Here is a 109,690-nt window from a genome sequence, read left to right as displayed (position 1 = left end):
CTTTGGTCAATTTTCATTTAAACCAATTCGTCGTATTCCAACTCTTGCAGTATTTTCCAGCGGATTCCAGATACAAAATCAAACCTCACTGAGATACGTTTATATTAAAATGAAGTGGAAGTAACGGAAGTTTAATTAGAAGTATCGTTAAGAATGTTAAAACCAAGATTCTCATAACCTATAAATCGAAAAATACTGAAAAACAACCAAAAAAGACTCATTTCTAATCCTAATAAAAATTTAACGGATAGAATAAAAATAACAGCCATACAAATAAAAAGAAAAGTATATTAACAATAAATGAATACAAAAAAACTGACATTTATATGCACCATGAGATTCAAGGAATGAATCTCTCAAAGCCCTAAAAAAAACTCTATAATAGAATAAAAGAAGGTGAAAAAATAATTAAATCAGTAAATGAAAAGTCACATAAAAATAAAACAAAAAAATAAAAATCAAGACTGATTGTAAGAGAATAAAGATAACTAATGATTCTCTTTTTCTTAAACAAAATTATAATTTATTAAAAAAATATTTTCACTTACTAAATACAACTTTTAATACCAATAAGAATTAATAGACACTATTAATAATTTAATTAAATTTGATCCTCAAATATAAAGTTATAAAAATATATAAGTATTAAAAATATTAAGCTTTTTTTTTCTTAAACATAATTTTGTAATTAATTTAATAGGTATATTAGTACTAAAACAAAATTTGAGGTCTTTTTCTCCTAAACATAATTTCATAATTAATTTAGTACTAAAATATTTTTTTAGGTCTTTTTTTAGACCCAAAATGAGTGTTTTACGTACTTCATCTTTGAATCCGTCCTAATATAAAGTAGGGTCTATTTCAACACATGCGGTAAGTTTTTAGGTCAAAGAATCCTAAAAAAAAACTTTAAATGAAAGAAAGGGGAGAAGAGGAAGAGGTCAGTTTCCCCTATGGAGAAACTTTACATAAAAGAACAACACTTAGGAAATCTATCATACATTAAAATTAAAAAAAAACAAATAGTCACAAATAAATAAAATGAAGTCATGAAAGGGAAACCTAACTTAAGCTTAAAGTTTACCTTTATAAGAACACAAGTGAAGTATTACAAAGAGATAATTAAACGTCATTTTTTAGTTCTTTAAAAGGTTCTAGCTCAATCAAAATAAGGATTTTGGGTTTATGTCCTATAATAGTTAGAGATGATCATGGAGTGAATTTTTTAAAATTTAGTCTAAATTTAATTTAGATTTAATAAAATAAATTAGATGGATGCGAGTGCCTTTGATACATATAATCAAGCTCCGCAACATTAATAGTAAGGAAAAGACCATTTGGATAGATATGTGACTAGTAATAATAAAAAAAGTTTGGAAACATAGAAATGGAATAAATTTTAGACAAAGAAAGGTAGACTAGGAAGAAATTTTTGGTTAACACACATGAATGCACAGACTTGAATGAAACATAAGATTCGTAATTTGTGTCTTTCCTTATGTTTAAAATCCTTGTGAATTGGTAATCTTGGTATACAATACATGTTTCATGTGTTAAAAAAATAACATCATCTAAATGAAGAAAGGGAGAGTGGCAACAAGAACAGAATTGTGAAGACAAGACAAAGAACTCAAGACCAACAATTCCCACTTTGAAGGGAATATATATAACACTAGGAACTTAGAGTGTTGTTGGAGACTCTGTTTATTCTCTTTGTTTTGTAATGATGCATAATAGGCTCTTATTTTGATTAAACTTCCTATGTGAGCAAAGAAGTGTTAAGTCTCTGTGTGTTTGTATTTGTATTGAATTCCTACATCATTGGTGGGTATTGAATCACATGTTGACCTATATGTTTTGCTTATCCTATGTGAAGATTTTTGTAGTGGCTTTTGGTTTTGGGCCTTTTGTACATCTAGAGGGGTAAATGTACATATTTATATAAAAGGGTTAAAGTATCCCATAAGTGTTATATATATATATATATATATATATATATATATATATATATATATATATATGTTTATTTATTCTTTTATTCTTTGATGATAAAAAAAACTGCATCAAATTGATTTAGATTTTTTTAATTTGATATAAATTTAATTAAAATCACTTTGTAAATTAAATTAAATTTGACGTGGGATTAACCTCATCGATTTTACATGGAATCATCCCAATTCAGCTTGACATAATCTCAACTTCATGGGTTGAATGTTTCAATCAAACACGATCTAATTTGAATGGAATCGTCTCAATCACTCTTAAGTCTGATTCGATCTACTTAGTTAATCTCAACTCAATCTTGCTTGGCCTAACTTAATTTTGATCAATTTTAGCCTGTCCTTGATCTAACATAACTTGAAATGCGAGGTTTGATCAACTTGGCTTAACCTAGATATAGGTTGAATTACCTCAATCTGATGTGAGATCGATCTAGCTCAACTTAAAATGAGATGAACTAGATGTGGACAAGATCTCTTATCCTAATACATGTTCGACTTGACTTGGTTTAATTTGTTTGAATCTCTTCTAATTCCATCTAAATCCAACTCGACGTATACCCAACTTAACCTGAACCGTCTCCAACAAGAATCGACGAAATTTGAGTCTAGTCTACTATGATGGTGGATTTTTTTATAAATTATAGATTTTTTTATAAATTTGATAATTATATTATATATTTATTCAAACGTTCAAGTATTTTAGTTTAACATGAATATGGTTATTTTTTGTTTTAAATTTATAACAAGTGATTTTACTATATTATCATCGATTTATGAAAAGATATTAGAGGAATTGTTCAAAAAAAAGAATAAGACCCTAAACATAATAGAATTGAACCATTTATTAATTATATGAAACAGTTAGCCGCTGAATAATTGTCAGCAGACCACAAGCTGACACATCATTTAGGTTAATCACGAGGACAACTTTGACTTCTTCCATCACGTGTGACACTCAAAAACCCTATCATCCATTAACATGTTTTAGAGCTGGATTTACATGCAAATCTTCTTCTCTTCTGAATCCAAATTATATTAATACACTCCTAACTTGTTGCAATGCAACAGTCCATGGTGATCACCTCATTGTGACACGTGTCTCCTCATCTCTGACTCATGAAAGATTGGTGACCTACCTGTGGCAATAATGGGATGAATCAGCAGTAGTTATTTGGCGGCGGATTGAACATCATCAAAATATGATGAAGGTACCAAGTCCTAACACAAGCAACTCATACTTACTGAATGTGAGAGGAGAGTGCAAATAATAGAGATGGGTCACGTGAGGGAAGGTTTTCTGCATTGGAAAAGATACAATTATAAGTCAAGGTTGGCCCAACTATTAATTAAAGAACTACATCACACCAACTAGTTACAATAATGTGTTGAGTTGGCACAAAAATTAGATGCATGCCCTTCAAAGTAACTTAGAACATTGTAGAATGCAACCCCTTGGTATTATTTGTCATCAATATCATTGATTGAATTCATAACATAATGTGTTTCACTATCTCCTCATGCATGGAAAAAATCCTACCTTGTATATATATATAAGGGTTTTCATTTCCCTTTTCCTTTGTGGCACACAAAACTAGAGCTACCTTCCCTGCAAACCTTCCTCTCTTCTCTCCTTTTTCAATCAAGGGAGTAGTATTTCTCAGACATCTTACGATGGCTAATGATGCCCCTTATGTTTTTGCTGTTGGAATTATGGGTATTAAGGCTAAAAATAATGCAAATTTAGTGACTGAAAATTATTATCTTTGATTACATTATTGATTTTTCTATACATGTCTTACCTTTCCAAGAGATGAACTGATATACCTTTCTGAATTTGTGAACGTTGGTTGTAGGTAACCTAGTCTCCTTCTGTTGCTTTCTAGCACCAGTGTAAGTAAAACACTTGTTCATTTACATGTGTCTGTGAATTTTGATGCGTAACTATATATATGTTTAATGAAGATTACTATATGTTTGCAGACCAACGTTTTATAGAGTTTGTAAGAAGAAAACAACAGAAGGTTTCCAATCACTTCCTTACGTTGCTGCACTCTTCACCTCAATGCTTTGGATTTTTTATGCTTACATAAAGACAGGAGAAATACTTCTTATCACCATCAACGCATTTGGTTGTTTCATAGAGACAGTTTACCTTGTCATCTATATAACTTACTGTCCCAGGAAAGCTAGGGTGCGTACAAACATATTGTTAAATTTATCTCTATGACACTTATTATGTCTCTGTCATAAATTTTTCTTATATATATGTACGGTAATTAATTTGAGACTATGGTTGGACTTGCAGTTTTTTACCTTCAAGATGATTTTCTTGTTCAACGTTGGAGTCATTTTCTTGGTTGTTCTTCTCACTCACGTTCTAGCAAAAGAACGAACAGCCCGTATTGAGCTTCTTGGATGGATTTGTGTTGTTCTTTCTACCAGTGTTTTTGCAGCACCTTTGAGCATCATTGTGAGTATATATATATATATATATATATATATATATATATATATATATAATATAGAATGATGAGTTTGAGTCAAAACTTTATTTAAGGATTTAACCTCGTACTACTAATGACTTCGTATTCAGAAGACTTTATTCGTAAGTTTGATGTTTTGAAAGCTATAAAAAACCAACTTTTTTTATAAGTTCTTTAAAAAACAAACACTCTTCAAATTATATCTGTCATGACTTACTGAATTCGTCTTTTCATTTGTATGTTAGAAAATAATTATATGATTATAACTATTTTTTTCTGGTAAGTATATGACAGACATACTAATGAAAAGACGATCACTATACTTTGATTGTATTTTTACTCAAATTTTAAGAAATAGAAATATTTATACAAAAAACAATGGTAACTATACCTACTAAGGAAACACAATACTTGCATGGTTGATCTTGTTCTTGTTCAATTCCAGAAAGTGGTTATTCGCACCAAAAGTGTAGAGTTCATGCCTATTACTCTGTCACTTCTTCTCACAGTGAGTGCAATTATGTGGTTGGCATACGGTATTCTCCTGAGGGACATCTATGTTACAGTAAGTACTCAAAAAATCTAACATAATAATGACAACTCGTTTTGGATTCAGGGATATGCTGCATCTTTATTGATAAATAGAAATAGTGAGTAACAATTATTTTTTTTTCTCTCTCTTTTTTTAATTTTTGTGGACAGCTTCCGAACTTCGTGGGTATCACATTTGGAACAATTCAGATAGTGCTGTATTTTATATACAGAAAGCACACGCCAGGTAAGGATCAAAAGCTGCCAGAACAGAAAGACAATGCTACGAATGAAGAAAACGGCAACACAGCTGTGAGCAGTGAGAATCATGCAGCAAACAGTGGTGGATTTGTTGATATTGAGATTGGAGAGAAGAAGGAAGTAAAGAAAGTTGAGGAAGCACAGAAAAAACAGGAGCAAACAGAAAACAAAACAAGGGAAGGTAGCAGTCAACTACAACATAATTAAGGAGGGTTGAGAAGTTTAATGAAGGATACATGAGCACTTGCCTCTTTCTCTCCCTCTCTCTGTGCCACCATGTGTTGATGTTCAAACTAGCTAATGCAAAGGGCTAATGGGGGCAGAAGATATAAGTCATACAATATAGATCAATGTCTGTCTATATTTCTCTTTGCCCATAGTTATTAGTTTCTATTTTGTGTGATTTCTGTTCTGTTTTCTTTGTGTTACAATAATAAATAATAAAATAGAAGGTGTCCCCAAATCTTGTTACAAGGAGATGTTGCAGGAACTGTGTTTCTGTTTCTTCTTATTAGTCTAGTTAACTTAAACCTTATCCATACTGCTTACCTCATATTGAGATATTAATAATAATAAGCATTTTTCCAAGAGGAGTTTTGCCTTTCAACATCTCATGGGGGTGAATGTCAAAATCATGGGTGCAGTAAGAAGGAGCCCAATATTTTGGTGTAAGAAGCCCAAATAGGATTTTGAAAAGAAAAGTTAAATTTAATTACTCTTATAACTAATAATTAAAACTTAATTAATAAACGTTAATTATTTACGTTACAATAATATTGTATTTAAATCCTTAATAACATATAAAATAAATAAAAAATAACTTTTTTTAAATTTTTTATTAAAAAATGTGTAAACGAATTAGTTCGTTCGTTTTAACTTTAACCTGTCAACATGACATATTAAACGAGTTAAAAATGTGAATCTAACTCATTCCATTTTGGATCGGTTCATAGAACATGATCTATTTTATTGTTACTAGTCAAATCAATCAATTTTGTATGATTTCAAAAGTTTGTTTTGGATCTAATAAGATTTGTTGTAATAGATTAATTATGAAAGATTATGCTGATAAAATAGTTTCTAGAATAAAGTGTTTGGCAAATAACTTTAAACCTTAAATACAAGTAAGTAACAAAAATAATATGGTATGGGTGCGTATGTAGGTAGTTATAATTTAGAATATACATATGTACAAATATAGGGTGATCTTTGAGAATGAGACGATAGAGGTTAAAGAGGATTTTAGTATAGTACAACTAAAACTCTGGGTATAGCTGTGAAAATAGTTTCCAAAGTCATGCTGCCCTATCAGTTGCATAAGATTTTTATCTGTATAAAAAGGTTTTTAGGAAATACAGATTGTTTATAAGTTAAACACGACAACAGAAAGCCAATATACATAATTCAAGACAAATTTGGAACTTGTTATGATAGCAAAACACCTCTATCAACAAAAATATCGATGGTATCCCTGATCAACAACATTATATATTGAGATTAGGGATAGAAAAAAAATCGGCGGTGTACGAAGATATCCACGGATAAAATCTACGATGGATAGTTAGTACTTGTTGATATTTTCTACTCACGGGCTGCGGATAGCGAGTATTTTAATACCTGTTTATAAACACGTCAGGTGTAATATTATATTATTATATCTGCAAATATCCGCTACTACAAAAAATAAAAATAAAAAATTGATTTATATTTTATTAATATAAATTTAATTAAATTAACATTAATTTATATTTTATAAGATTAAATTTAATTAAAATTAAATTTTAATTTATATTTAATTTAATTTATATTATATTTTATATATTTTTTGTAATTTTATTTAAATTTCATTTTAATAATTTATAAAAATATAATTTTTTAAATATTTGTGGGTATCCATGAATTTTAAAATATTCGCAGTATTTTTTAAGTAGGTATATGTGTGAGTAGCGGGTCGAGGGTGAATTTTTTTTTTTATCGGGTCGGGTTACGGGTAGGTCCTATACGTATCCAACCCAACCCGTTGTCATCCCTAATTGAGATATATATAGTTCAGGATATAGACATTAGAAGTAGCGATTTCTGACAACATAATTGGAATTCGTTAATGGATTATGATATGTTAATAACTTTTTTTAACAATTTTTTGACAATAAACTATGTGTCACTATTTTATTGGTCTGTATATTTGAAACGGACTAATCACAAGTAATCACATATATTGTTATAAAAAAATTATCAAAAAAATTGTTTAAAAAACATTATCCTTCTTTAATAGCATAGAACTAGTTTTGGATATTTGTAAAACAAGTGTAGTATGCTACAGAGACCAATAACTTTTGCTCTGCAACATACACAAAATTACCTTCCTGTATAAATTGAATATTAGGTTGTGCAGAGAGGCAATACGAAAATGTTGAATCTAAAAACAATTTTAAGGTATTTCTTTATCGGTATCATCTTTTTTTTTTTTTAATCTAACTTGCTTTGAAGAATGTCTAGCCGCCAAAATCTATTCTAAAAGAAATGAAAATCAAAAGGCAGATTTTGCACTAATAAATAAAGGGACTTTGGAGGATCACCAGGAATTAGCCAATACTAATTGTTGTATTATGATATTATAATTTTGATTATGTTAACATGTAACATAAACTCTGTGCAGGGCCAAGAGAAAGAGAGAAAGATTCACTAGGAATGAATAAACTCCTTTATGTAATTTTACTTTGTATGAGTTGAAGCAATACATCTCTTATATTAATTCTTTTTTGAAAAAAAAAACCCGGAAAACAATAATTAAGTATGCATGATGAAAAAATTAGCAACAAAAATTAAAAATAAAAAAATGTGAAAGTTGTCCATAATTTCATAACTAACAATTATGAAGAACAAAATTATGTAAAATCTAAAGTATAAAAAAACAAAAAAATCTTTAACGCTAACATAATTTAATACATGTATCAAACAACTTGTCTAAATTTAAAAGAAAAATGATTCTCTTGACATATCTAAATTTTTTACATCAATTTGATATTATTTTACTTTATTTTTTACTCTTTTTTTTCTTAAAAAAATACAAAAATTTATATTTTTATAATCAATTTATCTTTATACTCTGTGTTAAATGAATGTAAAGTATGTTATGATACTATTACTCATATACTTTAGTAGACATACTTTTCATCATTGAGAATTAAACATTACAACATATGTATATATATATAATATACTATTGATTTGATTTACGATGATGATAATACTGTATTTACGTGTTTAAACAGAGTATAGGGTGACCGAGAAGAAGCAGAATATAGAATTGAATTAGCATCGAAAGAGATGGATGAGAAATGGATATGGATAAGAAGAGGATATTGTAGAATACAAGGCAAAGGTGGTCCTTAAACTATATATTCATTCTCCTTCCAATTAAGGAACCACATGGATTTCTCCACCACAGATGTTTCATGTCATGAGTTGTGTGTATCACCACCCTAAAAAGCCTCTGGTATATCCACCATTATCGTGCAGTAGGATTTGGTGGCTATGTGAGTAGATGATAGCATCAATAATCAACATACTTTATGCTCAGCCAACTTATAGGATTTTCGTCTCATCATTACTCCCACTTTTAGCTTATTCTTTTACACAACGTATATACCATTTTCTACTTTTAAACCTCTAATAATATCTCCATATATACGTATCAATCACAACCACTTAGACGACTTAGATTATACGCATCATTTTTTCGTCTTATATTTCATATTCTTCTTTACTATAAACAACAAATCGTTATGAATATATAAAGTATCTTTTTGTAGCTCTTCTGCATCCAAGTACTCTTTATTAGGTACCTTAACTTAAAAAGGGTATAGAATAATGTGTAGAGTAACATACACATATTATAAATTTCCAATCTACTTGCTAAAAGTGTAATTTGTTATTTAATTTAAAAAATAAAAATAATCCTTGAATTTTTACATTAATAATTAGTTTAGTTGTAAAAATTGTTGCAACACTTAAATTAATCCGTGAAACAAATAAAGTGACACCATGGTTTCTAAAAGTATGAATTATCAATATATTATTGCTTTCTAAAATTATAACTGTCAATCAAATTTTTTTCATTCAGATTATAAATGTTTAACTTCACTCTTTATTTTTTAAATTTTACTACTTTTGTCCATCATTCTTTTCATGATGTTTGTCTAAATGTGTAAGATATTTTTTTCAATAGATAAGGAATAGAAAATTTATAAATAAGTTAAGAATAATTATTTATTATACATAAATTTTCACTAAATTTCAATTCTTCTAAATTCTTTCTAAAATATAAATTGTGTTGCCGTATTATATCCCTAATGAGACACACAAGAGTTGAGTTGAGATTATTGATCTCTATAAGTTTAATTTATTAAGAAAATTATTTTCCTTTTCTTCTTTTTGGTGTTGTGATTAAGAGAAGATGATATCATTCTATACATTGATATTTTGGGTTATTAGGAGGTTGGTAGGGATATTTTTTACTAGTAATGGGCTACCATCAATAAGGAGAATTAATATAACATTTATTCATGAAATATCTTTCAAAATTTCAACCTGATCCAACAGTTAAATAATTGGGAATAAAGGTTTTACAGAAATTACTTAAAAAACAAAATGATATTATGTTCAACTTCCTATAAAATTATGAAACTGACTTCTCTAAACACAAATCTCTAATGGAGGATCTTGATGATCAGGTTGAAGAAAAATGTGTTACAAACCATGTGTAAAAGTTTCAGGTCAATCTAATGGTTTACAAAGTACAAACGAGGGTTTTACCTAGAAAATTCCAAACAAACTGACCTTCAAATTTGTCTCAAAATTGCGAAAGTTATTTCTCTAACCATAAACCTCTAATTATCAATCAGAGCAGTAAGATTAAAGAAATATTTGTTATGGACTGTGTTTAAGAATTTTAGTTCCATCTAACAGTTAAAAGTAAACAAAAAAATAGAGTTTTACCCGAATCACACTCATTCCAATATTTAAGATCTCATTCCATTAACTCATCATAAGTACTCAAAATAAATTTTATTATCACATTTTTTATCAAGATAATTCATAACTTCAGATAATTAAATTATTGTACAATATAAAGAAATAAGATCAAAGTATATAACAAGAATTAATTTACACTATAATAATTCAAATACTTACTAAGGAAAAATATATGAAGGTATACGGATTTCAAATATATCAGAACATATTGAATAAACCTAAACCTGTACTAGACAATATTTCTAACTTCCTTTACCTTAAAATAGTTTTCCCAAGTAAAAACTTTAGAATTATCCCCAAACTATTTTGAATTTTGATTGGTTCATAATGTTCTTTATTTTCTCAATTTCAACTTGATGTAACTAAATTTTAATGATAGGAGAAACGTAAATGAAATCAAAAGAGAAAGAGATAATACATTTGGTTTATATGTGAAGGCTCGTTAGTGAAAAAAAACTCTCTTTGGTAGCCTTACTTCCTACTACTACTTATATTAATTTGTTATTCAATGTTTACTATACACTCGTAAAGAATTTGGCAAAGGAAGAAACAATAGTTATATACATTGTTTCTTTTACTATAAACAAGAAGTTTGCTCACTTATATATCTTTGCAAGCATTGAGTAAGTGGACAATGAAGACAAACATGATTGACAAGTTGACAATGAAGACAAACATGATACTATGTAGTCACACATGATACTATGTAGTCACAAGTCTTATAATATTCTTTCAAATTGAGACAAAATTTATTATTTGCATAAATATTATACTGATACTTTTTATTATAAATGACTTTTTAACATATTACATTATTGTATATTATTAACTTATTGTTAATCATATTTTTCTAATAAATTTTAATATATTAGTATAAAATTTGTATAAATAATAAATTTGATTTCAATTAGAAGATGACCAAATTTATTATTTGTATAAATGTTATTAATTAATTTATTCTTATAAAAACATATAGATTAATAATGCATCAGTTTTAAAAACTTATTTTGTTTTTTAAAATATTTATATTTAATTATTTTTAATCTTATAAAAAAATATTAATAAAACATGAATTAATAATATAATATAATATATTAAAAAGTAATTTTTAATAAAAGTATCAATATAATATTTGTATAAATAATAAATTTAGTTTCAATTAGAAAGAGATAATATATATAATTGTTTTATTTAAAAAAAATTAGAACTAAATGAAATAAATAAATAAATAAATATATATATATATATATATTAAATTAAAATTAATATAATGATATTTCACACTCACACGTGACATTACTCTGTCACGTGAATGTCACATGTCATACATAAACCTAACTGTAAATAAAAAAAATTAAAAAATTAAGTTAAAAAAAAACACATATATGTGACATGCCATTATCTATGTTATGTTAGTAATTTTTTTTAAACAACCTCGGGATACTCTTTCAAAATTTGAGACAATTAAACAAAAAAGTTTAGTTAAAAACAAACTTGAAACTTAAAAAAAAAATAGGAAACAAATAATTAATTAACCCTAAAAAATATTAACTTTTATTAAATATTTTCGTATTTTAACTATATATAATATATAAATTATACTAATTATTTACTAAATTGTGTAAGATTATATATTGATTAAGATTACAAGAATATATAATTTATAATAAAATTAAAAGTTTTATGTTTTATTTATTACATTTTATTTTAAAAAATATTATTCAATTTTGTTGTGTAAATTTTGTCTACATCATGCAATTTGCATTTATTATGATTTCCTCCTTGTTTAACGAAGTTGTGAATCTTCTTATATTATTACTAGTGTAAAAATATCGTATAACGTCACGCATTCAGTCTTTTTATATTTTCGTGTTTTTGTCCTTTATAGGCATATTCTAATTTCTCTCTCACTGGTGGCAACACTTTATTTTGACGAATTCACCTTTTGAAGATTAGCTTTTGTTTTAGTTTTGGAGAATTTATTTGTTGAACTTATTTGTTGTTTTTTTGTTGGACTTGTTTGTTGTTGTTGTTTGGTTGAACATGTTTGTTGTTGTTTAATTGAACTTGTTTGTTGTTTGTTGTTGATACTACATTACACGTCCATAGTTCATGCTTTACAAAATACCAAAAGCTGAAATTTGTTATTTTTCTGTTTTGAAGGTTTCATAGAGTTGTAGAAAATGATCATAATTAATTAAAAAAATTGATTAACGTCGAATATTGACAAAATTCGACGTTAATTTGTTCTACTGTGAACGTCGAATTGGTCGAGAAACAACATGTTCATTCGTTACTCACTACTCGTATTGAGATATTCAATTGATATGCTAGATATTATCTTGAACTACGTATCTCAGAATAAATAATTAATGAATATATTTTAAAAATAATAACTCTTTTATCTTGATTTTAGAAAAATAAAAAAGACATCTAATATTTGCTTCATTAACTTTAAAAATTTCTACACTAGTTTGATTTTTTTCTTTTTTAAATTTATGATATATAAGCCTCAAAATTCAGGTACATTATGGTGGAAGATTTTATGTTTAGTAAATGTAAGAATTATATTTATAATATAAGTCGAGAAATTTATGATATATAAACCTCAAAATTCACTTGGATTTGAATGGTGGGTGAATAAGAGGACTTTAGAATGAGTTAATATATTATTGTAAGCACAAATTCAACATGTGAAATGATTTTGTAACCTTTAAAAAATCATTATATACTTTTTCCCTTTTTTTTTAATAAAGTTTGTCACAATTTTTTGGTAACTCCTTTCTTCCTGACTTTCCGCCCTGGTGGCTTTACAGTGTGGTTAGTTCACATTCAAGAATTGAGCCTCTCAAAGTTTTACATATACGGGTTTATATAAAAAAAATAAAACCGTGAATATAAATATTTACTTTTTATCCATCTAAAGCAAATATAGATAAATAGATAGAAAGAACAATATTAACTTTAGATTTTATTTATTTATGTTTATGTCCAAAAACATATATTACATTTTTATTTTAATGATCTCACGTCTAATAATCTTACATCATATATATATATATATATATATATATATATATATATATATATATATATATATATATATATATATATATATGGGTTTGCTAACGTGCACGTCTGTTTTTCAGTTGGTACATTTTAGTAATGTGTACCGGGTTAAGTTAATGGTATTTTAATAATTTTCATTCTCAAAACTAAAAAAAAAAAAGAAATCCCGAAACCCTTACTCACCTCTCTCATTCTTCTCAACCCTTTCTCTTTCATCTCTCTCACTCCAACATTTTCTCTGTTATCCCTACTATAGCCCCAATTGACAAAATCAGAAACTGTAGCCCCAATTGAAAAAATCAGAAACACTTGTCGTCAAATAATTTGTCTTTGTAAAGAGTTGAGTCATTAACATATTCACCTTCAGGCAAAGGTTCATTCAATATCTCTTCAATTTCACCATCTTCACTAACCTCTCTAATTTCATCATCTACATATGTTGAATCATCATCTCTAAAAAAAACCCTCCAGACCAATTACCAATTTCTTCGGATGTCATTATGCTTGTGAAAATTAGATAAAATTATATACGACAAAAATTATAAAATGAAAACTCATTATAAAATCATTTTTTGTAAGAAATTGTTTAACAACAAGTGTTTCTGATTTTTTCCAGGCCAATTACCAATTCCTTTGATGTCACTATGCTTCTGAAAATTAGATAAGACAAAAATTATAAAATGAAAACTCATTATAAAATCATTTTTTGTAAGAAATTGTTTAACCGCGAGTATTTCTGATTTTTTCCTGGTCAATTACCAATTCCTTTATACTTGTGAAAATTGGATAAAATTAGATAAGACAAAAATTATAAAATGAAAACTCATTATAAAATCATTTTTTGTAAGATTGTTTAACAGCAAGTGTTTCTGATTTTTTGAATTGGGACTATAGTAGAGATGAAAATTATTAAAATATTCTTAACCTTAAAACTTAGAATCCATGATATATAAGGGTATTTTTTAGTTATATTTATCTTTTTATCCATGCATTTATTATTTTTTACATTTTGTTCTTCAGAGTTTTTATCTAAATTATTTTTCTCATCTCTTTTATTTACACTAATTTTCTTAATTCATTGTGATTTTTCTAATGTCTTTTATATATATATATATATATATATATATATATATATATATATATATATATATATATATATTTAAATACAAACAGGCTATACAATTTTTTTTGAAGTTAATACTATGAGCGTTAGCCAAATTAAACTAATATTAAAAGTAGATTTTATGTAATTAATGTTAAATTAAATAAATTTTCTAAAATAAAAATACATTAGCAATTGCTAAAATTATGCTAAACTATTTTAATTTAAAAATTAACGATGAATTAGCATGCGGTTAAGCCGACTATTAATTTATGATTTTAGAATTGTATACGAGTATGATCAAAATTTGACATTAAATATTAGTGTCAACTTTTATTTGTTAGTGTAAACTTTTAGTTGATGTTAGATATATGTTTTCTCCTAATTTATGCCATAAAAAAATTATTTGATAATGTTTTTAAAGTAACTTTAAGGGTTATCTTTTATTTTAATTTATTACTTTAATCTAATAGTAAAAGTTAATGAAATATTCGTTAGATTGAAACGTATGAAAGGTAAAATGTGAAATAAGAGTTATTTTAAAATTGGTTTAAACCCTCCCTTGGTCCTCAAGTTTGTATGAAAATCTCATTTGGGTCCTCAAGTTTTTTTCTGTCTCAATTGGGTCATATTTTTTGTAAAAGTGAGCACATTGTACCATAACCGTTAAGTGGTGTGAGACGGCGTTATATTCATGTGAGCTGGATTTTTCCATTTACGGACGTGACATTGTGCATTAAAATTGACTGTTTGTTGTGTTTTATCCACGTAGGCTACGAAGCCCTAACATTTAAGGGCATCCCATCTCATCCAAAGTATATTTTCGTGTTGGAGAGGATCGTTGCATGCCTTCAACAAAGAATTTAAGTACTTTACGTTCTTCACATTTTTCTTTAATAAAGTCCAAGGTTTCAATGGCTCTTCCTCAATCAATGTCTCTGCATTTTTAACCATTTCACGTTTATACCCAGGAATAGAGCACTTATTCCCGAAATTGCTACTATCTACACTTTCCATTTCGAAATTAAGGTTTTCCTTTTTCTTCTTCAACAAGATTTCAAGAACCAGAGAGGATTCAACACCGTTGATTTCTCGAGTTCTGATCAATTCACAACATTTAAACAATTCAAGCAAAGAATCGAAGCTGTAAGCGTCTCTCACTGCCGCGTGCACTGCCGTGAAACCGCCGGGACGAAGCGTGCGGCAGATCTCCGCGGCGAACTCCGCCGGGCGCGAACGTTCCAAGCCGCCGTTGCCGGAGAACTCGAAGTCGAATGAGTCACCTGAGAACGGATGCCAGCGGCCGTCACCGTGGAGGATCAGCGGCGGCGACAGTTTCTTAAAGATTCCGACGAAGTCAACGATGCCGACCTCTTTTAGAGCGAGGACGTCCTCGCCCGCGGGCGTGTCGATGCAGAGGGCGCGGGAGTTAGGGGACAGGAAGCCGTCTGCAATGAGGTCCTGGAAAATGGCGGCGTAGTACTCGACGGAACGGCGCCAGTTCTTGCCGGTAAACGGATCTCCGGCGTCAGAGGAGGGGGAGGGGGAGGACAGAGTGAGGTTTTCGGAGAAGAAGAAGAAATCGGCAGATTCGCAGGACCCGCCGCGGACGGTGACGATGATGGCGAATCGCGTGGCGAGATGAGAACGGCGAAGGAGAATAGACGAACCAGAATGTTCCGCAAGGAGCCGTGTTTCGCTGCGGGTGGCTCCATGGACTGGTTCGGTGTAACCTCAAGGAAGAAGAAGAAAAGAATACTATGAGAGAAAGGGGTAGGATTTGAAATTTGAGCCTGGTTTGAAGGGTAAAACGGGAATGCGCAAGTTTCATTTGGATAAAACATAACAAACAGTCAATTTTAATGCACAATGCCACGTCCGTAAATGGAAAAATCCAGCTCACATGAATTTAACGCCGTCTCACACCACTTAACGGTTATGGTACAATGTGCTCACTTTTACAAAAAATATGACCCAATTGAGACAGAAAAAAACTTGAAGACCCAAATGAGATTTTCATACAAACTTGAGGACCAAGGGAGGGTTTAAACCTTTAAAATTTTATTCATCTTCGTTTATATATACCATAATAAAACATAATAATATTATATCATAATCTGAAAATTTTAATGATGCTGTTTTGAATGCAGATTATAAAATCAACAAAGACTGGGAGACGTAAATAACTTGTATTTTCTTTTTATGTTTATTGTTAAATAATAGATATAAAAAAGTCCATTTTGTATGTTGATTTTATTTATAGCATCCTTATAAAATGTTGTAAAACTAGTATAATTAATGTTATGAAACCATCATTTTTGAAAACTTGTGTCGTTTCATGGAGTTCTGTTTTTTCTTTTAAGTTTTTGCTATTGTGTCTCTTAAATTTTTAAAATACATCAATATTTGCTAATTTTTTATGTTTTAAAATGTATTAAAAAGTTTTTAAATACACTAGCATTAATAGGCTCAAATATATATTTTCAAGGTTCAGAAGATAATAATACTAAAATCTAATAAAGAATTTCAAATTCCCTTAAATAATTTATATATTTGAATACATTTACTTTTCAACTTCAACTATAATATAATTGACTTGTTGAAAAGTATTTATCATGGATTATAATTTTATGAAAAGAAACATTCTTATATGATATATATGTTATTCACAAGTTAACATAAAAAAAATATTAACATTCTTATATGAGTAATTATATATATATATATATATATATATATATATATATATATATATATATATATATATATATATATATATATATATATATATATACTTATATATTGTATGCAATATGAAGTTAAAATTAAATACGTACTAACGCACACGTTATAGTGCGAATTCCTTTTTGTTCGGTTTGCTCACAATTATCACGTTTTATAGAATAAATGTATTTCATTCATACTCTATTTCATAAAAGTCACCTCATATACTTCGGGTATTTCATGCAACAATGAATAACTTGTATAAATTAGAATGTGAATGATGCATTCCAACCTTTCGGTGAAAATATATATATGCTTTTGAAAAATAAAATATTTATCTAAAATCATAATATTATACATATATTTAAATAAATTATAGTCAATATTTGGATTAGTAATTGTCACGTTAAGAATAAAATTCATAACCTTAACTTTAATATTGGATCCAACGTATATTATTAGAATAAAAATTAAACTTGAAGTAAAAAAATCTAGTCACACTAGCAGTTCAAATACAATTTGAATGTTACTTGACCCAGTTCTGTCATTATTAAAAAATTAATGTCCCATAAAATTGATGGTTTAGATTAACAAAATGTAAATTAAAATAAAATCAAACTAGTGTATATCATTTTATGTGCCAACACTTTTTTTATACTATCTTGAATTCTTTCATATCATTAATTAATATTTATCCTCTTTAATAAAATTTTAAGCATAATTTATTTTAAAGATTAAGAAGTTATTTTTCAAAACTATTCACCTCTTCTTGATTGGTGTTTTTGCTATTCATTATTTTACATACTTGTGATTCAAATATTGTTTTTTGAACAATATCCATATTTGTTTGTGAGGTTGGCTTTTGATTAACTTTTTGCTATATGGATATGTATACGTAATTTACTTTTATAATAAAATATTATTAAGGTTAGCCATGTCTCTTAACTTTACAATAGAAATAAAAATACTTTTTATTTTTTAATTCAAAACAAATGATAAAAAAAATAGGTCAAGTTTCACGTACATTACGATAAGGAACACTTTGAGAAATCGGAATCCATTAAATACCTATGTCGCAATAATAATTCATATTTTCTTACATCATCGATGATCAAAAATTAAAGTTAAACATGATCTTGTCTTCCACTCTTTTTCGGTTCTTTTAGCTATTGCTTTGATAATTTTGTAATAAAAATGTGTCCTACATCATATAAGATTATATTCAATTAATTCTAGTGTAGGAACCACTCAACACTGTTTTTTCACATGGTTCATATCACTTTGCAATGGCGATACACAAAAATGAAAAAAGAAAAAATGATTATTTTTTTTCATTAAAATATTTTGCAGCCATGCACTCGTAGATAATATCAGATCCCTTCTTCATTATTGGTTCAATTAAAAACGTAGCTGACGTCATGAAAATTATTTCTGAAAATGAAAACCCTTATACACACAGAAAAAAAAAATCATCGTTATCCTTTCCTTTTGGGTGGAGGGTCTAACCCTACGTCACTTCCCTTCATCCATCACAATTTTTTTCTTCACACTTCCATTTCCATCCAGGAATAGAATCTAACACTAACTTAAATAAAGTATCTTATTTATTCTATTCTTTTCACCTATTTTATTTTATTTTATATTTATTTTAAGCTGTGCCACCTTTGTTTATCTTATATACTCTTTTAGGTATAATAATTGTGGGTTTAATTTAGAGCTGTCAAAATAGTGACAAACAGTCAATCCGATTTATCACATGTTTAAGCTGTGTTAGATTTAAAAAAATTATACTTTTTTTTATGCGAGTCAGATTTCAATTCGGCTTATTTAAATCCGACTCATGCAGATTGAATCCGTGGTGGGTCGGGTTGGTCCACAACTTCACCTATCTAATTTTATTTAATTTTAATTTTATAAAAAAATATTTATTATTTTGTTTTTGTCTGAAAAAATTATTTAAGTTTTTTATTTTCAAAATTAATTAAACACCCATGTTGAAAGTGAAATTTGAGAGTAAAATTTGTTTAGATTTGAATTATAAAAAATTTATAATTTTTTTATTTTAAAAAAATATTACTATTAAGTGAGCCAATCTGTGATGGATTGGAGTTCAAATTTTTCTAGCTACACGACTAATTGATAAATTCCAAATAAATGTGCTTTATTTTGCATTAATTAGTATATCACTACACGTTTCTTCTTTATATGGTCACGAGTTAATTAATCTATCTACTTAACTTTGTTCGTATTCCAACCTTTTTGCGAAGGTGGAGAATATGTAAAATGGGTTATATGGATAAGAGAGTGGAGCTTTTGCAAACAATATAATATCTTTTTTTTTATCTATTATGCAAATACAGAAAAATATAATAAATTCATGTAATTGTGTGTTATCTATTTTTTTAATAACAATGTTGTAACTATAATGTAAAACATGTGAAATAGATGGATTCTGAAAAATCCAGTATAATATAGTCAAAGAAGGGAATCATTTCAAACAATTTAGTAGTTTAGAGTTAGTATATAATGTAATATCATTTGGAGATGCACGTGCATAGTAATCATTTGAGTATTTGTAATATTAAAATAAAATTACCTTTAAAAAGGACGGTGCGAATACAAAAGTATTATGATTGGTGCAAATTAAAACTTTGGTTTGGTCATAAATTCAACAAGAGCACATTTTTCATGAATGAAATCTTTGTCTCCATAAATGAAGATAAGAGTGAACGAATACAATTTCGGGAAAATAAAGGCAGTAGTGTCAAAGAAGTATGAAATGAAAATATTGGAAATATGAAAAAAAAAATACTATTTCTACCTGGCCTAATACATATATATTAAAGACCATAATCCAATAAGTTTATTATAGAACAATTCAAATTTAGATCTATTTAAACAATATTAATATATTCTCAACATATGGTTATTATTATATTATTATAAATATAAATTTATGATCCATGTCTATTTATAAATATAACTAATATTTTTTAGAAAATACTTACTTCATAATTACTCATACGAGTAATTATATTTATAAAGATCTTAAATTTTTTTATTAACTTTCAAAACTACAATTAAAATATTGTTACTTGTCTATTAATATTCAAACTCAAAATCTAAGTAAAAACAACATAAATTAGATGATGATAAATAAAGTTGTAAAAAGTATCCTAATTAGATGGGTTGACAATGTAGTGTACTATATTTAGAGGTTTATCCAATTGGGTTGCAACTCTAATGGGTTAAGAGATTCCAAGTGTCCTATTTTATTTAATGTGTATAAAAGAAATAGAGAAAATGAGAAGTAGTAGTGAGCATTGGTGGTGATACCTATGTGAAGAATGAAAGAGATTTCTTGTTTAAGTAAGACAGCATATTCTCCATAACGAAGGTGAGATTATTTATGGACCGTTGAAGTCTCTTCTTTATGCGAAAGGAGTGAAGATCTGAAGTCCCAAGTGTGATTACACATCAAAAAGAAGATGCCCTATGGCTAGTTAGCTAGTGCGCGCGATTCAAGATATTATGCCAATGTCAAGAGTATCTCTCAAACTTCACCACAATCCTTCAAAAACAAGGGGACATGCAAGTGGCTTCACTCTACATATAGTGCACACTTTCTTAGAGTGCATTACAGTGCACCATCACCATGTAAGAGAAATTCTTCTAGTTATCTAAATAAGCAAGAGAAGGAAAAAAGGAGTTATATGTTAGAATTACAAAGAAATTCATTGAGAAATTATGTTGGAAAGTGCGAAGGAATTTCATTTTCAAATTGACGTCTCAATATTTAGTAATAGTGGCTTGGTGAGGTCATTGAACTATTAGTTACACCATTAATGCGCTTTATTAGTTCATTTGATCCTTATAATAGTCAAATCATTAAGGTAGAAAGCTATGCAATGGTGATCGATTAGGTTCATATAATGAATTCAATAAGAAAAGAATAAAAAAAAACTTAAACCTCGTTTATAAAAATAAAATGTCCATTAAAAACATAAAATGGCTATGTCGAATCCTTTGGATAAGATTACTATCCAAACATTTTAACCACAACAAATATAACCCAAAGTAAGAAAGGAGAAGAGAAGAAGCTATTTACACTTTAAATCACCAAAGGGTCTAATGAACTTCAAAGATATACCGGAGATCTCGCATTAAATATAAATAAAATTAAATTGTAGTATATAATAAAAATTTTAACACAACTTCTCATATCGAAAATTGAACATTTCGAATATAGGATCAGGAATAACATGTGAGTGATATGAGATTTAATGTCTTATTAAAACATGTTTTAAATAATTTTGATACTATATTAAGAAAGTAAAATATTAGTTTAACCTAACCTTATAAAATCATATGTAATTTCAACATATTTCTAGTCAATGTTTTAATAATAGATAAAATATAGGAAGAATTAAGATGCTCATATTTGTAATTCAAGTGATTTTTTTAAAATACGTTTTCTCACATAGACAACATTAAATATTTACATCGATGAATTTAATTATGTTAAAATTTTTAAATTAACTAAAAGTATAATAAAATTATAATATATAAGTAAGTGTAATTTTTTTAACTTTACTAAATAAAGTTTATAAATGAAGTTAAAGTTAAATTTGATTAGTTTAATAAGATAAAAAGTATAAAGAAACATTAAAATTTGATTGGCATGCATGCCACACCTGTGGGGTCAAATACCATACTTTGGTGTTTCCGAGCAATTTCTCTTCACTAGTGTGCACCACACTTGGTGGTGTAGCATTCCAGTTTGTATTTTTCTTTATTTTCCAGTTTTGCCAATTGTGACGCTTCCCACACCTTGGGTCTGAACTTTATCTCTTATCCCAATCTCCTTTTCTCTTTGTCTACCCTCTCTCCATTTCTTCGTCATTCGATCTCCAAAGCAAGCAAAACCACTCCCACAAATTTACTTTCCTCAAACTATAAATACACAACAAGTAAAAAAATCCCAAAACAGAAAAAAAAAATTATAATAACAAAATTATTCATGTAGTTGATGTATAAGATTCTTCCATTAATTACTTTCACTCCTATTAGTATATGGGATCTTACTAAATTGTTGAAAAAAGTGAAATATGTTAATAGAATAATTTTGGTGAAGACACGTGAGAGTAAGGTTTTAATAACGTGTTGAAAGTCTTATATCGATTAAAAATAAGATCAATTTAGACTATATAAGTAAGTATAAACTTTACTTTTCAAACTTATTTTTTAAGATTGAGTTAAACTTAAACTTATTTTGTTGTTTATTGAACATATTATTTCACTCATCATCAAATTGTTATTGGATGCAAACCTCATCTTATAAGTCAGTTTTGTGAAATTTAATTAAACTTAAAGTCCACTTCTTACCATAACTTTTTCAATAAAAAAAATTATAATTTGATCACTGTAATAAAAGATATTTTTTAAATAATAAAAATACATACCGACTGGATATACTCAACTACTAAATAATAAAAATATATAATTAATGGATTTTCAACGAAGAAAAAACTAAAACAGCCATTTTCCTTTTAATTAAAAAGTTACAATTCTAAAGTGATTTTACATATAACAATATCTTTAGTCATACTCTCAATTGTTTAATAATTTATTCACAACACTTTTCACGTAATCATTAGCACCAAATTGTTGTTTTACGAATAAAAAGTATTATTTTTTCGAAAAAGGTCCTCAAAAGAAAGAAAATTATAAGGAAGGTGGCGTGGAGGACCAGAAGCAGGCCAATTGTGGGATAGTGCTAAGAATTCCAAACTTTTTAAATCAAGGTAATTAACGAAAATAAATACTAATAATTGGGTATCCTATATTCGTGATTTCCCATTTACTTCTCCCAAAATTTTCGTTTTGGTTACAACTTTAAATACATATTACATCAACCAACAAAGTACTAATGAGCAGAATAATTAATATTGATTAATTAATTAATCCAGCATTTAAGATAGCTAACATGGTCATAGAGTATATGAAAGAAAATTAAGTGGAGGAAACAAACATAGCATGATAATAATAATTATTGGTATTAATTATTACATCATGCTCGAACCTTTTCAGTGGCTGGCTACCCAATAATTGAAAAGAAAAAATAAAAAGAGAGAAGCACGTTTATTATTATTATTATTATTATTAATATCCGCATAAAAGAGTAGTGCAACTTCAATTGCCTGTCGCTATAACTATAGTTCACAAGATGGACCCGGCATCATGATGCAAATACTGCCAAAGACGGTGAAATTCACCGTAACATTTTTATGGTAAATTGTATCTGATTCTTAGAGATAAACCCTGCCCTAGGAAGAACAAGAAGAAGGAGGAGGAGGAGGGTTTTGATACAAATTACGTATATATGAACCAAGATTCCAAAGTATGAATGAGTTGTAAGGCTTTAAGCCATTTGGTGGGTGACACATCAGAAAGAGCCATGGTGGGCCATGGGAATTTCGTGTATGTACCAGTAATAGTACTATGTTACATGATTTACCTCGTCTGAGGGTTCATGTGTGGGAGGTTTTTAAACAAAAGAGGTTAGAGAGTGCAATAAGGTAAAAAAGTATTTGGATAGTGCTAAAGCAAATACGGTGTTTGGGAGGAGCAACTGGAAAGTAGGTTAAAGCTAAATTCATGTTTTGCATTCCCTCTCTGCAAGTTGACCGGCTCCTCTTGCTTTTGCTTTTCCTATAAATACCAAACCATGATGTGCATACAGACTCGTCCAGTTTAGAGAGAAATAGAGAGAGAACCAAAAACTTCGAAGGCTACACAAATCTAGAGATATCACTATTCCAAAAAACTTCTGTTAGATTCAATTCTAGAGACATGGCCATGCATCGCGAGTCTTGGGCTTTTGTATTCGGTCTTTTGGGTATACACTACATGCATATATGCTCTTTTACTTTACATTCTTTTCTCTTTCTCTTCCATTCCAAACGTTAATTAGCCACTTCCCTCTCTATATCACGCCACATTATTCACCATCATCATCATCAACTTGTTTACAGTGACCATCTATTCGTAATATTACTATTGTTGTCTATTATCCAACATTAACTGAGATCGTACATAGGCAACGTACATATTATTGCATGCATATTTAGTGCAACACCAACGTCTGTCAAATGTATTTGTAGGATGAGCTGAACAAAAGTTGTTGTTTGATATATTTCATCAGTACTGATGGGTGTTTCTTTTTCGATTTGCTTTTACAGGCAACATCATCTCCTTTGGAGTGTTTCTGGCTCCATTGTAAGTGGATCCTATTTTATTTTTCTCCTTTAGCATGTGTAATCTTTGTGATTAATCTTGAGTCATGCCGTGAAGTAATTTCATCAACCATATCAATATCTGTTTGCAGGCCAACTTTTTACCAAATCTTCAAGAAGAAATCCACTGAAGGATATCAGTCACTTCCTTACGTTGTTGCACTGTTCAGTGCAATGCTTTGGATTTACTATGCATTCGTGAAAAGAGAAGCTGCTCTTCTTCTCATTACCATTAACACGTTTGGAATTGTTGTGGAATCAATTTACCTTACAATCTTCCTAGTTTACGCTCCAAGGAAGCCTAGGGTATTTATCTAATATAACCTTTTTTTTTATATATAGTTTTCTGAATTTATTTTCTTTATATATAAACTTTGAACTTAATTAAATGTTCTGATCTATTTTTCTTGGGGATCACAGCTTACTACCATCAAGCTTCTTCTCTTGCTGAATGTGTTTGGCTTCGGAGCCATGCTTCTGTCAACTCTCTACCTGTCTAAGGGAGCAAAGCGTCTTGCCATCATAGGATGGATTTGCCTTGTTTTCAACATCAGTGTCTTTGCTGCACCTCTCTTCATTATTGTAAGCCTTTAATGAAACCTAAAGAATGTTTTTGTTTACAAAATTTCGATCTTTTCAAAATTAATACACACGAGCAAATAATTAATTCAATTGCTATGATCAATCATGCAGAGGCGAGTGATAAAGACAAGGAGCGTGGAATATATGCCATTTACCTTGTCCATGTTTTTGACCATCAATGCTGTTATGTGGTTCTTCTACGGCCTTCTTCTCAGGGACTATTATGTTGCTGTAAGTTCAATGTTGTAATTAATTAATACTCCTACGTAAAACTACGAGGATATTCATGTTCTTTTACCTTTGAACTATTGTTGCATTATTATTCATACAAAGGTGACAAAGGTGCCTACGTGTCTTGCTAACTTTGTCCATTAATTCCCTTTTTGGATAAGCCCCTTTTGTTTTTCGTTTTACTTTAAAGGTGATAATGTCGAATCGATAATAGTACAAAATTAAATGTTTGCGTGCTCCATTAACTTGGAGTTCCATGAATAAATCCAAGTGAAACATGGACACCCCACATTCCAAAGTGCATCATTGTTTAATCAGATAAACTTTTATTTATGTGTAGGACAATGTAATTTTATTTGATTCTTCTCTTCTTTTTGGATAAAGAGATGGAAAATTTGAATTAACGTTTTGCATTTTCGTGATGATGCAGCTCCCAAACACACTTGGGTTTCTGTTCGGCATAATTCAGATGGTGATGTATTTGATGTACAGAAACGCCACCCCAGTTGCACTAGATGAGCCGGTGAAGGCTCAAGAAGCGAATGGCCACATAGTTGGAGCTGTGAAGATGGGAACAATAGAGCCAAACCATGCAGGTGGTGGTCTTGGTGGTGTTGGCAAAGTCTGATTTATGATCAATGACCAAAAAAGAAATGTTTAAAAGAGAAAATAACCCAAACTTTCAATTACTTTACCGAGTGAGGTCACATCTAAGATCACTCATATCTACAATGCAAGAATAGTACGTAGCCTTTGGTATAAGTGTTTGGTTTGATTTATGTAAAGGTGTGGTTTAAATTTGCCAGTTCTGGTAGCTGTAACTGTTGGGCACTCATGTAAGAAAAAGAAAAAAAAAAGCTTAACTAGCTCTTTAGCCACCCTTATATATATTGTACCACTACGTGTAACGTAGTGTATCAGTCAAACTCATTTCAATTCTCTTTTCCCTTGTATACGTAATTAATGTTTAAAGTTCCAGTAATGAAAATTAATCATTTTAGTAGCTCTTCGTCTCTATGTGATTTTGCAATTTAATTTATATCTTCATCAATCATTATCCATAGTGTGTGAAATTGCTTATCGCGTTTAATTAAATGTTTATCATAAGTTATTAAAGCGATGGAGAAGTGGATTCTCTTTTCTTTTCATGTGTCATGGTAGGGGGCAGATAAGTCTCCTAAAAGTTTATTAAAAAAAACATTGTATATCTTCATGACAGTATTGTTCCTAGTTAAGGACAAAAATGCCAGACATTATGCATGATTATAGGATACTAATCTAATCAGGCTCGGTCGATTCCATCTTAAAAGGTAAGTGTTGAAATAAAGCAATTCCAATATTTGGGAAATCGCAAAAGCTCGGATTAGAACGCCGATGCTCTATTGACTCTTAATTAATTAAAATTTACTTAGGAGCGTTCTCGAAGTATTAACCTACCATACATAGGACAAAGTCAAACACAAAGAAAAAGTGCTCATGATGAATCGTAAAAGTTAACAAGGGCATGGAAACCCACCCGTATCTATTTATCTTGATTTTATTAGTCTAGAATATCCATCAATTCTGTAGGGAATAACTTTTTTATTGAAAATTTAATGTTTTATTTTTAATTCATTTTTATTTAAAAATGTTAACAAATTACTTTTAATAAAACAAAATTCTCCTTTTAACATTTTTTCATTTGTAATGGCTGATTTTTTTTACTCCATTGAAAATACATTCTTGATATTAAAAAAATTAAAATGTATTAAGAAAGCACAATAGAGAAACAATATAAAAAAACTCGAACAGAAAATTCAACTTCGAATAATTGTCTCACTTAAAATCAAATTCATGATCTTTAATCTAATATCATTTGGATCAAACATTTACAATTCTTCATAAGTGCAGGAACCCAAATATTACAATTGTAACTAGTTAAAACGTGATCATAAAATAGTTGATGTTATCTCTAACAAATTAAAACATTATATTGGATTGTAATCTTCATGGTTATAATTTATGTTTTTCTTTTTTTTCTGTCACAATATTTTTTATTAATTTATTAGAACAAGAATGTCTCACGCACTATATTTTATAATTTTACATTCCATTTGTTTCATAAACCTTATAAATACACTAAACTTTTTTACATCATCTCTCTCTGGTTACAAGCCTGGAAAAACCGAAGAATCTTACTATGTGTATGCAGAAAATCTGTCTAAGTAAAACAACCTTATTTCAAAATAAAACAAAGCTGTTTATGGTATTTTTTGTTTACATTAACAGTCCATCTTCTTCAATTTTTGCTGAAACAGTTTTGCACATGGAAGCAAACATAGCCTTAAAGAGATAAAACATTTTGCCTTTATTTTTTCACTGGTGTTACCGGTTAACTAACTCACCGAAATAGTAACTAGTCGGGATAGTGACTTGAGTTGAAGGTTTGAACAAGTGTACGGATCTCAGGTTAACCAAGTGCATGTGCATGGCATGAGAAATATCATTGTTTGCACTTTTTTTTAACAAAAAAACAAAAACTTGTTGAATTTTCTAGGGAATCTGATATTTTGAATGAAATGATAGAAAACTAGCTGATTTATAATGCCCCACCACCCCATGTTTGGTGGTAACCTCTCTTCCAAGGTAGACACTGGCCGTCTCACAATTAAAGACCATACCTTTTTCTTCATAGGCAAAGCAAATCATATTATAGTGACAAGGACAACCTTCTACCATAAGGTATTCCATCTCAAAATTATAAAGTACTAAAATTCTATTCAATTTTTAAATAATATCCAAGTTTCAAAATATAAGATAACTAATAATATTTAATTACGTATCATGGATTAATTAAATTTATAAATAAGTGATATTGTAGAATCACATCATCTTTTTTTTCTGATAAAACAGGAAAATTTCTCCATGCACCAAACCTTATCAGAAACTATATTCATCGACACAAACACATGCCAAGAAACACTATAATCAAAATAAATAATAATGCTTTCACACACAAATATTTTGTATTTATTTGATATTATATTTTCTTTTCTTTTCACAAATACAAACATTCATTTTTATAATTATTTTACTCCTATCATATGTATTAAAATAAATGTCAATATATATCACCGACCATTACTTAATCAAAATATATAATTAAGATAGCTAACACGTTACTTATATATTATTTTATCATGTTTGACAAGCAAAAATGTATATCGAGAAACCAAATAACACTAGCACCCACCCAAAAAAAATGAATGTCCAAGGTATACTAAAGCTTTGAGAAGCCTGAGACCAAATCTTAGGTACACAACACTAAAAAACTGCATAATTATTTGTGTAGTGACAAGTCAAAACAAAATCACCATTTTGAACTATGCATCTACCCCTCCAATCAATGACCATGTGGAAGGCCAAATTTCCGTCCTGCAAAATAACCCTTTTTTACCACCTTTGTTTACTGTTCAACATTTGCTTTATTCTACAGATGGTAGCAAAGTTGTGATTTGTATTTTCTTTTTTTCAACTTTGTGTCAGTTTCTCCATAGGAAAAGCTTAAACCTTTTTGAGTATGTGTCGCTAATTGGTGTATGCTTTTAATCAAGTGTCGCGTTCTGATCTGGGGAAGAAAACTACGATGGATTTGTTTCAAATGATTAATTGAACTTTGGCAATTTGGAGAGTGGGGGATAAACACAACGCAATTAAAGGGAAACGGTACGTAGGAAGAGAAAAATGCACTAACTAAACGTGAAACGAAAAGAATGGGCCAAAGACTGAGAGAGAGATAACGCACGAAAGGATGTTGATGAGTATGCGTCTGAAGATAAGCATTTGATGGCTTTACGCAAATAAGTGAGGGAAGATGTTGCACTAAAAGTCGCCCATGATTGTGTTGAAAGATATAATTGCCATGCACAATACTTGGTTGCCCTGTTCCCGAATGCATAGATCGATAAGGCTGTGATGCAATACACCACTTGTTGGGTATCTTTAAAGACCCTCGTCAACAATACCTTCTACTCTTTCTTTCTCTTCTTTTTATTCCTCTTAACCCAATCAAATCATCTCCACCGCTTTCACTGCAAGTCAAATTTTCTTAAACCAATCTCAGTCACACCGAGGTATAAACGTATATTATGTTAAGAAGTAGACTTTAAGTCAAATTAAATCTCACATCAACTTGTAAAATAATGTTTACACTCATATAAACTAACCTTAGTTTTATCGATGTGGGACTTTCAACGTAAAACTTTCAATACATTATTTCTCATACCAACTAAATTGGTTTTTAACTCAATAGATTAAGAAAATTATCATTACTTTTGAATTTTCATTTTTACTACAAGTCAAATTTTCTGAAGTCTCAGTCACAACAACTATCTTATTATTATCTTCATGTAATCACGCCGAGGTAGAAACATCATCTCGAGATATAATATATTAAAAAATGAACTTTAAGTTTAATTCAATTCCACAAAATTGGTTTATAAAGTGAGATTTACACTACTTATATATTATAAACTGAATTTATCTCTAGTCAACGTGGAACTCCCAACATGTAAAAACTTCCAATACATCATTTCACATACGAACTAAATTGTTTTTTAACTCAATAGATTAAGTCAAATTTTCTTAAACCAGTCTCAGTCACGCCGATGTATAGACATCATTTCGAAGTATATCATGTTAAAAAGTGAACTTTAAACCTAACTCAATTCCACAAAATCAATTTTAAAATAAGGTTTACATCCATTATATATTATAAATTGATCTTATCTACAGTTGATATGAGACTTTCTATACATAAAACTTCCTATACATCATTTCACATACGAACTAAATTGATTTTTAATTCAATATATAGATTAAGAAAATTATCATTGAATTTCATTCTATCAGGTGGCTGTAACCTCATGTATTACCCAATGATTGTGAAATAATGTTGTTCTAGATATATATGTATATACACTTATATGATGTATGATTTGGTTTTGGCTGTTTTGATTTATCAGTGACTGGACCTGTACCATGTGTCATGCATAAACTTTGTGGTGGACCTTGCTTAGCTCATACTTTAATTCAATCATATCTCACTCTTCCTACCTTTTCTTCTTTAATTCCTCTTTTCCCTGTTTAAACGTTTCAATCAGTTCAGTTACGGTGGCCGAACATTTATCTCAATATACGTGTTCCATTCGTCCCTCTCATCGTCTGCCACGTGACCGGTTTCAGATTTTATGTCTGCTTCGCTTTCTCTCCAATGAATCTGTGCGTCTGACAAACAAGATATACATGTGCCGATTCTGTCACATGCTCCATTGTTTGTGTCTGTCTCATGCAATATGTTTTCTGCTAACATCTTCTTCTATCGTATCAACTAATTACACTTTAAGATTTGGACGCAGTTCAATCGTGCATGCATCGGTACTAATTAACGTTGATATATCCTTAATGACTCATGCACTTTCAAAATTATCATCTTTTCTTAATTTGGTAAAGTTTAATAATTGAAAACTTTAACAAACTTCCTTGTTCCAACGCCCCTCTCCCAATAAATAGAAAAAAATTACGTATCTGTAAATTTGTACAGAGTAAGACAATAATATTTTCACAAATTTATCAGTGATGTTAAAAGAGTCGTTTAAATGTTATTTATTTATTTGGAGAAAAGGTGGCAGAGAATTACTTTTGCCTTGTCATCGCAGAATCTTTGAAAAACGAACTTGACATGGTTTGTAAATTATAACGTTAATTATTGATTGATTAACTCTAGTGGTTATCATTGCAGCCGGCAACTTTACAACACTTTCTGTTCTGACCGTAGAAAGAAACTTTAGCGGAATATCATACAATTCAATCGTTTTCAATTTTTACAGTTACTGATAGTGAAAATCAAAACAGAAATAAAAAGCAGTTTTACACGTTGCAGAATTTAAGCCAAACTTTATATATATGTAAATAAAGGAGAGATTCTTTGCTTGTGGATTCAGTTCGACTAAAATTCATGGACTCTAATGAGAAAAAAAAAGAAAAAAAAAAGATGTGTTGTTTGGTCTGTATACTTCCTCTGTAAAGTGGACCTCACAGAAATTCTTTCTCCTTCATTATTCAAAATATAGATCTGAGAATTATTTGGTCCACATCTTTTATATGTAAACATTTTTTGGGTACACACAGCTTTTGTGTAGATTACATGCACACAAAAAGTTTCTCTAAAAAGAACAGGTCCCTTTCTTTCATGAGAAAAAAAAAGCCCAACAGCAACAAAAAATTCTTTTTTTAATATGAATATATATATATATATATATATATATATATATATATATATATATATATATATATATATATATATATTGGTAACTTTCACCAGTTGTTTTCTGAAGCTAGTGAATCACATAGTTATTTAAAAAGGTTATGTAGAATTTTTTTTTTTCAATTTTAACTGATTAAAGAAATGCAATAAATAATATATATTTATTATTTTTATGTATATTAGAGACTAATTATTATTAAAGACTAATTTAGATATTAATTCTTTAGTAACTAAAACATTTATAGTTAATGTTATAAACTAATTCAGATTATAATTCACAAGTCAATTATAATTTTTTTATTCATAATAAAAATTATTAATTATTTTTAGTTTATAAATTAATGTTTAAATTAATTATTATAGTGAATAATTATTTTTTATTTTTAAAATTGATTGTTGTTTAATGATTTTCTTGAAGCTAATGAAAAAAATTATATTCTATAATATTAAGTCGTTTATCTTTACGTATGGGTAAGATAAAGGTGAAAATATATATTATGCTTTGCGATATCTAACGTATTTTTATAATAAGTTTATTTTAAATATTTCATCTAACCTTAATCACATATAACATGCAGGTTCGAACCTATATCAAGATCTTTAGTATAAGATATTGTGGCTAAAAATCCAGCATATATAATTGTTGGACATTAAGGATTTAATTAAGTAAGAATAATTTAAGTAATTTTACAATAAAGAACTGGTATTTGCCTAATTGTCATTGATTAAAAAAGTATTTCAGGCATGAATTTTTAAGTGATTATTATAAAATTCGCATAATTTTATTGTACATATACATATGTTATAAGATGATAATACATACAATTTATATAATCCTTCGTTCTGGTTAATTTTTCATATTTTATTTTATCTCTTATGTTCTCCCTGGAATGAGAAAAACTAATGAATAACATGCCAATATTGTTGTATTAAAAATATTTTAATTACTTTCTTAATTTTTATTCGTATTTTAAAATATTTATTTTAAAACCTAAAGTATAACACAAAATTTAATTTTAAATAACTAATTATATCATAAATGTAGGTCTAAAAGGATACAATTTTAGGTTGAATTAATTTTTTATTATCAAATATTATAATTGTGTAATTTTAAATTTTTAAGAATTTTAATTACATAATTTTAATTATCATTATTTTTATATTAAATATTTTTAAAAAGTTATTGAAGTACGAGTAACGTGACAACTGGCCTGTTTATTTTTGGCATATATGTCACTTAATTATACTTTTAATTTATGAAACAAGGGATTAAAGATATATGCTATATATGTTAGATATTACGTCAATTCTCATGTCATTGTCTAATGTGATATTAGTAAAATATGGCAAATATTAAATAGAATATTAATTTGATCCAAAATCACATATTACTCTGTTTTTTATTAGAACTTGTTACACTAAAATCACATTCTAATATCTATCACCCAAACTTTATTTAATACCTAGTATAGAAATAAAATAAACATTTAATATTTTTCTTTTGCTTTCATAATTTTCTACAAATGAATTGTATGTAATATGTGCATGGTAAAAATAAGCGTAGGTTTGTTTTTATTAGAATGTACTAATATTAAAATAACTTTTTCTTCGTGTTTTCACCAGAGTTGATATATTATTATACGGTGATTATCTTCTATAAACATTATTTTTAAATAAGTAAAAAATATATTTTTTATCTTTTGACATTCATGTTCATATTATCAATTTAGTACAGTTATATTTGTATACATGGAGCACATCATATAAATATTTCACAAAATATAATACAATTGTCATAAAAAATGTTAATTAATTTTTCAAATTTACTTTATTTATGAAATTGTACAAAATCTTATATTTTTTCCAACAGGAATTCTCATTGTTTGAAAAACCGTACGTAGCATGATATTTTTATACAAATTATATTTTACAAAACATAATTACTCTTATATAAAATGCATGGAAGGAAGGGTTAAGTTAGTGATATTATTGTCACCCAACTTTGATTAATACATATTTGAATTACTATAAATTGAAGATTAACTTGTGATATTAAATAATACACAAATTATTATTTTTCCTTATTTATCTAACTTATTTTTTTTAAGCTTTAATTTTTTATTTTTTTTGTAATATACTCACTCTGCTTTTATCGCATACATCATCAGCAAATATTAAAACAATAAATATTCCAATGATAAGAAAGATTAAAGCTGAAAAATAATAACTTTGTTATTCCTCTCTCCATCATATCAACTATTCTGTTATACATTGTTCCATTTTTGCTAGGGCTCTATATCTTTGTATAGCATAAAACAAAGTGGCATGAAATGGTTACAGAAATACCATGTTTTCGTTTTGTTTTGAAATTTTAAGGATGGTCCCTTAGTCGATGTTGTGGAGACATGTGTTCCGAGTAACATTCCTTGTTAAACTTGTCTTCCACGTTTCCACCAACCCAGTGTCGGCAAATGCAAAGCATTTCACGTTAAATCAGAAGATATGACTTTGGTTTGACTGGGAAAAGTGTACGCATATATATCTATATTTGTTGTATATACAACATGCTATATGTATAGAAGTAGTCATCTTCAATTTGAAAACCTATCTTTTCACCTTCTGAAAGCAACCCTCAAAACCAAATCAAGAACTCTGAAAACAACATATTCATTAATTATTGTGCTGTGTACTATCCCTCCAATATTTGAACACCAGAATCATTGAACAAATGGAGTTGGTTCAGATGGCATTAATGGATCAAAAGCACTCCCTTTTCTCTTCCTTAATAGAGTTTTCCTTGTGTTGTTCAACTATCATTGGGACATGTCATAGCTAGTTAACAAATATCCAACCCCCACAACCAAAATCTTATTTGCTGGGCAACCATTTTCGAAACAATCTCTTTCAACCCTAATCATAAGTAATTATAATAATATGAAATCATTGTGCTTTTCTTTTCTAGTATAAATTTTTCAATCTGTCGTGAATGAATGAATGTTGTAAAAAGCATATAATTTCATTAGATCACACACTGTCAAAAGGTTTATAACTTTATACATCAAAATATTATTTATATTTTCAAGATGACAAGTGTATCTTATACACATACTTTTTATGCATTATTCAACTCTGGTTTTTCTCATTACATAAACTTTTACATGTAGCATGCAGAAAAACTAGTTTTTTACCGGAACTCTTCTTCTTTGGCATAAGAAAGCTCAAGATTCTTTTGAATAACATTTTTTCTCTCTTTTTATTGGAGTGATAGAGATGAGTACGATATCATAACTCTGAATTTATTATCATTGAGAAAGTATTTAAAAAATAAGTCAATTGCTATATTCTAATATTTGTAAACAACCAACGTATGGTTAGAAAATATCTAGTTGGAAGATATTAATTCTACGCAAATAATTCTTTCTTTTTTAATTTCTTTTTTTGTATTTTTCTGTATATGAATTGAAACAATCCTATTGTTCTTATATATTTGTTTTTACTCATAAAAAAATATAGAAAAACTAACTATTTATTTTATATGTATGGTAGCTTTCTAAATAAATCTTGGTTTTGAATTTTCGCACAAACATACAATAATGTTATAATTATCAAGCCGAAAAGGAAAAAAAAATGATAGTCCTAAAATGGAATAGCTCTGAATAGCAAATATTTGGTAGTGATCTTAAGAGTGCTATTACATATTTGTTTGAAGAGTGTCACTTTGAGAACACACATGGTTAGTTTGTAGCTTAGTTTGAATTTGTCCAATTAGATTTGGACACTGCTAAGTTCAACAGTGTGAAGAATGCATTTTCTAAATGGTCAGAAAAGATACTTTGGCCCATTATAAAATTTGGGTAAGTGATGATTGCTGAATGCTCCGTGGCCATAGATTTTTTGCCCTTAATGTCTGTCATTACAAATTCAGTAGACATGAAATTTCATCGATTTCGTTGATCACAGTGACAACCAGAATAGAAACCTTGTAATCATACGAGAAAGTTATATGGTAGATGATTGCTATTGAATATGGACAAACCATGCTCTCACTTTTCACAATAAGCTTTCCCATATCAGAAATAAAGTATTAATATAAAACTCATCAACTTTAGCAAAACTGTCTTGTAATGATCAATCTAGTTCCCCATAATAAACATTAAATATATTCTTTTGAAACAAGGTAGCATCAAGAAAGTCGCTATATCCATGCAGACAGCTTTTTTGTAAACATCAACTTCAGCGCCAAAAACGAACACTGATGTAGTATTTTTGTTTATGTGTAACGTTCAATCATTTATACATGATTCTTCCCTTTTCTTTCTCAACTTATGATTGTGGTGAGTATTGTCTGACAATCAAACTTTAATGATGTTCTTGCTACTAAAGGCAAAGAACATAACTAAAGGGACTCTTGCATAGGGAAAAAGGAAAAAGAAGCCATGTTTCCCTCACAACTAACGTTATAAAATGAGAAACAGATACTTCAATGGCTTGTATAAAAGCTCTGGGAGCTAATTTTTAACACCAGTGTTGTGTATTTTCCTTTGGATTTATCTTCATCACTGAGAACTTTTGCATCAAAATATGTTGACTTTCAAGAGAAGGAAGACACTTTTATTATATGAAAAGCTTACGTACAGAAGATATGCATGCAAGTTTATATAAAGACCTGCAGAGATACAGATATAGAAAACTAACACTATAAGGAACGGAAAAACTACTAACAGACTACAACTGCGAGAGCAACAACTAACAGAACCTAAACATGCTAACAAAACATATTGTCAGGTCCTGATTTGACAGAAGATGTGCGCAACTGACCCTCTGTAAGGTCCATCAGTGTACAACATGTCATTGGCAATTGAATCTCCCAATTGCATCAGAATCAAGTCTTCATCAGCATGTAGATAACAATATCAGTAAAAACCAAAAAAAAAAAAAAAAAAAAAAAACTCTGCATGATGGCATTTGACTTTCTACATGTGTGGTTCTTATGGAATTTCCTTTATTTACATCTCTTTCGTGAGTTTTATAGACAGGACTATGACAACTAAATGATTTCCTAATCTTTCGTTATAGGGTCATAGTCAATCCAGTTGTTATCTTAAAAAGATTTCTAATGTGTCCAAACCGGTTGAAACGTAGAACAAGTATTGTGGTGTCAAAGCTACTTCAATGTTTGAAAGATAGAAATTCAAATTAATATGTATCTTTGCTTAAAACATTTGTTTATAAGTTTGTGACGTTGACTTAATTACAGTGTAATTATAAATAGTTATACTTTACTCTTAAGTTTATTAATTTTAAGATTAATCTATTATGATATTTATCATTCCAAACAGTCAATTCAAGGTTGAATAGTATATTCGATAGTCATCTAGACTTAATGGCTAGCTATTTGAGTAAATGTTTGACTTATCCAATCTGACACATAGTTGACCGGTATGTGGTCGATCAAGCCCGTTGTTCTATTCACTGAGTTGATGATTGATTATCCGAGCTAGTACATAATCGGTTGTCTCATTTGGTGACCGACCAGTTTCCATAACTTACACTTCAAGCCATTAAACGTCCATTTGGGTTAGTGTATGATTAATCAGTCTCTTTGATGTTCGGTTGGGCTCACTGGATTTGTGCTCCGATGCAATGCGACAGTGATGTAACGACAAGAGTTTTTAAAATAATTGCAATAAGATGCAGTGATGCAACACTAAATTCACAACTCTAGAAGTTAGCGCACATGTGTATGTGTATATATTGCGAACTAATTACTGAGAAAAAATACTTAGGTGACAGCAAGTGAAAAACTAGTGCTGAACCTTTTAAGATTTCTTTTAGTAGAATAAATGTTGGATGTTTCGGTTGAATTGGTCCGAGGGTCGGTTATTCTTCCTTGCTCTGCTCTCTTTTGATCTTCAATCCTTTTCAAGAATGCAATCCACTTTGATGAGTTGTTGACCTGCAGAAAACACTCTAACTCTCAAGTCATATATGTTTCATAAAGAGGTCTATATTTTATTTTATTAAGATAGAAAAGAATGTCTTTACCTGGGCCATATTTATAGGACTTATGATAATCAAGCTCATTAATTCATACCTTATAGGACTTATGACAATCAAGCTCATTAATTCATATTTATATGACAATAAATCCAATAATACTTGCTAATACCTGCTAATTGTCCATTAATACCGTATTCTTGTGCAATATGACTTCTCATAAATAACGTATATTCGTATTTAATATGACCATTAAACGTATTAATTGATGATTAATGATATTTACCTTTTCTGATTAAGTTGTTCATCCAGATAAATTCCTCATTATGTCAAAAGCTATAACAGTTATTTAGAACATAAAATTTACCACTTAAAATACGAACCATTTAAGTGTCACGTGATTTATCTTGAGACAATTGATTCACTCACAACAATTTAAGCATTAACATTTTTAATTTACACCTGACTCTTTGTAAGGATATGTGAGAAAGAATAATTTCAGTCTTATATATAATTGTTATAACTATAATTATTTGATAAACCTAATTTTTTTATTAAAAATACTTGTTACACATATTTTAATTACATTTTATCAAAACTTGTTCATTTCTACTTTACATATTTTTTGGTTGTTGGAATATCTCAGACATGCATATACTCAGATGGAAAGTGGAAAACATTAAATCATGTTAATTAAGAAAAATAGGAAATACTGTTTATTTTATTGATCTCATTTTGAATATATTTTTTCCTAAACTGTCTTTTCATGTGAACTTGATATAAAATAAAATATTAACTAAATGAAAGATATTCGCAAAATGATAGCATTAAATATGCTAAAATGAATTAACATAATTTATATTTTATATTAATTGACTCATCCGTAAAAGTAATGCAAGGAATTATTGCAGCAAGTGCTAACAAGTTCTTGTACTGGGCCGATTGTTTCTTCCTGCACTTTCGCAATTTCATCCTCCACCTTCTTACACTAGAAAATTTCAATCTTACCTTTTAATTCGGGGTGTCGGATGAGGAAGAAAGAGATGAAGGAAAAAAAGATAAGAATAAATAGATCATTTAACAAGTGTATAAAAATGGTGAATGAAATGTATGGAGGTGCTCGGCAGCCCTTGTATTAATACTAAACCCAATTCTGGTGAAGAAAAGCTTATTATTGGGCCAGAATAAACCCAGAACCAAATTTATCACTAGAATTCATAAAAAGAAACACGCCGAGTATCCACATTTTAACGGATTTTTAAACCTTGTTCATTTGAACTGGTTACGGTATTGAACAATTCCACTATTATAATTTTATAAATTTATTATCTAAATTTTTTCATATATTTTATTATCATTTTTAATAAAAACTTATTTAATTTTTGAGTTGTTAATAAATTTTTAATTTTGTATTTGATGTCTTTACGTGAAAATTTAGAAAAAAACAAAGTTTATAGAGTAATAGTTGTCTTAAAATAATGCCATTATAATATTTTAATATTAAAATCTATAAAGTATATTTCTAATAAGTTGAATTTATTATTATTAAATCATTATTTTTCTAAAAATTAGGCTATATATATATATGTAGTTCTACGGAGCTTTTGATAAATCATTTAGGTATTTAATTGAATTTGTTTATTGTCAAATTAGATTTTCTTTTTTGTGAATAATGTTCTAGAGAGTCCATTTGAGAGTAAAGACTAGTCTTGTTATGTGAATGATGTTTTGACTTGTTGGTGTTTTGGTAAATTGATTTTGATTGTTAGATCACATTCGGTGTAATTAGCTTGGTGTATGTAATGTGTTTAAATATGAATTATCTGATAGGTGTAGAACTTGAAATTGAGATGCAAAATATTGATTAAGATGTGAAATTGGTATATCTATTTGATATTGAGTTGAATTGATTGAATTTGATATATTGGTGTGTTGAATGAAGCATGAGATGAATTATGTGAGTGTTTGGCAATGCATGAAATACATATTTATTTGTTAACGTTATGTAGACTTATTGGATGAGTCATTTTCTCGTTGAGCGACAAACGAAATTGAGTTTAATAAAGAGTCGGAGCAAACATACTGAGCGATAACCAAATTTGAGTTTGGTAGGGAGTCGAGACTTGAGGCCTTGTTAGGCAAATAAATATGTATTTTGGTTCCAATACTCCACTCGTTGAGCAAGACAATTAGTCGATGAGCGAGAGTTCCTTAAGAGAACTCATTAAGCAAGTAATTGATCTCGCTAAGTGAGACTGCCAATTTTTCCAAGGTAATTTTGGTGATCTTAAAATATAAGAATATTGTCGGAAAGTTGGTATATTAAAGAGAGAGTGGATTTATGAGCATGAAAGAGATATGATGAAATGAATATTGTGCAGTGTTTGAATAATATGTCTTAGGGTCTTGGCTTCTAAGGAATAAGTCCAATACCTCACTAGTTTAGTATTATACATTAGTTAGAGATATGTGTTGGTTAAAAGTTATCCTTTGTTCTACTATATTACAAAATCACATATGGTTTTGTAGTTTAAGTGATGAAAAGTTGAAGGAGGTTCCATGACGGGAACTAGGACTCCTTTTCTCGCGAAGCCATAGGTCAACTTACTCTGATCATGAAAGGTTGAGACCGTGTAGTTTGGTATGGTCGATCTTATACTTTTTTTCATTTGCACATGGCAGGGGCATGACTTCTTATATCCTAGCCAATGTGTAAATTCAGATATTGAGTCTATACTTAGCATATCTTATGTAAAGCTTGATTGAGATAGAATTATATAATGCATGGTTTTGAAGTGTTTATAATTATTAATAGTATAAATAGTACTATTAGTATTAATATTAATAGCAGTATTCTTATTTGTGTTATTATTTGCAACATCCCAATTTTAGTGGCTTACAACTAATAAAATAAGATATTATAAGATTGATAAACAAAGAAAATTGTCTCAACATATAAATATATGATATTAATACTAAAAAAAAAGATAACCGTAATAATAAAATATATCTTAAGTAATTAAGAAAAACTACTAGACGACAAGGAATAATACTCTATAACATCATTGTCCTCCACCAGAGATGTTTGAACATCTATCCCTCAGCTGCCCACACTAATGTCATCACAAAAGAAACAAAAAAACACACAAGAAACACCAAAAGAAAAATCAGGGTAGGCTAATATGAAAAAGAGTTTTCATAAAATAAACATTTAAATATTATCATTCATCACTCATTCATAAAAACAACCATATCACATATAAAAACTCATACTAGACTCAATTATTCAGATACAAACATTGATGTGAAATCTTGAGGGTTTGCACTCATGATGATGTTTATTACTCTGTAGAATCATTGTCAATGAGTGTCACCCCACCACACATAAAGTTAGTCCATTATCATCTTTGACTAAGGTAAAACCCGTAGACTATGATCACTTGCACCTCTCACCATGTACCCCATTCTACTTTACGTGAGCTTGAATGATTATTAGATATTGAATGATTATTCTAATATATGGACTTCCAAATCATTGCATACATTAAAGAAACGCCACATTGAATCTCCCCATAAGATCCCCAGAACTACGCCAAAACACATACAGTGTTCATATCCATTAACAAGCTCATCATCATCACAATTTCATACATTATTATTCACATGCACATTTATCCATAAATTTATCGATCGTTCTCAAATAAACATCATAAACCACCTATCATTTTAACACAACATAATCCTACATTAAACATACTAGAAGAGTACATATAAAATAGTATCAAACTTTGTTAATATCGCTTAACGAGAACATCTACTCGCCTAGCGAGTAGTGCCTAAAAGTCCACTCGCCCAGTGACCAGATAACTCGCCCAACAAAATTATCATTAGAACTCACAGCTTTAAATCTTTTCAAAAAACCGCCTAGCGAGACTTGCCTCGCCCAGCTACTACTAAGTCAGTGAGTTCCTTGACTTTGGCTTCTCTTAGTGATTATATTCTCACCCAGCGACCACTAAGTTAGTAGTTTTTTGACTTTGACTTCGTCTAACGAGTATATTCTCGTCCAACGACCACTATCACTTCTAAAAATGTCATTTTCTAAGTCTTTATATTATTATTATAAATAGTATAGATAATATTATTAATATTATTGGTTTATGATTATCATTATTATTATAATTATTAATAGTATAAATAGTATAAATAGTATTATTAAAATAATTGGTTTACTATTATTATTAATATTGTTGGTTTATTATTATTATTAATAAGATTAACATTAACTTTAACAATAATATTATGATTATTATTATTATTATTGATATCATTATTTTTATTTATATGTCAATATCTTTTAGTGTTAAATATGTTTTTGTCCTTTAACTTTTAGTGAAAAATAGAATTAGTTACTCTTTGAAACTTTGTACTAATCTAATCCTTCAATTTTAGAACAACGTGAATTTAGCCTCTTTAACCAAATTTTGTTAAATTTATTTAAGATTTCAAATGCGTTTCTCAACTGACATTGAAGAGAAAAGTATGTCAAACACACTAAACAACTCAAATGCTATCCTGAACTGCGTTTGAAACGTAAAATAAATTTAACACAATTTGGTTAAAATGACTAAATCCACATATTTCTAAAGTTAGGGAACTAAACAGGGTAAAAGTTTCAAAAAGGGACTAATTCCAATTTTATCTGAAAGTTAAAGGACTAAAAACATATTTAACCCTGTCTTTTAATATACATTAGTGTAAAAAACGCTTTCAAAATAATCTAATATGCTTAGTTTCAAGAGAAACAAATCTTTCAAAACGCGGTAACATTTTTGAAATTTTTGATGCAACTATAAGCTTTAGTTCTAAAATAACCAATGCCTATTTGTCTGTTAGGGTTAAAATATCACACATTTTACATTCCCAGCAAAGTTTAACCACTTGCGTCGCTGCATCACTCATCCACTGCAAGAGCTAATCTCCTCTCTTTCTTGTTGCTAAATGCAAACCATGCTACCATTGTTACTACCACTCCTCCACCCTCCTCCCTTCTTTTTCCTTCCTTGTCGTCAACACAAACTGTGTTGTTCTATTGCCACTACGAGCCTCTCTTTCCTTCTAATTTTGAAAGTGGCGAGAGGTTCATTCTCTTGTTTTGCTTTATTTTTTTATGTTTCATAATTTTTTTTTCTAATACAAAGTATTTTTTTTAATGTCTTTTATTTAATGTAAGGATGGGAAGGGTGGTGATGACAATGTTAGTTGGTAGGAAACAATGTTTTAAGGTAGTGATTCCGTAAAAAATAGATTTCAATTATAAACCAAAATCTAAAGTCTTATATTTTTTTACTTCGTTTAAATATATTTTGGTTATTTTAATGATATATTTATGTATGTATTTGGATGTAATTCTATTTACAAAATTTAACATTAACTTTGTGTTATTTTTATCATGATCGTATTTCAGAACATACCTACATATTATTTTACAATCACCCTGGATATATGTGTTTCATTATGATATAATATAACTCAAAACTCTAATTGTAAATTTTAATCATATAGCAATATTTTTTTACTACACAATACTAATAAATAATTTATTAAATTTTAAAGTTTACTGAAACAAATTCATATTCAAAGTGTAATTAAAAAAAAAAAACTAAACTCGTATATGCACACAGATATCAAATACATCTCTTATGCCTCCATGAAAACAGGAGTGACATAGAAAATATTACTATTATTATTATTATTATTATTATTATTATTATTATTATTATTATTATTATGGTGATTATTATTGTTATTATTATTATATTTTTTTATAATTCATTACTTTAACCTAATAAATCAATATTAAAATTATATTATTTATTTTTAATTAATTTGTTTATAAAAATGTCCGTTATTAATTATTTAATTTTTTATACGATCAAACTCTTTATTTAAATATTATATTTTAAATTATATATAATTATAAGATTTAAATATAATTATTTAAATATCTTTTTTTTTTCAAAAATAATAATTATACTATTTTTTTAATAAAAATATAAAATAAAACAAAAGAATATAAGACTGTGTGTATACACGCGTCAAAAACTAACTTAGTTAACAAAAAAAATTGACAAGTAGAAATTCAATTGAAAATTTTTATATTTTTGAAAATTTGATGGACGATAAATTTACTTGAAAGTTTGAAAAGAATTTACAAAGGATTCAAAATAATTTAATTAAGCTCTTTTACAAAAGTATAATGGGATAAAATAATTATTGTGCTATTTGGTTAACACAAAATTTTACATATAAAGACAATTGAAAAATTTTATATTTTTAAAAATTTAATGAACCATAATTAAATTGGAAATAATTTAATTAAGCTCTTTTATAAAATTTGACAGTAGATATATAAAAATATACAAGATGTCCTTAAAAAGTTGAAATTATTTTACCGTCAATTTTGTGTAAAATTGAAGAAATTAATAATAAAATTCGTCAAAAAAATTGATGTTAAAGTTAGAACAGAAAAAAAAGTTTGAACAGTAATACGCAGGAACAGGAATTCATTTACCTCTTACCCGTAATTGTTTTTCTAATTTAATGGTTGAGTTGTTGTTGAGTGAGCTCAGCCTTCACCAACAGAAGCACAGAAACAAAAGATTACTGCACGAATAAAGTCAAAAAGTCTGAATGGTTTTCACTCTGATCAATCTGTGAAGGTAGTGTTCAATTTCTCTTTCATCGCTATAGTTAATTCAATTGCAGATCTCGAAAGATTCGATTTTGTGTGTAATAACGGAATCAGATAGAATCAATCTTCATTGGAATTTTAGGAATCGAGGAAGGAAGGAAGCGTGAGGGTTAGGGTAAGGCTAAGGGTTGAGAAGGCATAGAAAAAGTCAATTCAAATGCCGGAAGAGGATTTGGTTGACATCAAGTTTAGGTTGTACGATGGCTCCGATATCGGACCCTTCAGGTACTCATCCGCCGCCACTGTCGATATGCTTAAGCAGAGGATTGTCTCCGATTGGCCCAAAGGTCTCTCTGTCTTGCTCTCTCTTCACTTGCCTCTACTGTAATCTTAAGATCATTCCATAATCTTATTTTCTTTTCTAGTTTGCTTGATATAATTGAGTATCATTGACAAAATTACTATTCTTTTGTAAAATACTGATAATAGAAGCATTACATTAGAAATTTATGGTAAAATTCTTAGCAAGGAAAATGTGGGCTCTTTCTGTTCGATTCAAATTGAAGTTTGGTGACATTTCTTAACTAAAGAGTGGTATTTAAACATTATAACTCTAATTTAGGTAGGGGCTTTTGCATATGTTAGCCTTGAGAGTTTTGTTTTGTTATATTGATTATTCACGGATTTGAGTCCTTTTTTTACAACTTATTGAAAATAGGGTATGACAGGTTCTCTCTCGTTCTTTCATTTTATCTGTTGCCCTTCCCCCCTTGTGTAGGTAAAACGATCGTACCAAAGTCAGCTAATGAAGTGAAATTGATTAATTCTGGTCAAATCTTGGAAAACAACAAGACTGTTGGTCAATGTAAAGTACTATTTGGTGAGATTGCAGGAAGTATTATAATAATGCATGTTGTTGTACAGCCATCTCTCGCAAAAACTAAAGCTGGTAAGTTCCATGAACTTCTTATCTTAGGGAATACATAAAATTTTCAGTTAGTTTTTCTTAAGCTGTTTCAATATGTTACTTGGTATGAAAATTAAGTAGAGCACGTATCAGAACCAATTCCACGAGTTTGCAGCTGGATCTGCATGATAGATGACATGGTTTACTAATACTCTTATGGAACACCTCAGTCTCCTTTATCCGAAATAAATGATGTAGAACTGAGGGACCCTAGTAGATTAATTAGGTTAGCCAGCTTTTTCCATTAGATTAATTTTCTTAAATCCCCAATTTGATCACTGAACTGGTGAAAACACTTGTTTTATTGGATCAACAATAACTAAACTGTGGTTAAATTGGTGACACTTATATATTGTTAATTATATACAATATATTTAGTAATAAACTTACGATAATACCACAATAAATCAAGTTAGAGAAAATTTAAAATTACCTTAAAATTATTATATTGCGTGTCCTGATAATTTCCATCTATTGGTGAACCTGATATACATTGTAATTTGACTTTAGGCATTTATTTGATTAAAAAAATATGAATTAACAAGAAATGTGTTATATACAACAAAAAGTAAACGGGTTCGCCATTAGTAGTTTTTGCAATAATTTTGTGCATCAAATTATAGAATTTCATTGCTTTGATTAGTTGAATAAACACCGTAAATGTTATTAAAAAGTGAAAATCAAAAGCTATATCGGGATAGTAGTTGATCATCTTTTGATTTTTTTTCCCAAACACAATTAACTTTTTGTGTTGAGCACCAACAGTCTTTGGTCCGGTTAGCACCATCTAATGTTAAGAGAGATTCTTGTGCTCACTTAGTCAATTTATAGACTATACTAATAAGTAATTGAACATGTATTCATTTCAAATGTGAAATTACTGTTTGGAACGAGATTTTTTTTACAATAATTTAACATAAACTTGTGTGTTATTTATCTTTAGTCTGAACAAGTTGCCTAGATTCAACTTGTATAATCGGTATTAGCAGTGAAATATTGTATTTTTGTCTCTTAATTGAGAATTTGATTCTCCCCTGTTTGGTTCATGTGGTAAAGGAAATAGGTATGCTTCTTTCTTTAGGTTCAAAATATAAAATGCTAGTGAAGTATAACTAAACATGTGAAAGTGAGGAATCTGATGTTCTTCAGTGTTATATTCCTATTTTATGTGCGGCACAGGCCTCCACATTCGATGTATAAATAGTAACTGTATTGCTTCGTAAGCTGTGCAGTTTATCATCCATGATCACATGTGGAGGTTTCATTGTCGGTTTGATTGTCAATCCATGTATCTTACCATTACTGCATTACTTCGTATGGGGAAGGTAACTCTTAAGCAGGACTTGTTTTGAATAATATAACACCTCATACCCCCTAAGACATGTACAACACAATGTTAGTTAGTATTGCTCTGTTTTAGGGTGCATCAATTGTCCTGTGACGGAATTGGATGTGTTAAGTCACAATCGAATTGTGACATTCAAGTTGTTATGTTCTTAACTAGAAAGAGTTGTGTCTTGATTATTAGCTATTACTTTTAGTTTAGTGATAAGTGTTATAACAATTGGTATAATGTATAATTTGATTCTTATTGGAACAATTGTTTAGGAAAAGATTGTTGCAGAGTTACACAATTATCCCGTAACATGGGTCAAGTAGGTTAAGTCACAATCTGACTGTTCGATTTCTGGTTGAACATTGCTTAGGGAGAGATTGTTAGAGGGATGCATCAATTATCCCATGACAGAAGTGGGTCAAGTCACGGAGGGCCTAGTGAAAATGTTCTGCCATTACGTGTTCAATTTAAATATTTTTTTCTCCTTTTTAGATTGTCGAAGCCAATATTTCCATCGAACAAGATAAATTTTTCTAATGAAAAATAATTATTTTTAAACATTTACAAAAGTGAGCTTAAACATAATGTAAAATGTTAAAAATAGTTTCTTAGTATTGTTTTCCCTGGGTCGTTATCATTAAAAATTGTCAAGTTTAATAAATTGTTTTAAAAAAGATGAATATTATTTTCTTGATGATACAGTTCTTTGTTTTTGGGTAAAGACGCGGTGCTTACCGTGTAAAATAGTGAACAATTTTACATTTAGTGTGAAGCTTATTATTAGAAAAAGGTGAACGTACAAATCTTGATTACTATAGATTCTGTCATTTTACTTGTGTGTGGTTGGTGTCGGTGGTCTTGTATTTCAGAGATTCTTTAGATTGCAAGACACTTGGGATTCAAACATAAGGATCCCTCTTTCTTCACCTCCACAATTTTGCTGTATTACCTCTCATTCATTTGGAAATAGGTTTTTTGGAATACAAATTTTGCACTCAGTAAGCATACTAATAGGCTTTTTGGAATGTATTTTTTACACTCCATAAAGTATATTCCAGAATTAGTGGGAAGTGTCACAAAAAAACGTGGAGGAAGAAATATCCGAAATACAAGGCGGTGGTTCCCGAGCTGTAATTGTATTTTATCTGGTAGAGGGTATTATGATACAATAATATAGTAATAATTGTTTAAGGAGATACCTAGGTTAGACAGCAGGTGAAGAGTCGACCCAGACATCGAAGCATATTTCCAGCTTTGAAATTTTTTTGCACCAGTTACTCTCTATACCTTTTGTTTGAAAGTTGAATAAACAATACAGTTTGATATTTCCATTTCTGCTCCTATTTTAACAGAAAAGAAGGTGGATGATTCACCCAAGAAGGCTGTCTGTTCTTGTTCTATATTATGAAGACAGTTTGTGAGTTGGATAAGCGTAACCTCCTTGGAGATCAAGAGTTTCTTATATGTGAAAGTGTTATTTTAATATAGATTCCCAAACATGATTTTCTTAAAATTGAAAATACTTGTTTATATAAGAAACTTTTAATAATTTAAAGGAATCCATGTTTCTGGAATACATATTAAAATAATACTTTTGTTAATATAAGAAACTTTAGTGAAAGCTGTCCTTGTATATACCCTTGTCGATCATCAATGGCATGAATTGTAGAAATCATCTCTGCCGGAACAGACTCCTTTTTCAGCTTCCTTTGTGTAAAGTACTTATATATTAAGGTTGCGTTTGGAATGAATAATTTAGAATTGTAAAGAAATTTAGATTTTAAGAGAGTCTCAATTGCTTCAAGTGAAATTTATGTATTTTTACATTTTCTTGTTTATATGAACAAATTATTTCGTTTTCCATATTAAAGTTGTGTTTGGGCAAGTCATTTAAATGCTTTCATTTCTCAAGAAAATATATTTGAATAAAAAATAGATTTCTCTTTTTAAAATATTTAATTCATGATAAAATAATTAACTTTCCTTTTTAACACATTATATTATTCGAATGAGGGTTTTTTTTTAATGATTTTTTTGGTTTTGATATTTATTTCTCTAATTGTATTTTCTATTCACAACAAAGGGTTATGTGGTAGTAACTAATATATAACTTGTGCCTTTCATGTTAAAATGACCTAGATGTAGAGGTAGAAATCCAAATCCTACAAAACCAAAACTTCCAAGTATTCGACTAAACAAAGTATATCATATAATAATATAGACTTTTAACTATGCTTCTAACAATCCCAAAATTGTATAAAAACTACTACAAAACAGACTCGTGAGTTTACTTGATGCCCATTTCCTATTTGTCTTGTGAATTTCTTCTTCTGTGTGCGACTCTTGTGCAGCATATTCCACTACACCCACAAAAGGAAATAAAAAAAACATTAAACATTTCTCAATCCTTTTAATGACTAATAGACTTAAAACTAGCATAGAAAAAGGAGCTGGTAGTTATAGAACATCCTAATAGTGTAAAGATAACTTAAAGTAAATTGCAGAATGTCAATGTAAATAACAATTGTAAATCACCATCAAACGTCATTCCACAAGGGATTTAGCTTAAATACATAAATCATATGTTGATCTCCACGTTTTCTTTATAATAAATTGAGCAAAGAAAACTACACTACATTTCTTTGATATATCCCAACATATATAGCATAACATTAATAGGCATTACCAATACATACAACAATACGTGAATAGAAGGAACACCAAATAATATAGAAGGCAATACATTCTTTTTTCAAAAATATTTTAGGCATATAAATAGAAATACAAAAATTGGAAAATAATTGTGTAGAGGAGAATGCAAAACATTCTATATCCTTATCAAATTTGACTACTAGCATAATTTATGATGAAGCTCACTTTGTTTGTCCTAAATTTGAAACTTGTAATCGCATTTTATCATTACTAATATCATCTTATAATTATTATTATTGATTTTTATTTCTAGAGGTCAAGTAATTTCCACTAAATTAGTTCTCCTTGACCGAGTTTGATATTATCAAATGAGACTCTTGTTATGAGTTGTTGATTTCAAAATATGCACAAATACACTATAGTTTTCCATTTTGGAAATCTAGTTATAATTCACTGTGTAGGTCTCTAGAACAACTACTATTGACCAAACGATACATTTTTATATATGTAAATATTCAATTATTAGTCCCTAATCAATTGAACTGTGTTTTGTGTAACTAAATAACTTCCAATGTTACCAATATATATTTTTAATTATTTATTTTTAACATGAAATTATTTTAATTTCTAAGAAGTTGAGAAAATATAAGTTGACTTTTTCTATTAAATTGAACGAATAATTATGAATTTTTAATATCATTTATATAAATTCGATGGATCATTTAAATTTTAAAAAGGTGCAGATGCTACAAATATAAAAATACACTTTAAATTGAGTAATGTTATATTTTATCTTATACCATGTTACACCAATAATGAAAAAAAATCTTATTATTATTTTCTATAATTACACTTCATATATAACAGAAAATAAAACAAAAAATAACATATTAATAGAAATAACAAACTGTATAAAAAATTAACTGACTAAGAAAAATATATTAATCCTTTATATATAATAAATAAAATATGATGTCTTTGGCTACAAAGTATACACACATACATGAAATAGGGAATTAGTAACATGTATAATATCATGATGCATCGAAAAGGAAAAAACCTAATTTCGAAGTAGTCATTTTTAAATCCAATTCTACATGTCAAACTTAACTCCAAAAAATTGTGATGATAAAGAGTATATATGAAGATTATTAAGAAGATATACTTTAGACAATAGACAATCGATTATAAGATCAACTAACTATTGTTATTATATAAGTTTTAGATTTCGTGAAATGTATACTTAATCGTATCGTATTTTTAAATTTTGAATTTTATTTGACATCAGTGATTATTGTTATACTATATTGGCAGAAGTAAATTTTTTCACTTCTAATTTTATATCCTAAATAAATAAATAAATAAAACAAACCATATCAGTAATTAACATGGGTTCTTGTAAGATTAAATAAACGACGTCGTTTTTTCTTGACGTTAACGGGTTTGAAGCCGCGTCGATTCTAACGGGTTCAGCCGTTAAGAGCGAATGCGGCTTTCAGTTGATTTAACTCAGCAATTTAATTTTTTTATATTTATTTTGGTATTTAATTTTGGCCTTATTGTTGTTGAGTTCGTTCAGTGCTCACCAACAGAAGCAGCTGAAGAAAAAGGTGACTGCACAGCAAAGGTAGCGAATAAAGTCAAAAGGCGGAATGGTTTTCACTCTGATCAAACTGTGAAGGTAGTGCTCAATTTCTCTTTCATCGCTGTAGATAATTCAATTACAGATCTCTGAAGATTCGATTTAGTGTGATAACGGAATCGAATAGAATCAATCTTCATTGGAATTTTAGGAATCGAGGAAGGAAGGGTTAGGGTAAGGGTAAGGGTTGAGAAGACATATAGAACAAGTCAATTCAAATGCCGGAAGAGGATTTGGTTGACATCAAGTTTAGGTTGTACGATGGCTCCGACATCGGACCCTTTAGGTATTCATCCGCCGCCACCGTCGATATGCTTAAGCAGAGGATTGTCTCCGATTGGCCCAGAGGTCTCTCTCTCTCTCTCTTCACTTGCCTCCTAATCAATTTCAATTGTTGTTCATCGTAATTTTTACTTTTGTTTACTCATTCCTTTAGTTTTGATTGTTAATTTGTTAATCAGTCTTTGGGAACTTTAAATTTTAATCGGATAGTCCGGTTTAGAGAGTTCAATCTATGCATGCATCTTTGGGTGTTCGAAATTCCGGGTTTCCATCCGAGTGTGAACATATGTGACTGATCGTTGAAGTTTCAAAGGATCATTTATGGCTGTGGATTGTTTGATTTTTGGCGTTCTGGGAAAAGTCTTATTTAATTTACTTTATCTTAGTCCAGAATTTGTAGCTTTCATTGAGAACTGTGTGTACTGATATTTGGAAGACTGTGATTGGGTGTGTCAAGTAAAATTTGAATTATATTTCCCAAGTAAAGTTTCGTAACCTGTGTATAAAAGACCATAGATTGGACTGTCACAGTCATAGGTTCATAACTGATGGTTATTGTTATTATTATAATTAAAGTTGCAGAATTGCTTACTTTTTCTGTTGTCATATCTGTGCTAGTTTCATGAATTTGAAAGTGAGCTTATTGGGGTGAGGTCTGAAGAATGAGGACAAAATATTTTCACCAAATTTTTTCATACAAGCATGCAGCACTTGGTTTTTCTAAATGGAGTAAAATATTACTGAACTGCTATGGTTATTCTATTATGACCACTATGATGAAGCATACCCATTTTCTACCTTCCTCAATCACATATTAATAGAAATTAAGGATTTGGTTACCAATTCACATGTCAATATTGGTGAATGGTTTTACACAAAATTTTATCAAGAAATCTCTTGTACTTCTGAAATCAATTGTACCTCTGGAAGTTGTTAGTTATGTTGAAATATGAAATAAGTTTATTCTTGCAAAAGAACATGTATCAAATCGAGAGGACCAAACCTGAAGAAAGACCGGAGTATGGTTTTCCATGATGTAATAACCAGGTCCAAATACATATTGGATCTATAACTCATGGATGAATCAGGCCAGAAGACTTGAATTGAATTGAATGAAGGTAAACTTGGAAGTCTTGGCACAGCATGGCTACCTGTTTAAGGAGTGGCTAAAACCAGTGCCCAAGGCTAGCAACTGCCATAAAAGTTGAGGCAAGGAAATCTGAACTGGTCAGCTGTGAATATGGATGGGATGCACTGTCATCCAGTGGGACATGAGACTTAGGGCACTGCATATAGCTAGTATGTGTGGGTGTGCGGTTCAGAGGTTTTGCACAATTTCTAATGAAAACCATCTGATTAGAATGGTGCCATTAGTCTGTTGAAAGGAGGCCATGATGGTGAACTAGATATTGCATTAGTGACAGAGAGGAAAAACACGCCAGAAAAGTGAACAGAACCACTAATGTTGATTGGAAAACACTATGGAAGCATAAGTAGGAGGTAAAACTAGATTGTGGTTGTTGTAGTTGCTGCTCAATTAACAGAAGTTTGTAGACACTGGACAAAGTTCATTTGGGAGAGTAGGACCAAACAAATTGAGCTCTTGATATATTGGAACTCAGATTTAGCAATTGAAACTGTGATGGAATTGGTCATGAAGGATGACATTGGTGTGATTCAATGTTGAAAATATTTGAAAAAGGTGTTGAAGGGAGAAATAGTTTATATCACATGATGAAAATGTTATGATACAAAATTCTGACACTCCTATTTATTTATATTGATAATGAAGGACTTTAAGGATTAAAACATAAGAGTTTTGGAAGTAGTAAAATTCCAACCCAACCTGATTCCTAACATATTAAATCTCTTACAAGAACCCTTATATTCCAACAAGTTGCATATAGGTCTTTGACTCCTTCTGGCTTTTGAGAGCAAATGCATTAAGAGCTTTTCACCTTGTTTCTGTATCACCCTTATTGTGAAAATATAAAATGATTGGGAGATGCTTAGATGAACTAAAGATGGCCAACATGAATTTAGTCTTTAGCTCATTTTATATCTTATTTAGCTTTCCAGTTTGTTTGATATCATTTAATGTCATCGACTCAATTACAATGTTTTTTGTAAAATACCGATCACAACATTAAGTTCAGAAGTATTACATTAGAAAGTTGTAATTAAAACTCTTTGCAAGAAAAATTTGGGCTCTTCACTTTTTCAATTTAAAAGGAAGTTTGGTGACGTTTCCTGACTAAAACTAGGTGATTAATCATTAACATTCTAACTGAGGTATGGACTTTTATATATGACAGCCTTGTGGTGAATGTTATTATGTTATGTCTCCAACTATTCAGTCAACTTCTTATGATTATGCATTTGGGTTTGGGCCCTTTTTCTACAACTTAATGAAGTTAGGTTATGACACGTGTTCTCTCTTTTCTTTTCTTTCTCTGTTGCTCTTCCTCTGTGTAGGTAAAACGGTTGTGCCAAAGTCAGCTAATGAAGTGAAATTGATTAATTCTGGTAAAATCTTGGAAAACAACAAGACTGTTGGTCAATGTAAAGTACCTTTTGGTGAAATTGCTGGGAGTGTTATAATAATGCATGTTGTTGTACAGCCATCTCTAGCTAAAACTAAAGCTGGTAAGTTCCGTGGACTTCTTGCTATAAAGAATATAAATATTTTGTGGTTAGTTTACTTTAAGTTGTTGCTTGCGATTCTTTACTTGGTATGAAAATTAAGTAGATCTCAATCAGAACCAACTTCCACGAGTTTGCAGCTAGATCTGCATGACGATATTCTGACTTGGAACATCTCATTCTCATGTAACTGAAATAAATGAGTAAGAACTAAGGGACGTTTGTTGCTTAATTAGGTTGGCCACTTTTTCCCATTAGAGTTAAGATTTGAAAATTATTTTGATGATTGAACTGGTTAAAGAAAGCACTTCTTAATGGTTTGTTGGATCAACAGTAACGACACTGATCAAATATGCGAGAGTTATATATTTTTAATTTTATACAACATATTTAGTCATAAACTTAAGATAAAACAATAACTAAGAAAGTTAGCAAAAATTGTAAGCATAAAGTGATCACATTTTATGTCCTCAAAGATTAAAAATAGTAATAATAGCCTAAAAATTTCTATCTATTGGTCAACTTATATGCATTTTGATTTGGAGTTTATTTAATTAAAATAATCCTGAATGAATAAAAATATGCAATATATATATATATATATAACTGGTTCTTCATTACAGGCATTTTCGATAATTTTGATACTAAATTATAGGATTTAATTGCTTTGCGTAGCTAAATAAGCTGTATAATTATTTTGGAAACTAAACACCAATGGCTATAGGCTTATAGATGATCAGCTTTTGATATTTTCATAGACATATTTAACTTTTTCTTTCATGTATTGAGCACTGGTTTTAGGTCCGATTAGCTCGCACCATTTAATGTAGAAAGATTCTCGCGTTCAAATTGGCACATTTGTAGACTAGACCAATAGGTAGTTTGGCATATATTCGTTTCAAATGTAAAATATGGATCAGAGACTTTGACAACAATTTAACATAAACTTATTGTGTGTTATGCATTACATTTCGTCTACACAAATTGCCTAGACGCAAGTTGTACAATTGATGCTAAAAATGCTTATTTAGCGGTGAGAATTTGATTCTCCCCTGTTCAGTTAGGTCCAAATATTAAAACTTACTTACGTATGATAAGCATATGAGAGAGGGGATGTAAAGTCATTCAGTGTTATATTTGTTTGGAAAAAAAATGTTTTTTTAGTCTTAATACTTTCAGTCCAGTGTTATATTTGTACTTTCATGATGATGAATTTAGTCTTCAAACTCAAAAAATGTGAATTTAATGTCTCCTAACTTAAAAAAACATGATGGATTCTTAGAAAGGAAGGACTAAATCCACATTTTTTTGAAGTTTGAGAGCCAAATGAATCAATATGGAAGTATAAGAATCAAAACATATTTTGGAGAATAGATGTTTTCCATTCTGCATATTATTCTTACAAAATTTGGACCGCACAATTGGATAGTGAGAATATATGCAGTCGACCTTGTGAAGGTACATATGAAATACAAATCAAACTGCTCCCCAACTTTTCTTTAATAAATTGTCTGTCATGTCAATTTGTTTTGGTCCATCATGCTGAATAGAATTATGAGCTATGCTGATTTCGCACTTGTTATCACATTAGAGTAGCTACACAGGTCCATCCGATTTAATTTTAAAGTCTTCTAAGATAATTTTCAGCCAAAGCAATTCAAAAGCACCTCATGTCATAGCTCAAAATTTGGATTTAACACTAAGATCAAGCTACAACATTATGTTTTTTTTTTTTACTTCTATACAAGTTACTAAGTTTCTTCTAAGAGGTGCATTATCCAGTAGTGGATCTCCTATCACTTAATGATCCAATAAAGTCAGCATCAGTATAGGCTTCAACAATTGTATGTCGATTTATTTTTTTATAAAATTCCTCTTCATAGTATCATGTTAAAGTTTTGCAAAATTCTGTAAGTAGACTTCTCTTGGGCAATGTATAAACTGACAAACCAAACTAACAACAATGCAATATTTGGCCTTGTATAAGGCAAGTATACAATTTTTCCAACCTGATGTTGATACCTCTCGTTATCAACCGTTACACTATCATTTGCATAACACAATTTGAAGTTCGAATCCATGGTAGTACTTATATGTTTACAGGCTGCCCTACCTGTCTCCTTAAGAAAATTGGTGACATATTTTTGTTCAGATATGATAATATACCTTTGGAGCTGGCCACTTCAATCTCGAAAAAGTATTTCCACTTCTCTAGTGTTTTTATCTCAAACTCCTTTGCTAGATGTTGACTATAATTATTGTTCCTTCCAATCATTACCAGTAACAATAAAGTCATTTACATACACTAACAAGACAATCACTCCCCGTGAATATGAGTGTTCATGAAGAAAGTGTGATCCCTATGGTTTGTTTGTACCCAGAGACTACCATGGCTTTAGTAAATCTCCTAAACCATGTACGAGGAGATTGTTTATATCATACAAAATTGGTAGGAACTTCACATTCTAGGGGAACCTTTATATAGATTTCTTCCTTGAGCTTCCCATATAAGAAACCATAATTTGTAGCAGGAGGTAGTATGATTTGAACTGCATTCATCTTAGCAAAGGTCAAGTAATCAATCCCATTGGTTTGAGTGAAATCCTTAACAACCAGTCTTTCTTTATATCTCTTAGTCAATCCAACTGACTGCTTTCCTTCCGGCAAAGAAACCAATTCCATTCCTTTTTTGTCTCTGATGCCTCCATCTCTATATCCGTTGCCGACTTCCATTATTTTTCTGCTATTTCCTCAAAAACATTAGTAAGAATTGAGTGAGTTTGAGTTTGCAATAAATGTTTTATGGGTGGGAGATAAATTATGAAATGAGACATAATTTGAGACAGGATAGAGTGGTTTCTCAGTGCATTTTTTGGTTCCTTTCTGCGGGGAAATGGAAGATAAAGATCGTCTTCTACTAATTAAATTTCTGTTACAGTGTGAATGATTATTTATTTTATTTTTTTGTAAAATAGGAAGGTTGGAATTTGTTACCTAATGTGAAGTAGTTGTTTTGGGCTCTTAATTTGTTAAACTAGGAGTGACCTTCAGTCTTCTTTCATATTCAGTTTGTTTTTCATATATTTTATCAACTTTAGGATCATTTTCAGTTGATGGGGTAGAAGAGTTGTTTGTTTTGACTTTGGCACCAAAATTGTAAACTCGAGGCTAGGAAGGACAAGAGCCTTAAATGAGTTTCCTTATCTTGCAAATTGTCCTCGAGATAAGGTTGTTTGAAAAAACCTTGATCTTCAAGAAGGTTTTATTTTGAGACAAAAGAAATTTGAAGTAGGATGTTAACATTTACATCCCCTATGACTAGAGGAGTAGACAACAAACACATATTATAAGACTCTACATGTCTTCCAATACCTTGACTATGAATGTGAACAAAAGAGGTACTTGTGGTAGACCTTTGGTGTAAGATTATTAGTAGTGGGTAAATTAGGATAGAAAACGGGAATTTACATAGCGCTCTTGAATTCCAAGATTATAGAGTATAATCTGTTAATGAAATCTGTTGTCGTGAGATCACCTTCTCCCCAAACAATTTTTGAAACAGTTTTTGGAGCAATAGTACCCTATTTTGAACAAAGAGATGCCCGTTTTTTCATTCAGTAGTTTCATTTTGTTGAGAAATTTTAACACAGATTCATGAGTTATACTCTCTTTTGACAAAATGATGTAATGACATCATTAATATTATTTTCCATTATCACACCAAAGTCTATGGAAAAACCAAACTGATTTTAGTTGTGGAGAAATTGGAAAATAGAACTTGAGACTTGTGTTTAAGAAGAAAAGTCCAAGTAACTCAAGTCATCAATAAAGATTATAAGATATGGAAATAAACGGACAAACTTATTGCAAGACCGGCTATCAAACACAAGCTCAAAACTCTAACAGAAAAGAGGTTGCAAACAAACCCTTAGATGATAAACAAAGGACGAAACATGATTGGAATCAACGTTCAAAAGTAACGTGGTTCAACTAAAGTGTTAACAAAGTTCAATTTACGTCCATGACAGAATTCAATATCATAGAGATTACAACTTAAAGCTTCTCTCTTATAATGAACTCTAGCTCAAATCACTTAACACAATGAAAACATTTGAACAACAACTCTAAGTTAGCTTTAACTATCACTATGGCTTCCTATACATAGTACATAACTCCCACAACTAACTTCCACAAAATGTAACTAAACAAGTGGAGAAGACACATGAACCTTGCTTCCTGCTTCTGAGCTGAAATGTCACTTAGGCAATTGTTCTAGACGATATTAGTCTTAGTAGAAGCCAAAAGACTTGTTAAGAAAATGAACCTCACGACTAACTCAACCTTATAAATTTGAGTTAGGAAAATGAGGTTTGCATCATCTTATATACTATAATTTGGTCTTATCTCTAGTCAATGTGGATCCCTTAACACACCTCTTCACACTATGGACTAGACATCTCAAGCGTGGGATTGGGGGAACTGATAGAAGGTGACGTGAGACCCAATAAACTTGACTAGAATAGGTTATGAATGATTGTGATACCATGTTAAGAAAGTGAACCTTAAGTCTAACTTAATCCGAAAAAACTAATGTAAGGTGATATTTCCATCTACTTATATATATATATATATATATATATTATAATTTGGCCTTATAATTTGGACTTATCTCTAGTTAAGATGATTTTTTCAACATTATTAGGAAGTAGACTTTAAACTTAACTTAGCCTCACAAAATTTGCTTGTAAGTTGAAGTTTTGACATTTATCTATATCTTTAGTTGATGTAGGATCTCCAATACACACCCTCACGCCAAGGAATGAACATCTTGAACATGGGATTAGATATTTGTGGGTAGTTTAACAAGTGTCCTACAGTGGTTATCAAAGCCATTTAAAGTCTAACCTAAGGAAATTCATTGGATTATTGTGTCACCTCTATTGGGCTCCTATTGGACCATCCACTAATTCTAATCTCATGTTTCAAGATGTTCATTCTTCGGCATGTGGGGTTGTGTTGGAGATCTCACATCAATTAGAGATATGAGCAAATTATAATACATAACTCGGGTGCAAACTCTACTTTACAAGTTTATTTTTTGAGATTGAATTAAACTTAAAGTTCATTTTCTAAGATGTTTTACTTATACTTGCCGCCAAATATATTGGGAGACACATCTTCTACTAGACAATATGATGAAGTTAGACAGCCTAGAAACCTTGACACGATTTTACTAAACTAATGTCTGAATAAAACACATTAAGCCCCCACACATTTGGAATAGGAGACTGATTTAAAACATCACTTTGCACACATTGCTTTTAGATAAAATAGAAAGGAGATGTACTTTTGTTGTTACTTAATGGAAATGGTATGCGCTTATGCTTACAATTTCACTCACATCATTAACAGCTTTCAACGTTTAACTCTAAAAGCAATCATTGAAACATATCCTTGATGGTCTAAAAAACGGGTGTCCTAATCGAGAATGAGAAGGGAAAATTCTCTCCATTTCAACAATATAGACTCTGAAATGGCCTATTCCTTTTTCTAGTGACAATTGTCCTCTCTGAACCTTTGTTCTGAAAAAGACAACAATCATTATGAAATATGACCGTACAGGATAGGTCTTTTGTAAATTTTTGTGTGGAAACAAGGTTCTGTGGCATGAAAAACATTTTTCATAAAGTTTTGAAAGAAATTTTAATATTTCCTATATCATCTGGTGGTTACAAGAGTGTCACTGTAGTTGCAATTATTTTATTTCTAGGACAAGGAGAGAATATGTTTAGGGAGTCATATGATCTGTGATTCAGGAATCGAGTATCCAAAAAGACGGGAAAAATGTGAGGCTCTTTGCCCAAATGGAAGTGGAATCGTACTTGAATATACCAAACACAAGTAGTTTAATTTTTCATATTTATTCAAAGAAGACTTGGAGCAATAAACCCCTAAACAAAATCACATGAAAGTTGTCAGGAAGGTTACTGGAAAAGTAGTCAGAAAATTATTAGAGACTTATCAGACAGTAACTGGAAAATTGCCTGCAAGTCACTGAAAAGGTGACATTCTCAGAAAAGCTGACAGTCACCGGAAAATTCTGACAGCTGCGAGAGCCCAATCGAACTTGCTGAACAACTTGATGTGGAAGCAAAACCCCCAATCAGGACTTGCAGATTGACTTACTAAGATAATAAATAACTATTGCTATTCTGAATAGAACAACTAAAACATCACAACTTCTTAATGTACATTAAATTATGCCAAGCATAACTTACATTAAATGCTTTTATTTCCTGAAAAAATAATGAACATTAAATGCTTTTATTTCCACACGTACCATTATGGCATTGCATCAATAAACATAACTTACAATTACTGTATTGCATCCATAATGTAGCTTACTATTACTGCATGCATTCATCAATGTAGCTTACCATTACTGAATTAATTCATATGGGGAAGCTAACTGCACGAACACTCCTCTGTTTGGACATGTTTTCAAGCATGTTTTCCCTAACTCCTGTACAAAATATGCTTGAATGATTGAGCATATTTTCTTACAGCTATTAGGACACTGGTATTATGATTTTTTTTAATAAAATTTATTTTTTGATCATTTAAAAAGGTCAACATAAGATATAACATTTAGAATATTAAAAATAACGTATTAGTATTATCATAAAAAGGTTATAAAGATCAGTAAGGTTTAGAAAGATGAATATACTTTTCTTGAAATCTCCGTTATTCTGAAGAGACAGAACTGCTTATATTGTGAAATAATGAACAATTGTTTTATTGTTTTGTGAAGCTTGATATTATAAGATGGCGGATATACAAATCATAATTATGAAAATAGATCTTGTTATTTTACTTGTTCGTGTGTGGTGGCTATTTAGTTGTCTTGTATTTCTGAGATTAGTCACGTCAGTTATTTCTTTTAGATCCCAAGAGATTGGGATTCAAATACAAGGTGGGCTCTCGAGCTGTAATTTTTTTTTTTTTTCTGGTAGATGGTAATACGACATAGTAATAATTGCCAAAGGAGATATCTAGGTTAGACCCAGCTTCGAAGATTGTGTTTTTTTTTTTAACCAATTATTCTTTAGCTTTGATTTTAAAGTTGAATAAGCATATCAGTTTGATTGTTGCATTTCTCTTTTTCCTTAACAGAAAAGAAGGTTGATGATTCGCCCAAGAAGGTTGTCTGTTCTTGTTCCATATTATGAAGACAGTCTATGAGCTGGATATGCGTATCCTTATACATCATCAATGACTCGTGAATTGTAGAAATCATGTGCCTGGACAAACCTATTTCAGCATTCCTGTGTAAAGTACGTATACGGGCAACTATATATCCATAGAAAAGTTTGTGTTAATGGTGACTTCCGAAGATGCTGTCATTCTTTTATTACAAGTACTACAGCCTTGACATTGTAACCATTGATTGGTACTGTTGTGCATCAAATTGTTGTTTTGAATTTGCAATGACCTGCGTGATATCTTATGTATCCCAGAGTGCCTAAGCACTTGTGCAGTGTTCACTTTCTCATTCTATTGTCTTCACATCACATGGATAATTCACTCACACCTCTGTTTCCAGGTTTAAAGTATTTCAATGAACTAAAACCTCCCTATCGTACTATAATGACAAAAATAACTTTTAAATTCTTATATTCTAGAGAATTTTTTCGAAATGTATTATATAAAGTTTTTGGATTATACGTTCTAGAAGTATTTTAGAAAATCTTTTACAATAAGGATTTTGGATATTATTTGGAATTGGCTTTTAAATATTTTAAATTGATTACTTCAGAACACCTCACAGTGAGCAATTTCATTAAGGATAACATTTTTTTTAGTAATTGGAAATACATTTCATGATACTTGTTCCGGGACACAAGTTTGAAACATTTCATAATGGCATTTTTGGAAAGTAATAGTAAAAGCTTTCAGAATGGAATTTAGAATTTGGAACAATACAATCTTTTAATTCTTCTTTTTCATCATTTTCTTTTCTCTACTAAAAGAATTTGGACAAAAGTTATCTATTTTAACTTCTTTTAATAATATTTTCTATAAAATTTTAAATATACTTTTAGGTTATGTATTACTCAATTATTATTAATTCTAATCATTAAATGGACATAAATATACTTTATTCCTTTTATTTATTATTACTGACATTTATGTTTTTACGCTATAAGTTATTTTTATGCTTTAGATGAAATCAACCTTTATGACTAACTTGAATTTTTTGTATATTAATTAAACCTGTATTAAAAAACAAATAGTATAGTTCAACGCTTTAACTTTCCTTACCAAATGAAATAATATTATCGAAACCTATTTTTAATTTATACAATATCAAAATTTAGATTCTCTGTAACAAATAATATCATCAAAACTTATATTTAATTAATTTAGTTAAATTTTTAACACTTATATTTTAAATAATTCTGATTTTTTTTCTTTAAAGTTTAGGCAAAGTAATTTAAATCCCATAAAATTTAAAAAATATTACCTCGTATCTAATATATTAAACTTGAAAGAATAAAATAAGTTTAAAATTACATTTTATTAACTTATGAGAATAAAAAAATTAAATTTGAGAAACTAATTATAAATCCAACATAATTCAATTTAATATTATAAAAAAATTATATTTGGTTTATACATCTATCAGTTAATTGTAGTCTCCATTCATCCGATGGGCAAATAAACATTTTATTCTAGTCTTATAATGAATAAGAAATAAAGTCTCGGGTGAACCAAAAACAATGGTTAAGAAACAAAAGGTAGCTGGAACAGACATTCAAAAGTATCAATGGCACCCCTGCCTATAGGAGTAAAAAGACAATTTTACTAAGAAGTTTTAAAGGTTCAACATTTTAGGATTGATGAGACCGGGCAAAACTGAACATTAGTTAAGAGAAAGGTGAAACATATGAATCATTTCTCTTCTATCTGGCCACAATCTTCTATTACTACGGTTTCCGATGTCTTGCCACTTCCCGAACCCACCTTCTCCATCTCCTTCACCACGCTGTATCCATCAACAACTTTTCCAAACACGACATGCTTTCCATCAAGCCACGGGGTCTTTGTAGTACATATGAAGAACTGAGAACCGTTTGTATGGGGTCCAGCATTAGCCATAGATAGAATACCAGGGGCAGTGTGCTTCAACTTGAAATTCTCATCTTGAAATTTGGAACCGTAGATTGACTCTCCTCCTGTCCCATTCCCTCTCGTAAAATCACCTCCCTGACACATAAATTCTGGTATAATACGATGAAATGTTGACCCCTTATAGTGCAAAGGTTTCCCAGATTGTCCAATCCCCTTTTCCCCAGTGCAGAGAGCCCTGAAGTTTTCAGCTGTTTTTGGGGTTGTATCGGCAAACAACTCCATCACTACTCGCCCAGCTTTCATCTTTCCAATTAGAATATCAAAGAAAACTTTCGGGTTTTTAGACATATTGATCACCGCTTCCTCTGCCCGCGATGTAATTTCTTAGTTCCTACACAAATAAAGTTGTAAGATGTCGCTACTTGATAGCATAGCCATGTCTTCTTAGTTTTTCTTTGCTAAGAAATAATAGTAATGATACTCAGAAACAAAAAATACTGTTAATTCAAAAATACTAAAAACGGGCTGGATTTTCTGTTTTGCTTGAGATACAAGAAAGAATTACACTGTTATAATATTTGCCACAATGCGTAAATGCTATTCCATACGAATTGCAAAACACCAAATGACATTCACGGCGGCAATGTTAGATGTAGCTTAGGTTTATGTTTTGTGCTGACGGCATAACTAATCAGCACAAGACCGTCCATAAGCACAGCAACTGAAAAACATCATCAAAAGGGAACAAGTTTTCACCACAAAATGTGGTTCCTCAAAGGAAACAAATCAAAAAGTGATTTAAGCCCTAATCAATGAAAACAAACAGTAACTGGGCTAATTAGATAATGTTCATCATCCTGAACAAAATCCTCAAGACGTGAAATGTAAAAGGATTTTAATTAAAAAAAGGATGACATGCGATTTAGCACAAGCTTTGAACTCACAGACTATAATAGTGGCTGCAAATCTTCGAAATGTGCAATGGCAAACTAAGGTCGAGGGGTTAAAGTTAAGTACGAACAATGAAAGGGGACGACAATGGCAAAAATAGAGAGCATACCGGCACATTAGATCCAAGACAACTACACAACTAACATGCAGTCATCTAAATATTTACCCAGGTCACTATAATGCTTTAAAAATAAAAGCCTGCATATCTACTCATTAGTATGATAAACATTCTTAAGCCGAAAATACAACTTTAAGCAGATCTGGATCCACGGATTTGAATATAAAAATCACACAAATCCAAAAAATCAAATCAGTAATCAGTAGCTTATGAAAACATACAAAAGTAAAAAAAAAAAGAAACTTCTTTCAAAAACATCTTATCCTTTACAACCAACAACTTCAACGGATAATCAAAGGAATAAGAAAATGATTTAGACTACAAACTAATCTATAGAACATTGATGAATTGAAGAGAGAGAAAAACACGGACAAAAAAAATCATAAGCTCCAGGAAACACAATCCGGTAGAATACGCATCAATATAAGGATTAAGAACAGAGCAAGACACCTTGTAAGAAGCTGCGGCTAAAACCCTAGCCCCGAGTCGAAAGATCGAATAGAGTGAAGAGAAGTGAGGCAAAGAGGGTTTATTTACAGCTGCAATTTTTTCCATCAGTTTACAAAAATACCCTTTTTATTTTATGTAATTCCCTTTGTTACATAATTTATCTATTTGTCTACGTTAAATAAACGACGAAAATGTCATTTTTTTTATTTGAAAAAAAAAGAAAATATTTTTTAATAAATTTTTTGACAACTTTTGTTAAGACGATAGTTTGTGATTGATTGTTCCAAATATACGAACCAATACATAATAACACATCATTTGTTGTAAAAAAACTATTAAAAAAATTATTAAAATATCAAAATTTTAAAAAGAAATTATCAAAACATATGATATTATGTTTACTAAATCGTTTGATAAGATAATAAATTAAATATTTCAATAAAAATGACTCGATACTCTTTAATTTTTGAAAAGTTTATCTAATTGTGACAATATTTTATCATCCAAAAATAATTTAATAATTTCTCAAGAAAATAATGAACTATGGTTTCTTATGAAAAAGTTTCACCCATATATCAAACATCTTTGAGCTTAATTATTTTAAACTTGAAATTAACATTCGATTTTTAAAAATTGACAAGGTGGAATGATAACATGAAACATAAACGTTTACTTGTTCAATTGATTGAGAACAAATTAACAAACATAGACAATGTTTTTTCTACAAGGGTATGAATTCACCGAATAAGAAGGAAATTTGTTGAACAGAGAATTACGAGTGGTCGAACTCCGAATTTCAACCCTCTGTTGGTACAATCATGCATCCTCATGCCTATCCCTCTTCAGAAAATACGCCTTCATCACTGTTCAACTCTTCAATATCTTTTTCTGCATCATCCAACTGGTCAAAGAAAAGAAATAAGAAACTTACAATTATACCAAAACTCACATAAAAGTGAAATAAAGACAGTGATGTGACTATACATTTAGCTTGGATCCCCGTATGTAATAGCGCGAGGTTTTTGATCCACTATCTTCAAAATATTCGTTCACCTTTTTAGCTGACTTTTCAGCTGTAAAAATGTTTTGAGTTTTATCCTTAGACAAAGAGCTGTCGCTTATATCATCGTCATCATCAGAGAATGAGTATTCAGTCATTTCAAAAGCTTTAGAAATCCCATGAACCACGAAGTTCTCGGAAGTGATCATGTCAGGTGCCACAATCTCAACACCATTAACGAACATGCCGGGCGCGAAATCCAGAATCCCATCAATCTCAAGAAGCTCATCAGGCACGAGCGTCTTCAAGAGAGTCCTAACCGGCAGAGAAGCGAGTTCTTCGTAACGAAACCTCTCGGGAAGAATATGAAGCCTCACAGCTCTATGAAGCAAAGTCGAAGGGTTGGAGCCAATCAACATGAAATCAGGAGGAGCAAAGATGGTAGCAAAACCCAAACTACCTGAATGATCTTTCTTTATTCCTTCAAGAACCGAACGCAGTGCAACGGAGAACGAAGCGTACCCTTTTGCACGGAGCAAGTGAACAACGCGGTTCCAGCGAACCCCGTTCTTGGAAAGGGAGTCGTTGGAAGAACAAGTGGGGGGTCGAATGAAGAAATCCAAACCCCGTTGAAGAAGGTCTTGCGGGTGCAAGGGGGAGAAGGGTGCAAGAACGCCATGCACGGCTAGTTGGTCTCCGAGGAAGATGTTAGGGTTTGATATCAAGACGTTGTTGATCTCGACGGAGTTTCTTGCAGGGTCAACCTTGGTGAGGGAAATGTTTTTGTGGCGGAGGAGGGTGGTGAGGCAGGTTCCTTGGGACATGTTGAGGAGGTCGTGGAAGGAGAAGGGGTTGGAGGAGGAGGCGGTGGTGGTGTGATAGAGGAGGAGGGTTTTGAGGAACCAGAGAGGGTGTGAGGTGTTTCTGATGGCGGAGTCTCTGATGGCGAAGATGGTTGAGTTTTGGGGCGGTTTGAAGAAGGAAGGAGAGTGGTGGAGAAGGTCTGCCATTAGAAGGAAGCCTGCTCTTCGGAGAGCGTTGGAAGCATTGAGAGAGATATCATGGTGTATGGGTGTGGCTTCTTGGCTTGAGTTCTTGGATTCAGAGGAACGAATTGCAGAGGATATGGCGATGATTCCAAGAGCTATTGAGGCTGCAACGTACAGTGGGAACCAACACCAACGGGAATAAGCCATCCACACCACTGCATCAAACATACAACTTCGGCTGTTTATTTATATCATTGTATCAGAAACTATTCCCATTTTCTTTTACTCAGGGAATGGATGATACAACTTATTCAAAGGTCATCAAAATTCAAATCTATGCTAGCATTTATACCACGTATTCTCCCTCATCAGATTCACCTTTAATGTTGTGAAAAGAAATCTAAATTATGAAATTTAATCCATAATCATTCAAAACTATATTACATTAAGTCTATTTAAATACATGTATCTCAAACTTAAATTTGTATTTTTATATTTTAAATGAACTTTTAGATTTTAAAAATCCAAAATTATAAGTGCATTGAACCAAAAAAGACTTAAGACTAGGTTGATACTAAGCATCTCATGTTAAAGATTAATCTAATATGCTCCGTTTATTTTGTAACGTATGTAATTTGTTAAACAAAATATCATATGTTTTTTATAAAACATATAAAAAGAAAATATATAATTTATCGTTATAGTTATCAAAACAATAAATATATCAATAAAATTTAAAAACATATTTATAGAACCTTCTAAAATACATAATCTCTTTTATATATAACACATAATCAAATCCATATATTAGGATTTTCAGTTACTCTCTACTACATAATCATACATCTTGGGAATTATTGGAAGTCCCATAACCATCCCTCAAGTCCAAAACTCCTACTTCAATACATAATACAAAATAATAACCATAAAAAATTTTCCATGAAATCTTTCTCGCATCATACTTAATGCACACTTTCCATTTGATTTGAATACCATCATATATATATATATATATATATATATATATATATATATATATATATATATATTGTTAGATATATTATATCTTTTATCTTTTAGTTGGTTTGTTATTATTTCTTATTTGTATTTTGAGCTTAACCCATATTTCTTCTATTATAAATAGAGAACCCTATGTGTATTTAACATAAGGGAGATTAATCCAAATACAACTTTTAACTATATTCAACATGGTATCAGAGCAGGTTCTCTGATCTTCTTCCAGGGTCTCTGCTGTCTGCCGGCGGCCGGCCGCCATGGCCGCCGGCAACCCCTAAAATTTCAGTCGGCAATCCATTTTCTCTTCTTCTCAATGCAGCCAGTCGCCGATCATCGCCACTTTCCTCTGTCGTCGCTGCTATCGTTGTCGCCGCCACTTTCCGCCGCTGCCGCCGCCGCCACCGCCGGCCACCGACACAGTTTCGAAGGGTGACCTGCGGATCTGGACCGTCTCTTCGAGCGACGGCCAACCACGCCGGTTTCGAGAGCCAATTCTCAGTCACGCGCCGCCACGCAGCGCTTCTTTCCGGCCAGTCCGTCGCCGGCCGCCGGTCGCCGTCACAGTTTCGACCGGTGACCAGCAGATCTGAAGCGTCTCCTCGAGCGACGGCCAACCCCGCCGGAGACAAGCACAAACCCCGCTCAACACGCCTCCACGCGCCGCCTTCTTCTCGTCAGATCTCGGGCGCGTGTTCTGCACGTGCCGCCTTCCTGGTGTCGGAGTTTCACCGCGACACCTCCATAGCTCTCGTCGGACCTCCCTCTCTCTGTTCAGACCTTCCAGAGCAGCCATTGTTGCCATCTTCGTCTCTCTTCGTCTCCGTGATTGTCCAGGCACCGTTTTCCGCTGTACAGGCACTGTTTGCCGCTGTACAACCATTGTTTGTCGCTGTCCAGCCATTGTTTGCCGCTGTCTGCGCCGTTGGCCGCTGTCCGGCACCGTTTTGTCGCTGTCCAGCGCCGTTTGCCGCTGTCCGGCGTCGTTTGCCGCTGCCCCGCGCCGTTTGCCGCTGCCCCGCGCCGTTTGCCGCTGCCCCGCGCCGTTTTGCCGCTGTCCCGCGCCGTTTGCCGCTGTCCAGGCACCGTATGCTTCCAACCACTGTAGGCCCCATCACCTCGTCAGTTAGTGATGGCAGTCCCTGTAGTTTTGTTGCTTCCAGCCACTACAGGCCCCATCAGTCAGTGATGGCAATTTAGTCCCTATTGTTTTATAGCTATCAACCGCCGCTGCAGTCGCTACCGTCTCAAACAGACGCAACTGCGTCAGTTCTTCTTGGGCTAGAGTTTAGTCTGATCTTCTTGTGATACACTGCTAAGTATCACCACTTGGGAGTTGTCCAGCAAAGAATTTTGGACCTCGAACATGTCTTTGGATCTTTGATGCCTTTATTTCAGCATTGTAGCTTAATATTTTATTTTGTTTTAGTGGTCCAGCAACTGTGATATTCCACATTTTCGCCCTTCACACTAAGGGGGAGTACGTTTCCAAGACACTGCAAGTCACATATATATGGGTGTAGTCCCTGCAGTTTTGTAGATTTCAGTTACTACTGTTGATCCCGTCACCCAGCCATCATTGATGAGGATTTAGTGTAGTCCCTGCAGTTTTGTAGCTCTTAACTTTCAGCTACTACCGTTGATCCCGTCACTCATCCATCAATGATTGGGAATCAGTCGTTGTAGTTTGTCATTGTCCACCGCTCTCCTTCATCCACTTTTGAAGTTGAAGTTTCACAAGCTGCTGTTAGTCCATCTATGTTTGCCTCACACTCTTGAAGACAAATCATCTAGTTCAACACTGAGTTCATCTATTCCAAGCTTAGTTCATACAATTTGTATGCTCCAGCTTGAGGGGGAGTGTTAGATATATTATATCTTTTATCTTTTAGTTGGTTTGTTATTATTTCTCATTTGTATTTTGGGCTTAGTCCATATTTCTTCTATTATAAATAGAGAACCCTATGTGTATTTAACATAAGGGAGATTAATTCAAATATAGTTTTTGACTATATTCAACATATATATATATATATATATATATATATATATATATATATATATAATACATAACCTCATGCACAAACCATCATAACATGCAATATTTATCACTAAACAAATATTACACTATCAAACATACCTCCTATTCATAAGAATAAAAGAAAAGAATCAAAAGAACATAACCCATTAAAGTGGCGTTCAATGCAACTACCCTGGCGCTTAGCCCCAACACTACTGGAAAAGTGAAGCTCAACATAACTATTCTAACGCTCAACCCTAGCACTACTAGAAAAGTGACGCTCAGCACAACTTTCCTGGTGCTCAGCCCCAACGAGAGCAATTGCTCCTGGGTTTGACAACGCTTTCAGATGCCAAAAGTGGTGCTCAGCGTCCTAGAGCCCAAAGGCTCTCGGGTTTGACAACACCGAGCGTCACACAGGACTGCTCAAAACCATACCAGATGCAAGATAACTCAAAACTAGCTTTGGTTGCCTTCAATATCCATTCAAATGATCAAAATGACATCCTAGACACTAAAATTGATCCAAAAGTAGGTTTATAACTTAAATTATATAGCACTTTGGTGATTTGGTCAGGAATCAAAGTTCAACCGATCAACCTACAACTCATAACTCATGTATCAGAATTCAAATGATTTAAACCATGTTTTCCAATGCATTAACTAGCCAACTAAGTCCTAAATGGCCTTATAGTAAACACTAAACAACCACTTTGCTCACAAGACCCTTCGTCCAAGATTTAACCTATTAAAACCCTTATTTCTTGCCTAAAACTGATCCCTACACTGTCATGTTGACAAACCAAAAACTCTGAAAGCTTATATACCAAGTTTTATACAATTCACATAAGGTTTTGTTGAACTAAAAAGCTACAAAAGTCTTAAGTGACCTAAAAATCAATCTCAAACACCAGGTTTCTCTATAAAACCACTCCTCAAGAAGATCACCTATTAAAACCCCAAATTAATCCCAATACTAGCCAAAATTTTCACCTTCCATTACCTTAAGATTAAACAACAGTTCTTAACCAATTGCAACCTCAATTACAACAACTCTAGTGATCAAAACAGACAATATACAATAAGCATTGATCACAATCATCTCCCAATATCAAATATCACACATATAGGTGAAGCCCAAGCAATTGCACCAACACACAACAAAATCTCCACAAGTTAAATATCTTTAATCAAACTCTAACATATGAATTCAGATTATTAAAGCATTAACATAATAGAAAAGAGGTATTTAACTTTCCTTACCTGTTAAAAACTCAAATCAGCTCTAGAGAACTTTACCCTGCTCTCTTTGCTCAAAGAGACCAAATAACACCTACAAACAATGAAAACATGATCAGGGTATGTCATTAGAACCATTGATCAATAGAGAACCTAGGGAAACACTTAGATGACACATGCATAGGAAGCAAAGTACACATAAAGAGTGAGAACTTAAGAAAAAGAGTTGAAACTAACTTACTCTTTTGGACAAATTGATCTGATAGGTTGGTAGACCTTGCATTAAGGATCACAAAGGCGTTTCCTAATCTTCAAAAAGATTAACAAAGAAAAAGAACTCCTAGAGAGAAGTTAGAGAACTCTAAAAAAGTGATTTCTATTCAATTGCTCAGTCTAACTACCCAAATTGCACATGACAATTTTCACTCTATACAAACCAGATTTCTACAGAATTAAGCCCACCAAATCTTAAATCACCTAAAAACAGTCAACAAACTTCAAACTTCTCTAATAACCACTCTTATAGAATTTTACCTGTTAAAACCGCCATTTTAAGTAAAAAATGCATCATTCTTCTAATCTATGATAAGACCAAGGTTTTACAACCATCTTTCAAAACAACATAGTCAATCTAACATTCCCAAATTCATTAAAAATCAAATACAATATCAAAATTTCATCTACACACAAGGATTCATGAAGTTCAACTCATATAGCAAACTCCAAATAGTAACTTCACATACTAAATGTCATGAATCAATTATTTTCACAATACAACCACTAAACAATCTTACAAACATCAAATAAAACTCGTCTATCAATTAAAATCAAATAAATCCAGTTTCTCTTACCTGGTTGATGCTCAAACATTTCCAAGAACTCTAGAATTCCACCTACGACTCCAAGATCTCTATTTGCTCCTACATAACAATTTGAACAAAGTATACCCTCAGTACCAATGATCAATAAAGAGTCTTAGAGAAGACTCATACCCCAAAAGAGTGGAGAAAACACCTACATGCAAAGACACCAAATTTCAAGAAAATAGGTAAAAATCAACTTACTTTTTAGTTGAAACCAATCGACTAGGAATGAAGATCTCTCCTCAAAGATCCCTTAGGTAGTCTCTGATCTTCAGATAGATGAGTAGGAAACTATAATTTCTAGATAGAAGGCAGAAGAATTTTAAAGAAAGGAGTTTTAGAGAGATAAAGCTTTTTAGATAATGAGACTCCTTATTAAAAATTATATTTATACTTTAGATATTTTTTGAATTAAAATAATGGAGTATCATTATTTAAAATACTATACTGCATCCATTACTCGATTTTCTTATACTGCATTTAATACTCAACCTCAAAACATTTAGGGTCTTAACTCTTCCCAACAACAAAAATATTCGACCTCGAAAATTGAACTTACCAAAAAATAAATGTGGATATAACTTCCTCATATCCTCCTCTAACTACCAAGTAGAGTCACATGTTCTCCCGTCCCAGACTACCTTGACTAAACTGATGGATTTTCCTTTAAGCGATGTTGTTTGGTGATCTACAACACTAACAGGCAACACCTCTAACGAAAGATCTTCCTTAACTTGCAAATTCTCAACATCCAATACATGAGATGAACTAGGCATGTACTTTCTCAACTGATAGACATGGAAACTTGGATGAAGATTAGTTAAATAAGGAGGCAAAGCTATTTCATAAGCTACTAGTCTAATTCTTCTCAAAATCAGATATGGACCAATGAACTTAGAAGATAATTTCCTTGAGTGAATAGCCCTTCCCACACCAGTGGTTGGAGTTATCCTCAACATGCTCCCCCACACAAACTCCAAAGGTTTCCTCCTCTCATCCGCATAAGACTTTTGTCGATTCTGAGATGCCTTCATCCTCTCTTGTATCTTCCTCACCTTATTTGTAGTTTGCTTCAACAATTTTGGCCTGACCAACATAAAGGGGTTTTACACCTTCTACCATACAGTGCCTCATATGGAGTCATCCTGATGTTAACATGATAACTATTATTATAGGTAAACTTCACTAAAGGTAACACCTCATTCCATCCACCCATATGATCTAGTATACAAGCTCTCAACAAATCTTCAAGTGATTGAATCGTTCTTTCTTATTGTCCATCAATCTAAGGATGATGGACAGAACTCATGCTCAATATACTATCCAAAGACTGCTGCAACATTTGTCAAAATCTAGAATTAAATCTAGGATCTTTGTCTGACACATTACTTAAAGGTACGTCATGCAATCTTATTATTTCCTTAATGTATAGTTGTGCCAATTTGACCATTGACATCTATAGATTAACTGCTAGAAAATGTGCACTCTTTGTTAAACGATCCACTATCACCCAAACTGCATCATGACCACCCACTGATCATGGCAGATGGGTAACAAACCATAGCTATGTTATCTCATTTACACTATGGCACCTTCAATTGTTGTAACATCCTTTCAAGTATTTGATGTTCAACCTTTGCCCCCTGACACGTTAAACAAGATGCTTCAAACTGAGCCACATCATGCTTCATGTCCGACCACCAAAAAGAATCCTTTAGATCTTGATACATCTTGTTCATACCAGAATGAATACTCAGACGACTTATGTGCCTTTCTTTTAAAACCAACCTATTCAATTCGACATCATTAGGAATACGAACTTTGTTTTTAAACTTCAAAACCCCATCAATACTCATGACAAAATCTTTAGCCGACTCAAATCCAATCAACTTCATAATCTTGTGTAAACCAGGATCTAACAATAGTTTATCTTTAACCAAACTCAAGAAATCACTAGATATTGTCATGTGACTATATCTAATGACATCTTTTTCCCATAACCACCTGCAATTTCACTCTTCTAAACTTCTCCACCAGCTCAAGTTGTTTGACCATCATATATGCATTGCTTTGTTCTTAAAGCATCTACAACCACATTAGCTTTTCCCGGATGGTATAAAAGCTCTAAATCATAATCTTTTAAAATTTTTAACCATCGCCTCTGCCTCATGTTTAAATCCTTTTGATCAAACCGGTACCTGAAATTGAGCACCATACAAGTAGTATCTCTATGTCTTCAAGGCGAACGTCATTGTTGCTAACTCTATATCATGAGTGGGGTAATTCTTCTCATGAACCTTTAATTGCCTTGAAGTGTATACCACCACTTTCTTTTATTGCATAAGCATGCAATCAAAACCCTGATATGATGCATCACAAAAGACCCCAAAAGATATACTTGTGTCAGGAATCACTAACATTGGGACACTAGTAAACCTTTTCTTTAACCCTTGGAAACTTTCCTCACATCTATTTGTCCATGCAAAAAGGCTTATCTTTACTGGTTAACTATGTTAAAGGCGCTACTATCTTGAAAATCCTTCAATGAACCTTTTATAATAACCATCAAAATCCATGAAACTCCTTACCTCGGTCATAGACTTTGGACGCTCTCACTCTATCAATGCATTCACTTTTGTTGGATCTAGAGAATTCCTTGGGCTGATATAACATAGCCTAAGAACTGCACTTCTTTCATCCAGAATTCACATTTAGACAACTTAGCATACAACTTTTTTTTCCTCAAGATGCTAAGAATTATCCTCCGATGCTCCTCATGCTCTTCATATGATTTGGAGTAAATAAGAATGTCGTCTATGAAGACCACCACAAACTTATCTAGAAAGGTCCTAAAGATCCTATTTGTATAATCCATGAACAAGACAGGAGCGTTAGTCACACCAAATGGCATAACCACATACTTATAATGCCCCTACCAAGACCTAAAGGAGATTTTCTACACATCTTCAAATTTGACCAATATCTGATGATACCCCAATCTAAAGTTGATCTTAGAAAATACCACTGCCTTATGCAGCTGATCCATTAGATCATCTATTCACGAATATTTACTTTTCATGGTCAACTTATTTAACTACCTGTAGTCTACACATAGTCTTGAACTACCGTCATTTTTCTTCACCAACAAAATCAATACTCCTCAAGGCGACACACTGGGACGAATAAACAATTTCTTCAACAACTCATATATCTACTTCTTTAACTCAGTTAGCTCAACTCAAGCCATACGGTAAGGATCAATTGATACTAGTCTTGCTCCCGACACCAAATCAATTGAAAAGTCCACCTCTCTTAGGAGGCAAACCAGACACTTCATAAAAAAAACATATGAAAAATCCTACACAAAAGGGATCTTTTTATTCTTTTCACCTTCCTCCACCTCCAGATGAGTTAAGATTACAAAGCATAAAGACCCGTCTTTAACCTCCTTAACAATCTGACGTGAAGACACCAACTCAACATCTTTTGGTTGCAATCAATAGAAACATGATTGGCAGATAATCAATTCATCCCTAAGATTACATTTAACCCTTGCAGGGATAGACATATCATATTGACTTTGAAGATATGACCCTATAGCATCATCGAACATCTAACACATACTGTAGATGTCTTCACCAAACCCGAAGCTAAGGTAGATACAAAAGAATCATACCTCAACTCCACCACATGCAAACCCAAATCTTTAACACAATTTTCTGACACAAACGAGTGTGCCGCTCCAAAATCAAATAACACACAAAAACTTCTACCAAATATAACACAAAGTGTGTTTATACCCGTCATTGCATAAACTCAACCCGAAGCTTGAGGTCTTTCACCCCTTTTCTGTTGCTGAACAGCTCGTTGAGATTGAACTCTAGCTACTTCGCGTATCACTCGACTGTATCCTCTGACTCCATCAAAGGTAAAATATCACCTATAACATCTTCTGCTCACACCAAATGGTGATCATTGCCAAAGATATAACAAAACACAAAGAGAATAGAAAACCAAGCAAGCAAGGTAACCTAGTGTACAAAGAAATTATCATATCATAACTTAATATATCAAACTTAAATCAACAATTCACAAAATTCTATAAAACAAATATATATATATATATATATATATATATATATATATATATATACACACGCACACACACACTAAACTTCGTGTATCACTCGACTGTATCCTGACTCGATCAAAGGCAGGTTATCACCTATAGCATCCTTTACTCACACCAAATAAGGATCATTACCAAAGATTTAAACAAAACATACAAAGAACATAAAACCAAGCAAGCTGATACAAAGAAATTATCATATTATAACTTAATATATCAAACTTAAATCAACAATTCACAAAAATCTATAAACTCTGCAGAGTTATAAATAGGGTGCTGACATACAATAAATGACCTCTAAACTCAATTATCCAGATACGATGCTGACGTAGACTTCACTGAAAATATGCACCCATGGTAATATTTATACTTTGCAGAGTTATAAATAGGGTAACTGGACCAAGTACACATGAGCTTAATCTTCCACTCTTAGGACCTAAAAGGCTAGACTAGACCTCATGTCATTCTCTCCACCACCTCATTCATCTCCACATAAGTTGAATCGTTGATAGAATGTTAGGATATCTTCTCTCTGAAATCTCACTATCAAGCACTCACCACAAATTTCTTGAATATAGAATCTCTTCTACAGATTATTCTCACAAAACATATCTTTGATTCACACACATGTTTATACCATTCCAAAAGCATTAATAGTTATCAAAATATATCCACTTTAAACCAATTCAAACAATACCTGCATTAGAAGCTTTCAAATAAATTAACACAACTAAAAGAATGTTAGTGCCAAACACTAGATTCTGGCACCAAACGACCAATTGTAGTGACGAAGAGGCGCTTAGCGCCAAAGTCCACCGCTCAGGGCTTACGAGTCAGTGAGCTCTCTGACTTCCTAGCGCTCAACATCCTCAAACTCAGGAGCTCTCGGGTTTGATAACACTCAGCACCCTACAAGGCTTTTTAGTGCTATACCATATGACAACAACTCTAAAATTTGATCTAAATGGACTCAAGACCTATTCAAAAGGTCGAATTGGTATTCTTAACACTACAATTGATTAGTAAACATTTATAATCGACTACAATTTATTAGTTCCATCGACTAGAGATAAGGCCAATTTATAACATATAAGTGGGTGCAAACCTCAACTTACAACTCAGTTTTGTAAAATTTGAGTTAAGCTTAAAGTCCACTTCTTAACATGGTACCAGAGTCAGGTTAGAGTATATCCTATCGATATTTGTTGTTTGTGGGCATGTTGTTCCACCCGTTATCGGGTCGTTATTGGACCACCCATTAATATTTAGTCTCACGCTCGAGATGGATATACTTCACGTGAGCAGGGGGTGTTGGAAGTTCTACATCGACTATAGATAAGGCTAATTTATAATATATAAGTGGATGCAAAGCTCACCTTACAAGCCGGTTTTATGGGGTTGAGTTAGGATTAAAGTCCACTCCTTAAGAAACATATTTATATCTTTGATTGAATACAAATATCACCCATTTGAACCAGAATTCAGTTCATTAGCTCAATCTAACTACCCAAAAATGCACATGACAGTTTTCACTCTACACAAACCAAATTTCTACAAAATCAAAAGCCTACCAAGTCTTAAATTACCTAAAAACAATCCACAAACTTCAAACTCACTCTAATAACCACTTCTATAGAATTTCACCTTTTAAAACTCTCATTTGTTCCCAAAAACGAATCATTCTTCTAACATATGATCAGACCAAGGTTCTACAATCTACCAAAATAACATAGTCAATCTAACATTCCCAAATTCATTAAAAATGAAATACAATATCAAAATTTCATCTACACACAAGGATTCATGAAATTCAACTTACATACCAAACTTTAAAAGCAACTTCACATACTAAATCTCACAAATTAATTTATTTTCACAAATCAACCACCAAACAATCATACAAACATCAAATAAAACTTGTCTATCAATTAAAATCAAAGAAAACTAGATTCCCTTACCTAGTTGACGCTAAGAACTCGAGAATTCCGCCTATGACTCCAAGATCTCTATTTGCTCCTACAATTCATAAAAAATGATCATAGTATACCCTCAGTATTACTAATCAATAGAGTCTTAAAGAAGACTCAGGCCCCAAAAGAGTTAGAAAACACCTACATGCAAAAACATTTTTTTAAAAAAATATAGAAATCAACTTACTCTTTAGTTCAAATCAATCGACTAGGAATGAAGATCTCGTCTCAAGAGTCCCTCAAACGGTCTTTAATCTTCAAATAAATGAGTAAGAAGTTAGAATTTCTAGAGAGAAAACAGAAGGATTTTAAAAATAGAAGTTTTAAAGAAATAACGCTTTTTAGACAATGAAACTCCTTGTTAGAAAATTTTATTTATACTTTTGATATTTTTTGAATTGAAGTAATGAAGTACCATTATTTAAAACATTATAGTGCCTCTAATATTTGAATTTTGTTAGTATCTTCATATTTCGCCTCCCTCAAATAATTCTTTCTCCTATCAAAATTTATAATTTAAAAAAATGAAGAACCATTTAATGAATTAAAGGACATATGAATTTGTTATATTCATAAGAATATTGGACTTAAAAGATAATCAATTATTCTATATTCATAACATATTACTATAAGTAGATTATAAATGATTATCATAATTAAGAACTGATTACCATAACACATTTCAATGTGAAATCTTAGATTGAAATTAATATAAAAACAAGTAAACTAAACTATGTTCTACAGTTTTCATTCAAACTTAGTTATACTAAAATCAGTTTTACTCAATTTTAAATTAAGTAGACCCAACTGTTCCACATCAATGTTTAACAACCTTCGTATAATAATCAACTTCGTCTAACCGCCTATCAACTTCTCCCCCAAAAAACCAGGCAAAATCCGCCCCAAGAATCTCACCTGGTACGAGTTCTTTAGCCTAGTACGACACTCATGCTGTGAACGGTGAGAGTTCGAACTAAACAAAGGGAACAGATTTCAATGATGTAGAAGCAACTAGCAAATGCCTCAATTAAAATCGAACTAGTATTTGAGAACGATACTATTGCACGAAAATTGCTCCAAATTCCATGGTAAAGAACATTGTTCAGTTAGTCTCTAATTCACTCCTCCGTACTGGACAGAAATTTTAATATCAATGAGGTGTTAGACGTGAAACTATACAATCAATTTACAGTATCACCCTACACCCTAAGTTAGAAGATTCCAATAAATGATAAAAGCAGCATCGCAGTAAAACATTGGTTCCCAGTGGCAGGTAGATACAACACTCAACAGAAAATGCAATAACAAGGCCATCATTATCGTTCTAGTTTGCTACTTGTAGACTTCTTTTCAAATATCCGTATCTTGTCAAGCAGATCTTGGATAGTATTCGATGCCTCCTACAGGACCAAAAACAGGTACTGTAATTGCAACTTGTTTTGGATTAAAATAAAAGAAAAAGAAAAACATAGCATATTCTTTCTTTTTTATATATATTCAGCGAAGGGATGGAGGGGGATTAGCAGAGCATTAGATAAGAATAACACCTGAAGCTTCTTTCTTAGATTTTTCTCTTCAGCATCACGTCTTTCCCTCTCTTCAGAGAATACATCAATGAGAGTTTCTTGATCACGGTTCAACTCTTCAATCTTTTTTTCGGACTCGTTTAGCTGACCAAGAAATGAAATAAGAATTTTTCAACTGAATTCAGAAAAGGACAAAAGAAGTTTTATAGGTTGTACAAATTCATCAACTATCATAATCCACGACTTTTCTTTTTTTAATTCGTTTCAGCATGAGATGTGCGAATAAGATAATCCCTAAGGGTTGAGCAATATCATAAATTGTAAAGTAAACTAAATTTGCATGAGGATAGACTTCGAAAATGCAAGTTCGACAACATACCCAACATTATATTAAATTGTAAATTCACTACGGGGGACACTTCACTTTTTCTTGGGTTAACCTCACCAGCCAACCTTCCCTAGGTAGTCTTGTTCAACATATTCACAACCAGCTCTGTTACTAATTAACAAGTCCAAGCACAATAAAGTACACCCTCCAAGCTTAGCAAAAACTTAAATACTTTATCAAACATCTCATATTACACAGCGTGGAACTTCAGTGTCCCATAACACTCAATCATAAGCAAATCAAAGACTATATTTTAAACAAGCCTAGGAATAAAAAAGTTGAGCTTATGTGTACATCTTTCCCTATAGGGAAGTCTTAGTTTCACTTTTAAAGGTTCTCCCAATAGTAGTTATTCCATTACAAAGGTACAGTATAGCCAAGAAGGAAGCCACTTGAACACGTTTTCCCAAGCCTTTCACAATTTATTTTCTTTAGGTGAACCGAGTATCCCCTAGTTAGGAGTCAAAAAATAATTTTTCAAAATAATTCCATACACACATGTCTAAAGTCCAAACCCCTGATAATATAACTTGACACTTGTTCATATACATTTTGAAAGTTGACAAAAAAAACCATATCTTCCTTTGGTTTAGTACCTTTCCATCAAATCCCATGCAAGATATGAAGTTTTTCTTGTAGACCTTCATGACATAAATCTGAGGTGTCCTCAATAATTGTAATCTCTTCTCTTAATCTTTCTTGCTCAACCATCTTTTTTCCCATAATTTCTTAGTGTGTTACGGTCTCCAACGTCTCACACCTTACACTTTGTTGCACCCTTTATGGTTTAAAGTAATCTCCTCAGGCATGGTTTAGTCCCTTCACCTTTGCTATGCTTGAGTTTGGTTTCACTCATTGTGAAGCTAATCACTAAGTCTTTCACCTCCACTCACCAAATGGACTTTGCATCTATCACGTTATGTATGTTGATGTCATCAATGCCAATAATTATTAGGAATCCTCCATCTCATCTCATCCCCACAATCAATTTCAAACCAAATCAAGGACTTGGGTTCACTAAGCTACTTCCTCAACATTGAAGTTGCCCGATCATCCATTAACATTATCATTTCCTAGAAAAAGTATGCCTTAACCTAAATCCAGTGTGTGCTTGATTGATGGGCATGCAATACTTTGATGGGCCATAAGGTAAAGCTTCATTCAAGTCAAGGGGAGCCAATGAAAGACCCTTGAAGATAACACCATCTAATGAGGAGACTTAATTACCACTGTATCACCAGGCCAAACATCAAATTTCCAGTTAGTGGGGTGGGGTTAGTCAATTCTTGTTGGATCCTTGGGATAGTCATTCAAAATTTGTCTTGTGTCACTTTCGATACCTCAAATATACTAAGTCACTAATTAATATATGAGGATAAAGACAATTCCAAATGTCTATTACTTGACGCTAATTGGAAAGGATTACATTAAAAAAGACGTCCACTTCTTTGATTTGCATTCTCATTGGAGGAAACTTGATGTCCTGAAGGAGAAAGAAGCATAAAAATAGTTTCCAAATCCAATGAGATTACATGGCTAAGGAAACTCTTCCAACAACAAAAATTTGGAGACATTCAAGGTACCTAACCAAACGCAATGAATTTGAATATCGTAGAAATTGACAAAAGTACCTAACCAAACGCAAGGTAGTGATGGTTCAGTCCATTGGGGACTTTCTCAAACCTGAACCAATATTAATGCTTCAGTGTTGTCTAGGAGGAAGCCAGATGGTGAACAGAGGAATTTCTTTGAAAAAAGTACCAAAAAGAATGGGTCTATGTTTTAGGAATTTCGAAAATTTCCATATTCTGATCCATGCAAGAAGAAAAAATTAAGGTACTTAGGTTTGGGAGATAATAAAGCCTTAAACAAGGATGGAGAAATAATTGACCCTGATAACTGACATGTCGGTAGTTGGGAGTTGAAGATTCAGGACCCATTAGAAGTAACAGTAATTGTCATGTTTTCAGTTATAATAGAAAATGTTTGGCATCTTGTACGTGAAGAAATGGGGTCTTATCCTTAGCAGTTTTGATGCATAGCTATTGAAGGGTTCTCTTATTCCCCAAATAAACCTACAGTACTCCACGGCAAAGAGTTTCTCTAACTCAATAATGACTCCTGGAGATGTTGTTTTAGTATACGGAACTTACAATAAAAGTCTACATAGGATCTGTTTAGACAAGTTTCTATATAAGAACTTCTAGGATAGACATACGAAGAGATAATAAAATGAGTTTCTCCATAAACTAATTTGTAAAAGTTCTCTCATAATTTTTCTAAATTCTTAAATTTAACTTGTGAAGAAGATCATTTCAATTTTTTTTTCTTCTTATTTTTTCAGTCTGAAAGTGCTTATAGAAAAACTTACCCCAGCGGACTCCTAGTGTAGAATCAATAAAACAACTAACTAAATCCAGACAATAATCAACCAAAAGCACGAAAATAGCTCTATTCTAATTGAGCAATTCAAATAAAGATAAAATCCCGAACAAGATAAATTCTCCGAGAGAAAAAAATGGTTAACACAAATAATCCTAGATATAAAATAAAATAAGCACTTAAAAGAGTAAAAGTGCTAAATAAATAATAGAAACTAGTAAACCAATATACATCATTCAATGACACCAAATATTAGCTTAAAGTGCAAAGATCATGGTCCAAACCTGAGTTTCGAGAGATTTACACTTGTCTTTGTCATGCTGCAAAGCTTGAGACACTTCTAAAATTTCCTCTTCCTTCTTCTGTAATCTATAACAAAAAAAGAAGGATAAGGCCCAACGAATAAAGTTCACAAAAGAAAGCAATATATACAGTGAATGTTCGAAACTTAAAATATACCTTTCCTTCAACTCACGGTTCTCTTTCTTCAATTGCTCAATTGTCAGTAAATCATTGTCAGGTAGTGGTTGGTCGCTATTATTTACATCCTTTCCCTGCACTCAAACATCAACTCTTTTTTAAGAGACATCTTAAGACAAAACAAGAATTTCTAGTTAAAAAGCACTTTAGACTTAGTCATCTTCACCATAACTCAGATTTTAAAGGAACTTTTTCTCAATTAAATTATAGAGAAAAAAACTCATTTTGGACCATCAATAGTATTGAACATAATATATTGCATTTACGTTAGCCAGTTTAGCTTAGAGGTTAGAAATAAAACACTAAAATGATCAGCAGATTGAATTATGTGCCATGATTACTATTTAAAGAATTCTTGGAAGACGGCAATAAAATATCAGCTTATTGGTACTATGGTAATCTGGCTAACTGGCACCAGTTAAAGGCCGGTCATACAATATTTATAATCTACTAAAAACTATCAAACACTGTCTTTTACCAGATAGTTGGCACCTATGACCTCCATGCTCCCTCAAAAATAAGACAAGCTTTGCCGCATTGGACATTCTCATATTCCAAATTTTCTCTTATTTTTCATTCATAACTATCGATGAAAGTACAGAAGCAATAAATTTCCAATTCCACCTTTTCTAGCCCTTACGTGTTAATAATTCAAGTTCTAATGCCTACATATATACTAGCTTAAAAAACGAGAATGAAAACAAAATGAAATAAAGGTGATCATATTTACCACCTTTATCTTGGATGTGGATGCCCGTGTGTACGGCGAGGCTTTTCTATTTGATGTAGTGTCTCCATTCTCACTTTCAAATGATTTCTCAGTGGTAGATGCCTTCTGAACTTTTGATTTCTCAGCGGTGGATGCCTTCTGAATTTTTCCTTTAGGCAAGAGATCCTCACTGACATCATCATCAGAGGATGATTCTTCGGATGAACTTTGTATTATATGTTTAGGAGGAGAAACAGGAGATCGGCCATTAATAAATGCACTATCTTTTTCTGTTTGTTTTTGCATCCGTTTCTGATTTGGTTGTGAATGCAATTTGTCTGATGTCAACGGCGTTACCTTGCCATCCATGGTAGAATATTTCCTTTTTGATTTTGATGGTTCTGGAACATATGCAGGAGATGTGTCTACAAAAACAGATCCATTTGTAGAATACCATATGGTCATCCACAACATAATTTCAATCACCGAGTGAGCAGAGCATAGCATCAAACAACAACAGCATGGCCTCAAATCATACCTTTATCACCAGAATCTCTTATTTGTATTTTATTTCGATTGGAATAACCAATTTTATGGGAGTTAGTGGCCCTAAATAAAATACACAATATTACTCACAATAGTCCAATGAAGAATAAACAATAGTCCAATGAAGAATAAACAAATACCAGTATTTTTTCTGCATTTGTATCAATTTAGACTCCAGTCTTGATAAAACTAATGTACGCTCAAAGCCTTGTTTATCATGAGCAGGTTCAACAAAATTGGCTTCCAAGACACCTGCAAATAGAAATTAACCTTATGTTAAATGAATACACCGGACTTGATAAAGGGAACTCAGAACTCAATGAACATAGAAAAGGTTCAACCAATGACCCCACGTCCTCCACTTCCAGCTGGATTCCAGATCCTCCAGAAAGGCTGACAATCAAGAAAACAATTCGTAAAAGTTGTGACAATGTTTTTGGATCCTACAAACAAATAGAACAACTCCACCAAGTGGCAAAGTCCATATTGATTGTTTTATCATGGAACCGCTTATGACTGTTAGAAAGGACATCTAGTGTGCTTCACTTGATATGAAAGTTCCACAGACAATAATTTAATTTAATTCAAAAGAAACTCCTTACAACAAGGTCACTTTCAGCACAGATAAAGCAAGATTATTTTCAGAACAATACCCAATAGATGCATCTAACTAATTATTAAACCTCAATAGCCCGGGGATAAATTGCAAACTTTCTCCTTTCTGTTAGAGGATACTATTTCTTAGCTACTGTTGCTATTCATAGCTTACTGTTGGCTATTCCCCTTACTGGTAATTAAATTAGCAAGGAGATATAATGTCTCCTTTTAGCTTGCACAGAAGCTATTCATAGCAGGTGTGAAAAAAACACAGACCATTGCGTACGTTTATATCAGAACCAACACGTTCTAATTTCTCTCAAATTCTCTAATAATTTCTAAGAATGAAATAAGGAAGACAAGGGTGACATTACGCAAATAAATAATAACAATTATAAAGGTTCGGCTGATTGTGATTTTAGCTGGCATGCAAAAACAGGAAGTATACATCAAATGACCAACTAAAAGTCTTGCAGATTGAAATCAACAAACCCAAGTTAAAAAAACTGAAAGATATTCTTCATTGTCCCAGAATCACCATCCCCACAACAACTTTGAAAGGGAGAAAGAGGATAAGCATCACATATGACTTTCTGATTTGTTCATCATAACAAACCCTACCTTAATGAGTCGATTCTTATGATAAACATTAAAACCTGAAACATCAACATGGTGAACTGCATCCTTCACAAATCCAATGGTAACAACAGCAACCATCTGTCACAAGATCTAGATGAAATCAGATTTCTGTACAAGTTGGGAAATACCAAACACAAAGACATTACATTTGAGTCCTTGGGAAGAAGCCCATCAACTCCAGCTTGAGGCTTGTAGGTCACTTCCTGAGACATCATCATATCATTCACTATGTTGTGATGCAAAATATCTTCCCCGCGAAGAATAATTCGGAAGGCAGTAGGAAGCCTCAGATATAAAATTGAAGCATAACTCTGGATAGGCAACAAAATTATAAGTATGATTATAAACACACAAATCATAAATCAGATACATGTCTATTCTAAATATAGAACAGAACTGAGGTGTTCAGAGACTAATAGATGGCATAAAAAGGAAGGGGGTATGGAAATAGGAGAGAACAACAAAAGCCACTTCATTTGTATACATGAAATACGAAGGACAGAGATAAAAAAACAAGTACCACTCCAATTTATTTTCATGCAAAAATTGTGAGAAATGGAGCAGAAATGCACACCAGTTTACATTTTGTTCTTTATTAACCATCGGTTACTGCAACTTATAATCAATTTGCAGGAAGGTACAATTGATCAAGACAGGCAAAATGAAATATAATTGGCTGAGCATGTGGCCTTGCAGAATACACATGATCAATTATTATATGTAAAAGTTGATTATGTAGCAATCTTTTATTTTATTTCTTATTTCTCTCATACCTTTTACTCTTAAACCAAACACTTAATTTCCACTTTATTTCACAGTTATTCGCATTCACTATTTCTAACTTGTTTCTTTCCTTTCTACCAAATACACCCCATATTACATATAAATATTACACTACATATTAAATGCACAGTGAAGCAGGAATACCATGCAGAAAGCAGCCAAATATGCTTTTTTTTCTACACAAAAATTAGTAGTAATAATAATCATCTTGATTTACCCTTAGTGAATGCCGATAGGTCAAAAAATGTCGAGAATTCGGAAACTCTTTAGCCATCTGTATGTTTTTCTCATCTCGATTAACACCTCTTATTTGGATATCCTGACACAAAACCATAAAAGTATCAAAATTTGTGATATTTGCTCGTACAAAGAATTTTTCTTGAGGGAGGATGACAATCTTCGGTTATCAAGCATACATGTGGATCAGCATCGAAATCAAGTTCCAGTTGACCTTGGTCATCTTCCCAAAGGTTGTATATGATCACTCGTGTACCATGATCTTTCACCAAGTTGAACTAAAAATTAAGACAATAACCGTTTATCAACAATATAGACATGAAACCATGATTCATAGAATTACGATATTGGCACCAAGAAAAGCAGACGTTATGTAAGAAAAGAAAAATATCAGATTAATATGCTCTTCAAACAATATGCAATTACCTGACGAAGAAGATCAGCCTCATCAGAAAATGGTGACCACTGCACCATTGTTTCAACATTTTTATTCCAATCATCCAGAGTAGTTCGTATTATCTTATTCCATTGTTGTCCTCTTCTTTCATAGTCCAACTTTAGTTTCAGCAATCAATAGTTAGATGCATAATTTAGAAGAACATATTTAAACAATGAAATTAAAATTAAATAATTCATCCAGTCCACAAACCCTATCCCATGTTTTGCAGCCCATGATAGGTTCTTTTAGTACACGAATCCATCTAACACTCACACAACACGAACTTGCGAGGCAACAGAGACAAAACTGTATATTCTTGTATTCAGAGAATATTACAAGAACAACACTCACTCTCAAGGGAGCACTCTCCCTCCACAGGAACAACCTCCTGTCTATACAAGAATATCAAAAGCTAACCCCTTTACACCAGCCCACAACCTTTTTATAAGGTTCCCCAACTGTTAACAGTTAGACACTCTTCCTAACCGCCTAACCACCCTCTTAATTTCTCTTACTCCTCCCATACATTCTTAACACTCTATCAGTCCACGAATTATGTTTCAAAACCACAATTCATCCCTAAATGTCTAATTTTAGTCCACAAACATCCTGACCCATCCCATGCTTTCCAATCCATGAATAATGTTTTGAAAACCTAGTGGCCCTCACAGCAGAAAATTCAGATAATCATTGCAAGATTGAGCCAATAATGACAAAGGTCAAAGATGCAATGTATATTGAGAGCACGGGGAAGACTTTTGTGTATCATAGGAGAATATGCAATACAAAAATCAATACAAATGCTTTAGTTTCACTCCTAATAATAAAATATACTCAAAATAACTAAAATCTACAAATAAAGAAAACAAATTACCATGGGTACTACAATGTCTTCCTTTCCCGTACTCCTCAAAAATGTGTAAGACAGCAAGCCTATGCTTTGAGTAGAGCTAATAAAACATCCAAATCACCCATTAGATATATAAGCAAGTCATGAAAAACGATAAATTTATAAGAACAATAATTATCATAGTTTTATTATTATCATTTAGTTAACTCTATTATGTTATGTATGTCTTACATAAAAAAAAAAAGGTTGTTGGACTAAAACTGAGGCACAACATTCCGAAATGTCATAAAGAGAAAAAAAAAACAAAAACCCTAATATGACCCAACCTACAATGTATGAAATGGACAATAGAAAGCAAATGGGAGAGTAGTTGAGGTTGCAAAGGAGAACATCGCTACATAACACAGCTGAAAAAAACATCAACAAAGATATCTTCATTTGATACAACAACACAACGCCAAAACCCAAACAGACAGAGGCTTGCAAAACAGAGCCAGTGAACCACAGAATTATCACCTGGATGCATTGTGCATAAACCGTGACCCAGAAACAAAAACATCAAATGTCATTTTTTATTTCCTTTTTATTCTAATGTCAACCTGAGCACAATTTTATGGTTCTCATGTGATTTTGATAAACATGATAGCAGGCGGTAGACAAGGACACAAGACACTTCAAGCACAATATAAACAGTGGCTATTAATAACAGCAATTCTACAATTACTGGTTGACAGTAGTAGACCAGGTAACTAAAATGCTAAATATATATTTATTCCTGTGGAACAAAATCATTGAACCCCAACAAACAAGGAACACTTCATATGGGTGTGTTTTAAGCTGCACACTTAATGTAAACATGCTCCTCAGGACGACAACTACAGAAACTTCATCAACTAAAATTCACAAATGATAAAAGATAAGCAAATCGTTTAGCTTTTCAATGTGATAAAAGAGAAGATTCAATATGTTTCTAGTCCCTAAACTTTGTCACGAAATTGAAATTCATCCATGTCCCAAACTTTGGTACATTTTGGTCCTCATACTTTAAAAATGAATGAATATAATCCTTTTAATCTAATGATACAATTTTTTTTGGGCTTGTTAAACAACATTCCCGACTGATATTGAAGTGGGAACATGTCAAAGAGTGTAAACAACTCAAATGCTAACCTGAAACATGTTTGACACGTCAAAAAATTTAACGTAATTGGATTAAAAGATTATATCCATTCATTTTTAAAGTTTAGGGACCAAAATGTATCAAAGTTTGGAACAAAGACGAATTTCAATTTCATGTCAAAGTTTAAAGACTAAAAACATATTTAACCCTAAAAGAAAATAATATCACTTAACTGCAATAGCAGGATAACCTTACATTGAATAGTTCTTTTTTAATGTGATAAATGAAGAACTACCTCACATAATTTTATAAGGGAAATATTATTACATAAATACAATAGCAAGATAACCTTACATTCAATTGCTATTATAAATTTGGTAAAAGGTAATAATATATCATTGTGTATGAAAACAAGCATTATAAATCCAACAAATACTTAATCATAACTAGATTGCCTCACAGCAAGTTTCCCCCTATGTGCAGAACATATCTCAAACTAGGGAAAAAATTTGAATGAAGCAAAAAGGGATCTAAACAAACCTTGTCCCATCTTTCCCCGGAAAACGGGAGAAAACAATTACATCAGCCCCTAGCCTCATGGTACTTGTCTTAAAGCCATTTCCATCTATCACATGAACACAAAAAGATAAGCATACTCCATTTGACAAGAATATTCAACAAGATTTACATTCTACCCCGAGTAAAGGTTTACATTGTCCAATTGTGTTCGCCAATTTGCTTTTCACAGAATACCCCAGTGACATGCATTGACGCATTTTTTCAGGATCCATCCCACCACCATTATCTGAAATAGAAATTAAAGATCAAACATTTTAGATTTTTGACAATAAAAAGAAAACGAGAGTGGTAAAAAGAAGAGAGAGCATATAGCACTTTTATTGTGATTCTACTAATAAGAGAAAATCAAATTTCTAAACCTTTTTCACGTGTTCCTCTCATGTCAAATAATAAATTTTACTTTTCAGTGGAGATGGCAAAACGATCTTATGTTATATCTAAGAGTTGAACACGTTTGGTAGCATCAAATTAACTTATTTTCACTTTCTCTTATATATACAGTAACCCATCAGGACTTTTTTTTTGGTTGTGAACTTGTTGATGTAAATGTGCAACAGACCAGTATGGAGTGGTTTATGGTTGAAAGTCTGAAAATTTTAAAGAACTACTCATCAGGACTCTTTTTTTTAATTTCAAATTTTGAAATAAACTCACTTTGAAAGCTACTTATCATGTCAAATTAGTTTAAGGGTTTTGTGTGTGGTGGTGGTAAAGGTTGTCAAATTCAAGTTAAGTTAGCTTAAACTCTAAGGAGTTCACTATCATAGGTAGTGGAAACGATTTAAATCTCCATCAAACTCTTTAAACTCATGTAAACTTTCAAGTCAAGTAGTGGGTCAATATGTTTGAAATCATACAAAACAGGTACACAAGATAAAGTTATCACACTCTTAATTTTTGCTATATGTCTAGACAATATGCTATCACTCACAAATGTTACTACAATAGGCTCTTATAAGATCTTAAGTGGATTAAATCTTAATTCAACACTACAAACCTCGCTTGTAATATAAGGCTTGCTACTTTTCCTTATTATTAAAGTTCAAAAGTTGAATTATTATTGTTCTAAATGTATTATGTTATGTCCTAGCAAGTCGGTTTTGTGAGATTAAGTTAGGTATAAACTCACTATTAGAGATCTCACATTGACTAGGAATAAGGCCGAATTATAATATACAAGTGAAGTACAATCCTCACATTACAAGTCAGTTGTAGAGTTGAGTTAGCCATAAACTCATTTACTAACATAGTATCAAAGCCATATGGAGCCTAACCTAGTCAAGTTCTTTGGAGCCATTATGCCACCATTATTAGGCTCCTGGTAGACTACCTAATAATATCTAATCACACATTCAAGATATTCATTCATTGATCCTCACCTTACAAGCCAATTCTAGGAGAATGAGTTAAGCATAAACCTAGTTCCTAGCATTATGTATTTATGTCATAATAGTAGAACTTTTTATATTAGGTAAACTCTTACAGGTATGAGTCAAGTCTATTGGTCAAGCATACAAAATTTCATAAGTTCAAGTAGACTTCAAATTTGACAACTGTGGTGGTGACAATGCTAGTGGTAGTGATGTCAATGGGATTATAGTGCAGCAATGATGGGAAAGACCACTATCAAATATAATGAGAGTATGTTGATTTATAACCATAAACCAAACTAGCAAATTATTTTTTCTTGATCTTGAAAATGAAATAGAAGTTTGGTGAAACAAGTTAATCATTTCATCTCCAGTTTAGACAACTGATTTTGTTTTGAAAATCAAAAGCTCGCAACCACCCTTAATGGGCAAGTATTAATGTTTCTAGTTCTGGACTTCCAATGTACTGGTGACACTTTTTATGGACTGATTATCGGTCATTAATTATGGTTATGGATACATTTTAAAAGGGTTTTCTTCTATTTTTTATTTATTTGGTAGGTCACCCTTTCATAACCTTTTTTTTAAGTTATAGTCAATTACACCCAACCCAGAGATACCTAGGGTTGCTTGAATATTTTGAAAATGGGTTGAACTCATTTTGTCACAATGTAAAAAGGTGCAGGGGTATGTGTACCTTGGATATCAACTTAAAGAAATAAAGAGACTATTAATGAACTAGTGGTAGGCCTAAATATTTAAAGGAATAATAATAATGTATTCTCCAAATAACCGATTCAATCTTAGCATGCACTTGTTTAAGACAAGTTGCGTAAAGTCGTATGCAAGAATTTCAGAACAGACCAAAACAGAAATATAAATTAAGACTTGCTTTCTTCATGGAGGAATAAAGGCCACATATTCTACGAAATTTTACAGGATACTCTTGCACACCCTACTTCCTTCTGTTTTACTAACAAAATCAATCATCATAGCTAAGAATATGCTCCTTTTTTCCTCTCGTATATCTTAAGTAAACATTATATGAATGAAATACCTTCAATCAGCAACATCCTGGAGCCATCTTTCTTATTTATAAGCATATCTACATTAACGTATGTCGCCCCATTACAAACCTGAACTCAAATTCAAGAAGTAAGGCAGGGCAATAATTACAAGCGGTGCTTTATTAAAAGGATGGGAAAAAACACATACCTCATCCAATGAATTGTCCAAAAGCTCAGCAAAAGCTACAGAAACGTAAGATAGCTAATCTAAGTATGCTAAACAATAATAAACCTCCAAGAATTAGGGGAATGAAAACAAAAATATAGTTAATATCACAAATAATCATTAACCAATAATACAAATTTGCTCATTTCTCCCTTTACCTCCAAGAGCCCACTTGTGGCTTGTGGCATTAGAGTGTAAAAACTTGGGGTGAACTCTGACATGATCCATACCAACTGCAGATTTTAGAAGAAATATCAGGTTACAGTTACATTGCCAACAACACAGGCTGCTTCAGAGAACCACAGTTTTGTGACAGCCAGACACCAAAAAGTAAACAAAAAAGGGCAAAAAAATTATCTATAACAAAGAAGGTTCAAAAAGGGTTGCTTGTTGGACCTTGATTAAACTATCGAGTCCAAATCAATGAATGACTATCAAAACTTAACAAGCTCACAACGATGATCCTTGATCAATCAAATCCCAACATAATAATCAAGAGAATCATATTACATACTCAATAGCTACTCATAGTGTCAACCTCAAAAGCATGTAGAAGTGGATAGAATGATCAGTACTATACTAAGATTATGCGTACAAAATAAACATTTTCAGATACAACTACAAAAATAAAGACCAATTCATCATTAATAATAAAAAAATCATAGTCTAGATATACCATCATCATCAATCTTAGTCATAAAAACTACTCTGTAACAACATCAACAAGCCTAAAGGAGATGAAGAAAGAAAAAAGACCTGTGCACTATAATTTAAAAAGTACAGACCTATGCAAACTAGGAAAAAGCTGGGAACAAATCATACTTGTGGAACAGAGGTGAACAAACTCCTGAGATGAGAACCTAGGACGGACAGAAAAGGAAAGGGTTTTGCCCACTAAATACTTGGTTGGGCCCCTGAGAGTTATGTAGTCCTGAACCATGTCGAAAATAATACAAGGCTGAGAGGATAGGATGGATTGCTGAGTTTTTTAGAACATGACAGAATACTGACAAGGTAGGGTAGTTGAAAAACATGCTGAATGAATACTAAGCTGTGAGGATAAGATGGGCTAGCTGTGTTTTCTTGCAGATGACTGGATTCTAACTCTCAAAATCCTTCTCGTGCAAAAAAAAAGAAAGAAGATAAAAGTCAACAAGAGATGTTGCTTATTTTCTACTTTCTTTATTTGAAAAAAAAAATTATCAAGCGTAAAGACAAGTTGAAGACCTAGAGGCACAAAGAACTACTAATCAAGAAGCACAAGGGACCGTTACAAGGTCAAGTGCTAAAAGTTAGAAAGCCAGATCATGAAGACCATCAAACTTCCCTTAAAAATGTAGAGGATAATAACAGAGCTTGTAAACAACAGTATAGTTGCATTAGACAAATCAAGATGCATTGTTTATAGAAGTCCCATAGGTGTTTCCAAGGAGCAAACACAAATCCCGCAAGTGGGAACGCAATTGTATTAAAGATCCTCAATAATGAAGTGGGACTCAACTCACTTATAGGAAGTGGGGATCCACTTTTTGAACCAAAACTTGCAAAGGGAGCTAACACTTTGTGATGACCGAACCCTATTTTGTTTGGTGTGCTTAGGGAGTTTCCTCGATCCTTGTTAGAAAACTCTAGTTAGTAGATAGGAATGGTTTAGTTAGTCAAAGCTTCTATAAGTTTTTCTTGCTCCATCATTTGTAGACAACTTTTGTTCAATTAAATTTTATAGGTTTGTTATTTTTTTTGAGAAAGATTTTCTCTTCTTGTGTTTGAAACTTACTCTTAATTTTCTCATCTTCTAATTGCTTAATTCAAACTATTGATCCTCACTTGCACATATCATTTTTTATGAATGTGTTGTGTTCTACCTCTCTTTTTCTCCTCCGTGCTTTTATTTCTTTAATTTCTTTGAATTCTTGGCTGAATAATAGAGTTCTTCTACTTTCTTAATAGATGTTTTGTAGAGGCTTAACTGATTGATGTTGTAAGATCCTTCCAAAGATGAGTGGGTTTTTCATCACAAGTGTTACAAAAGACTTCGGAAAAAAATGGTGTCCCTTATAAGCATGCTATATAAGACGTATGAAAGAGTAACTACAATACCAAGAACTCCGAGAGGCAAGGCTAAAGATTTTCTTATAAGGATAGTGTTAGAGATATCATGTTAGGATATTTATCCTATTTATCATCATTATATTGTGTTAATGGTTATCCTATTCATCATGATTATATTATGTCAAGAGTTACCCCATTTATCGTGATTATATTGTGTCTAGGGTTACCTCATTTATCGTGATTATATTGTGTCTAGGGTTAACCTAATTATCATGTACTCTTGTATCAATTTATTCTTATAAATATAAGATTATGAGAGGGATCAATCATGCCCTCTAGAATTATTTTATAGTTTAATTCTCAAGTTGGTATCAGATTCAGGTTAGAGTCTATCCTAGCCATATTTGTTGTTTGTTGGACATGTTGTTTCATCCACTATCGAACAGCTATCGGACCACCTATTAATGTCTAGTCTCATACTCGAGATGATGTCTATACCTCGGCGTGAGGGGGGTGTTGGAAGTCCCACATCGATTAGAGATAAGGCCAATTTATAATATATAAGTGGGTGCAAACCTCACCTTATAAATCGGTTTAATGAGGTTGAGTTAGGCTTAAATTTGACTAGGGTATCTGTTAGATATTAAGATGTGTGTTTTTGTTATTTGGGCTTAGTCTATTCTGTATTAGGGCATTGGCCCATATCTTACAATATAAATAAACTACCCTATGTGTATGCTAAACACACAAGGGATATTTTCTCCCAATCTTCTCTATTTCTCATATGGTATCTAGAGCACAGGAATAGTTCCAGTCAACTCCACGGTCTCCGGCACCTATCACTGTCGCCGTCGTCACCGCCGCCGCCGTCGCAGCCGCCGTCGCCGCCGTCGCCGCCGCCGGAGTTCCAGAATCGACCGGCGACCACACCATCGGATCGTCTCGGCCGGGCGACCACCGTCGCACGAAGATCGCGGCGATCGAGAACCCACGCGCCGCCACGCGCCGCCGCAAGATTCGCCGCTGCCGCCGCTGCCGCCGCGCGTGCCGGCGCGTCGCCGGAGCTTTCCGCCGCCGATCAGCACCGCCGTGATCGCCTCCTCGCCCTCTTTCCGGATCTGTGGTCGTTGCGTCAATCGGAGCACTTTGAATTTTTAGGGTTTCTCCCTCTCTATGGCGTCTTCCTCGTCTACAAACACCTCTGTTGGTGGCTCATCTTCTGATCCCTCAATATATACCAATTATGTGAATGTACACTTGTCCATTGACAAGTTAGATGGCACAAATTATGCAACATGGGCGTCCGACATCAAACTTTGGTTGAAGAGTCAGGGGTACTTAGATCATCTTACTCAAAATGTGACTATTGCTCCCATAGATGACACTTCCCGCTGGATGAAAATTGATGCTCAGTTATGTATTGTTATAAAGTCCACCATTCACTCCTCACTGAAACAAATGTTTCGATCCTATGAAACATGTTCAGAAGTATGGGCACAAGCGAAGTTGTTATACACCAATGACACTCAGCGTCTTTATGGTGTTTGTCAGGACCTATTAACTGTTATTGGTCCGCGCAATCCTGGTCCCATGGCAGATTATTTGGGTAAAATTCATGCCCTTCTTCATGACTTTAATGATATATTACCTCCTGCTTCCACTCCTGCTGAAGAATTGGAACAACGATCAAAGTTCTTCATGTTGTTGGCATTATACGGACTCTCTGATGATGTTTCTCATGTCCGTGATCAGATTTTGGGTTCTCCTGTCATACCCAACTTTACTTCTACTTGTTCTGCTCTTTTGCGTATACCGAGCAAACCCGTCACTGAGACATCCTCCCATACTGATGATTCCTCTGTTATGGCTGCTCAACGTGATGATCGAAGTCGGTCTCGCAAGCCAAGTAAAGGACGTCCAAAATGTGACCATTGTGGCAAGTTAGGCCACAAGATTGATAATGTTATGCTCTCCATGGACGTCCTCCTCGACCTGTAGCAATGGCAAATTCTGATCCACCTCCCCGATCACCGTCTGCAGACCATCCTACTTCATCTAATACCATAGACAAACCTGCATCTTCAACGAATTTCTCAGATGGTATGAGGATCATCAGCACTCTGGTTCCACTACATCTGCATCTGTTGCACGTACAGGTACACCTTTTGTTGGTCTAACTCACTCCTCGGACCTTGGGTCCTTGACTCAGGCGCCACTGACCACATACCGGTAACAAGTCTTGTTTTCTTCCTTGTCATGTCCTGATAATTTACCCTGGTAACAATGGCTGATGGGTCTAGAGTCTCATCTCATGGTATTGGTACTGTTAATATTTTTCCATCCATATCCATTGATCATGTACTTTATGTCCCTGGGTCTCCCTTCAACTTATTGTCCATTAGTCGTTTAACTCGTACTCTTAATTGTGTTATTTCATTTACTAAAGATTCTGTTTGGTTGCAGGACCGGAGTTCGAAACACATGATTGGCACAGGATGTGAGTCTCATGGCCTTTATCATCTCGCCCTTCTCCACATGTTGGCGTAGTCATGGAGTCACCATCCCTTCTTCATGCTCAGTTCGGTCATCCTAGTCTTGCCAAACTACAACAACTTGTCCCGAGGTTGTCCACATTATCAAGTTTGTCGTGTGAGTCTTGTCAGTTAGGGAAGCATACTCGTAGTTCCTTTCCTCGTAGTGTCTCACAACGGGCGTCGTCTCCTTTTCATTGGTTCATTCTGACATTTGGGGACCTAGTCGTGTTAAGTCCATTTTAGGTTTTCAGTATTTTGTTACTTTATTGATGACTATTCCAGATGTACTTGGTTGTTTTTAATGAAGAATCGTTCTGAGTTGTTTTCTATTTTCCAATCTTTTTTCAATGAAATAAAAACACAGTTTGGGGTTTCTATTCGAAATTTACGTAGTGATAATGGCCGTGAATACCTTTCTCAACGTTTAAACAGTTTATGGCTTCTCATGGCATTCTTCACCAAACCTCATGTGCTTATACCCCTCAACAAAATGGGGTGGCTGAGCGCAAGAATAGACACCTTATTGAAACAACTCGTACACTTCTATCACGGTCAAGTACCCTCACGTTTTTGGGGTGATGCAGTTCTCACAGCATGTTATCTTATCAACCGCATGCCATCTTCCGTCCTAGATAACAAAATCCCTCATTCTATCTTATTTCCTCAAGACCCTCTGCATCCATTACCTCTTCGAGTTTTTGGGTCTACATGTTTTGTTCATGATTTTAGTCCTGGTCTTGATAAGTTGTCTCCTAGTCTCACAAATGTGTCTTCTTAGGATTTCCACGGTCACAAAAGGGCTATAAGTGTTTTTCCCCATCTCAATCGTCATTTTATCTCTGCTGATGTCACTTTTGATGAGTCTTCTTTTTACTTTTCACATCTATCTTCTAGTTCTGTACCTCTCCCTGTTACTGTTGATATTCCTCTTGTCTGTGATCCTCCTGGTGACTCCACCCCTTTTGTCTTCTCCTTCTTTAGACTCTCATTCACCACAGGCTCATCCTTCACCTCCCCCACTTCAGGTTTATAGTCGCCGTAATTGTCTACCTCATGACTCACTTCCGGTGCCGCCTCATGTGTCTCCTCCGGCTCCAGCAACTGAGTCTGACTTGCCTATTGCCCTCCGTAAAGGTATACGCTCTACCCGTAACCCTTCCCCCCATTATACTGTTCTTAATTACCACAGATTATCTCCATCTTTTTATACTTGTCTCTCATCCATTTCTTCTGTGTCAATTCCCAAATCTGTGGTGATGCCTTAACTCATCCTGGTTGGCGTCAAGCTATGATGGATGAATTAAGTGCTTACAGGAAAGTGGAACTTGGGAGCTTGTCCAATTACCATCTGGAAAGTCTGTTGTTGGTTGCAGGTGGGTGTATGCTATCAAGGTTGGTCCTGATGGTACAATTGATCGTCTGAAAGCTCGACTGGTTGCCAAAGGCTACACACAGATTTTTGGTTTGGATTATGGTGATACTTTTTCTCCAGTGGCAAAATGACCTCTGTTCGCCTATTCATTGCCATGGCCGCTCTTCGACAATGGCCTCTTTACCAACTTGATGTCAAAAATGCTTTCTCAATGGTGATTTGCATGAAGAAATTTATATGGAGCAACCGCCTGGCTTTGTTGCTCAGGGGGAGTCATCTGGATTGGTATGTCGTCTTCGCAAATCCTTATATGGCCTAAAACAGTCTCCTCGGGCCTGGTTTGGTAAATTCAGTTGTGTTGTTCAACAATTTGGTATGTCTCGCAGTGAAGCGGATCATTCAGTGTTCTATCGCCACTCGAGTGCTGGATGTATCTACTTAATAGTGTATGTCGATGATATTGTTCTCACAGGAAGCGACTATCTTGGCATCTCTCAGATGAAACAACACCTTTGTCATCATTTTCAAACCAAAGATCTTGGCAAACTCGGTATTTTTTGGGTATTGAAGTAGCACAATCCAATGATGGTATTGTCATATCTCAGAGGAAGTATGCGTTAGACATCTTGGAGGAAACAGGGTTAATGAACTGTAAATCTGTTGAGACACCTATGGACCCTAACATCAAACTCCTACCAAATCAGGGGGAGCCTTTCTCAGATCCTGAACGGTACAGAAGACTAGTTGGTAAATTAAACTATCTTACTGTTACGCGTCCTGACATTTCCTTCGCAGTTAGTGTGGTGAGTCAATTTCTAAACTCCCCATGTGAAGACCATTGGGATGCAGTTGTTCGCATACTGAAGTATATTAAAGATCACCTGGAAAGGTTTGCTATATGGCCCTAACAACGATACAAAAATCGTTTGTTATTCAGATGCTGATTGGGCTGGTTCCCCTTCTGATAGGAGGTCTACTTCTGGATATTGTGTCTCTATTGGTAGCAACCTGATATCTTGGAAAAGTAAGAAGCAAAGTGTTGTGGCAAGGTCAGTGCAGAAGCAGAATATAGAGCTATGGCATCAGCTACTTGCGAGCTTGTGTGGCTTAAACAATTGTTGAGTGAATTGAAATTTGGAGATGTCACTCACATGATACTTATATGTGATAATCAAGCTGCTCTCCATATTAGCTCTAACCTGTCTTCCATGAGAGAACCAAACACATTGAAGTTGATTGCCATTTCATTCGAGAAAAAATCATATCCGGAGATATCAAGACTGAGTTTGTTAACTCAAGCAACCAGTTGGCAGACATATTCACTAAGTCCTTACGAGGACCTAGAATTGATTATCTTTGTAACAAGCTTGGAACATATGATTTATATGCTCCAGCTTGAGGGGGAGTGTTAGATATTAAGATGTGTTTTTGTTATTTGGGCTTAGTCTATTCTGTATTAGGGCATTGGCCCATATCTTACAATATAAATAAACTACCCTATGTGTATGCTAAACACACAAGGGATATTTTCTCCCAATCTTCTCTATTTCTCATAGTATCAAAGCACGGTTAGAGCCTATCATAGCAATATTTGTTGTTTGTTAGACATGTTGTTCCACCCGCTATCGGACCACCCATTAATGTCTAGTCTCACGCTCGAGATGATGTCTATACCTCGGCGTGAGAGGAGTGTTAGTCCTACATCGACTAGATAAGATGGTATCACACTCTATCTTATCAAGATTTGTGGGATACATCTCTTATCTTATAGGTTAGTTTTGTAAGATTAAATTAATTTAAAGTTCAACTTTGACTTTATAAGATATAGGATTATGTCAGGGTCCACCTTTAGTCATTACCTATTCAATTTAGTACTAGATATATTGGCATTCAAAATGTCATTCCCAATTGCATTTTTTTTTGGATGTTGGAAGTCCCACATCGACTAGAGATAAACCCAATTCATAGTTTATAAGTGGATGCAAACCTCACCTTACAAGCCGGTTTTGTGAGGTTGAGTTAGGCTTAAAGTCCACTTCTAACAGTGGACGGTATAGTTTGATTGTTAGGGAGAAGAGGTTAACTCTAAACTTCTAAATTTGTATATTTGGGTTCGAGAGAAATTTATGAAATGGTATAGCTACCCTGACATCTAAAAGGCATCTCAAGAATCTAATATTCATACGTGGTAAATTGCTTACAGTTTGGAATAACCATAGTTAGAAATTAGTGGAGAAACATGCATTGTGTATCACCATTGTTTATCTTTACATACTTTCTATCAAACAACTGACAGGAGGCTTTATGATTTCAATTTCTTGATTTTTTGTAGTAAAATATCAGTGGAATGGCTTCCAACCGCGGTTAAAAAATAAAGAATTGAAAATAATGAAAAACAACCGCGGTTAAAGATTAAAGGCCAAAAAACGAAAACAAACTATAAAATAATTTGAAACACAACCACTCCTATTATAAGTAACAGTTCCATATAACATAGACCGAAACAAAAAGCACCTGTTGAAAAATCAGAACCACCACAGCGGGCACCATCGTAATCCCCAGCCTTCCAGAACTGCTTGCAGCTATTCACTCCCAATGTATGGTTAGATCGTGATGCGGAACTAGAAGCCCACTCTGGCGCCGGCAAAGCCAGCAGAGGTGCCGGTGGAGAGGCCTCCGGAGGGAGAGGGCTGAGGAATCCAACAGGCAAAACCATTTCAGCGTCCGTCCTTCGCTTCGTGGAAGGACTTCTTCCGTTCTCCGACTCAACATCGTTCTCCGAATCGCTATCGGAATCGCTGTCGCTGAGTTCGATGACGGAGTCAGGAGGAGGCGCCGTAACAGTTTCGGTTCGCATTTTCCTCTTAGTTATAATCGGAGCCTCCGACACTTCCTCCTTTACAGAGACATCCATACCGCTTAAATGGACAAAGAAAAAGAAAATGAAGATTCAAAAGATTTAGTAATACCCAAAATATATGAGAGAAGATTATTGTGCAGATTTGAAAATTGAAGATTATGATCCAAGAAGGATTGAGGAAAATCTTAAGCAAAAAGGTGATTTGAGTCTCTCTTGGGAGGGGAAAAGAGACTGAACAAATACTCTGGTCTTGGGGGCGGAAACTCTGGTGCACCAACTCCTCAATTTCTTTTTCTAAACAACCTGTGACCAAGTCATACAAACCCCAAGAATACGTTTTTTATTTTAAAAAAAATTAAAATAGATTGAATTAGATTACACAAAAAAATTTTATCAAACCTAATTTACATATACCGCGATTTTGTGTTCCTGTTTTTAATAATAAAAAATTATAAAATTATTATTATAATTTATAAAAATAAACTAAGAAGTTTTATAATTTTTTATTATTAATACTTTTTATTATAAATAAATAAATTTTATAATTGTATTCTCTATAATTTTTTATTTAAAAAGTTAAATTGGTAAAATAGTTATTTTAATTAAAAGAACAGTTACTAAAAAATAAAATTGAAAAAGATATATATTTATATTAAAATAAATAATTCTAAAAATGTAAAATTAAAATAACTGACATGTTTGATAAATAATTATAAATATAATCATTTATTTTTATGAAGGATTTAAAATATTTTATAAAAAAATATAATTTTTCTTTAAGAAACAACTTAAAATTTTAAATTTCTAAATTTGGAAAGATTACTTAAGTTATTTAAACTAAATAATTTTAAATGCTGTCTTAAAAGAAGTAAAGATTTGAAATAATTCTGTCTTTTTTTAATTGATTTTAGCTGGATTCTATGATTAAGTTTTTAGGATAGTTATTTATAAATTTATAGGAATTAAAAAATTTTAACATTATTATTTTCTTGTCTGATATTAGTTAGAATTTTATGGACTAATATATTAAAAAGGAGATGAGATTTTTTATTGATATTTGTAATGGTTTTTTTTATCAACAAAATAAATCTTATTTGTTATCAATAATTAAGAGTTTTTTTAATGTTAAATGATAAAATTCCTAGTGAATATTAACTTAGATTTTTTATCAATATTAATTTAAAAGAACCAATTTACATCAACTTAAAAAAAATCCTTCAATCATCAATATCAAAAAATTAATAATCAATACAATTATGATTAACATCATACAAAAGTAATCTTGATTAACCTTAAATATTAAATATTGAAGAAGTTTAATTAAAAATAATATAGACTATGTGAAAACCTATATATAAAATTTAAGATTAGTATAAATGTATATATTATAATAATCTGTTCTTCTTTATCAATATGTTATTATAATAAAGTAAGAAATGTTAACCATTTTGAGGAATTCGTGTTGTGTTCTCAAAATAATGGATACGTTTACCGATTGACTAAATATATGATGAAATATTCAAATAGAACTATGCTGAATAGAAATTATAATGTTTAGTACTGAAAATATGTTAGTTACCGAGATAACGGTTGAGAAGACTGAGACTTTTCACTTAAATATTAATACTCTTAAACAAACAGTTATATTAAAAAAAATAATATATAGGTAAATGGTGAAATACGTGTGATGTTATAATAATATTATAATGAAATACATGTAACGTTAAAATACACTACAATAAAATATATGTGACGATACATCGGTGTGAAAGAAGACAGAACTTCTATGGTGAGTATGATTTTTGAGGGGGTTACAGTTTCTATTAGTAGAGGTAAATGGGTTAACCTTTTTTTTTCTGTATGATTATGGATATGTTGAAGAGCTTAGTAATAAGGTTGTAAAACTCATATTTTTTTTTCGTTGCTTTTTTATGTTGTGTGCACATTGAAATAACTTGTAATGATATGTTTCTCTAATGGTTCTGACATGATCGTATTTGTGAATGGTTAAATATTTTGGTTGTTTATAGTATTATCGTGATTCGTGGTTGATAGGGTTGAAAAGTTCATATGTTTTAAGTTGCGTGTTGGTGGAAGTCTAACTCAATATTATAATTAGTTGCAATCCCTTTAAGTATAAAGTATACTTATTGTTTCGATGTAGAGTGCTAATGGAAGTGTAACTCAATATTATAATTTGTTGCACTTCCCTTCAAGTATAAGGTATACTTATTGTTTCGATGCATATTGATGATAGTAATAATTTATGGTTTTGTTGTCCTACATATTATCAATATTGGTTATAGTGTTGTACATAATTTGTGAAGTAATTAGTGGTTTAAAGAAAAGTGTATAGTAGTTTAAAGAAAAGTATATAATGGTTAGTTAATCAAGAGGGAAGAGTATCGTGTTGTTTTAGTTTGAATCATATTTTTTATACCGAGATGTTTATGATTTTAACAAGTGGTTAGTAAAGTATTGAACCGTGCTAGTTATGTTTGAAATCATGTTGTCTTTAAGTTGTATTGAGCTATTGATATATTGAACCATGATGTTTTGGGGTTGTATATGTTGTTTATGGTTGTATTGGATTGTTTTGAGTTTGAACAGTGGTGTTGTTTAAGTTTAAATATATAATATTTAGATGTTGAATAAAGTACGTTGATGGTTGGAACCAAGTTATATGTAACTACGGTCGTACTATTAAGCTTTGATACGTGTTTATTAAGTCTTGAACTATATTGTTTCTAGGTTATTCCATATTTTTATTATATTAAGCCTGTAAATGTTTTCCTTAAGATTAAATCAGTGGTTATAGGTATGAACCAAATTTATTTAAGTTATATATGAGTTGTATTAGTTTCAACCAGCACTACTAGGCTTTATTTTGAACTATTCAGGTGGTGAACCAAGATGTGTATGGTTATTTGACAGAGTTTGGTTGTTTGGCTGAGTTGTGCTATTTGGCTAAACTAGGTTATTTGACAGAGTTTGGTTGTTTGAGTGAGTTGTTTATGATGGTTGTCGAGTTATGTTTGTTGGGTGTCGAGTTATGGTTGAACATGGTTGAGTTGGATGCTGTTGGTTTTACTTTATGGATTAAAATGGTTGGATTGTATGTGTGTAATGAAAACGTGCGTCTGAACGAGAGGTAAGGATACTTGACGTAGTAGTTCCAGAGGTGTACTTGCCTAGTGAAACCTTCTACAAGAGTGATGGGGAGTAGCAATGTGTACTTGCCTAATGAAGATGTATAGAAGAGTGTCGGGGAGTAGCAATGTGCACTTCCTAGTGAAGCTCCTTGAAAGAGTGGCGGGAAGTACTATACTTGCTCGGTGAAGCTCTTTCGAAAAGTGGTGGGAAGTGGTATGCTTGTAAAATGAAGCATTCTAGGAGAGTGGTGGGAAATGATACTTGTGCTGGACAATTACGTGCAAGGACTATGTTGTAGATTGAACCTCTTAGGCTGAAACACACGTAGATTCATGATTGTTGGTTGATATGATAATAATTGCTATTTGAATATACATATCAAAATATTGAATGAGGCATGTTATGATGTGATTATCTTTACTAATTGTGTTTTCTTTTAACTAAGCACACATTTTCATGTTTGTGGTTGTGTGCAATGATGGTATGACTTGCGTTATACGTGAATAAATAATGTCGTAGATGATGGTTTAGATGCACAACAATGAGGAGCGTGGGGATTATGTTGGGAACATGTTTTTTTGTATTTCAAATGTATTTTGAATAAAATTTAAGTCTTAGACTATCCTTAAATGTTTTCTTAGTATTGGAAATGAATTTAGTGAGTGACAAATTTGGTTGATGAAATAAATGACCATTTTCATTTCCTCACTCTATGTTGACAAGTAAATATATTTAGTATATGTGCAAAAATATTCTAAATTTTAGTAGCATCTTAAAGGAGTGTTACAGGATGTCTTGAAGAAACATAGTATCCATGAAAGTGATAAGTGCATAAATTTTGTGAGAGGTTGTCGCGACAGGACGACAAACCATAAAAAAGAAAAGTAAACAATTTTGAAAACAGAGTTTGGAGTCACCACTATGGTTTATTTTAAAAAACTATGAAAAAAATTGGAAAATAACACATGGTCTACAAAACCAAAGTTTGGATCCGGGAGTCAGTTACACTTAGGAAAAGTATTAGCACCCTATTATGTTTGTCTCAAGGCAATACTAAATGTATGAAATTGATGTCATTTACAAAATGTTTTAATTTCTTTTCAAAAATAACACTCGTACAAGCTTTGAGCGAGTGTGAAAAATATTTTTGACAAAGTGACCTCTAGTAGAAGTTGGTAATGGACGACACTTAAATGACACTAGAAAGAAGCCTTTGTTTAAATTTTATTGGGTGTCTATTTCTTTGTTGGACAATTTTGTTTTACTATAAGCCTCTGTTTAGATAGCATTGGGTGACGAGGATGTGACATTGGGCGGCTATTTAGAAAAACTATATTTTGGTTTAAATATTTATATCATTATTGGTTTGAAAAGTTTGAATCTCAAGTGACTATTTTCAAGGAAAAATGCTACCGTGTAGGATGTCAAAATGTATTGAAAGGAGATTCCGAGAGTGAGACTCTATTGACTATACTAGTATCTAACTCACATAAAGCATGATATCTAAGTGGTGGGAGACAAAAAAAGGCTTCAGAGTCATACAACGATATGATATAAAAAAGAAACATACTTAAGGAGCTAGTGAAGTTAATTTTGTCATGACTTATTGAATTAGATTGGTTTTATCTTAATCCTATTTTTATCATGACATTATAGATAATGAATAAGTATGACAAATAGATCGTGTCATAAATTCATTCAATACATTAATCTTTTAGAAATATTGTGTATAAATATTGTAGTAATAAGAGTACTCTCTCTAGAAATGATGAGTGAAACTTTAAAAGTACATCGTGTGAAATTTAAACAATACACATGTTAGCTTTTGTTTGTAGTATTATAAAGTCTTTTTTATGATATATTGTTCCATATGGGTTTTCCTCACATTTAAATGTGTTAACTTATTTTGTATTTCTTTGTTTTTTTTCTCAATGTGTTAATAGTAATTAATATGTAAGTAGAAGTAAGAATAAATGGAGTTAGTAGTTCGGCTTATATAATTATAGAAACAAAAGGTCATTTAGTTAAAATAAATTTAATGTAATATATATACATTAAAAGTTTTTTTTCAACATCATCTCTCTCAGTATAAATCACTACTTTCTACCTATTAAATGTATTACCACTCATGATAATACATTAATAAATATAAAACCACACTATTTACCTTATCTCACTCTTCAAAAGAATATGCAGACGGAGACAATTATACTCAGGTCAGAAAAAAAAAAAAAAAAAAAAATATATATATATATATATATATATATATATATATATAACAGTAAAAGTTATCTGAGGATTTATCTCAATGGTATATTGAAGAGCCAAAGTTAAAATTAATAGTTAAATAAAACAATTTACACTAATCAATCATGTAAATAATTATATTGTTATTTTTAAAGCACGTAAGGATATGTTATAATTGTAATATGTGAATATTTACCATATGTCTAATATCTAAAAATTTAACATTATCTATGTTTTAATATTTTCCTTCTTTATTTTTATTTTACACACTATTTGATATGCGTACTATTTATCCAGTTAATAACTCGAATTCATTTTTAACAGCTACACTTCATTTATATATGTATTAAGACATCTACTTGCTCCATCCACTCTTTATTATTTCTCTCTATCTCATTTTTTCCATCTAATTTCTTTATTCAACATTTTTAATTATTTTTTCACTCACTTTCTTCATCCATTATTTTTAATTATTTTTGTACTCACATTGTCTTTTAATATTTCCACTCATAATTTTTAATTATTTTTTCTCCACCATTTTATCTATCTAATTTCTTCACCCATCGTACATTTTCATCATCTAATTTTTCTACTAAAATTTTTAATTATTTTTCTAAACCCATTTTTTTCATCTAATTTTTTTCATCCATCAATTTTAATTATTTTCACCCATCATTTTCAATTATTTTTTCTCTATTTCTCCCTCTAATTTCTCTACATTTGTTATTTTTCACCACCCATTTTCTCCATATAAATTTCCACCATCATTTTTAATTATTATTTTTTACCTATTTTCTCCATCTAATTTCTCACTTATATTTTTCTAATTATTTTTATCCACACATCTTCTCTATTTAATTTCACCACCCACATTTTTAATTATTTTTCTCTATCCACTTTTTTCATCTCATGTCTCTACCCATCATTTTCAATTATTTGTATCCATAAACTTTCTTCGTCTAATTTCTTTATCCATTATTTTTCTCCATCCATTTTTTCTACCTAGTTTCTCTTGATCATTTGTAATGAAAATACATAGTATGTGTATTTACATTTTTATTAGATTAAAATACATATAATTTTATTGAATTTATGAATAGTTAATTTTAAAAATAAAATATGTGAGTATTTACATTTATTTTATATTAAATTTAAATAGTATGTCATTATTAATTAGATAACATAAAATAATAAAATAAAGTTATAGATGCTTTTGGTAACTATAATTATAAGTAAAACAAGATTAAACATACTCATTAAACAGTATTGAACACCACCAATATAAAACTGTTGGTCATAAGTTCATGTCCCACAATTGTATCTTTCTTCCTTCAAATTATTGCATATTGAAATCAAAACCTGATGAGTGTGAGCATATCGTGTGGTTGGAGACGCGTACATAGTCATGAATTAATTCAATGACCTAACATTTTATTTTAGAAAAAAGATTCACATAATTAATTACCTGGTTAAAAAAATATTTTGGTATATGTATATATATTTTTAATAATTTTAGTTCAAGAAAATTTATCTTAATAACTAGTAAGGGAAGTAAAAAAAAATTAATTTGATAAATTTCTCTTTTATTTCTAGATTATTATTTGGGCAAGTGAACCACTCCATTTATTTAAATGTTGCAAGTAGTTCAAAATTGTGTGTGAAAATTAGTAATTATTTGTTTGGAATTGAAGTCTAGATTTAAGTTTAATATTGAGTAAAAAAACAATTAATAGATACAATAACTTGTAAATTCTTTTTTTTTAAATTGAGTTCAAAAGTCTATGTAGAAAGCCAAATAATGTGACCTTAAAAAATTGTGTGAGAATTACAGTTATAGGAAAGAAATTTTTTTACCAATCCATCCAACCCCTTCAAATTCAGTTTCTTAACCTGAAAAGTCAATTGTTTATAAGATTACACCTTATATTTTCCTAAACTGTGTGTTTAAAATACAAAAAACATTTTTTTATTTAATAACCATTTGTGGGATTTTCCCATGGCATTAAAGTCACGATTTTTTTTTCTTTTTAATTATTTTATTTTGAAAAGCTTCTAGATGTCTTTTCTTTTTCTTTTTGGTCAGCGATAGTAGGTAGGAATGCATATATTCGGTGAAACCAAAATCTTTTATTTCTAGAAGTGAAAATGATTATAAGGTCATAAATATATTTTAATTAAAGGTTTTAAATATAGAAAGGTAGAGTCATTAAATGACCATATATGGAATTTGTCCAGACTACCAAAACAAGTGGATATTTTATACAAACAACTAAAGTTAAATTTATTATAGAGAATTAATTAACAACAAAATATAAACAAGATGGTGAAAATTGACTGTTAGTTTTTAATTTGATTAGTATTTTTTTATCTGCACTTTTACTGCTATTAAATATTAGGACTTTAAGCGAAACTTATTAAATGTTTTAAATCACTGTTCTCCACATATTCAAAGTAAATGGGCACGTGCAATGATTTATAGACACGAGGTCTTTTCACATCATTGAGTAACATAAACATAGGATGAAGAGATTATAGAAAAAAGATACCCGTGGCAGACAGAAAGTTTGAAGTGTTAACTCTTCACATTCCATACAGGTAAATTCGTTAAACAATATAAATACTTTCATAATTGTTATGTTAAAAAAATTAAGATCACTTAATCTAATTTATAATTTAATACATATTGTTTTAAAAGTAAATACATTTATTTTAAATCTTAATTTGTATTTTTTTTTAATTTTTAATTCAATTGAATTTGGATTCATGTAAGGTGGATAGTTTTTTTCTTTTTAATTTTGAAAATCCAAAATTAATTTAAGATTTAAGTTATATATTCTTAAGTTAGATTACATCCATATAAAATAGGATAGGAAGAGTCTAAAACAGGATAGAATCATACAAGACTATGGACTAAAAGTTGTTAGTATATTACTGTGAGACGGTTTGTTGAATCCCATAAATTGGGTTCACATACATGTTATATGTTTTTAGATTCAAAGTCAAATAGTTGTATAATGAATTTGTTTGTAGTTTGGTTGTAAATTGTAGGTTGTAACTTCCAGATGTATTAGAACATGGTAATAAGACATTAGATAAAAAAAAATATAAATGGTCATTTTAGTATATATTTATGAATAATATTATTGTCATTGGATCAAAAGTGATTCAAGATTTTAAATATTAAACTCGTTTTTTCATTTCTTCTTTAGAATCTAGACACATTATCTTTTTCACTTCTTTATTTGTTATATGGAAATGTAATGTTTGTAATGAATAAACTTATTATTAAGTGAGAGAAGCTTATACTTTTTTTCTTTTATTTATGTTGTGTATATAGATTGATGTAACTTAAATTACCTTATTAATTTTATTTGCTTTTTATTGTTTAGGTTGGACTAGTCAAACTCGTGACAAGCAAATTCACATTTCACTTAAGTGAAGTAAAACTAGAGCAAACATAGGTTAAAATAAGACAAGCCAAGCAAAAACTAGGTTGAGTTAAGCAAACTCATAACAAGTTAAGTCAAACTTAGACGAGCCAAATTCAAGCTGGGCTAAGATAAACTAAGGTTAGTATAGTTGGGTTTGATCTAAGTCAAGTTAGGTTAAGTCAGGATCAAGTTAAGCTGGTCAATTTTGGCTTAACTCATGTTAGGTTGAGTAAAGCTTATATTAAATTAAACCAAGTCAAATTAGAGTCATATTGGGTTGAGTCAGTTGTGTCTTGAATCGAACATCTGGCTCAGATCTAAGTTGGATAAAGACAAGTCAATTGGGAATAGATCAAGTCAAGTCAAGTTGAGCAATTTTGGAAGTTGGGTTTATACCAAGCTTAGGTCATACCTCTGAATTCAAGTTAAGTCAAGTGACATCTATGTTAAACT

The 109,690-nt window shown here is 31.6% G+C and overlaps 7 protein-coding genes and 1 pseudogene across 10 annotated transcripts; 4 read left to right on the top strand and 4 right to left on the bottom strand.

The window, feature by feature from the left end:
• Positions 1 to 3,563: 3,563 nt before the first annotated feature.
• LOC124836277 (bidirectional sugar transporter N3-like) lies at positions 3,564 to 5,752 on the top strand. Its single transcript, XM_047311404.2, has 6 exons — positions 3,564 to 3,717; positions 3,857 to 3,893; positions 3,984 to 4,194; positions 4,309 to 4,473; positions 4,932 to 5,051; positions 5,189 to 5,752. Exons 1-6 carry the CDS (start codon positions 3,675 to 3,677, stop codon positions 5,483 to 5,485), a joined length of 873 nt encoding a protein of 290 aa, XP_047167360.1. The 5' UTR covers positions 3,564 to 3,674; the 3' UTR covers positions 5,486 to 5,752.
• A 9,517-nt stretch (positions 5,753 to 15,269) lies between these two features.
• LOC124836282 (uncharacterized) lies at positions 15,270 to 16,201 on the bottom strand (annotated as a pseudogene).
• A 7,747-nt stretch (positions 16,202 to 23,948) lies between these two features.
• Positions 23,949 to 26,321, top strand: LOC124836323 (bidirectional sugar transporter SWEET14-like). The gene is made up of 6 exons (XM_047311469.2): positions 23,949 to 24,108; positions 24,452 to 24,488; positions 24,598 to 24,811; positions 24,926 to 25,087; positions 25,199 to 25,318; positions 25,749 to 26,321. Exons 1-6 carry the CDS (start codon positions 24,063 to 24,065, stop codon positions 25,944 to 25,946), a joined length of 777 nt encoding a protein of 258 aa, XP_047167425.1. The 5' UTR covers positions 23,949 to 24,062; the 3' UTR covers positions 25,947 to 26,321.
• Positions 26,322 to 44,180: 17,859 nt separating this feature from the next.
• Positions 44,181 to 48,479, top strand: LOC124836297 (membrane-anchored ubiquitin-fold protein 3-like). Of its 2 annotated transcripts, none has more exons than XM_047311435.2 (4): positions 44,181 to 44,341; positions 44,456 to 44,660; positions 45,092 to 45,262; positions 47,969 to 48,479. In XM_047311435.2, exons 2-4 carry the CDS (start codon positions 44,531 to 44,533, stop codon positions 48,022 to 48,024), a joined length of 357 nt encoding a protein of 118 aa, XP_047167391.1. In that variant the 5' UTR covers positions 44,181 to 44,341; positions 44,456 to 44,530; the 3' UTR covers positions 48,025 to 48,479. The 2 variants fall into 2 exon arrangements, with proteins under 2 accessions (XP_047167391.1, XP_087959424.1); XM_088103298.1 differs by having other exon boundaries at positions 44,203 to 44,341; positions 44,432 to 44,660.
• Positions 48,480 to 50,789: 2,310 nt separating this feature from the next.
• LOC124836296 (membrane-anchored ubiquitin-fold protein 3) lies at positions 50,790 to 61,387 on the top strand. 2 transcript variants are annotated; one of them, XM_047311434.2, is made up of 4 exons: positions 50,790 to 50,949; positions 51,062 to 51,258; positions 53,668 to 53,838; positions 61,009 to 61,387. In XM_047311434.2, exons 2-4 carry the CDS (start codon positions 51,129 to 51,131, stop codon positions 61,062 to 61,064), a joined length of 357 nt encoding a protein of 118 aa, XP_047167390.1. In that variant the 5' UTR covers positions 50,790 to 50,949; positions 51,062 to 51,128; the 3' UTR covers positions 61,065 to 61,387. The 2 variants fall into 2 exon arrangements, with proteins under 2 accessions (XP_047167390.1, XP_087959423.1); XM_088103297.1 differs by having other exon boundaries at positions 50,807 to 50,949; positions 51,038 to 51,258.
• A 1,215-nt stretch (positions 61,388 to 62,602) lies between these two features.
• On the bottom strand, positions 62,603 to 64,604 carry ROC2 (rotamase cyclophilin 2). The gene is made up of 2 exons (XM_047311431.2): positions 64,487 to 64,604; positions 62,603 to 63,358 (listed from the first exon to the last, which is right to left on the bottom strand). Exon 2 carries the CDS (start codon positions 63,313 to 63,315, stop codon positions 62,788 to 62,790), a length of 528 nt encoding a protein of 175 aa, XP_047167387.1. The 5' UTR covers positions 63,316 to 63,358; positions 64,487 to 64,604; the 3' UTR covers positions 62,603 to 62,787.
• Positions 64,605 to 65,141: 537 nt separating this feature from the next.
• Positions 65,142 to 77,967, bottom strand: LOC124836307 (fasciclin-like arabinogalactan protein 21). 2 transcript variants are annotated; one of them, XM_088103296.1, is made up of 6 exons: positions 77,898 to 77,967; positions 77,699 to 77,756; positions 70,990 to 71,668; positions 70,773 to 70,842; positions 65,471 to 66,690; positions 65,142 to 65,387 (listed from the first exon to the last, which is right to left on the bottom strand). In XM_088103296.1, exons 5-6 carry the CDS (start codon positions 66,680 to 66,682, stop codon positions 65,319 to 65,321), a joined length of 1,281 nt encoding a protein of 426 aa, XP_087959422.1. In that variant the 5' UTR covers positions 66,683 to 66,690; positions 70,773 to 70,842; positions 70,990 to 71,668; positions 77,699 to 77,756; positions 77,898 to 77,967; the 3' UTR covers positions 65,142 to 65,318. The 2 variants fall into 2 exon arrangements, with proteins under 2 accessions (XP_087959422.1, XP_047167404.2); XM_047311448.2 differs by lacking the exons at positions 77,699 to 77,756; positions 77,898 to 77,967 and having other exon boundaries at positions 70,990 to 75,574.
• A 745-nt stretch (positions 77,968 to 78,712) lies between these two features.
• On the bottom strand, positions 78,713 to 100,708 carry LOC124836279 (protein MICRORCHIDIA 7-like). The gene is made up of 20 exons (XM_047311407.2): positions 100,061 to 100,708; positions 91,747 to 91,821; positions 91,571 to 91,605; positions 91,413 to 91,491; positions 89,119 to 89,211; positions 88,947 to 89,031; positions 87,311 to 87,386; positions 86,424 to 86,552; positions 86,177 to 86,275; positions 85,978 to 86,079; positions 85,124 to 85,288; positions 84,960 to 85,055; positions 84,083 to 84,134; positions 83,882 to 83,993; positions 83,734 to 83,804; positions 83,220 to 83,620; positions 82,466 to 82,560; positions 82,291 to 82,375; positions 79,258 to 79,380; positions 78,713 to 79,110 (listed from the first exon to the last, which is right to left on the bottom strand). Exons 1-20 carry the CDS (start codon positions 100,458 to 100,460, stop codon positions 79,027 to 79,029), a joined length of 2,457 nt encoding a protein of 818 aa, XP_047167363.1. The 5' UTR covers positions 100,461 to 100,708; the 3' UTR covers positions 78,713 to 79,026.
• Between the last annotated feature and the right edge of the window lie 8,982 nt (positions 100,709 to 109,690).

The sequence above is a fragment of the Vigna umbellata genome, chromosome 1 (genome assembly GCF_029865625.1).
Source record: "Vigna umbellata cultivar VRB3 chromosome 1, Vumbellata_1.0, whole genome shotgun sequence".
Taxonomy (NCBI): Eukaryota; Viridiplantae; Streptophyta; class Magnoliopsida; order Fabales; family Fabaceae; genus Vigna; species Vigna umbellata.
The sequence above is the reverse complement of the archived record's forward strand: the minus strand, read 5'-3'. Positions and strand labels throughout refer to the sequence as shown.

Bases quoted from the DNA above. Each gene is read 5' to 3' on its own strand.
- LOC124836307 (XM_088103296.1), bottom strand. From the start codon at position 66,682: ATGGCTTATTCCCGTTGGTGTTGGTTCCCACTGTACGTTGCAGCCTCA. The intron at 65,388-65,470 runs GTATAGTCACAT...TTCTTTGACCAG, and splicing joins TACGGGGATCCAAGCTAAAT to TTGGATGATGCAGAAAAAGA.
- LOC124836277 (XM_047311404.2), top strand. From the start codon at position 3,675: ATGGCTAATGATGCCCCTTATGTTTTTGCTGTTGGAATTATGG. The intron at 4,474-4,931 runs GTGAGTATATAT...GTTCAATTCCAG, and splicing joins CAGCACCTTTGAGCATCATT to AAAGTGGTTATTCGCACCAA. The intron at 5,052-5,188 runs GTAAGTACTCAA...TTTTGTGGACAG, and splicing joins TGAGGGACATCTATGTTACA to CTTCCGAACTTCGTGGGTAT.
- LOC124836297 (XM_047311435.2), top strand. From the start codon at position 44,531: ATGCCGGAAGAGGATTTGGTTGACATCAAGTTTAGGTTGTACGATGGC. The intron at 44,661-45,091 runs GTCTCTCTGTCT...CCCCTTGTGTAG, and splicing joins TGTCTCCGATTGGCCCAAAG to GTAAAACGATCGTACCAAAG. The intron at 45,263-47,968 runs GTAAGTTCCATG...CTATTTTAACAG, and splicing joins TCTCGCAAAAACTAAAGCTG to AAAAGAAGGTGGATGATTCA.
- LOC124836323 (XM_047311469.2), top strand. From the start codon at position 24,063: ATGGCCATGCATCGCGAGTCTTGGGCTTTTGTATTCGGTCTTTTGG. The intron at 24,109-24,451 runs GTATACACTACA...TTGCTTTTACAG, and splicing joins TTTTGTATTCGGTCTTTTGG to GCAACATCATCTCCTTTGGA. The intron at 25,319-25,748 runs GTAAGTTCAATG...GTGATGATGCAG, and splicing joins TCAGGGACTATTATGTTGCT to CTCCCAAACACACTTGGGTT.
- LOC124836279 (XM_047311407.2), bottom strand. From the start codon at position 100,460: ATGGATGTCTCTGTAAAGGAGGAAGTGTCGGAGGCTCCGATTATAACT. The intron at 82,561-83,219 runs GTGGTAAATATG...GTTTGAGTGCAG, and splicing joins CATCCACATCCAAGATAAAG to GGAAAGGATGTAAATAATAG. The intron at 79,111-79,257 runs GTGTTATTCTTA...TTGGTCCTGTAG, and splicing joins ATCTAAGAAAGAAGCTTCAG to GAGGCATCGAATACTATCCA.
- LOC124836296 (XM_047311434.2), top strand. From the start codon at position 51,129: ATGCCGGAAGAGGATTTGGTTGACATCAAGTTTAGGTTGTACGATGGC. The intron at 51,259-53,667 runs GTCTCTCTCTCT...TCCTCTGTGTAG, and splicing joins TGTCTCCGATTGGCCCAGAG to GTAAAACGGTTGTGCCAAAG. The intron at 53,839-61,008 runs GTAAGTTCCGTG...TTTCCTTAACAG, and splicing joins TCTAGCTAAAACTAAAGCTG to AAAAGAAGGTTGATGATTCG.
- ROC2 (XM_047311431.2), bottom strand. From the start codon at position 63,315: ATGTCTAAAAACCCGAAAGTTTTCTTTGATATTCTAATTGGAAAGATG.